At 39.7% G+C, this 144,179-nt stretch overlaps 1 protein-coding gene across 1 annotated transcript; it reads right to left on the bottom strand.

Moving 5' to 3' along the window:
* Positions 1–33,832: 33,832 nt before the first annotated feature.
* On the bottom strand, positions 33,833–88,076 carry LOC309817782 (RAD52 motif-containing protein 1-like; the record flags this gene model as incomplete). The annotated part of the gene is made up of 6 exons (XM_082682086.1): positions 33,833–33,953; positions 34,906–35,096; positions 35,474–35,596; positions 38,666–38,775; positions 87,523–87,607; positions 87,990–88,076. 6 exons carry the CDS (start codon positions 88,074–88,076, stop codon positions 33,833–33,835), a joined length of 717 nt encoding a protein of 238 aa, XP_082538212.1.
* Between the last annotated feature and the right edge of the window lie 56,103 nt (positions 88,077–144,179).

Below are 144,179 nucleotides of genomic sequence, written 5' to 3'. Positions count from 1 at the left end.
GTGTTACCTAAAAATTGATACCTATGAAGATATTTCCAGAGAGAAAGGCAACGACAGATTCATTAAACAAACTTATGGTTCACCAAATGGAAAGGTGTGAGGATTGGATATATTACGATACTGGGGTTAACAGAGATATACAAACACATGTGAAATATATAATCACCAAAAACCTATGGCATACCAAGAAAAGACTACTCAACATTGTGTCATAACCTACATGGGAAAAGGATCTGAAGAAGAATAGATATATGTGTACATGTAAAAGAACCACATCTTGCACACCTAGAACAAACAAAACATTGTAATCTAATTTGCTGTGATAAAGAATAAAAATTAAAATAATGAACAAGAAGTAATGAGACATAATCTTAAGGGGCTTTTCCTGGCACATTCCATTCTAATTTACAACCTACACCACAACTTCCATTATGGCTCTGTTGCCCTATTAAGCAGATTTGGTAAGGAGAAGTGCTGCTGCCTTCTGGTCATTTCGCACAACAGCACTAATGGTCACTTAATATTCAAAATAATTGCAGGCCTGTAAATGACACCTGGCATCAAAAAAAATCCTGGGGTCGTAAATCGATCAGAAAATTCAAAAGACGTCAACATTTCAAGAAGACAATTTCAAGAGGCATATTTTACGCATATTTTGTCTTTTCTTTTTCTTTCTTTAAAATAAAAGGGAATTGAAAAATGTGCAACATCAGCAATTAATAAAGCCATGCAAATCCAATTACAGAAATGTTCACCTCACAGCCGTCAGAATGTTCTTCTCAAAAAGTCTACAAAGAATAAATACTGAATGGGGTTTCAGAGAACTGTGTACCCTCTAGCTGCTGGGGAGATGTAAACTGGTAACAGAAAGTAGTGAGAACATAATGGAGGTGCGATTAAGGGTAAAAATTGATCTACCATGTGATCTGGTAGGTCCTTTGATGCTCCTATCACCTGAGCAGAGCAGAATGGAAAAGACACAGGCTGGCAGTCCTACACTGCAGGATCATTTAACATAGCCAAGACTTGGAAGAAGATAAATGTCCATCAACAGAAAAATGCACAAATAGGAAGTGGTCCATGTAAAAAATGGAATATTAGCTATGGAAAACAATGAAACAGTGCCGTTTGCACCACCATATAAAGACCTAGAGATAATCACCCAACTTGAAGTAAGAAAGTGAAAGACAGATATCCTATGACGTGACTTATAGGTGTTACCTAAAAATTGATACTCATGAACTTAAAGAGAAGGAAAAGCATGGATTAAGAAAAAAAATATGTTTAACCAAATGGAAAATTGTAAGGAATGTATGAATTAGGATATGGAGGTTAACAGACATGTACCAATACATATGAAATATATAATCACAAAATACCTATGGAATATCAAGAGAGGTCTACTCAACACTCTGTAATAACCTACACGGGAAAGGATCCAAAGATGAATAGACAGATACATTGATATGATGAACCAGATTCTGTACACCTAGGAGAATCTACATTTTTATCAGATTTGCTCTGATAATTAATAAAAATGAAATTAAAAAGCAAACAAGAAGTAAGGAGATATAATCTCTTGGGGATGTGCCCTGGCACATTCCACTCTAATTTGAAGCCTACTAACACGATTTCCAGAAAGGCTCTGCTGCCCAAAAACCCAGAGTTAGAAATGTAGAAATTCTGCCACCTTGTGGCCACTTCCCGCAAGAGTGGGGTTAAGCCCACAGCTAATGGTCTGTTAACATTCACAAGGACTCAGGGCTATAAAGCACACCTACCCTAAACAATTGTGCAGAGGTAAGAAATGGACAATAAAATTCAAAACTGGCAAATTTTTCAAGAAGTTAGTATGAAGAGGTAAGTTTGACTCACTCTTTTTTTTAAAAAAAAAGAAAATGGGAAAATGCTCAGCCTCAGGAATTATTAGACTCATGCAAATCTAATCTACAAAAAGATTTCAACTCACACCAATCGACTGACCATCAGCAAAAAGTCTACAAACAATAAATTCTGAAGGGGTTTAGAGAACTGTGTACCCTCTAGCTCCTGGTGAAATGTAAAGTGGCAACAGCCAATAATGAAAACAGAAAGGAGCTGCGATTAAAAGTAAAATTTGAGGTGCCATTCAATCCAGCAGTCACACCACTGGGCCTCTCACCTGAGAAGACCAGAATCGAGAAGACCCGGACTGCAAAAGCTGCACTGCAGCCTTATTCACAATAGCCAAGACAGTGAAGCAACCAAAATGTCCATCAACAGATGAATGGATAAAGAAGAAGTGGTCAATGTACACAATAGAATATTAGCCATGGAAAACAATGAAACACTGCTATTTGAGGCACCATAGATGAGCTTGGAGATAATCACAGAACATGACGTAAGTCAGAAAGCAAAAGATCTATATCCTATGATATCACTTATAGGTGTTATCTAATAACTAACACAAATGTACATATTTCCACAGAGAAAGACACTCACAGCCTTAGAAATTAAGTATGCTTATCTAAAAGGAAAGGTGGGCGGAATGGATAAATTAAGATTAGCGTTACCATACGTATACAAATACATATTACAAACATATATCAAAAAGACCGACGATATAGCAAGGGAGGTCTATGGAATCCTCTTACATGGGAAGAGGATCTGAACATGAATAGACATATATATTGTACAAATGAACCAGATTCTGTACACCTGGACAAACAATATCTAATCATTATCCCAATTAAATACATTTTAAAAACTAAGAAGTACTGAGACATAAACTTATGGGCGTTTCTCCTGGCACATTCCATTCTAACTTACAACCCAGGAACACGACTTCCAGAAAGGCTCTGCTGCCCTAGTACCCAGATTTGAAAATGGAGAAATGCTGCCTCCTTGTGACCATTTCCCACAACAGCAGCTTTAAACCCAGTGCTAATGGTCACTAAATATTCACCAAACTTGCAGTTCTGTAATGACACCTGCCCTCCAAAAAGATCCTGGGGTCGAATATCGACCAAAAATTCAAAAGAGGGCAACCTTCCAAGAAGAAAATTTCAAGTGATATATTGTACTCACACTTTTTTTTTTTTACAGAAAAAGAAAGGCATGGGAAAATCATGAATTTTAGGAATTTTTAAAGACATGCAAACCCAAATTACAAAAACCTATCAGGTCACAGAAGTCAGAACTGGCATTAGTAAAAATGCTGCAAACAATAAATGCTGAAGGGATTGTGGAGAAATTCGTACCCTTGGTTCTAAGGGGGAGGTGGTAAGAGCCACTAATGAAAACATAATGGAGGTGCTTTGAAAATGTAAACATTGAGTTACTAGTCAGTCAGTCACACCCACTGCTGGGCCTGTCACCTGAGAAAATGAGAATCAAAAAGTCACAGGCTGGCAATCTTGCACTCCAGCAATATTTAGTATAGCCAACACGTGGAAGCAACAAAAATGTCCATCAACAGAGGAATGCAACAAGAAGTGGTCCATATACACAATGGAATATTACTCCGATAAAAATATAAATTAAATTTAAAAAACAAGCAAAATTAAAGAGACATCAGCTTTTCGGGGTTTATCCAGGCACATTCCACTCTAATATATAACCGAGGAAGACCACTGGCCAGAAGGTCTGTTTCCCTAGTACGAGCATGGGGAATGAAGAAAGACTGCCACACTCTGGCTGTTACCTGCAAAAGAAGCTTTAAAGCCTGTGCTAATGGTCACTTCATGTGAACAAGTACTGCAGGGCTGTAAGTGAAACCTTCCCTCAAAATGTCTTGAGGGACGTAATGGCCAATAAATTTCAAAATGTGACACATACTTTAAGAAAACACTTTGAAGAACTAAGCTGTAATCACAACTTGAAAAATAAAAAGGACATGCCTTCCAGCTCAATTTCAACGGATTATGAGTCACATGCAAATTCAACCACAAAGATGTATCAGCTCACACCAGTCAGAATATCCATCAGCAAGAAAACTACAAATAATAAATGCTGAAGGTGTTGTGGAGAAATGCATACCCTCAACTTTAAGTGGGATGTAACCTGGAAAGAGCCACTAATGAGAATAAAATCGTGGTGCTTTTAAAAGGTAAACCCCGAGATACGATATGATACAGGAGGCCCACTCCTGGGCCTATAATATAAGAAGACAGAACTGGAAAGACACAGGCAGGCAAATGTGCATTGCAGCAGTATTACAACAGCCAAGACATGGAGGCAACCAAAAAGTCCATCAAGAGGTGAGTGGACAAAGAAGAACTGGTACATGAACAGATGGAATATTAGCTAGGGAAAAAAATGAAACAAGGCCATTTGCAGCACCGTAGATGATTCTAGAGGTAATCAGGCAAATTGTACTAAGTCAGACAGCAAAAGGCACATATCCTATAATACCACATATAGGTGTTAGCTAAAAATTGACACCAATGAAGATATTTCCTCAGAGAAAGGCAATCACAGATTCATTAAACAAAGTTATGGTTCACCAAATGGAAAGGTGTGAGGACTGGATACATTAGGATCTTGGGGTTAACATAGATATACAAACACATGTGAAATATATAATCACCAGAGACCTACGGAATACCAAGATAAGACTACTCAACATTGTGTCATAACCTACATGACAAAACAATCTGAAGAAGTATAGATACGTGTATATGGGTAAAAGAACCACATCTTGCACACCTAGAACAAACAAAACATTTTAATCAAAGTTACTCTGATAAAAAATAAAAATTAAATTTAAAAAAGAAGAAGTAATGAGACATAAACTTAAGGGGCTTTTTGCTGGCACATTGCATTCTAATTTACAACCAGAACATGACTTCCATTAAAGCTGTGTCATCACTAACAAAGCAGCTTTATGAGCAATGTTGAATGTAGCTTAAAAGAAGTCTCACTAATTATTGATAGTAAAAAGAAAACAAACAAAAGTAAAAACCTCACTGCAAAAAGTATACAGAGTAAGGATAGTAGATCAAACACTTATTAAACTTCTGTAAAGAATAAAAGACAACAGTAGTATGTTTTGTTAAAAAGAGAGGGCCCAAATAAATCAGAAATGAAAGAGATGATGTTACAAAAGCCAGCACAGAAATACAAAGTATCCTAAGATACACACAGGGTAACTCAGGGCTCAGACTGGACAAAGCCCACTCTCCATTCCCCTGTACATGACTTACAGGAGCCTCAGGAACTGAGGAGCGGGTCCCTGAGGAGAGGCACAAGATAGAATATATTAGGCATTAACATGACTGCATTCATCTTAAACGTGCCTGTGAATGTGAACTACATTCATACGAGATGATTTTGTCCTGTATTTACATCAGCACCTCTCGTCGGAACTGCAAATCTTTGGCTTCACCACCTCTACTGACAGCATTAGCTTCACCTGCTGTAGACCATCTCCTATAGGATTTCTAGAAACACAAAGCATTAAAGTTTCACAGGACCCAGAGTCTGTGTGACTCCACTATGAGTCTCAGAGTCTCAACTGCATTCAGAGACTCAGAGTCTCAACAGAGACTCCACTCTTGGAGGGCACACACAAAGTAGTGTCAACATCAGGACCCAGGGGAAGGAGAAGTCACCCCATAGGCGAATGACCATACCTAACTACTAGTGTTAGAGGGTCTCCTGCAGAGGTGGGGAGTGGCTGTGGATCACCATGGGGACAACGACACTGGCAGCAGAAGTTCTGGGAAATACTCCTTGGTGTGAGCCCTCCCAGAGTCCACCATTAGCCCCACCAAGAGCAAGGTAGGCTCCATTGCTGGGTCGCCTCAGGCCAAACAACCAACAGGGAGGGAACCAAGCCCCATGCATCAGCAGACAAGCAGATTAAACTTTTTATTAAACTTTTATTTAATCCACAGACAAGCAGATTAAAGCTCTGCCCACCAGAGCAACACCCAGCTCTACCCACCACCAGTCCCTCCCATAAGGAATCTTGCATAAGCCTCTAAGATAGACTCAATCACCGGAGAGCAGACAGCAGAAGAAGAACTACAATTCTGCAGCCTGTGGAAGGAAAACCACATTCACAGAAAGATAGAGAAAATGAAAAGGCAGAGGACTTTATACCAGATCAAGGAACAACATAAATCCCCAGAAAAACAATGAAATGAGGTGGGGATAGTCAACCTTCCAGTAAAAGAATTCGGAATAATGATAGTGAAGATGATCCAAGACCTTTGGAAAAGAATGGAGGCAAAGGTCGAGAAGATGCAAGAAACTCTTAACAAAAACCTAGAAGAATTAAGGAACAAACACCTAGAAGAATTAAAGAACAAACAGAGATGAACAATACAATAATTGAAATGAAAAATACACTAAAAGGAATCAGTAGCAGAATAACTGTGGCAGAAGAACAGATAAGTGACCTGGAAGACAGAAAGGTGGAAATCACTCCCGTGGAACAGAATAAAGAAAAAGAATGAAAGTAAATGAAGACACCCTAAGAGACCTCTGGGACAACATTAAACGCAACAACATTCACATTATAGGGGTCCCAGATAGAGAAGAGAGAGAGAAAGGACCCGAGCAAATATTTGAAGAGATTATAGCCGAAAACTTCCCTAGCATGGGAAAAGAAATAGCCACCGAAGTCCACGAAGCGCAGAGAGTCCCAGGCAGGATAAACCAAAGGAGAAAAATGCCGAGACACACAGTAATCAAATGGAAAAAATTAAAGACAAAGAAAAATTATTGAAAGCAACAAGGAAAAAATGACAAATAACATACAACGGAACTCCCATAAGGCTAACAGCTGATTTCTCAGCAGAAAATCTACCAGCCAGAAGGGAGTGGCATGATAAAGTTAAAGTGATGAAAGGGAAGAACCTACCACCAAGAGTACTCCACCCAGCAAGTATCTCACTCAGATTTGTTGGAGAAATCAAAAGCTTTACAGACAAGCAAAAGCTAAGAGAATTCAGCACCACAAAACCAGCTCTACAACAAATGCTAAAGGAACTTCTCTAAGTGGGAAACACCAGAGAAGAAAAGGACCCACCAAGACAAACCCATAACAATTAAGAAAATAGTAATAGGAACAGACATATCGATAATTACCTTAAACGTGAATGGATCAAATGCTCCAACCAAATGACACAGGCTCACTGAATGGATACAAAAACAAGACCCATATATATGCTGTCTACAAGAGACCCATTTCAGACCTAGGGACACATACAGACTGAAAGTGAGGGAATGGAAAAATATATTCCATGCAAATGAAAATCAAAAGAAAGCTGGAGTAGCACTACTCATATCAGATAAAATAGATTTTAAAATAAAGAATGTTACAAGAGACAAGGAAGGACACTACATAATTATGAAGGGATCAATCCAAGAAGATATAACAATCATAACTATATATGTACACAACATAGGAGCACCTCAATATATAAGGCAACTGCTAACAGCTATAAGAGAGGAAATCGACAGTAACACAATAATAGCAGGGCACTTTAACACCACACTTACACCAATGCAGATCATCCAGACAGAAAATTAATAAGGAAACACAAGCTTTAAATGACACAAGAGACCAGATAGATTTAATGGATATTTACAGGACATTCCATCCCAAAACAACAGATTACACGTTTCTTCTCAATGGCACACAGAACATTCTGTGGGATAGATCACATCCTGGGTCACAAATAAAGCCTCAGTAAATTTAAGAAAACTGAAATCATATCAAGCAGCTTTTCCGACCACAATGCTATGAGATTAGAAATCAATTACAGGGAAAAAAACCATAAAAAATACAAACACATGGAGGTTAAACAATACGTTACTAAATAACCAAAAGATCACTGAAGAAATAAAAGAGGAAATCAAAAACTACCTAAAGACAAATGACAACAAAAACATGATGATCCAAACCCTATGGGATGCAGCAAAAGCAGTTCTAAGAGGGAACTTTATAGCAATACAAGCCTACCTCAAGAAACAAGAAAAATCTCAAATAAACAACCTAACATTACACCTAAAGGAACTAGAGAAAGAAGAACAAAACCCAAAGTAAGTAGAAGGAAAGAAATCATAAAGATCAGAGCAGAAATAAATGAAATAAAAGCAATAGCAAAGATCAATAAAACTAAAAGCTGGTTCTCTGAGAAGATAAACAAAAATGATAAACCTTTAGCCAGACTCAAGAAAAAAGAGGGAGAGGACTCAAATCAATAAAATTAGAAATGAAAAAGGAGAAGTTGTAACAGAAACCAAAAAAATACGAAGCATCCTAAGAGACTACTACAAGCAACTCTATGCCTATAAAATGGACAACCTGGAAGAAATGGACAAATTCTTAGAAAGGTATAACCTTCCAAGACTGAACCAGAAAGAAACAGAAACTATGAACAGACCAATCACAGGTAATGAAATTGAAACTGTGATTAAAAATCTTCCAACAAAAGTCCAGAACCAGATGGCATCAGAAGTGAATTCTATCAAACATTTAGACAAGAGCTAACACCCAACCTTCTCAAACTCTTCAGAAATTTTCAGGGGAAGGAACACCCCCAAACTCATTCTGAGGCCACCATCACCCTGATACCAAAACCGGACAAAGATATTATGGAAAAATAAAATTAGAGACCAATATCACTGATGAATATAGATGTAAAAATCCTCAACAAAATACTAGAAAACAGGATTGAACAACACATTAAAAGGATCATACACCATGATCAGGTGGGGTTTATCTCAGGGATGCAAGGATTCTTCAATATACACAAATGAATCAATGTGATACACCGTATTAACAAATTGTAGAATAAAAATATGATCATCCCAATAGACGCAGGAAAAGCTTTTGACAAAATTCAACACCCATTTATGATAAAAAGTCTCCAAAAAGTGGGCATAGAGGGAATCTACCTCAACATAATAAAGGCCGTATAGGACAAACCCACAGCAAACATCATTCTCAATGGTGAAAAACTAAAAGCATTTCCTCTAAGATCAGGAACAAGACAAGGATGTCCACTCTCACCACTATTATTCAACATAATTTTGGAAGTCCTAGACACATCAATCAGAGAAGAAAAAGAAATAAAAGGAATACAAACTGGAAAAGAAGAAGTAAAGTTGTCACTGTTTGCAAATGACACGATACTACACATAGTGAATCCTAAAGATGCCACCAGAAAACTACTAGAGCTAATCAATGAATTTGGTAAAGTTACAGGATACAAAATTAATGCAGAGAAATCTCTTGCAATCCCCTACACTAACAATGAAAAATCAGAAAGAGAAATTAAGTAAACAATCCCATTCACCATTGCAACAAAATGAATACGTAGGAATGAACCTACCTAAGGAGGTAAAAGACCTGCACTCAGAAAACTATAAGACACTGCTGAAAGAAATCAAAGATGACATAAACAGATGGAGGTATAAACCATGCTCTCGGATTAGAAGAATCAATATTGTTAAAATGATTATACTACCCAAAGCAATCTACAGATTCAATGCAATCCCTATCAAATTCCCAGTGGCATTTTCTACATAACTAGAACAAAAAAAAATCTTAAAATTTGTATACAAACACAAAAGACCCCGAATAGCCAAAGCAGTCTTGAGGGAAATTAAAAGAGATGGAGGAATCAGACTTCCTGACTTCAGACTATATTACAAAGTTACAGTAATCAAGACTATATGGTACTGGCACAAAAACAGAAATATAGATCAATGGAAGAGGATAGAAAGCGCAGAGATAAACCTAAGTACCTATGGCTAACCCATCTATGACAAAGGAGGCAAGGATATACAATAGAGAAAAGATAGTCTCTTCAGTAAGTGGTGCTGGGAAATCTGGACAGCTACATATAAAAGAATGAAATTAGAACACTCCATAACACCATACACAAAAATAAACTCAAAAGGGATTAGGGATCTAAATGTAAGACCAGACACTATAAAACTCTTAGAGGAAAACATAGGCAGATCATTCTATGATACAAATCACAGCAAGATCCTTTTTGACCCCCCTCCTAGATAAATGGAAATAAAAAGAAAAATAAACAAATGGGACCTAATGAAACTTCAAAGCTTTTGCACAGCAAAGGAAAACATAAACAAGAGGAAAAGACAACCCTCAGAATGGGAGAAAATATTTTCAAATGAAGCAAATGACAAAGGATTAATCTCCAAAATTCACAAGCAGCTCATTTAGCTCAATATCACAAAAACAAACAACCCCATCCAAAAATGGGCAGAAGACCTAAAAAGACATTTCTCCAAAGAAGATATACAGATTGCCAACAAACACAAGAAAGGATGCTGAACATCACTAATCATTAGAGAAATGCAAATCAAAACTACAGTGAGATATCATCTCAAACCAGTCAAAATGGCCATCATCAAAAAATCTAGAAACAATAAATGCTGGAGAGGGTGTGGAGAAAGGAGAACACTCCTGCACTGCTGGTGGGAATGTGAATTGGTACAGCCACTATGGAGAACAGTATGGAGGTTCCTTAAAAAACTACAAATAGAACTACCATATGACCCAGCAATCCCACTACTGGGCATATACCCTGAGGAAACCAAAATTCAAAAAGAGTCATGTACCAAAATGTTCATTGCAGCTCTATTTACAATAGCCTGGAGATGGAAACAACCTAAGTGCCCATCATCGGATGAATGGATAAAGAAGATGTGGCACATGTATACAATGGAATATTACTCAGCCATAAAAAGAAACGAAATTGAGCTATTTGTAATGAGGTGGATAGACCTAGAGTCTGTCATACAGAGTGAAGTAAGTCAGAAAGAAAAAGACAAATACCGTATGCTAACACATATATATGGAATTTTAAAAAAATGTCATGAAGAACCTAGGGGTAAGACAGGAATAAAGACGCAGACCTACTGGAGAACAGACTTGAGGATATGGGGAGGGGGAAGGGTGAGCTGTGACAGGGCGAGAGAGTCATGGACATATACACACTAACAAACGTAGTAAGGTACATAGCTAGTGGGAAGCAACCGCATGGCACAGGGATATTGGCTTGGTGCTTTGTGACAGCCTGGAGGGGTGGGATAGGGAGAGTGGGAGGGAGGGATATGCAAGACGGAAGACATATGGGAACATATGTATATGTATAACTGATTCACTTTGTTATAAAACAGAAACTAACACACCACTGTAAAGCAATTATACCCCAATAAAGATTTTTTTTTTTTTAAAAAAGAGACATTCACCACAATGTTCATTGCATCACTATTTACAACAGCCAGGTAATGGAAGCAACCTAAATGCCCACAGACAGACGAATGCATAAAGATGTGGTACATATATAAAATGGAATATTACTAAGCCATATAAAGGAATGAAATTGGGTCATTTGTAGAGACGTCGATGGATGTAGAGACTGTCATACAGAGTGAAGTATGTCAGAAAGAGAAAAACAAATATTGTATATTAATGCATATATGTGGAACCTAGAAAAATGGTACAGATGAACTGGATTGCAGGGCAGAAACGGAGACACAGATGTAGAGAACAAACGTATGGACACCAAGGGGAGAAACCCGTGTGGGGGTGGTGGTGGGATGAATTGGGAGATTGGGATTACCTGTATACATTTATATGTATAAAATAGATAACCAATAAGAACCTGCTGTATAAAAAATTAAATAAAATTTAAAAATTAAAAAAATAAATAAAATTTAAAAAAACAGGAAAAAAGTTCTTCCCTTCTGATAGATGTATTTATATGAATGAATTATTTCCAAGTTTATATCTATAAATACACAAAAGAGGAATAAAATCTACCATGAACCAAAAAAGAAAGAAAAAAACAAACCCAGAACCCACCAGTTATACAGAGCAAAACCGTATCAGGGCACTTGATAAATACACAAAAGAGGAATAAAATCTACCATGAACCAAAAAAGAAAGAAACAAACAAACCCAGAACCCACCAGTTATACAGAGCAAAACCGTATCAGGGCACTTGATAAATACACAAAAGAGGAATAAAATCTACCATGAACCAAAAAAGAAAAAAACAAACAAACCCAGAACCCACCAGTCACACAGAGAAAAACCCTATCAGGGCACTACAGTGGTAAACAATTCTGAAGTTGGTCAGAGGTGGGGAATCCTCTCCCATGCAGCCAGCAGCCCACCCGCAAGGAGCGTCCTCATTACAAAGCTGGCGGACCACGCCGAGGCGTCTGTGAGTAAACGTGAGCTGAACCCAGGCCAGCTGCTGCTGAACTGTTCCCACCCTTCCCAGGTAAAACACCTGAATATGAACAAGGACTTGAAAGCCTAGAGGAAGGGCCATGGAGCCACACGAGTGACACCATGCCGGCCGACTTGGTGCCTGCAGGCCAGCCAGGATGGTCCTGGCCCTGGGTGCTCTTCTGGAAGGTTTCCATTTCCCTGCCTGAGATACCCCTCCTGTCCCGGCCCCCACTGCTTTTTTCTTTCCTCACCTCTGCCTGGGGAGAAATTCCAGCGGCAGGTATGGGTGACACATCCTCTTCTTTAGCAGGTAGCAACTTGGCAACTCCTGCAGAAAGTCCAGCAGAGCCCCACTCACACTGGGCCACCCAAAAAGCCGTGGCCCTTCACTCCCTCCCACCAGCCCAGCCCTGAGACTGCTGACAGGGCAGAGAAAATGGCGTCAGGCACAGCTGCAGGGGCTCTTGCTTCCTGGAGTGGTATTTATATTGATCTCAACCCAGGCACACCTGGGGAGGGCTGGCCAGCACGGTAAGGCTGCCCAGGTCAGCCAATTCTCACCCCTCAGGGGCTCACATTGCATAAATTGGACCTTGAACAGGCCAGGTCCAAGGAACAGGTGTGGGCTCCTGAGAGTCAGGATAGACAAGGGACTGCAGCTCTGGCTTGTTTTCTAATCATTTTATCTGGCCCATGAGTGGGAGACAACTTCAAGAAGACCCTCTCCTAATGAGAGAAACCCAGGAATCAGGGGAGAGGAGGGGTGATGGGTGGAGAGAGAGACCTGGTGCCCTGGCTGCAGTGGAAGTCTCTGGAAGACCAGGCAGAGGAGGGCCGCACAGAGTGATGCCCAGAGTCACAGACCTGCTGGAGCTGCTGTTTGTTAGCTCAAGTCCTGCTCTGAGGTGCTCTGTGTCAGCTCTGAGCTACAGGTGAGCTGGGGATGCTCTTCAATGAGGGATATGTGCACGGTCCCTGTGTGCCCAGCCTGGCCAGGGTACCTGCCCAGGTGAGCTCCATAACCTGGGAGGGGCCTGACCATGAAAGCCCCGTGGGCTGCTGGGGACCTGCCCAGGTGAGCTCCATATCCTGGGAGGGGCATGACCTTGAGAGCCCCGGTGGCTGCTGGGTACCTGGTAATGGATGTCAGGACAGTCAGTGAAGCCACCGAGGATATACATTCAGTAGTTCCTAATTCCTACACACAGCTGGTCATTCTACCATCCACCAGGACATGGTATTCTGTATTAGACTTCAATGATGCCTTCTTCTGTATTCCATCGGTCCCATAGTCACAAGAAATTTTGGCTTGTGAGTGGCAGGACTCAACATACAAGAGAAACAATACTTCCGGGCCGTCTTGCCCCAAGGGTTCAAAAATTCCCACTCCATCTTTGGGGAAACGTTAGCTAAAGACCTAAAAGTTCTACCTCTGGAAAAGGAAACCCTCCTTCAATATGCAGATGACATTCTGATCGCCAGCCCTACTAAGGAGGCCTCTGAACTACCAAGCCAATAAAGGATAGAAGTTGTCCAAGAAAAAGGCTCAAATATCACAGACTGCGGTGACCTGCCTGGGCTTCATTCTCACACAAGGTCGGAGAAGCCCATCCCAGGAAAGGGAAGAAACCATTTGCAGCCTTACCCCTTTCTAAAACCAGAAGACAGCTTAGGGGTTCCTAGGGAGGCCGGGGTTTGCTGCATCTGGATCCCTAACTACAGTCTACTAGCTGGGCCTCTATATGAAACACTGAAAGGAAAAGATGATGGTCCTTTTGAATAGAATCCAGAAGCGGCTTTTCAAGAATGGAAAGAGCAGTCAATTAAGACCCTTGCCCTGGAACTCCCTAACTTAGCTAAACCCTTTGACCTTTACATTCCCGGTCAAAGGTGAATCGCCCTTGGAGTATTAGTGCAAAAACTGGGACCACCTGAAATGGAACAACGCAAGAATGTCCTCCAGGTAGGATAAACTACGGTCACCAAGGGCTTGGCTCGCCGCCCCATCCGGCCAGGATACTGGGAGTATCTAAAAACCTGGAAATCAGCAGCCCAAAAGGCCACCTCCTTCCTAAGGGAAAAGGACCCCACGTGGTGATCCTAACAACACACCATGCCCTGAAGTTGCAGGGTTCGCTCCGTGGGCACACCGACCTCAAGTGAGGAGGCCCTCCAACTCCAAAATCCAGAGAGATAACCGGGGGCAACAGGGCACCATGACGACTCGTGTGAACATCACTTGACCTGGAGCTTCTGTCAGAAAACAACAAGAGTGTGTCCGGAAGGAGTAGACTACTGCTTGCAGGACTTACTGCACCCAGAGGGGAGCTAATAAGCTTGTCGGGGGAACCGTATATCACGGTGTCTCCATAGAAAAGCCTACAGACACCGTGATGATGGTGACCAATAAGACCAGCTGGACTCCTGGCTATTTCAAAAGGCCGTTGACTCAGTGGCCGTCATGGTCCTGGATCACCACCGACCCTGGACTGTCTGGGAGTTGAGCGGGCAGGGCTCTGACACCTGGTGCTGTTTTTACGTTAATTCAGGGGCCTAATTGAAGAAAGCGCAGACTACTGGCCAGAGCATCTAGGCTGGCAGAAACGGTCAGCCTAAGGTGGCCGAACAAATGTTGGGCCGGGTAAAACAGGCCCCCCCAGCGTCTCTGCGCATCTCTTTCCTGGACCCTTAAAGGTCATTAGAATCTATAACGGTTCCAATGCTGGTGCTCAGGCGGACGAGCACTGAGGCAGGAGGCCTGGGGACAATCAACCTCACCTGGAGGCTGCTGGGGAGAAGTTCTGCCCCTCCCCACCCGGTATGAGGACTCCCAACTCAGCACGAAGCAGTTACAGAAGAGGGGTCTGCACCCTCAGCGCCCCAAGAATGAGGAACGGGACAAAAGGCAGAGGAGGGGTTTGTCACCGGCAAAGCCCATTAAAAATCCCTGGGAGATAAAAATAGAATCTGGGCAATAAAGTCAACTCTGACCTTTTTTATCCTTTGTGCTTTGTCTAATTTCACGTGCTCCTAGGGTCCCGCATGCCAAGGTCCCACACCCTGCACTTCAGACCCGATTTCCTAGTGCAGAATGGCTGGGTCGGCACCTCAGCTCAAGGGGCCCCATGCAGACTCCGCGACATAGAGCCTGAGCTGCAGCCAACCCGGCCCTCAAGAGCTCCACCCCTTTCCTCCCACTGACGCTGCTGGGATCCCTACACAGCAGCTCCACCCACAGCCTGTGGGGAAGCGCTCGCTCTCACCTCTCCATTCTCTCATCAAAATATAAAGTTTCCTTTGCTTCTGAACAGTCTCGATCTGTTGGCTCCAATGACACTGGGCAGGGAGACCCTTGTTGGGGCCCACTCTGGAGGATCAGTAACAGAAATTGAGAACATTGTAACTTCAATGAACAGATGTGTGAGCCAAACTGTAGTTAACATAGAACAGTGTATAAGGCTCGGGTAAAATAAGATGTTTCTAACACTTCCATTTGATATTTCCATCACTTTATTATAAGCAAGTTCAGTGAAGAAGTTTGTCTTATTTGTCAGGTCAACATTAGAGAAATGAAGTGATTTCTTTCCAAGGATGTACCTCTAATAATCATGGCTGAAGCTTCAATCTTGTTTCAAATGCTTTTTCATTGAAAATGATACCTCTCTTTCAGCTCCCCCATTTCTGAGAAGTATAAAATCTTATAACTTATTATTACCAAAGGGGAAAGGTGGGAGGAGGGATAAATTAACAGTTTGGGATTAACACATACACACTGCTATGTATAAAACAGATCATCAACAAGGAACTACTGTATAGCACAGGGAACTACACTCAATATTTTGCAATAACCTATAAAGGGAAATAATGTGAAAAAGAACAGATATTTTTATCGACATCATCTATCAACGACAGATAAAATGTAACCTAAGGGAAGCCGATGGTGAGCGCTTCTGACCCTGAAGACTTCAATCATCTAAAGTTCGCACTCTGCCTACTTCCCAAGGCCCTTAATGAACATATGTGTAGCCGTATCTTAAAAATTCCCCAGTTTGGATTTCAGGGAGACACTGATTTGAAAAAATCCCTGGTGTTCTTCTTACATGCACGGGACCCTTCCTACTGCTAAAACATACCTGTCACACCCAGATGATAGTACACCGTCTGATCGGGAAGAGTTTGGAAAAGGCATCTCATCTCCTCATCTCCTGGTGCTCGGGTTCACCCCTCCAGCGTCTTTACTAACAGTCTCCCCACTTGGAGATGTCAGCACCGTCAACATCCTCTTGCGTACAGTTTGGAATTTGTCCAGAGGATGAAGCGGAAGGATGAGAAACAATGAGAGACAAGTCCTAGGTGTTCGGAAAGGCACATGTCACTCTAATTTCCAATCAGGAAGACGTATTGACCAAAGGCTAAGATTACCCACGGAAACAGAATAGGGCTTGAGGAAATCCCGCTGTTTTGTGGCCAGTTCCCAAAAACACAAGTTGAAAAATGGAACTCAGGGGCACTAAAGTTCACGAAACTGAAGAGCTGAAAATACCTATCATCGAAAAATGTCTTGAGGTAAGTCACCGAAAAGGACTTGTAAGCAAGGGAGAATGGCAGGAAAGGGATTTGAAGAGGTAGAAAGGACTCGCCATTAAAGCACAAGAAAAGGGGCTGAACATCGCCAACGATGCAGTTGGCCAAAAAGGGCATATGCGTTTTTTCTGAATATATTCAAGAAAAGGGCATATGCCCTTTTTAGCCAACCAAACAGGTGGGCACTGGAAATCAATACTACAAGAGGTATCACTTCACATCAGTCAGAAGAGCCATCCTCATAAAGTGTAAACACCACAGAAGCAGGACAGGGCGAGGAGAAAAGGGAGCCCTGTGAGGCTGATAGTGGAAATGTAAATTGCCAACGGCCACTCTGCAGAAGTGTATTGTGTTTACTAAAACATCTAAAAAATGAGCTACAGAGCATAGGGCACTTGCACTCATGGGTGTATATCTTGGGAAAAACAAAAATCGAGAGGACACAGGCACCCCAACGTTTACCGCCTCTCTGTTTAAAAGATCCTCGACTAGGATATAACTTAAATGTCTCTGGAGGGAAAAACTGGTTAGATATGTGGTACTTATGTAGAGTGGAATATTACTCAGCCTGGAAATCAATGAAATATGGCCAGTTGTAACAACTCCGGAGAAGTTACGTATGATTATTCTAAGTGACATAATTCAAAAACAAAAAGACACATATCATAAGATATCACTTAAAGGTGGAATCCAGAATGGCTACACATGAAATAAATTACAAAACAAAAACACAGTCAAATATGTAGAAAACACGTATAAGGCTGCTAAAGGGGAAAGGTAGGGAGGGGTGAGGCATCATCCAGGAGGTTGAAATTAGCAAAGATACCATTCCAAATACCAAATTGATAATCGAAAAGACCTACACGGTACCTCAAAGAGCTGCACTCAGCACACTCAAGTCACCCGAAAAGAATATATACGACTGGTAAGAATCCGAAGAAAAATTTATTGATGTCTCTCTATACGTGAATCAAGTGGATGTACAGCAGCAAGAAACAAGACCATTGAAAATCAGCTGTAACCAATATAATAAATTTAAAAAAAAGACAGTGAGACAGAAAAATTCTTACAACTTTTGTTCAGGGGCTGTTAATCAACATGGATTGAACATATACAGACCCACAGCAGGATGAGACATAAGGCTGGAAACTGTTCGTGGTAAGAGAATTAGTGAGGTTGGGTGAGGAAATGCAGACAATTGAAAGTAATACTGCCTGGTACCCATTCCATGGGTCCCAAATCTGCAGGTTCAAGGGGACTGCCTACAGGTAAAACATGCATGGGAAACCCAGGGGACTGTACACGGTGTGAACGGGAAAGGTGGCTAAAATGCACCTCATTTTTCACCTCCTGGTGTTCGGGTTCGCCATTCCAGCCACTTTACTAAAAATCTCCCCACTTGGAGAATCAGAGCCTTTAACCTGTTTCGCACAGCTGTAAATTTGTGCATAGGATGAACGGGAAGAAGGGGAACCAATGAGACACTAGCTGTGGGTGTTTCGACAGGCACATGTCAGACTCATTTCCCATCGGGAAGAAGAATTAACCAAAGGCTCAGCCTACTGGCCTAAAACCAGAATAGGGCCTGAACCAATCCTGCGGTTTTGCGACCAGCACACAAAAAAGCGAGTTGAAAAATGGAGCTCAGGGGCAGTGAAATTCACAAAGCTGCAGAGTTATATATGACACCTAACGTCCAATAATATATTGAGGTAAGGCAACGAAGAGCCTCTGAATGCAAGGCAGAATTGCAGGAAACAGATTTCAATAGGTGGATTAGTCTAGCCTTTAAAGCACATGAAAAGCGTCAGAACTTCGACAATGATGCAGTTGGCCAAAAAGGGCGTATGCGTTTTTTCCTGAATATATTCAGGAAAAACCACATACGCCCTTTTTTGGCCAACCAAAGCAAGTGGGCAATGCAAATCGGCACAAGAAAGAAGTCTCACTTCCCACCACTCAAAAGGGCCATCCGAAAAATATGTAAAAACCAGAAATGCAGGACAGGCCATGGAGAAGAGGGAGCCTTATTACGAGGATGTGCGCGGTATAAATTGCCGAGAGCCACTCTGGAGAAGTGGATGGTGTTTCCAAAAACATTTAAAAAACAGAGTGAAAGAGCATAGGGCACTCCCAGTCACGGGCGAATATCTTGGGAAGACTAAAAATAAACAAGACACAGACACCCCAATGTATAGGGCTGCTCTGTTTACAAGAACCTAGATTTCGGTTCACCTTAAATATCCCAGGAAAGAGAACAATGGATAAAGCAGTTGTGGTACTTATGTACAATAGAATTTCACTCAGCCATGAAATCAGTGTCATAAGGCCAGCAGCAGCATAATGAGTGGATTTAGGTCCGATGACTCTAAGTGAAATAAGTCACACAGAAAAAGAAACTTATCATAAGATATCACTTTTAGAAGGAATGTAACCATTGCTACACATGAACTAAATTACAAAACAGAACAGAGTCACACATTTAGAAAACACGCTTATGCCTGCTTAAGGGGAAAGTTGAGGTGGGGTGATGCATAAAAAAAGAGATGGAAATTAGCACAAATACCGTTATATACATCAAATATGTAACAGACAAGACCTACTCCTCAATGAACTAGACTCAACACTCCCTCTTCACCAAAGAAGAATATATCTGACTAGTAAGAATCTTAAAACCTATGTATTGATATGTCACCGAAGGGAAATCAAGTGTGTGTAGAGCAGCATAAACACAGCAGTGAAACTCAGCTAAACCCCATTATAAAAATGAATTTCAAACACAAACACAAAGACCGTGAAAGAGAGAAATTCTTACAAAATTCCTTCATGGGCTGTGATGCAACACGGACTGAGCACATCTACAACCACAGCTGGATGAGACATAAGCCTGGACATTCTTGTGGCTGAGAGGATTGGTAGGGTTGGGTGAGAAAAGGCATACCATTTAAAGTAATTCTGCCTGCTACCCATTCCATGGGTCCCAACTCTCCAGGTTCACCGAATCTGCGTACGGTGAAAAGATGAGTGGGAAAACCAGAGGATGGTACACGGGGTGATCCAGAAAGATTTCTAAAACGCACCTCATTTTTTAATCTCCTGGTGCTCGGGTTCACCATTCCAGCTGCTTTACTAACAATCTCTTCACCTGAATAATCAGCGCCTTTAACTTCCTATTTCCCACAATTTGCAATTTGTCCGGAGGATGAATGGGAAGAGGGGGAATCAATGAGAGACTAGCTATAGCTGTTTAGATGGGCACATGTCACTATAATTTCCCGTCAGGAAGAATAATTAACGAAAGGCTCAGCCTGCCGCTTCAGAACCAGAATAGGGCCTGATGCAATCCTGCGGTTTTAAGGCCAGCTCACAAAAAAGCGAAATGAAAAATGGAGCTCAGGGGCACTGCAATTCACAAAACCTGCAGACTTACAAAGCACAACTATCGTCCAAAAATATATTGAGGTAATGCTACGAAGAGGACTTGAAAGCAAGGCACAATTGCAGGAAACAGATTTCAGGAGGTAGATTGGAATTGCATTTAAAGCATATGAAAAGTGGCAGAACTTCGACAATGATGCACTTGGCCAAAAAGGGCGTATGCGTTTTTTCCTGAATATATTGAGGAAAAAACGCATACGCACTTTTTGGCCAACCAAGCAAGCGGGCAATGCAAATCCGCACTACAAAGAAGCCTCACTTCCACAGATAAAAAGGGCCATCCGAAAAAAGTGTTAAAACCAGAAAGGCAGGACAGGCCATGTTGAAAAGGGAGCTTTGTTACGCTGACGGACGGGATGTAAATTGTGAGCAGCCACTCAGGAGAAGTGTATGGTGTTTCTTAAAACATCTAAAAAACAGCTACAGATCATAGGGGACTTCCACTCATGGGCATGTATCTTGGGAAAAACTAAAAATCAACAAGACACAGCCACCGCAAAGTTTAGGGCTGCTCTGCACACAAGATCATCGACTTCAGTACACCTTAAATATCATAGGAAAGAGAAAGATGGATAAAGAAATTGTGGTACTTATGTACAATGGAATATCACTCAGCCATGAAATCAATGTCATAAGGCCAGCAGCAGCAAAATGAGTGGATTTAGGTACGATGATTCTAGGTGAAAGAAGTCACACAGAAAAAGAAACATCATAAGATATCACTAACACACGGAATGTAAACATGGCTACAAATGAGCTGAATTACAAAACAGAACAGTCATACATTTAGAAAATGCACTTATGCCTGCTTAAAGGGAAAGGTAGGTGGGGTGATGGATAAAACCGGAGTTTGAAATTAGCACAGATACCATTCCATAAACCAAATATGTAATAGACAAGACCTACTCTTGCTCAATGAACTGGACTCAGCACCCACTACGCACCGCAGAGGAATATATGTGACTAGTAAGAATCTTAAAACCTATGTATTGATATGTCTCTGTAAGGGAATCAAGTGTGTGTAGAGCGGCAGAAACACTGCAGTGAAAACAGCTAAACCCCATTATAAAAATAAATTTCAAAAAACAAAAAAACACAAAGAGAGTGATGGAGAGAGAAATTCTTACAAAATTCATTCAGGGACTGTGATGCACCCTGAATTGACCTTATATACACCCACAGCTGGATGAGACATAAGGCTGGACACTTGGGGCTGAGCGGATTGGTGAGGTTGGGTGAACAAATGCAGACCCTTTAAAGCAATACTACACGCTTCCCATTCCATGGGTCCCAACTCTGCAGGTTTAAGGGAATCTTCCTACAGCTAAAACATGCAAAGGAAACCCAGAGGACGGTACACTGTGTGACCGGGAAAGGTTTCTAAAACGCACCTGAGTGTTCCTCTCCTGGTGCTAGGGTTCGCCATTCCAGCCGCTTTACTAACAATCTCCCCATTTGGAGAGTCAGCGCCTTAAACCTCCTATTTCGCACAGTCTGCAATTACTGCAGAGGATGATCGGGATGAGGGGGAACTAATGAGAGAATAGCTGTAGGTGTTTGGACGGGCACATGTTACTCTAATTTCCCATCAGGAGGAAGAATTAACCAATGGCTTAGCCTGCCGGCCCGGAACCAGAATAGGGTCTGAAGCAATCCTGTGGTGTTGCGGCCAGCTCACAAAAAAGCGAGTTGAAAAATGGAGCTCAGGGGCACTGCAATTCACAAAGCTGTAGAGTTAAAAAGGACAACTTTCGTCGAAAAATATATTGAGGTAAGGCAACGAAGAGGATTCGAAACCAAGGCAGAATTGCAGGAAACAGGTTTCAACACGTAGATTGGAGTCTCCTTTAAAGCACATGAAAAGCGGCAGAACTTCGACAATCATGCACTTGGCCAAAAAGGGCGTATGCGTTTTTTCCTGAATATATTCAGGAAAAAACGCATACCCGCATTCTGCCCAACCAAGCAAGCGGCAATGCAAATCGGCACAACAAAGAAGTCTCTCTTCCCACTGGTCCAAAGGGCCATCTGAAAAAAGTGTAAAAACCAGAGAGGCAGGACACCATGGAGAACAAGGAGCCTTGTTGCCCTGATGGGTGGGATGTAAATTGCCAACAGTCACTCTGGAGAAGTGTATGCTGTGTTGTAGTTTTTCTTATGACAGGGCCGAAAGTAAGCTCATCACAGGAGATGAATTGTGCCAAAGCTCAGCAGTAGAGGGCTGCCACCCACTCAGGCAAAACAGCGCCGTCTGTCCTGCTGTGGTAGCTTTTATTTAAGCATTATCTATGTTTACATTTTAAGACTTGTTTTCTTAACATTCCAGAAATGCCAAAGCAGCAACATACACTTTTATTGATTATACAAGCAATAATGGGCTTTCATGAAAACATGCCGTGCTTCGTCCTTGAGCGCAAAAGCTGCACAAGGACATTGCCTTGTGTTCCCACCATTCTGATTATACTGAGGACATCTCATGGATCAGTGCCCAAAGCACTCAATGCTTATTCCCAGGCTTCCGGTTTGCTGTGTGTGTGTGGGGGGGGTCTCAAAACACTCAGGACTGTTTACAGTTCTGGCTTATTCACATGCCCCCGGTTTTCTGGGGGGGTGGCTCATGGGTCACGTCTCCTTTCTATGTCCACAGTTATTCCACTACATTTCCCCCTTTTTGTTTTGCAGCTTGTGCACCATCAAGGAGAACACGGCAGCTTGTTGAGATGTTGTATGGCGGGTAGCTTTCACTCGTCGTCGGACTACAGTTAAACATATGATTATTATTATAATGAGCATTAGCAATCCTGTAGTAGAACCAAATAAAGCATGTAATTTAGACATGGGATTTAAATTATTAAATCCTTGAATAATTTTAGACCATATTTCTTGTGAATTAAGTCGTTGTAATTTCTTTTGAAAAGTTTGTTGAATTTTCCCTTGTAAATTCACAATTTCTTCTGTCAAATTTTTGTGATGTAATAAATACTTTTTTATTTTTGCCCAGCGGAATGTAGACTGATTATATGGAACCGAAGTGCCACAAAAGGCACTTTGATTCCAGTCACAACGTAGCTTCATTTGTCTTTGTAAATTTATAAGTTTGTCCCCCAACATAACCACAGCTTGTTATAAGTCTGCTATTTCCGAATGTACTTCCGAATCAATTTGTCGTTGAGAGGACCAAAGCATTTCAGAATTTTTATGTCGATCAGTTATATAATCAACGGTCTGAATAGATTGTTCTAAAGCAACTCCAGCTACTGCAGCAGTAGCTGTTATGGCTATAATACCCATGACAGCTGCAATCAACATTCCTACAAATCTTTTACTTTTTTTTTAATGCATCAGCTAAATATTGCGAAACAGCCATAGGAAGAGATTCTTGCCATCCCCTTCCAAGATTGACAGGAAGCCAAAGACCTGTCCGAGCTTGTAAGATATACAAACTTTCAGTAGATATGTTAAAAGATATACTAGAGTTAATGCAGGTATACAGAGAGCAACTTTTACACATTATAATACCTAGAGTCTTATTCCATTTATCTGGTCCCTTTAACAATATATAAGGTAATTTCACACAACTATGAGTATACCAAGTAACATTTTTATGAAAAGTCAAACTATGATTTCCAGATTTGTTAACCATATGTCCTACCCAAGCATTAATCTTTTTCAAAGCTGCCATAAGCTTCCACAAGTCCTTTTGGATAGGATATCCATTTAAATGAGGATCTGGAGGAGAAAACCCTCCAGCATGTCATACTATGGTATCATTAATAGTATTGCTATAGTGTTATCCTCTCTATGCCAGTGTAAATTCTTCAGACCCCTTTTTTCTCGGGTGGAGCCAAAAGGGCTCCAATCAATGATGCTTCCCCAAGAAGTATTAACAAGAACCCGAGCCACTTCTCCTCGGCATCGAGTCCAATGGACCCAGTCCGATAATCGATCCACAAGAGGCACCTGGCATGGAGGCAAGTAAGGTGTGGAAACATTCTCATTAAGAGTGGAATTAGAACTTTTAAAACTATAAGCACTCAAAAGATATAACCCATGATATCTGCTTTCATTTTTGACAACACTTAACCATGCCTGATAATTCATTTTAAGGCAATGATCTCCCTTTCCCATACAAATAGGAGGTCCCCTAACACCCACAGTGTAATTTTCTATTATCCTTCCTTCTTCTTCTGGCTTCAAAGGGCCTCTATCATCAAAAGGACCAGGCAACCATCTACACTCATTTATATATACAAGAATCGGGGCATCCCACCAGGTAACCCCCATATTAAGAGGAGGGTTATGAATATAAGTCCAATACGTATGGTTAGTACAATTTATCTCATTGGCTGATATGCTTATTACCTGTGCAGACAACACTGCCATCATGGCCACAAAAAGACTGGTGCTATTGAGGGATTTACCCTGGGAAATAACAAGATTTTCAGCAGTGCCTGTAAACTTTTTCATTTGTCCCCAGGTCAATGGAGGCGCCTTCTTTTTTCCACCAAGTCTTAAACTGTATATATTGTCCAGGTTCAAGAACAGTCTTGGCAAGCGCCTCCCAATCCTGAGGAAGTAATATGTTTTCGGAAGCATACCTAGACAAAACACCTTGAACATAATTAGAATGCATCCCATATACATTAATGGCTTTTTTTTAGCATTTTTAAAATTTTTACATCATGAGGGTTATACTCAACGTTCATATATCCATTCAGAAATTGATCATTAGCAGGCATAGCTTGTCTAACAATAGGGAAAGCAAAAAATGATTCAGAATATTGCTCTTCTTCCTTATTCATCTCTTCTTCCAACAATAGTCTATTAGATTCAGGTTTTAGAGGAAAGTGAAACTGACGAGAGGCTCCAACAGGATAAGCTGCTAATTCTAAAGGAGGAGCCGAAGGAATAGTAGGACATGGCTCCTGATATAAAGGAGTGGTAGCATTGTTTCTATTTTCTTCCAATTTAACCCTCAAATTTTTCAACTTTGAAAGTATATCAGAAATCTCATTTTGTTGAGAAAGTGGCATCTCATTTTGTTTGCTAGCCTGCTCCCGATCTTTATCATCATCAGAAAAAGCCCCTTCATCACTGGAACCTGAAAAATCCTCTCCCATCTCAGACACAAGGGGAGGAGGTGGCGGAGGAAGGTCCTCTATAGGAGACTCACGAAACAGAGTATGAAAAGCAGCAGAATGATAGGGATCAGAATTCGGACGCTGAGGGCGTGCCCCATTTTCACATTCAGTTTCAGATTGTAATGGTTTCAGGGCAAGGGAAATTAATTTACAAAGAGACCAAACATGGACAGATATAGGGTCTCCATGTTGATGTGCTCTTCTTAAGGCTCGCATAACCTGTTTCCAAACTTTTAAATTCAACTGGTTATGACCAGTAGGTTGAAACCAGTAACAATGTTTACGAACCAACGCAAACAATTCATCAAAAGATTCTGGTTTCACTTTCACTCCTGAACTCCGTAATAACTGTTTCAGGAGTCTAATGTACTGAAATTCTACTGAATGGGAATTCCCCATTACAGTTACTCTACTGCTCCCGAAGGTTTGGCTTACTCTTCAACGTACCAAATTCCCCTTAGGTTCCGCGATCACGCGATTACTTACCTTCAGATCCCTGTTCGGGCGCCAAATGTTGTAGTTTTTCTTAGGACAGGGCCGAAAGTAAGCTCATCACACGAGATGAATTGTGTCGAAGCACAGCAGTAGAGGGCTGCTGCTCGCTCAGGCAAAACAGCGCCGTCTGTCCTGCTGTGGTAGCTTTTATTTAAGCATTATCTATGTTTACATTTTAAGACTTGTTTTCTTAACATTCCAGAAATGCCAAAGCAGCAACATATGCTTTTATTGATTATACAAGCAATAATGGGCTTTCATGAAAACATGCCGTGCTTCGTCTTTGAGCGCAAGAACAGCACAAAGTTCCCACCATTATTTTGATTATACTGAAGTAGCACAAGGACATTTCCTTGTGTTCCCACCATTCTGATTATACTGAGGACATCTCATGGATCAGTGCCCAAAGCACTCAATGCTTATTCGCAGGCCCCCGGTTTGCCGGGGCGGGGGAGCGGGGCTCAAAGCAATCGGGACTGTTTGCAGTTCTGGCTTATTTGCAAACCACCAGTTAGCTGGGGGGTGGGGGCTCATGGGTCACGTCTCCTTTCCATGTCCTCAGTTATTCCACTACAATGGTGTTTCCTGAAACATGTAAAAAAAAGAGCTACAGAACATAGGGCACTTCCACTCATAGCCATATATCTTGGGAAAACTAAAAATCAACAAGACACAGCCACCCCAAAGTTTAGGGCTCTTCTGTTTACAAAATCCTCGACTTCGGTACACCTTAAATATCCCGGGAAAGAGAAAAATGGATAAAGGAGTTCTGGTACTTATGTGCAATGGAATATCACTCAGCCATGAAATCAATGTCAGAAGGCCAGCAGCAGCAAAATGAGTGGATTTAGGTACGATGATTCTAAGTGAAAGAACTCACAAAGGAAAAGAAACTTATCATAAGATATCACTTATAGACGGAACGTAAACATGGCTACACATGACCTGAATACAAAACAGAACAGAATCACACATTTAGAAAACGCACTTATGCCGACTTAAGGGGAAAGGTGAGGTGGGGTGATGCATAAAACCAGAGTTTGAAATTACCACAGATACCGTTCCATAAACCAAATATGTATTAGACAAGACCTACTCTTTGCTCAGTGAACTGGACTCAACACCCCCTATGCACCGCAGAGGAATATAGGTGACTAGAAAGAAGCTTAAAACCTATGTATTGATATGTCTCCGTAAGGGAATCAAGTGTGTGTAGACGGGCATAAACACTGCACTGAAAATCAGCTAAACCCCATTATAAAAAGAAATTTCAAAAAGCAAAAAAACACAGAGTGATGGAGAGAGAAATTCTTACAAAATTCGTCCAGGCGCTGTAATGCACCGTGAATTGAACTTATCTACACACACTGCTGGATGAGACCTAAGGCTGAACACTTGGAGCTGAGCAGATTGGTGAGGTTGTGTGAGGAAATGCAGACCCATTAAAGAAATACTGCACGCCACCCATTCCATGGGTCCCAACTCTCCAGGTTTAAGGGAATCTTCCTACGCCTCAAACATGCATGGGAAACAAAGAGGATGGTACAGCGTGTGATCGGGAAAGGTTTCTTAAAACCCACCTCATTTTTCCTCTCCTGGTGCTCGGGTTCGCCATTCCAGCCGCTTCACTAACAATCTCCACATTTGGAGAGTCAGCGCATTTAACCTCCTATTTCGCACAGTCGGCAATTAGTGCGGAGGATGACCGGTATGAGGGGGAACCAATGAGAGAATTGCTGTAGGGGTTTGGACGGGCACATGCCACTCTAATTTCCCATCCGGAGGAAGAATTATCCAAAGGCTCAGCCTGCCGCTCCGGAACCAGAATAGGGTCTGAAGCAATCCTGTGGTTTTGCGGCCAGCTCACAAAAAAGCGAGTTGAAAATGGAGCTCAGGGGCACTGTAATTCACAAACCTGCAGAGTTAAGAAGGGCAACTTTCGTCGAAAAATATATTGAGGTAAGGCAACGAAGAGGATTCGAAACCAAGGCAGAATTGCAGGAAACAGGTTTCAACAGGTAGATTGGAGTCTCCTTTAAATTAAGCACATGAAAAGCGGCAGAACTTCGACAATCATGCAGTTGGCCAAAAAGAGCGTATGCGTTTTTTCCAGAATATATTCAGGAAAAAACGCATACGCCCATTCTGGCCAACCAAGCAAGCGGGCAATGCAAATCCCCACAACAAAGAAGACTCTCTTCCCACCGGTCCAAAGGGCCATCTGAAAAAAGTGTAAAACCAGAGAGGCAGGACAGGCCATGGAAAAGAGGGAGCCTTGTTACCCTGATGGGTGGGATGTAAATTGCCAACAGCCACTCTGGAGAAGGGTACGGTGTTTCCTGAAACATGTAAAAAACAGAGCTACAGAGCATAGGGCACTTCCACTCATGGGCATGTATCTTGGGAAAACGAAAAATCAACAAGACACAGACACCCCCAAAGTTTAGGGCTCTTCTGTTTACAAAATCTTCGACTTCGGTACACCTTAAATATCCCGGGAAAGAGAAAAATGGATAAAGGAGTTCTGGTACTTATGTGCAATGTTATATCACTCAGCCATGAAATCAATGTCAGAAGGCCAGCAGCAGCAAAATGAGTGGATTTAGGTACGATGATTCTAAGTGAAAGAAGTCACACAGAAAAAGAAACTTATCATAAGATATCACTTATAGACGGAATGTAAACATGGCTGCACATGAGCTGAATTACAAAACAGAACAGAGTCACACATTTAGAAAACGCTAAACATGCATAGGAAACAGCTAAAACAGCTAAAACATGCATAGGAAACCCAGAGGATGGTACAGCGTGTGATCAGGAAAGGTTTCTAAAAGGCACCTCATTTTTCCTCTCCTGGTGGTAGGGTTCGCCATTCCAGCCACTTTACTAACAATCTCCCCATTTGGAGAATCAGCGCATTTAACCTCCTGTTTCGTACAGTCTGCAGATAGTGCGAAGCATGAAAGGTATGAGGGGGAACCAATGAGAGAATAGCTGTAGGTGTTTGGACAGGCTCATGCCACTCTAATTTCCCATCAGGAGGAAGAATTAACCAAAGGCTCAGCCTGCTGCCCCGGAAAAAGAACAGGGCCTGAAGCAGTCCTGTGGTTTTGCGGCCAGCTCACAAAAAAGCGAGTTGAAAATGGAGCTGAGGGGCACTGAAATTCACAAACCTGCACAGTTAAGAAGAGCAACTTTCCTCTAAAAGTATATTGAGGTAAGGCAACGAAGAGGATTCGAAATCAAGGCAGAATTGCAAGAAACAGGTTTCAACAGGTACATTGGAGTCTCCTTTAAAGCACAGGACAAGCTACAGAACTTCAAAAGATTGAAAGATTGAAAAAAGATCCAACCTCCTCAGGGCTTTGTGGATGCTAAGCTGGGGGCTCCTGCTGGGGTAAAGTTTCAACCTCCTCAATGAACTCTGGATGAGGCGCTTGGGCCTCCTGCTGGGATGGAGAATTTTCAGCTTCCTCTGCAGGCTCCATAGTTTTATCTGGGCTCCTAAAAAAATCCCTAGGTCGCCTCTCCTCAGGTTAAATGGCATACATACTGGTATCCAAACAACCCTGCAACTGTCGTTCTAGACTGAGTGTTTTTTTCGAAATTGGCCTGTAGTTCCAACAACAACTTTGGCAAGCCGTTGATGCTGAACTAGATCTTTCTTCAGGTTTGGGGGTGAAACAATAAACTTCATTGGTTTTGAGCTCTTACTACCTAGAGGTGGAACAAGTATTTCAAATGACTGGTGACCTTCAGCGTGATCTAGACCTATGTTTTTAGTCTTACTTTTGTGTCCAGAAGGCAGAACCAAGGGTAATTCTGATCCCAGTCTAGCACTGGAACTGCCTCTGGGAGGTTTTGCACTGGAACTGCCTCTGGGAGCTTGTGATGTTGGGTTTGCTTGTTATTCAGATCCTGATGTGGAACAGCAAACTGATCTGGCCCTATAGGCAGCTCTCCAACCGAATCCATGTCCAGGTATGGAACCTCAGACTCAGTCAAATCCTGATGAGGTGGGGCCAACATCTGCACTGGAGACTAGGACGTCAAGTAGTTAAAGCCTCCGGCTTCTGCCAGGGATGTAAGGGCATGGGGCAGTTTGGGAAGGGTTCTTAGGCATGTGAAGACAAAGCCTCGGTCAGCCGTGCGGGGTTGGGGATCACCTGGACGGGGCCCATGGCCCACTCCGGAGGCTGAACTGCCTGGACTAGAAGCGACCGTTGTTGCCATGTGAGGAAGAGCCGTGGGGTGCAGCCACGACACAGAGGCGCAGCCGCGACATAACATGCGGCGGCTCCCAGGCACAGTGATCGAGGCCAGTGAGGAGCCGGAGCCACATCTTCCTCCAGAGCCAAACCGAACTGCTATGCCAGTGCCGCGACTTGAGGGCTCACGTTAGCAACCTCGCGGCACGGCCCCGCAAAACGTCCCACCCGTTATTTATGACGTCTTTAGTTACGCCACCCTTATTAGGCTCGTGCGGAGATCCAGTCCGCGCCACCAGAGTGGGACTTTCTCCCAGAGTCCACAGGGCGCAAGCCATCCTTCCCCTTGCAAAGGTGACAATTACCTCCTGCTGGGCCCTCTTCCCAAATCCGCCCTGCGCACCCGGGCCGCAAACAATGAGGCGGGATTTGGGCTGCAGACCCGAGTGGCCCCAAACTCTGACAGCCCTGGGGTTGAGGGGGGTTGGGAACGATGCAGAGCTTCCCGTGGAAACCAAAGGACCTGGCATTCTGGGAAATTCAAAAGTGCTAGTCCAGTTCTGGCAATCTGAACTCTTCCTCCTCAAAGCTGAAGTCTGAGAGACATTCTTGCTCCCTTTGGCCAAACGGCTGACATGAAAAGTAGCTGACCTGCAAAATGAGCACCAGTTAGGGTGGCGGGATGGGAACACTCCTTACAATTATGCTAAAATGTTGCCATTTCCTCCAAACTCTCAGTATTCACGTCTCATGATTCATTCACCACTCTATTATTAGGGGGTCACCACTGAATCAGTGATGACTCCAGAATTTCTGTAGGAGGGGTCTGGGGCAGGTGAGCAATTCATTCTGGGAAAGAGTTTAAAACCAAGTGAATGGCCCTTTACATTAGCATGGGAAAATGTCCCAAATCCCACCTTGTCTCAACAGAGCCATTAATCTAGAAAAAACTACAGTGCCACTTTTCAGAGGTCTACCCTGTGTGCACACATGGAGAAGACACTTAGAATGTTAAAGTCAGCATGTTAAGTAATTTTCTTGAAATACTGTAACTAGCATCCAGTTTACTTTCTTCACAGGCCTTTTCATAATCTATTTAATTTTAGTCCTTTTTAATTGCCTGTTACACCTTTAACACCTAAATTCCAAGAGAGAAGGAGCTTCATCTTATCTCCACTGCCTAGCACATAATGGTTTCTAAATGGAACTGATTCCAAGATTGGCCTCATTTAGGAGTGGATCTGTTGTTATAATCAGGTTTCCAAAATCTTTAGTATCAATACGGAATCCTTTCCTCTCACATTTCATAGGAAGCTAGACTTCTTAAAGCACAAACATGGATACGTTTCAAGTTTCCTTGACTGATTTAAATTGAATTGAAATAATTATTTTGTACGGGAAAAACTTTAAAAAATTTTTCATTTTTCACAACATAACCACCTTTTCTTTCTCTACTTTCTTCCCTTCAAAACAAACTTTGCGACATTGGGGTGAGTTAAATAATCAGAAATCTAGGCAAAAATTAAGCTCTCAATGGCATGAAATACATTTTTTGCTCATTTTAAATAAAAATCCTATATGCAGTACATTAATGTTTTCTTTTAGAAATTACGTTGACAACTTAATCCCTAATTCGAGGCATCCATATAACTTCTTTACAGAAAGGTTCTTTGGCAAATTGTTTAACACAAGATATATATGAGATCTGGGTAATACACCTTACTTGAAAGGCATGAATTGTTTTTAAACAGTGTAGCATAATCACACTTAAGACCATAGTTACTTTGTTCCCAAATCCCTGCAATTCTAATTGAGGGGAGTTCTAAAGGTCCTGTGTCCGCAACTGTAGACGTACACTGGTGGCCCTCAATCCTGCTCTCCAAACTTCAAATAAGGGGCCAGAGACAAGGCTCAGAACTTGGAAAAGGCCAGAAATTTCCTGCCTCAAAAGCAGTTTCAGAGTTTCACCTTTTCCTAAGGAACACAGAGCTGAGTAGACATGCTGAAGTCTTCCATATCCTGCTGGTTGTTTTGAATTATGGCTACACTGGCTGTGTACCCCTTGAGCTTTTATCTCCACATACTTGAATTAAATCCTGTAGTTCCTCTTCGGTTCTAGCATCTGTGACCTCTTCACAGGGTCTATATGCCACAGCTGTTTTACCACTTTCTGTAATAAAATTAACAAGGATCAATTCAGAAGTTTTCTTGTTCTTAAACTTCCTATATACAATGGTAGCACCGAATAATTAGACATTCTTTTGACTTCTAAAAGCAGAAAATAAGAGCATTTTCCTAGAAGTTGCCTCATCTGACACTTCAGTTTTTATCATAATTATTTGTGAAAACATATATAAGAAGTATCAACTTTGGTTCAAAAATTTATGATCTTAGAAATAAGGAATAAGGACATAGAAATTTAAAGCTGTGGAAAAAACATGTTCAATCACAATACAATTAAATAGGAAGGCATTAGGTGGGAGTCAAAGTGAGTTCAAACCTGGGAGAGATACCACTAGACTATAATAGATACTTCCTATTAGAAGCAAGGCAAGTGCCTGTTCCTTGGGACCAAAATTCTACCAGATACAATGAACATAGCTTTAGAGACAGAGAGAGAGAGTGAGCATTTGAACACTCTACTGGCAGAAACTGGCCCATGTACATTTTGCACAATACAGCTTTCCTCAAGGCAAGTTAGGGCCACCAGGCTTTTTGGTCTAAGTTTTGGGTACATATAAGGAGTACCTTGGCATATTAGGCACAAACAACCCAGGCATTTAGTTTGGTTCTTAAAGGTTGTTACCCAGAGTTGACAGCTGATGGAGATTCTGCCTGATGACCAGGAAAATCAAACTTCACTGGAAAGATTGCCCAGGGTGGAAAGCCAAGACCAATCCAGGGTCAACTCTCACAAGCAAATAAGGTCTCTGACAACTTAGCTAGGATTTCTCAGTCTCTAAGCCTGCAGGGCTGTGAAGCAGGGGAGCAGTTCTGTTCCGGGGATCTACTAATCATAAAGTTTCCTTTGGGCACAGCTTGTGCCATTCTCACCGCTGCATAACTCGATAGGGAACAAAACCAACGCTATTCATTCGCATGACCACTTTCAAGGTTTACAAAAATGTAGCCGATTATTATATAAGAATCATATTCACCCACTACATCAGAATTGAAAACTGAAATTAAACTGATTCCAAAAACATAATCTAATAAACTCTTCAACAAGAAAACAGCAGTAATAATAATAGTCAATATATTTTGTCTGCTTACTATGTTTCAGGCATAGCTCTAAGATTGTTAGGTTCATCATCCCGTTTACTCTTACAATATCCCCCATTTGGTGGTAAGCTTAATTACTAACCCTATTTGCAGATAAAGAAATTGCAGCTTAGATATATTAAATACCTACAAATGTCTCTGGCTACAAAAATCTAAAATTGCAAGAACAAGAAAATCTAAGAGACAAAATTAGGACTCAAACACCGGTGTCCAAGGCTTATAATCACTACACTATTCTGTATGAGAAGCAAGCAATTGAGGAAGAAGTGGATCAAACACTTTCTGTATGAACTGAGGCAAGTCATTCTACATCTAAACACTGGGGACAATAATATTTGCTGTCGTTTTTCTCATAAACGCCACAAAGCACAAATGTAAGACTGCTGCTGTGAAAGCATCTGGCGAATGAAAGAATATGTAATGTTTTAGATAACCATTATTTTCATCCAATTAACTTTTCAAATAAGTTTATTTGCTCACTGAAACTGAAGTACTTCAACGACAATCAAAAAGGTCCTACCTAAAACCACATTCAGCAATTTCTGGAATGCATCTGTCATAGCTTTCTGAATAGCAAGCTTCTGGGTTACCTTCCTTCTCATAAGGAATGATAATGACCCAAAATCCAACCAAAACAGATGAATTTAAAATGCCTATATGAATAACTGATTTCTAGGTTATATGTTTAAAACTAAAAATGCATCTGTGATTCTTAGATCATTACCTTAGTGATTAAGGGCAGGCACAACACTGGGCTACGGGTGAATGTCTCCGTTGCAGGTATACCCTGGCATGGCACATGCTTACTGCTCGGATCTATTCTGGAAGTTCCTAAAATACTAGATGGGAAATGCAAACCAAGAACGTGGCACAAATCTCATATTACTCACAGATTTCAAATGGAGAAGCTGAGGCTGCACTGCTACAGACACTGCTCTCCTCTGCGTAAAGGGCTGGAATCATACAGTGAGATAGATTTGGTTGTAGTGCAGATGATCTGGCCTCTCCTCAACCATCACCCACTCAGGTGGATGGTGGAGCCTCCTCCACCCCATTCGATAACAGCCCTGCCTCTGACTTAAAACCCTAAGCCCAAGTGCCATGGATTCTACGAAAAAACTCAGTACCAATCGGAATCCCCTTTCTAGGGATCTACATTTACTTATTCTGCTCAGGCCCTTTTATAGCAGGCAAAGGCCTGAACATTTACACAAGAGTTTATTTCAATCTTTAGACAATGATTTTGTTGGGATAACTGAAGCCCAGAAGACATATGCATTTGAAGGACTATTTTAGCCCAAAAATAATTATTAACCAAAAAAAAAAATTCCTAATTTTCCCTCCTCCTAAGCTTCTTGGCAGGCAGGAGTTCCAAATTTCTGAAGATTAAGGTGCTGTCAGGTATTCCCTAAGATAAAAACCTATAGTGTCGGGCAGAAAAATTCTGCCCAGGGCTTTAGTTGCTTAGAGAAGGTGATGATGTATCTGAAAAGTTGAGTTTCAGAAAGAAAGGAAAAAAGAGAAATCCCACTGCCTCACCTCCCCCTACACACACATACTGGAAAACAGACCTTCCTCCAACTTATCCAAAGGTTCCTCAGCCATGCGAACTCCAGGACTCCAGCACTCGTGGGAGGGCAACACCACCTCTAAAGCACAGAAGACCTTCAGGCTTTGCTTCTGAAGTGGTGTCACAATATCTTCATTTTCCCTTTCTTCAAGGTTAGAAAGATCCTGAAGCTGTTAGGATTTTGAATTAAAGGCTAGACTTCAACATATTCTGTTGTTAGAAATAAATACCAAACTCCAGCAATCCCAGGTAATAGTTTAGGTATGCTATCCCTTCAAAATCAACTGAGACTTGCAAAGGAATGACTAGATATGGACAACTATTTTTTTTATGATATACCATAGAAATACTGGAGAAAATTATGGACACCACCATCCAAGTCATTGAGATTATCACTAATTCTAGGTGGCAGGCCAATGCTCAGATACTTCCTTGTGGAACCCTCCCACATCTCCTGCCCACACCCCTGTTCTATTCTGCTCTCTAAAGTCTAGGAGTTCAATGTTGAAAGGAGTCTGGTTAGTCAAAGAAAATCTACAGAGTTTACCTTGATGATCCTTTTTGACCACCCACGGAAACCAAAGTAGTAATTTGCCAATTCTTGGCATCTGGAGCTCTTTAGGGCAAGCGTATTATGTTGAACCGCCTTATGTCTGGTGCCGAGATGAACCTAAAGACATAAAAGACCTAAAAATATCACGACCCTACATAGCGACTCATTTTCGATATACCTGAGATTTATCAATACCAATTTTATAGAGTGGTTGTGAAGATTAAGTAGGACATTTTAAGCAATGAGTTCACAGTGATCCCTAAATAAAGGTTATTTATTATTTTTCAGTCAGTATTTTTCTGCACCATTTCCAGGACCCCTGATTAACCGGAAGGTTCCCTGACCTCTGGTGGTGAAACTGATGATGAAAGAACCAAGGAAGCCCAGGAGAAGCCTATTATGGGGCTGGGGGTAAGCAAAGGAAGTGAACTGTTTTACTCACCTCATCCTGTATCTCCTGCTTGAGAATATGACCTGAAGAGGAGATAAGACGGACCTGCCACTGAATTAGGACCTGAATCTGTAGCACCCCCTCCCCAAGTTACTAACCCCTGTTAGAAGAGGGAATATGTATACCTCTATAAATGTAAATAAAGCAACGAAAAGAATTAGAGGTTCATCTGCATTAACAGGCTTATTTGACAGTGCAAATATTTCCAGTCTTAACTCTCTAAAGAACTTACATATTACTGTGGAGTTTTTATATCACTAGTTCTTTCTTAGATGTCCATTACCATTTTGAACAGAGTGTAGTATATAAATATAGTCATAAAAATTCAAATAATACAAATAAAATCACAGCATTGTTAATTCTTTATGGATTTGTTTGTGCATCTTCCTCTGTCACTAGTTTATGAGCTCCTTCAGTGCTTGAAGGAACCATATATTATTCTTTCCTTGTTACCAGAAAGAAGAATACATATTGGCATATAATAGAGGAGTGATCGTCTGTTGACTGAGTGAATGAATGAGTACATAAGAAAATGAAGTTACTTTCTCCAACTGAAGTTGCCTGCTGGGAAGGAGAAATGAAGATTAATTTTTAAATATTGAGTGTCGCATGGGATGCTAGGCCCTGTACGGTGAGTCAAAATGGAACTGTCCTGGACAATTAGGAAGCTTCAGAAGGGCTTGAGCTCCTGGGTAGTAGAGACAGCTGACATCTGGGATAACCTTGCCACAGTTCTTGCTGGCAAACCTTTCCCTTCGTGCTACTAAGAAAAGCTCAGATACATTAGGCCTTTCCTTGGTTTTAATTTAAGATGTTATTCACTTTTCTGTATTTATAAAAAACACAGGGGAAGTAAGATAAGAAGTATGTATACCTGAATAAAAGAACACATAATTGGAACTTCCGTGCTGGTGCAGTGGTTAAGACTCCATGCTCCCAATGCAGGGGGCCTGGGTTCGATCCCAGGTCAGTGAACCAGGTCTCACACGTATGCTGCAATGAAGAGTTTGCACGCCAAATTTCAGGAGCCTGCAAGCCACAAAAAAAGGAGCCTGCCTACTGCAAATGGGGAGCCCACATGCCACAACTGGGGAGCCCTTGAGCCACAACTAAGGAGCTATCTGCTGCAACTGAGATCCGGTGCAAGCAAATAAATAAATAAAATTGAAAAAGAACGCATAAGTAAAGTAGGGAAAAATTTCGGGATTGTGGGTAGTAAACTAAGGCTCTGCATTAAATATACAAATCTAATACGAATGCCCTTTCCTCTCAACTCTATAGTGACTTGGAGAACATTTTCTTCATTATGCTATCAGTGACGGGCTTTATGCTGTGAAAATCTCACAACCTATGCTTATGGAATGGTCTTAATGTCCAATATAAGAAAAGAACTCATTACTCACAACTGATACTAAGTAACTGTTTCATAATCTTTCCAGGACCATCTGTAATATCTGAGTGGTTATGTGAAATGGTCACAGGGTGTGCAAATTAAAGAATGTCTGACACAAAATCATTTCAATCCCAGGGAGTACTGCCAGGATTGAAGAGGGTGTTAAACAGGGTAAAGAAGTGGGAGGTAGTGTACCTGGAGTCACATCTGAGGAGAGTTCTCAGATTCAATAAAGGTGAAATCAGTGAGTACAGAAATATGGGTGAGAAGAGGCAGCAAGGTCAGTAGGAAGTAGCCAGAGCAAGAAGCCAATCAGAGAAGACACACAATTATAAAGGGAAAGGTCTGGGAAATCTAAGCCTCACTCACTTATTCAGAGGAATTGAAAAGGTCCTTGAAAAAGGAATGGTGGCTGAATGGAAGTACATAATGAAATGTTAATTCTGCGGAAGTAAAATTGGATGGCATTTTGATATGGAATAAGGTTTCTACAATGCATTAAAGAATATTTTAACCATTTTCTGGAATCTGAAGGGAGTTCTGAATAGGCAGTTTGACAGTAATGATGATGATGAAGCCTCCTTTATGTTACATCTGACAAAAGTTTGTCAAGCTCGGGACTTCCCTGGTGGCACAGTTGTTAAGAGTCCGCCTGCCAGTGCAGGGGGCACGGGTTCAATCTCTGGTCCAGGAAGATCCCACATGCCGCAGAGCAACTAAGCCCGTGTGCCACATCTACTGAGCCTGTGCTCTAGAGCCTGTAAGCCAAAACTACTGAAGCCTGCGTGCCTAGAAACCGTGCTCCGCACCAAGAGAAGCCATTGCAATGAGAAGCCCACACACCGCAACGATGAGCAACCCCTGCTCATGCATCTAGAGAAAGCCGGCGTGCAGCAACAAGACCCAACGCAGCCAAAAATAAATAAATTAATTAATTAAAATAAATTGTCAACCTCACACATTTAAAATCCACATAAAAGTAAATATAAGGAAGACTCTTGTGAAGATTTCTTAAATTAAGGGGCAGCAGAAAATGACATGGGGTTTAACATCAGTTAAGTTTGGGTTTGGCCTCTAGTTTCCACATTTACTGCCATGAACCTTAAGTAAGCCACTTAACCATCCTGAGTTCGTGTTTCTTCATCTAAAAAAAAGGAAGAAACCACTAGGGAACTGGGGGATCAGTGGAGCAGTGCATCTGAGAGCATTCTGTACACCACAGTGCTGTACAAACGCTGGCCGTTTTTTTTTTTTTTTTACCCCTGGGATCTTAGTTCCCAGACTAGGGATTCAACCCGGGCCCTCAGCAGTGAAAGTGCACAGTCTGCACATTTGGACCCACCTTCACTGGAGATGTGTGAAAAAGCTGCTTCTGGTCACATGCCTTTTGGGCTCTATGGGCATCCCTTGCTGAATAAAACTTGATGATGGCATAGAACCCAGGACCACCCACTGCTGCGTTTGGGAAGACTCAGACAGAATACAGAAGGCCAAATCAGGAGAAGACTGTGAACAGAGAATGCTCTAGGGTGGTCTCACACTAAGAAAGTGCAGTAAATTTCAGGCCCAGGAAACCAAACCGCCCATTCCCTTATATTCCCCCAGCCCTTCGCCACAGGTAACTGTGGTGAGTCTGCTACTCCAAACACTTCTCATTTCATGAACAAGTTCCCTCTGAAATCCTAAGCTTCGAGAAGCATTAGGAGGCAATGCCTTCTGTTGGGAACTATGCCTCAAAAATCTATGGGGGCGAGGTGACTGCTCAGGTCGTCTCTAGAACTAAGATTCCTCTCAGCAGAGACCACAGGCAGATGAGGTGCTGAAGCAGTACCCCGGGGCGCCCAGTTATTGGGGTGCGGGGCGGCTTCCTCAACCCCTCCCTCCACTCCGGCTCCTCTCACTTGCAAGGCCTCGGCCGTGGATCCAGAGCTCAGCTCCCACACAAGCAAGGTTTTGTCACCCCCGATGGGAACTGCAAAAGGTACCAAATGCAGCATCCTAACATCACCGCGCATGCGCTGCTCGGGGCGCAAGAGGACTGCACCAGCGAACGGCCACCCGCGCTTTTTAAAAAGTTAGTGCCAATAAATCTAATATATAGAAAAATAGTTGAAAGCCCCTGAGTGTTTTGTGGATAGAAAAGCATGAGATTCAGAGCAAGTTCAGAGCTTGAGAGTCTAAGAATAAACTAGCTCTCCATTCCATTAGAAGGACTAGGTAGCAGCTTCTGGTTATGGAACCAGAAACTCTCAGGCTCCATATAGGACATAAAACAGCATCACTTGTACTCTTTATAAAATTGCAGAAACAAACAAAATAAACTAAAACATATTTACACCTGTCCTATAAGACAAAGGGTAACTGAGACCTAACGTATATAAAATCAGTTAACAAACTGTGATGCGCTATATCAATAAGTTCTCATTTGCAGAGAGCACAGCATAGGATATGGGGCCATTAATGTTAATTCCCTTCCCCCTTGGATTCCTTTCTCTTGTTCCTTTAACTATGCGGATCCGTTACATTATTAAGCTAACAATGTAACTGAGCTATTATTAGCTTAATAATGTAACCTAGAATCTGATTTTTAGCAAAGGGGTAGTTCTTAGAAACTTAGGGAGCTGGAACTCTGAATGAATGAATTAAAAAAACTCAGTTACATCATTAATTTTAAAATTTATCATCATCGATTAAAAATTAAAATATTAAATTAAAAATTAAAAATTTATTATCCTGCAATTGAGACTCACCACAATGTGTTACGTCTGTCAGGCATTCCCTGTCACAACGTAGCTTGAATGTCTTACAGACAACCTCAATGGTATTTTTAACTTGGCAGAGGCAGCAGGCCATACGGCTAGGTAAGATACTATAAATGGAAACACAGGTAATTAAATTCGTGGTAAAAGAGTTACTTGAGAAGGTAGAAGAGGTAGGCCAAGGCCACCACAGACCAGTGCAAAAAGGAGTTCTTGGGGCATATGGACTGCAGAACTGGATAGGGGCCGGTTGGCCAATTGCTGCTCTTGACTGTTGTAAATAAATATAGAGGAGGAGAGAGGTGCCCAACAGAAGGATTAGGATGGCAGTAGGTACGGTATGCCTAGAAAAAAGGGAATAGGGATTAGAATTGGGTGACATTGATCTGTACTTTAATTCAGAAGTATCTCCTTCCAACCCAAAAGCCTCACTTTGGGTTGAGAGTACACAGGAAGAAGGCAGACATGTAATAATAGTCTGAATAATATTGTACCTTCTGGAGTCCCTTTCTCAGGTCCTATTTATGAGTAGTAATATATTAGAAATTATTCTAGTAATAAAAAAGCATCCTGCAGTTAAACAATAACAGAGATTGCATTGGCCAAATCTGGACAAAAGGAACATCCCAAACAATAAAATTATCATTATAATAAGGTATAACATAGTTAACTTAAAAAAAAGCACATGAGTTCATAATGATACTCAAAATGAAAAGTGGGGGAGCTCTTCTTTATAAAATAATGTCAACTAATAAATGCAAAAGGAATGATAGAATTAGGAAAGTGTCATTTTGCATCTATCAATGTAATAATCGATTCAGACAAGGATTATCATTGATGCACAGCTGGGTGAAGAGCTGTTTGAAAGTAGGATCTTTACTGATCCCAAAGTACCACCCCACATATGATTTATCAATTACCAAGGGGAAAAATAATTTTACAATGGAGAGATATGGAAGATACCACCTTAATCAAGTGATCAAACTTAGCACTGGGCCAGCTGAACTGATGAAGTATGAAGAATACATCACCTACATAGTATTCTTCCCCAAAATATTTATTTTGAATCTAATGAGGAAATAGACAAATCCAGATTGTCAGGCAATTTACAAGCTAACTGGCTTAGAGTCTTCAAAAATACCAATGTCATAAAAGACCAAAAAAAAACATAGTAGGGAAATATTGTAGATTAAAGGAAACAAAGTCATGACACGCAATGCCTAATCTTTAATTGGACCCTGTATCAAAATAAAACAGACTTGAATGTTATTGGCTTCTGACCAAGATGAAGTAACAAGGACCAATTTAACCTCCCACCTGAAACAATGAAATCATCAGACAGAACATATGAAACAACAGTTTTCAAGAACTGGACCTCAGGCAATAAAGTTCAGTGATCCCCAGGAGATGGGAAATAAATGAAGTGATCCCTATAATTGCCCTAACTTACTTCTCTGAGAGAGTTTCCAGGTCATGGTACAGGGAAGAGAAGTGCAGGCAGAGACTGGTGGATTCCCTGACTGAGGAAATGGAGCTGAGAGTCTGGGAAAATCAAGGTAACTAGAGTTCACAAAGCAGACTATCAGAGAGAAAAGAAGTGCACAGACAAAGAACTCTGGAGATATGCAGAGGGATCTCTTGAGAATTCAACAAAGTATTTGTCAGTACATTTGTGTGAGGAATTACTTGATGCCAGGAAAAGAACCACATGAAAGGATTAACAATAAGAATATCTGGATATCACACAGGGTTGTAGGAATAGTACCTGTTCCTACAAGTCAAACTGGAAAACCTCATGATACTCAGAAAAGACTTGTCTCAGTAGTTGCAAATAATGAGCTCCAGACTAAAGGCTACTTGGACTCCTACCCAACGAATCTTAAAAGCTAGACCTAAAAGAATAAAATTGTTTTGAGTAACTTAATTCCACCCAAAACAAAGCCCAAGCATTTTACAAGAATTTAAATATATATAGTACACAAGAAACAAAAACGCACAGTATCGGGGATCATATGAAATATTGGCAAGCATGCAAAGAAGTAGGAAAATATGCCCCATAGTGAGGAGAAAAGGCAACCGATCAAAACTAACCCATAATCTATACAGATGTTAGAATTGGCAAAAAAGGACATTTTAAAAGTTTTTATACATGAAGAAAAGTTATTATAACTGTATTTCATATGTTCAAAAACCCAGACAAAACACTGAAAATGTTAAGTACAGGCACGGAAAATGTAAAGCAGTCCCAAATTGAGCTTCTAGCAATTAAAAACAATGGTTAAATGAAAAAGACATTGAATGAGGTTAATTGCAGATTAGACACTGCAGAAGAAAGGGTCACTGAACATTAAGGCATAGTAATAGAAACTATCCAAAATGAAACAAAAAGAGTAACAAAACAAAACAACAACAAAAAAGAATACAGCATCAGTGAGCTGGGCAACAACTTCAAGTGGCCTAATACATGTGAACTTAGAGTCCATGAAGGAGAAGAGAAATACAAACATTTGAAGAAATGATAGCCAAAATTTTTCCAAACTGGTAAACACTATAAAGCCACAAAGTCAAGAAGATCAATGAACTTTAAGCATAAGAAACATGGACAAAACTACACCAATGCAAAAAAATTATCAAATTGCCCAGAACCAGGAATAAAGAGAAAAATTTAAAAGCAGCCAGAGGAAGAACCTATACACTACATACAGAGGAACAAAGATATCAAAGACAGCAGAATTTTTGCTGGAAACAATGTAAATGAGAACTCAGTGGAATAACATCTTTAAAGTAGTGAATTGAATTCTATCAAGCTAGAATTCTATACCCAGATGTATCAAAACAAAAGCAAAATAAAGACTGTCTCAGACATACAAAGGCTGCAAGAATTCTTTACAAGTAGCATTTCACTATAAGAAATGTTAAAAGAAGTATTTTTAAGCAAAAGGAAAATGACACCAGATTGGAATATGGATCTACACAAAGATTAAGAATACAGGAATAGGGACTTCCCTGGTGGTTCAGTGGTTAACAACCTGCCTGCCAATGCAGGGGATATGGGTTCAATCCCTGGTCCGAGAAGATCCCACATGTCGCCGAGCAACTAAGCCCGTACGGCACAACTACTGAGCCTCTACTCTAGAGCCTGTGTGCCACGACTACTGAAGGCCACGCACCTAGAGCCTGTGCTCTGCAAAAAGAGAAGTCATCCAATGAGAAGCCAATGCACTGCAACGAAGAGCAGCCCCTGCTTGCCGCAACTAGAGAAAGCCCAGGTGAAGGAATAAAGACCCAACGCAGAAAAAATTAATTAAAAGAAAATACTTAAAAAAATTTTTGAAAGGATTTTACTCATTCAATATATGTCTCTGACCACAGTGGAATTAAATTAGAAATTAACAAATCCGAAAAAGTTCCAAATATTTGGAAACTAAACAACACTCTTCTGAGTAACTTTGTGGTCAAAGAAGAAATCAAAAGGGAAATCAGAAACTATTTTGAACTCACTGAAACTGAAAACATAATATGTCAACATGTGGGTTATTGCTAATGCGGTACTCAGCTTCCTCAACTTCCACCTTAAACTGGAAAAACAAGAGCAAATTAATCACAGAGTAAGAGAAGAAAGAACACAATAAAGATCAAAGTAGAAATAAATAAAATGGAAAACAGAAAAATACTATTGATATTAAAAGGATAATAAGAGAATATATAGAATACTTTATACCAATAAATTCAAGATGAAATGGACAAATTCCTTGAAACACATGCACTACCAAAGTTTATTCAAGAATACAGATATTAAAGAAATTGGGTGTGCAGTTTAAAACCTTCCAACAAAGAAAGCTTCAAGTCCAGGTGGCTTAGCTGATAAATTCTACTGAACATTTAAGGAATAAAATAATGCCAAGTCTACACAAACTCTACCAGAAAGTTGAAGAGAAGGGAATATTTCCCAACTTATTTATAAGGCCAACTTTCACCGTATCAAGATTAGACAATGACATTACAAGAAAACTATAGACCAATATCTCTCATGAACACAGAGGCAAAAAATCTTAACAAAATTTTAGCATATCAAATCCAATAATATATAAAAAGATGATACATCATGATCAAGTGGGGTTTATCTCAGGAATGAAAGGTTGGGTTAATATTTGAAAATCAATTTACCAACTTACTACACTAAAAAAGAAAAATCAGGACATCTCTGGTGGGGCAGTGGTTAAGAATCCACCTGCCACTGCAGGGGACATGACTTTGACCCCTGGTCAGTGAAGATCCCACATGCCATGGAGCAACTAAGCCCGTGCACCAGAACTACTGAGCCTGAGCTCTAGAGCCCGTGAGTCACAACTACTGAGCCGATGTGCCACAACTAGTGAAGCGCGTGCTCCTAGAGCCCATTCTCTGCAACAAGAGAAGCCACCGCAATGAGAAGCCTGCATACTGCAATGAGAGTAGTCCCTGCTCGCCACAACTAGAGAAAGCCTGCGTGCAGGAATGGAGGCCCAATACAGCCCAAAAATAAATAAACAAATTAAGAAAAGAAGGGAAAAATCACATAATCATTGCAATAGATGCAGGAAAAGAATGAAAAAATCTATATCCATTCCTGATTAAAGAAAAAAAACAGCCCTCAGCAGACGAGGAATGGAAGGACAATTCCTCAACTTGATAAATGACTTCTACAAAAAACTTACCATCATATTTAATGGTGAAGGACAAAGAACTTGCTCGCCAGTATCAGGACAAAGGCAAGGATGTCTGCTCTCATTATTTCTATTTTACATTGCACTGAAGGTTCTAGCCAGTGCAATAGGGCAACAAAAATAAGAGATAGTCAGAAAGGAGAGGAAGAACTAAACCTATGTTTATTTCCACATAACATGATGATAGAGAAAACCTGATAGAATCTACAAAATTGCTACTGGAACTCATCAATGAGTTTCTCAAGTTTGCAGGGTACAAGATGAACATACAAAAAGATTAATTTATCTCAACAAACAATCAGAGATCAAAGTTTTAAAATACTACTTATAATAGAATCAAACATATAAAATACTTAGAATAAATCTGACAAAACATGTAAAAGACTTGCAAAGTGAAAACTGTAAAATATTGCTGGGGGAAATTAAGGAAGACCTAAATAAATGAAGAGATAAAATGTATTCATGGATCAGAAGATTCAATATTGTTAAGACATCATTTCTCCCCAAACTGATTTATAGATCAAAATACCAGTAGGCTTTTCTATAGAAATTGAAAACCTAATTCTAAAATTCATGTGGAAATAAAATTTAGGATAACTAAAACAACATTGAAAAAGAACAAAGTTGAAGAACTAACAGTAACTGATTTCAAGGCTTATGAAGTAACACTTTCAAGACACTGTGATAGTAGTGTAAAGATACACAAAAGGATCAAAGGAAGAGAATAGAATGTTCAGAAGTAGAGAGATGTGGACAACTGACTTTCAGGTTCAAAGGCATTTAAGTGGAGAGATGATAGTCTTTTCACCAAATGATGCTGGAACAATTGAATATACAGGTGCAAAAACCAAACAAAAAAAAAGAACTTCCATCCAAACCATATACGGAAATGAACTCAAATTGGTTCAAAGATCTAAATGTAAAACATAAAAGTATAAAACTTCTAGAACAAAACAGGTGAAAATTTTATGACCTTGAGTTAGGCAAGATTTCTTAGATACAACACCAAAAGCATAATCCATGAAAGAAAAAAATAGATAAATTAGACACTATCTAAATTAAGAATTTGTGCCCTGCAAAAGACACTACTGAGAGAACAGAAAGATGAGTCACAGAATGGGAGAAAATACTTAGCAACTTAAGTATTAAGTAGTAGTCTACACAAAGATTAAGAATACAGGAATAGGGACTTCCCTGGTGGTTCAGTGGTTAACAACCTGCCTGCCAATGCAGGGGATATGGGTTCAATCCCTGGTCCGAGAAGGGATTGAACCCATCCCTTCTGGGTTATATATTCTGGAAATATATAAAGAATATATAAAGAATATATAAAGAATATATAAAGAACTCTCAAATATATAAAGAACTCTCAAAACTCCAGAAAAATATAGATAAAAGATAAAAATATATATATAAAGAATATATATTCTTGATATATATATAAAATATATATAGAATATATAAAGAACTCTCAAAACTCCAGAAAAATATAGATAAAAGATAAAAAGATATACAGATGGAAAATAAGCATATGAAAAGACGTTTGACATGATTAATCATTAGGAATGCTACAGTGAGATAAAACTACACACCTATTAAACTATCTGAAATTAAAAATACCGAGCATAGCAAGTGCTGGCCGCAACGTGAAGAAAATGCAATTCTCATACACTGCTGGTAGAGATGTAAAATGATCAAACCACTGTAGAAAATAGGTATTTTTTAAAAACTTAAACATACACTTACCAATGATCCAGCCATTCTACTTGCAGGTATTTGCCCAAGGGAAATGGAAGTATACATCCATACAAAGACTTCTATACAAATATTCATAGCGACTTTATCTGTAATAGACAAAGTCTGAAACAACTCAAATGTTCATCAATGGTGAATAGATAAATACTGGTTCATCAGTATAATGCAATACTATTCGGCAATAAACAGAAATGAATTACTGATATATACAACAATATGGATGAAAATTAAAATGATCATGCCGAGTTAGAAACCAGTTAGAAGAAAGTATACACTGTATGATTCCCTCTACATACAATTCTAGAAAATGCAAACAGAAAAGCAGAGCAATGGTTGCATGGTGATTGGGAAGGGCAGGAACAATGGGAAGGAAGAATTACAAAGAGATGTTAAGAAACTTTCTGAGGAGATGGACATTTTGATTTTGGTGGTGTCTTCATGGTGTTTATATATGCGTGTGTGTGAACACAGATTATTGTATGTCAATTATACCTCAAAAAGCTGTTAAAAGAAACGATGTTATATGAGAGAGACAATTGGGGAAATTTGAATAGCAACTTTTTATAAGGTAATATCATTGTGTAGGAATTTAATTTCTTCAATACTGTGTGTTAACAGTATTGTAGTTACATAGGGAAATAATTTTTAATCTCCAGAGAGGAAGGCATCTAGCTGACAAGAGAGGGATCGCAATTGTGGCAGATGCTGTTGGAGGCTGAGGAAGATGAGGCTAGAGCAGTGAACAATGTGTGATGGCGTGGTGAAGACACTCATTTGCCAAATGACCTGACAAAGACGGTTGGAACAGACTGCTAAACGCAGGGCCCTTTCTGCATACTAATCTCATGCAATCCCCTCACCTAGCCTTGGCATAACAGAAAGTTTCTATTAGCTTGCCATATTGGAGGGGGGATGGTACAGTTTAAGGTGCAGTAAGTTGTGTAATAAACTGTCACAATAGGGTCCTACAGAAATAGTTTTTTTTAAATGACAAAGAAAAGAAACTTGACCCTTCCCTCACAACATATATGAAAATTAACTCAAAATGAATCATAGCCCTAAATGGAACTATACAACTTCTGGAAGAAAACATAGGAGAAAATCTTTGTGATTTTGGGTTAGACAATGGGGTCTCAGACAAAGATTTCTTAGATAAGACACAGAAAAGCACAAACCATCTAAGAAAAATTGCTAAGGGACTTCCCTGGTGGTTAAGACTCTGAGTTCCCAATGCAGGGACCCGGGTTCGATCCCTGGTCAGGGAACTAGTTCCCACATGCATGCCGCAACTAAGAGTTCGCATGCCACAACTAAGAAGCCCATGAGCCGCAACTAAGGAGTCCATCTGCCGCAACTAAGACCCAGAACAGCCAAATAAACAAATATGAAAAACAAGAAAAATTGCTAAATTAGAGATCATCAAAAATTTAAAACTTCTAGTCTTCAGAGACACTGTAATACAATGAAGATAAGTCACAATCTGGGAGAAGATATTTACTAAACACATATCTGAGAGAAAGGACTTTTTCCATTGCTTTTTATATAAAGCACTCTTAAAACTCAATATAAATATACAATTTAAAAATGGATTTGAACAGACACTTCATTTAAAAAGATGTTTCACATCAATAGACACTCAACATCATCAGCTATTACAGAAATGCAAAATGTGGCAAAAACCACGAGATGCAACTACACACCTACGAGAAAGGCTAAATTTTTTTAAAAAACAAATATAAGGATCAGATGACGATGTGGAGCAACTGAAGCTCGCATAAACTGCTAGTGGGAAAGCAAAAAGGCACAGGCACTTTAGAAAACAGTTTAGCAGTTTCTTAAAAAGTTAAATATGCGCTTGGCATATGATGAAGCAATCCCACCCTTAAGTATTTTACCCCAAAGAAATGAAAACATATGCTCGCACAAAACACACGTTCACACACACGTGTGTTTTCAGAGGCTTTGTTCAAAACTACCAAAAATCTAGAAAAAACTCAAATGTTCATCAGTCACTGAATGCGTAAACAAACTGTGTATCCACCCAACTAGAATACTGCTCAGCAATAAAAAGGAATGAAATACTGACAGGTGCAACAAAACAGATAAATCTCCAAAGAGACTGGTAAGTGAAAGAAGCCAAAAACAAATGGCTACATTCCACATGATTTGTTATAAGACTTTCTGGAAAAGGCAACACTACATGGACAAAAATCAGACTGGTTTTTGCCAGGGGCTTGTAGTGGGAGGAGGGTGGATTGACTACAAAGGGACATGAGGGGTCTTTTGGGAGTTCAGAAATGTTCTTTACCTCAAATGTGGTGGTGGCTACAGAACTAACTATACGTTTGTCAAAACACATCACACTGTATATTTAAAAACAGTGAATTTTGTGAAATGAAAATTGTACATGAGTAAACCTGACTTAAGAAAATAATAAAACAAACATAAAAAAAACAAATGAGTGAAAATAAATGTAAGAAAAATCAACTTACAGTTTTTCCAATTCAAGGGTCATCATGAGGATGCTTTCAATTGCTGTGACACTTGTGTTGTTCCCATGTCTCTGAAGGAGAAGCCCAAACATGCATGATATAAAACCCAAAGACAAAAATTCTACACTTAAAAAGATACTTAACGTGATTACTTCAATTCTGGCTTCTGACTTGCCATAGATGATAATTCCAAAGAGCTCTTATTGAAGAAATTTAAATTTGCATCATCAAATGAATGACCTTGGTGCTGAACAGCACAATCATTTTTTATTATCCTAGCTTCTCATTTTCAATTGCATCTACCTTTTTGATCACTCTTTTTTAAAAAAATAATGTACCCCTTATTCCTTTTTGCTTTCTGGGATAAATAATATTCCTACATGCATCTACATCTTCCATAACTATATGTGTTCTTCAACACTGTTCTCATTCTCTGCTGGCTGTCTTACCCATATATATTCTTTCTTAATCCTTTTCTTTGCCAATAACTCTTATTTTCAATAACCCAGTTAAAATCTAAATTATGACTTTTTAGCCAAAGTACTCAATCTTTGACGAAAGAAAGAAGGAGCAGAAATTATCTCATGAGCCATGAAACTGTTGCAATACTTACAAATATTTTAATGCTGGCAATGTAAAAAGATAAGAATCTTCAACTGCTGTCAAAGGATTACAATTGAGAATTCTGAAAAATGGAATGGAATTAAAATTATCTGCATTTTCAATTACTTCCATGAAAGCTTATATTCAATTTTTTTGGTATGGAACTTGAAGGTCAAAAAAACCCCATTTTCTCACTTTACCTATAAATCACCATTAGAATTTGTAAAACACCCTTTCATTGGGAACTAGGCAGGTCTCTAGATGATAAAGTGGAGAAGAGAAACAAACAAAAAAATAGAAAAAAAGTGGCTAGCATAGAAAAAATATGCCAAAGAGCTTTTCAGGTTCAAAACCCTCGAAGTGACTATGCTGGCAGGAAGCCCTTGCTCTGTAAAACAGTACTATTCCTAGTGTCCTCCATAATTCAAGGAGTTTTTCTTTCATCTCTACAAATTTTTTGAAAATTTCATGATTTAAACTACCTAATTAAAGACAAAAATAGGTCTAATTCCTTGGTTCTGGAGCCAAAGAAGAGATAAATCCAAGAGGAACTGGTGAAAGCCATATTACCATCACACAGTCCCATGTGTATTCTAGTATCATAGCCTTTGTTACTGTGTATGTAATCACTGGTTTACTTGTCAGTGTCCTAGATTGTCAGCAACTTCAGAGCAAGGACCACACTTTAGTGTCAATATTATTACTGTGCCTGACATAGTGGCTATATATTTACTAGGTATTTAATAAATCTTTGCTGAATAAATAAATAACATTTTGTTTATATATCATAAAATAAACAAATTAATTTTCGGGAACAAAATTTTATTCCAAAATGCTGGAATAGATTTTCTTCTTAGTTCTTTCTTTTTTTTTTTTCTTCCTTTGCTCTGTAAAACAAATAAGGGAAAAAAACCCCAAAAGAAACAGGAAGAAAGAAGAGAATATATGACTTTAGGTTAACTCTACTCAAGAATTATTAGTGTACTTTTGCAGAATATGATAAAGATAATCATCAAAACTAATATCTTTTGGGTTGCCAGGCTTCTGTGATCAGCATTTAACATTTAATCCTCACAGTAACCTTATGTGATAGATATATTACCCCATTGTACAAATGAGGAAACTGAGGCACAGAGAAGTTACATAACTTGTCCTAAGTCATCAAGCTAGTAAGAAGCAGAGCTGGAATTTGAACTCAGTTCTGACTCTAAAGCCTGTGTTTAACATGAATGAAAAAAATAAAGGGTTTTTTTAAAAATATCTGTCATTTTAACCTTAATTTGGAGAGCACTAAATATAGAAATACCTTTTCAACCTTCATCTACCCATCTGGCAAAGCCTCTATGAGAATTCTATTTTCTCTTTTTAGTTAGTATTTCTCCTTTAATTTATTTTTTCCTTAATCATCTCCCATAATAAATATTTAATTCGCCTATGGTCATTGAGACTTTAGAGATTTTAAAAAACATTGCAGGAAAATCAGTAATAAAATGATGGAGGAAGGACATCTAAAAATTCATCCCTCCATAGAAGCAACAATAACAATAACAACAACAACAAAACTGGCAAAAATGGTCAGAATCAACTTCTTCTGAACTCTGGAAATTTAACCAACAGGCTCGCAACACAGTGGGGAGCAATTTATTCAAGGAAAACAAATTAATTTCTGTAAGAACAATGAGATCTGTGTTGCTTGAACTTGTCCTTGACCTTTGCTCTCCATGCCAGTGGTAGCCTTGAAAAACAGCCCACATCCCTGGTACCAGAAGGAGCAGCATGGACTGGGAGTTCCTTCAAAGCCTCATTCCCAAAGAACTGTCATTGTTTAACATGTCTGGTGGTCCCCTGGAAGACATCACTTGAAAGGCTTGCCCTTTGACCTGACTGAAAGCTGTCTAGTGAGAAAAGTCGTTACTCAGGTTGCATTTCTGGAAAACATTTTCAAGAAATATTTTAACATGGCGGTTGCATGAGGCGATGGATAACAGTTTGGGGCAATAAACAGCCCAAACAAAAAGCTTAAAAAGAAAAGCTGAGGAATGAGATGTCCACAGAGACTTTGAAATGTGCCAATGTATTCCTGGGAAACTGGAAGACCACAAGACATATTCCTGGGAATCTAGGAAAATAACTGTTAGCATTAATAAAAGAATTCATCAAGGTTGTAGGATATAAGATAAATATTATTTCTACACACCAGCAATGAGTAATCCAAAAATGAAATTAAGAAAACAATTCCATCTGTAACAGCACCAAAAGAAATAAAATACTTAGGGAAAAATTTAACCAAGTAAGGGCAAGATTCACTGTGAAATGTACAAAGCTGTTGAAAGAAATTGAAGAAGACCTAAATAAATATAAAGACATGCCGGATTCATGGACTGGAAGATAATCTTATTAAAATGTCACTACTTCCCAAATCGACTTCTGGTTCCATTGAAATTCCTATCAAAATCTCAGCTGATATCTTTCCAGATATTGCCAAGCTAATTCTAAAATTCATAAGGCAATTCAAGGAAACAGAATAACCAAAACAATGTTGGTAAAGAACAAAGTGAGGGACTCACACATCCTGGTTTCAATACTCAGTTCAAAGCTACTGCAATCACAGTGTGGTACTGGAATAAGAACAGACATGTAAATCAATGGAACAGAATAGACATTATAGAAATAAACCCTCATATTTATGGTCTATTGATTTTCAACAAGCGTACCAAAACAATTCAATGTGGAAAGAACAGTCTTTTCAAATGATACTGGGACAACCGTACATCCCCACACAATATAATGAAGCTGGACTCCTACATTTCACACCATATATGAAAATAAACTCCCAATGGATCAAATATCCAAATATAAGAGCTAAGGCTATAAAACTCGTAGAAGAAAACACAGGAGTAAATCTTTATGACCTTGCATTAGACAATAGTTTCTTAGCTATGATACCAGAAGTACAAACAACCAAAGAAAAAATAGATGAATTGGATTTTATAAAACTTAAAAAGTTTGTGCTTCAAAGAACACTATCAAACAAGTGAAAAAACATATAGAATGGAAGAAAATACTACAGGTGTAAAGAATAAGAGGCAGTTGGGAGAAGAAAAGCATAGTAGTTGCTAGGTGTGACAATCTCAAAATTTTGAACTACTACAAATAAAACAGCCACCCTGAATCACCCCAAAGGGCAGACCCAAGTTATTTTTGTTTTTAGCGTTAATGCTTTTCCTAATCTGAGAAGGTGCCAGGATTCTAGTACACAGCAAAAAGTGATGACAGCACCCTGAAGTGTGTAAACTTTTGTGTGTACATAGCTATCTAAAGGAAACCAGCGCTAGCTGACTGGGGGAGCATTAGGGCTCAATTTGCCTTCAGAGTGTGGCCACACCTCCCTTACTGATATTCTCAACAATGAGGTAAATAATTCAATAGGGATAAGGCTTTGATTTTCCCCTTATTCTCTCTTAGTGCTTATGTTCCTGGTACCATATTACTTTTACTTTTTTTTTTTCCTTTTTTTTTTTTTTTTGCGGTACACGGGCCTCTCACTGTTGCGGCCTCTCCCGCTGCAGAGCACAGGCTCCGGACACGCAGGCCCAGCGACCATGGCCCACGGGCCCAGCCGCTCCGAGGCATGCGGGATCCTCCCGGACTGGGGCATGAACCCGCGTCCCCCGCATCGGCATGCGGACTCTCAACCACTGCACCACCAGGGAAGCCCTTGGTACCATATTAATGTATCCCAGAGAAGGCAGCATGTAAATGTGCTCTGTCTGGTTAAGTTATATAGCCTTTCTACATTGAACAGTCCCACAGTTTCTAAAATCATGGAGCTTGTATTGTTAGAACCAATGAAGTGACTAAAAGAATTTTTAAAAATAAGCCATCATTCTGGACCTTCATAGGTGAATGAAGGAGAAACAATTTATGGTCAGAAAAAAAAGTATACTTAACATTTAGGATTATCAACCAATGCTGGTTTTCCATAATATATTTCATTCCTGATTTTATCGGAAAGAGATATGATTACTACCAGCTTTCAAAAAGTGGTACTTTATTAATTAATATGCTCTTGCCTCATTTTTGAGGTTGATTTCGGATTTAAAATAGACTACCACACTGCTAACTGCTTCACCTGATGTTTGTCAATAACATAGAGGCTTCATTCAAGAAACCTACTGACTTATATAATTACCTGAAACCTGCAGATGAATCAAGGTTTTGTGGGGCCTGAAGCTCACCTACTTTGGAAAATCCTATCTAATAAAAACATGCAAAATTATGAATACAAAAATCGCTAGCACCCCTCTCAAGACCTTGGAAGGGACCTCTGCAAGTGAGGAGCCCTGAAGCCTAAGCTTCATTGAATTCATGGTGAATTCACCTCAGCTGGGGCCCTTTTCCAAACTTATTTAATACAGGCAAATTATAAACAGCCCAGTAATATGTCATTATAGGTAGTAAAATGACTTAACTCGAGGGTGACATCTTCCCTTGGTGGCTTGCCTTTGGAAAGAGATGCAATAAAGTTTATATCTCACCATGGCAAATGCTTCCTGAAGCAAATTAGCTATGTCTATTAGAAAGACTTATCCCAAAACAAAGACTTACTATATTGTGACAATCTTTTTTTTTTTTTCTTTTCTTTTGCTGTACGCGGGCCTCTCACCGTTGTGGCCTCTACCGTTGCGGAGCACAGGCTCCGGACGCAGAGGCTCAGCAGCCATGGCTCACGGGCCTAGCTGCTCCACGGCCTGTAGGATCTTCCCGGACTGGGGCATAAACCCGTGTCCCCTGCGACGGCAGGCGGACTCCCACCCACTGCGCCACCAGGGAAGCCCTGTGACAATCTTTTGAAAGTAACTGTGAACGAGTTTTCGGAGTACAGTACTAATTTATTTACAACATCAGATAGATCTAATTCTTTCACTACCTCTTTCTGTCATTTAAGAGGAACACAAATTCAAAAGGAACAAGTTGGTGCCTCTTCCATTACAAATATTTTCTAACCTACCACGCATTTTCTACTTCATCACCCCCGTCCCACACCTTGTTACTCTGCTGCATAGATGCTCGAATAGCTCTCATATATGTTTTGCCATCAACATCCATCTTTCTGCTTCCAGTATGAAAGTTTCTTGGGGAGAAAGTCCCTGTCCTACGCGTCTTTGTATCCCCAGCACTTAGTACCGTGCTGACACACAGTGGGCATGGCACTCAGTGAACGTTTTTGAATGAATTCATTAATTTTTAAACTGTGATTGATTTATTTATTACCACAATGTATTTTCCCGTGTTGCCTACATAACTACAGTGAAACTCTGATTCTTATAAGGAACTCTTGCTGTTATAGGATGTTTAGGAAAGGTGGTGAGTTTAAGACGTTGTACTGTCGCTACTAAAACCTCCTGGTGAAGGGACCTCATGAGCCTGCTCTCCAGTGCGCTGGAAAAGAAAAACTGACCCTTGGTACTCTCTCCCCAAGGTAGGCATCAGCAAACTAACAAGGGAAAGGAAGGAGGGCGCTAAAGATAGACATCTGCAGGAATTGCTAATCCAGCTCCAGACACAGCCTCAACACCTTCATTCACCCAAAATGTGTGAACTGTGTGAAACTGGATTTCTGAACCACAAGACAGGTAAGAGAGTCGTTTCCAAAGTCAGGTGTAGAAGAGCTCTTTTTTACCTTGAGTCTGAAATCACCTTCGGGCCACTGAACGTACCCACTATCATTTCCTTGTGTCAAGAGAAATCACAGAAGTTTTGAGCTGAAGGGGTGTACAACCCACACTTCCTATTGAAGAGTAGTCAGCAAAGAAAGTATATTGTATTAGGCTACAGCAATGTATTTTCTTTATATTTTTCACACTACAGCTGAACACAAACAACATCTTTTTCCATACCTCAAAGGTTCCTATTGGCCACAGATAATTCACTTCAGAGATATATGCTTTTTGAAAAATAATGTTCTGGTTGGCTGGGGAGAGCCATGTGGTGGGTGTTCAGGAATTCTTTCTGCTTTACCATTTAAAAGAGCTAATAATGGTTGGGGAAGCACGCACAGCTTTTTCTCTCTGAAGAATTCGGTGCTAAACTTAGTTCTTTGCAGCTCTGTGTTGCATACATTTTAAGCAGTTTGGAACACTGCACATGAGGAGGATTCAAAGTTAAATTGAAAAGTGTAACTTCATGGACTATTCGCATATTGGAGAGGCATCAGTGGGATTCCATGACAATGCTAATTTGAGTGTTTTTGCTTGGTGCCTTTTATTGCCCGTGCCAAAGATCAGTACTATGGAAAGCAGAGCGTTTCATATATATGAGTTAAACAAGTCTCTTGGCCTCTTTGTTCCTTAGTTTCCTCATTTGAAAAAATAAAATAAATGGCTCTCAAGACATGTTTTCCAGAATTCATACTGGTCTTACACCCAGCTAACCAATGACGGCATGATGTTTTTATACACAGTTTCTTACATGTATTCATCTTCTCTTTCACTTACTACTTGTGGAAAAACTGCATTCCATGCCAGGCCTGGATGTTCCAAAGCTCAGTTCTGTAAGTAAATTGCAACCAAGATTTCTACAAAAAAAGACAGAAGCAAAAGAAGAATAAAAATATATATTCTTTCAGAACATTTATCCTTCGGCAATAATTCTAATTTATATATGATGAAACATAACATCACTACTCCCTCCATACAGTAAAGAAATCTCACTGTGGAAGATATTATGATTTATACTTTCATGATTATATATGTGGTGCATTAGATAGAAAATAGTAAATGTTCATTAAATACTTGTGTTAAGTGATCTTTATTTCTCTAGAAAGGCAGCACTCTTGGCATTTTTGGCTGGATAATTCTTTGCCGTGGGAGGCTTCCCTGAACAGTTGGGTGTTTAGTAGCATCTCTGACCTCTGTTCACTAGATGCCAGTAGCATATACAGTTCTGACAAGGAAAAATATCTCCAGACACTACCAAATGTCACCTGAGTGCAAAAATCACCCTGGTTGAGAACCATTGCTCCATAAAGATTCCTCTGATCTGTGTAATAATTCTCACACTAATCTTTGCTAGAGACAAAAAGGATTTGCTACATAATTTTAGTAGTAATTTATTCTTATTTCAAATTGAGTAACAAACTAATCTTATAAAAAATTAAGCTTTATAAAAATTCCAAATATAATGAAGTTATATTTGTAACTTACATAAACTGCAAAAAAGGTAGTGGTTCACATGTACGTCTTTCGATAGTCTATATTTTATTGTAGGATAAATCTCTAGGAAATGTAAAAGGAAAATATTGCCTCAATTAGCTATTAGATATCTAATTAGTAGGAATAACTAGTAGAAGTTAGAATGATAATAATAAATAAGAAGCTTTGTTCTAAACTCCAAACCTTACGAATTACTATTTGAACCTTCCAGAGCCCCTAACCCTGCCTTCACCTCTCTTAAGAGTCTCACCTTCAGGATCCTCATAAATTAAATATACAACTATAGATCTTTATAGATTTTGGAGGTAATCTTTCCTGAGAGCAGAGGCATTGATTAGATTCCAACTTTTGTGGTCTTATCAAATTCTAGATTATGAGCTCAAAGTTTTTATCTCTATATATCATTATAATTTCTAATATTAGAAGGAATATTCTTATATTTACAAATTTCCCAGTATAGTTCTGTTTTTCTAGGCCAATTCATTACCAGAAGAAATAAAAGATACCCTTTCACACAACTTGAAAGGAAGTTATTCCTATCATTAATATGTAATGTTAATTCAGGATTACACTTTCTATCATATTGACTTTTATTCGAAAATACCTACTTTTGATGATAGCTGACTATCTTTTTTCCATTGATTCCAGCTTAGTCTCTCATTTCATCTGGATGGGTATAACTGTCTTCTGACTGGTGTTTCCATCTCTACCCTCTCCCTTTCTAAAATATGCTCCACAGGATCACCAGGTTAACTGCTCTGGCCTTGGAATCAGCCTCACCGTCAGCAGGTGATTACTGCACAGGGACTGCATGGAGCTTGGACCTACCCAACAGCAAACCTGCTCTAGCAGTGGGATCAGCCTCATACACCAACAGGCACACACCAGCTCCAGGAATACCACATTCCAGCAGCGTGTGTGACCAGAACACTCACTTGCAGGCCAGAAGCAGTCATGGACTCAGCTGGGTCCTGACCCTGCCCATAAGAATGCCAATACAAGATTAGGGATACCCCAGACCCTGCAGATAGCTGTGTCAGGGACAGTGATCCAACACCAACTCTGTGACTCCTGGGCCCTGCAGCCAGAGCTCAGGACCTGTGTCTTCCTCCCAGTAGCCAGCATAGCCCCAGGACCAGTGACTGGGCACTAGCCCTGAAATCACCTGGACTGCAGTTCAACCCATAAGTGATCCAGCACTAGATTTGGTGTCCCCCAGAGTTGTACAGCCAGCTGCCTTATGATTTAGCCTTACCAAGCAGCACAGACAGCTTCCATACTAGGCAGAGTCTGGCAAACATGCACTCTGGGGGCAGCCAAGGCTACCAGACGACCCCCAGTAGTCAGTCCACCACAACAGAAGAGCCCAAGCAGCCCACATAGGGGGTACACCTTGAACATATAGTTCTAGTGACCAGGGGCAGTGGGCTGCTGGGACACATAGGACCTCTCCTACAAAAGGCCACTTCTCCAAGGTCAGGAAATGTAACGAGCCTACTACATACATAGCAATAAAAACAGCAAGTTAAGTAAAATGAGGTGACGCAGAAACACAATCCAAATGAAGGAACGAGATAAGAACTCAGAAGAAGATCCAAGTGAAGTGGAGATAGCCAATCTCCTCAACAACGAGTTCAAGGTAATGACTATAAAGATGATCAAAAAACTCAGGAGAAGAATGGACGACCAGAGCAAGAAGTTAGAATTTTTTTAAAAGAGTTAGACCATTGAAGAAAAACAAAACAGAGATGAGGAATACAATAACTGAAATGAAAAATATACTAAAAGGAAAATACTGTAGACTAAATGATACAGAGGAATGAATCAGAAAACTGAAGGACAGAGTACTGGCAATCACTGAAGATGAACGGTAAAACAATAGATTAAAGTGAAATAAGGAAAGTTGAACAGACTTGGGAAACAACATCAAGTGTACTAATATTTGCATTCTACTGGTCCCAGAACCAAAAAAGGAAAGAGAAAGCAGTGTAGAACATACCTGAAGACGTAAGAGCTGAAAACTTCCATAACCTGGGAAAGAAAACAGACAACAAAGTCCAGTACACACAGTAAGGGCAAAACAGGATCAACCCAAAGAGGACCACACCAAGACTCATTGTAATTAAAATGGCAAAAAAATAAAGATAAAAAGACACTATTAAAAGGAGCAAAGGAAAAGCGACAACTTACAAACATGGGAACTTGCATAAAGTTATCAGCTGACTTTTCAGGATAACCTCTGCATGCCAGAAAGGAGTGACATGGTATATTTAAAGTCATGAAAAGGAAAAGCCTATAACCAAAAATACTCTACCCAGCAAGGCTCTCCTTCAGATCTGATGGTGAGATCTAAAGTTTTACAGAGAAGCAAAACTAAAAGAGCTCAGCAACGCCAAACCAGGTTTATGAGAAATCTTAAAGGGGCTTTTCTCAGTGAAAAAGGAAAGGCCACGACTGAAACATAAAAATTAGGAAAGGAAACTTAATAAAGGAAAAACCTCATTGGATAAGACAAACATTCAACAAAGGCAGTAAATCAACCATGTACATAGCTAATGGGAAGGATGAAAGAAAACAGTAATAAAGTCATCTATATTCACAATAAGAAGTTCAGGGACACACAAAACAAGCAGATGTAAAATATAAGGTCAAATTCAGTGACTGTGGGGGAGCAGAGTAACAGTGCAGGGTTGTTAGTGTCCATGTGAAATTAAGAGCTCAGCAGCTTAAATAATCACACACACAGACAAAACTGAAAGAAATCCAAACATAACATTAAAGATAGTCCTCACATCACAGATGAAGGGAATAAAAGGGGAAGAAGGGAACACTGAAGAAATTAAAGAGGGATTCTAAAAATACCCAAGACAAATGAAAATGAACACACAATGATACAAAATCTATGGGACACAGCCAACGCAGTTCACAGGGGGAAGTTATAGTGATACAAGCTTATTCTTAGGAAACAAGAAAAATATCAAATAGACAACCTAACATTACACCTGAAGGAATTAGAAAAGGAAGAAAAAACAAAACTCAAATCTGCCAGAAAGAAAAAAATTAAGAAAACAATACCATATGTAATCGCACCAAAAAGAATAAGATACTTAGGAACAAACACCCCTAGGCAGGTAAAAGACATGTATTCAGAAATCTATCAGCCACTGGTGAAAGAAGTTGAAGGCAACAGAAAAAGATGGGAAAATATAGCAGGTGCATGGACTGGAAGAATTAATACTATTAAAATAACCATACTACCAAAGACAACCTACAGATTTAATGCAATCCCTACCAGAATACCAAAGCATTTTCACAGAACTTAAAAAAGTAATTTTAAAATTTGTATAGAAACACAAAGACCCCAAATAGCCAAACAATGTGGAGAAAGAACACAGCTGGAAGCATCACGCACCTTGACTTCAGATTATACTGCAAAGCGACAGTAATCAAAGAGAACTGGACCGGAGCAAAAACAGACACAAAGATCACTGGAATAGAATAGAGATCCCAGAAAGAAGCCCACACACGTATATTTAACTGATTTATGACAAAGCAGGCAATGTGGAGAAAAAACTGTCTCTTCAATAAGTGGTACTCAGAAAACTGGTCAGCTACATGGAAAAGAATAAAATTAGAGTATTTTAGCACACCATATATAAAATCAATGCAAAACTGAATAAATACTTAAATATAGGACCATAAAACCCATAGAGGAAAATACAGAACATTCTTCAACATAAACGATAGCAACAGTTTTGGGTTCAGTCTACTAAGGCAAATGAAACAAAAGCAAAAATAAACAAATGGGACTTCACTAAACTTAAAAGATTTTGCACAGCAAAGGAAACCAAAGACAAAATGAAAAGACCACCTGCTGAAGGAGAGACAATATTTGCACATGATAAGAGGTTAACACCAAAATGATGACCAAGCAAGGATTCATATCTAAACTACAGAAACAGCACATAAAACTCAATATCAGAACAACACCCAAAATCATTTTTAAAAATATGAGAAGACCTAAATAGTCATTTTTCCAAGGAAAAAATACAGCCAGCCAGCCAGAACTCACAAAGATGCTAAACATAGCTAATCCGGCAATAAAATGCAAATCAAAACAATGAGATGTATCACCTCAGGCTTGTCAGAATGGCTGTCATCAAAAAGGTCACAAATAACAAAGGTTAGTGAGGATGTGGAGAAAGAGAAACTCTTGTACACTCTTGATGTGAATGTGAAGTAGTGCAGCTACTGTGGAAAGCAGAATGGAGGTTCCACAAAAAACTAAAAATAGAACTACCATAACATCCAGCAATTTCACTCTTGGGTATATCAGAAGAAAACAAAACCACTATTTCAAAAAAATAACTGCACACCAATGTTCATAACAGTGTTATTTGCCATAGCCAAGATACAGAGTCAAACTAAGTGTTCATCAATAGGTTAGGGGATAAAAAAGATTTTCTATGATGACTTCAGCAAAAGATGAAATTTTGCCATTTGCAAGAACATGGATGGACTTGGAGGGTATTATGCTTAGTAAAATAAGCCGCAGAGAAAACAAGTCTGGTAGGTCATCACTTACACGTGGCATCTAAAAAATTGAATACAACAACAACAACAACAAAACAGACTCCCAGCTTAAAGAACAGACTAGTGGTTACCAGCAGGGAGAGACAGGGTGGAGGAGCAAAATAGTGGTAGGAGATTCTGAGGAAGAATCCACTATGTATAAAATCAATAATCTACAGTGACGTACTGTATAGCATGGGGGATAGAGCCACTCTTTTATAATAAATATAAATGGAGAACAAGCTAAACATTTATGAAGCACTATGTTGTACCTCGGAAACTAATATAACAATGTAAATTAACTATAGATCAATAAAATATAAAGTAAGAAACAATAAAGAGGAGATTATTAGATAGAAATCAATTAAATAAACACAAATTTTGGAAATCAAGGAATTAAAAAACAACATGTAAGACACAACATTGGCATTTAAAGTGTACGATCTATTCATTTAAAAGAAATCATTTAAGTGGTGAAAAATGGAACCCATTCTCACAAATTTGTATATCTAGCATAAATTATTAGCTACAAAAATATGTTAAATATTCACTCAAAAAGAAAGACAAAATTTGGATTAACCCATTTTAGTATACAAATTTAATATCAAAGTCTCTATGTAACATTGATTTGAATAAGTTCTGTTAGCCACTTCTAGTTTCTTTGTGATGTAAAATCTTTTAAAGCATAAAAATCAGCCTTTCTGCATTATTCCATTAGACATATACAGAAGTTAAAAGAAATGAGAAGACAGAACAATCAACCAAGAAGGTGAATTTACTGAGAAACAGTCGTTCGTTCTCCCTCCTCCTTTTCCAGGTCTCTTTCGATTCCAATCAAGAGAAGTCTTGAGAATTCTGAGAATATTTCTTTCAGGGCTTCAAATCACCATACCTACATCCTCCGCCACAACTACACACACGGGAACAAAAATAAACCTCTGCTATCTACTCATGTAGGAGGGATTCACGCAAAATAAACTCCTACATGGAGACCAACAGGTGAGTTTTCTACCTGTTCTTTGTAACATCCTTCCATTATAGTAAATCCCAGACATTATGAGGCAGAAGGGGTTATGTGAGCTCTTCCTTGAAGTAAAAAAAACTTGCATTCATTTCAAGTACCTGGTGATCATAGGGTACAGCCAGGAAAGGTGCCATCCCCCTTGGGGGGAGGGTCGGTGAATGGGCTCCCACAGCCATGCACCTCCTGATGTACAGATTCTGGAGAAACAAAGGGCAGTCACACCGCAGTCAGCCTGTCAGGCTGTCGGGCCACTGGGCAACCACACCAGCCTGGAAGTGCCCCCATCAGTTGCTGAAAGCAAAACTCTGTCCCCGCTGTGAAGCTAGGTAATGTGGGCCAGAGAGTCAGAGGAGACCGGTAATCAACTCCTCCTCTCTGCTCACCTCCTTGGGGTTACAACAACCCCATCTCCAAACCCAACTCTGATCCTGGAGTGCCAAAGTGGGAATGCAAGTGGGCTCTGCCGGTGCTTCAGCGCCCTCTGGAGGTTGTCTGCTCTAATGGCAACTCTCAGCCCTTCCTCCTCCTCCTTCCCTAGTCCTGGGGGCTGCCTTGCCCTCTGCAGCTGCTGGCCTGACTTCATTCTGATTTTTTCTCCAATTACACTGAAGTTTCCTACAGAGGTCTGGAACCTCTTGAAGGAAGGTCTTTTAGTCAATACACCTTTACCGTGAGAAGTTGGTTTCAAGAATGAACCTGAAATACTGTATTTTTCTCCTAATGATTCCAAGGAGAGACAGCTCAAGTTTTCTAAATCATAAGAAAAACCAAGGTAAATATGATATTCTGAGCCAGAGATGAAAAAGCAGTTTTTAGCACCCCCTCCTCATGTCATATGACCGGGATTTAAATCAATCAACTGCCAATGGTTTTTAAATCACATGACCCAACTTTAAATCAATCACTCCTTCCCTATAACTCATGTGACTTGGCTTTAAATAGTAAGAAATGCAGAGGTATAAAAATGTTCTGAACAATAAATGGAAAAACAACATTTTAGAAAGTTCTTTTCTTTTCAAATGGACCATTCATTGCATACAGAGTAAAGGATTCTCTTCTGGATTTCTTGAGCTGTAAACACATACAATGTCTCCGCTGGCTTGACTGACTTAGTTTTTTGGGATTTTGTTGTTGTTGTTAACATCTTTATTGGAGTATAATTGTTTTACCATGTTGTGTTAGCTTCTGCTGTATAACAAAGTGAATCAGCTATTCATATACATACATCCCCATATCCCCGCCCTCTTGCGTCTCCCTCCCATCCTCCCTATCCACCTCTAGGTGGTCACAAAGCACTGAGCTGATCTCCCTATGCTATATGCAGCTGCTTCCCACTAGCTATCTATTTCACCTTTGGTAGTGTATACATGTCTATGCCACTCTATCACTTCATCCCAGCTTACCCTTCCCCCTCTATGTGTCCTCAAGTCAGTTCTCTACATCTGCTTCTTTATTCCTCAGCAGCGACTCCTGCGAGGGGTGGATACTTACTTTTATGCTCAGGAGAAATCCCCTAGTTTGTATTTCTTTTTTTTTTTTGCAGTACGCGGGCTTCTCACTGTTGTGACCTCTCCCCCTGTGGAGCACAGGCTCCGGACGCGCAGGTTCAGTGGCCATGGCTCACGGGCCCAGCCGCCCCGTGGCATGTGGGATCTTCCCGGACCGGGGCACGAACCCGCATCCCCTCCATTGGCAGGCGGATTCCCAACCACTGTGCCACCAGGGAAGCCCCCTAGTTTGAATACGATTTCAGTTTGATCCTGTGAAATCATCAGAAATTCCCACCAGAGATAAATGAGGAGATTCTGGCCTTTATTAGTATGCACGGTGAACACGGTGGTCCTGGCTGTACTTGCCAACCCTCCTATTTTACCCACCTATTTTTATCCACCTTCTTCCCTGTGAGTACCTTTGACCAACCCTGAGCTCAGACTCCTGACCTATTACAGTGACTTTGTCAGCCTTCCTTTAAAAATGGACAGGTAGGGCTTCCCAGGTGGTGCAGTGGTTGAGAGTCCGCCTGCCAATGCAGGGGACACGGGTTCGCGCCCCGGTCCGGGATGATGCCACATGCCGTGGAGCGGTTAGGCCCGTGAGCCATGGCCGCTGAGCCTGTGCGTCCAGAGCCTGTGCTCTGCAACGGGAGAGACCACGACAGTGAGAGGCCCGCGTACTGCAAAAAAAAAAAGGACAGGTAATAAAATGAATTTAACCTAGAAGCAGCAGCTCAGTAAGGGAAATAAAATCATCAGAAGTTATCTAATCACAGCCACAGCCAACCAGGGCTCTGTCTTATCCGCTGGGGCATAAGAATGGGACCTTCCTAAACTTGAAGGGCATCCAATCAAATAAGTAAAGGTGTCGCTCACCTCTGGCTCTTGGAGTGATTGCTAGGCAGTCTACCCAGTGTATACTAACTGCAAAACACTGTCATGGTTTTGAAACATCTATGTTCAAGGAAAGCTTTTTGGGGTACATGAGGAAGGTTTCTTTTTGACATCAAGCAGAAAATAAATCACCAAGCTCTTTGAGCACACGGGTGCTTAAGAGGGAAGTAGAAGGAAGGAATGGGCAGAAAAGACGATCTCCTCTGAAGTGAAGGTCGTTTTTCCAAAAGAGTAGGATTTAGTCTCAGTTTAAGGAGAACACTTTTAAATAGCTGGGACAGCTCCAAACTGCAGTTTAGGGAACGAGTGTTTCAAAAGAACAGTGCTTTAAAAGTCCTGGCAAGGCAGCAAGAGGATGAAGAGTTTGTTTTGCGTAGTTTTGAACACAGGAGTAAAGAAGCAGAGGCATCTCTGACTAAAAGGACCTGAGATCCTATGGCATCAATGGGTCAGCTGCAGGGGGCAAGGGGTGTGGGAGGCGATATTTCTCTCTCAACAACTCCCAGGGCAGCCACCCCTCCCTACCCAACCCCCCTACTCCCTTCACCCTTCCTCCCTCCACTGTAGGGTCCCAAGGGGCAGCACTTCTTAAGCGGGAGCCCTCAGGCACCATCTCTGCAGTCTGGATTCTTCCTGGAGCCTGGAAAGTTCTGGGACAGGAAGCCAGGTCTGCAAGGCCGCTGGGATGAATTTAGACCTGGAGGCCTGGAGGGAAACTGGAGCCCTGAAGTCCACCCACGTCCTTGAAGCCGAGGGAGGAACACATGCTCCTAACAGTACTTCTCAGGGATCAGCGTGCTCCCCACCCGACGGTGATTCATACTCACTTGAGGCAGCAAGGACTGCCTCTAACTGGCCCCCTCGATTCCGCCTTAAGGGTCCTCAGACATATGTGAGAGCACAGGCCCCGGATCTCTTTAGTCAGCTGAGGCCAGTGCTGCCGGGGTCCCTCCAGTCCCATCCCCCAGCCCCTCCCTCTGGGACTGTATCTAATAGAAGAAAGAGCACAGAGGAATTGGATGAATCAAGGGACCTGGGAGACTGGGTATGAGTTTGAAGACCGAGAACCTAAGGCGCAATTACATATTATTGGAAACTCTTGTGGGGTGTGTGTGGGTAGGTTAGGAGGCTGAGTCGACCTGGTGAGTCCAGCCCCAGAACAGCACACAGCCCTGCCCCACCTTCCCTGCCATCAGAGAAGGGGTGCCACAACTCCAGCCGGGACTCTGCACTTCCCCCTCCCTGATTCTCCTCCAGAAGAGCAGGTGGCCCCCCTCTGAGGGCAGGGGCAAGACAACTCACCAAATCCCCCTGCACTAAGGCGCTACTGGAAGCTCTTCCTGAACAGCAGTGCTGGCTTGGAGCGAACCCGTGCACCCCCAAAGTTGTTCTCATCCTGCAGCTGAGGGACGCAGGGTTTAAGTCAGCTGCCCTGCTTTAAATCAATCAGCCCCCCCCTTTAAGTCAGGTGACCCGACTTTAAGTCACTGTGTGCCCCTCATGCCTGCAACTTCAAAAGTTGGGAACTTCACTTTGATCCCAGCAGCTCACCGAGCTGAACGCACACTGTACTCACCCCCAAGCCTGGCCTAGAGGCAGGATATAAGGTAAGGGGATGGCCGTGCACTCATGGTGATGAGGGTGTACTTCATGTACCAGAAGGGTCTAGGCACTCTGGGGTACAGCGAGCAGTGCACGATACAGCAGCTCCCTGGCAAAGCTGGTGATGCACAGGGAGAGCAGGCACACCCATGCATGCAGAGGGTCCAGGACGGGAGCTGGAGCACAGCCAGCTGGGAGGGTGTGAAAGCGGAGGATCTGAGCCTTCTTGAGAAAGGCAGACACAGAGGATGGATGAGAAACAAAGACCAGATGAAATATGGATTTGAAAAACACACCCTGCTCTTGAAATTGGCGTGGGGGGGCACCCAAGATTTGAGTCTTCTTACTCCCCAGTACCTAGTGCTTTGGCCTTTGCCCAAATACTTATAAAATTTACTGATAAGATCTAGCCCATAGAATACTGCATTTGTACTGGTATCGCGTGTTAATGTTTCTATAGTGGAATAATCTTTTCTACAAGAATCATGTACACTATCTGACATAAATTAAAACCCCTCTTTATAAAGTACTATATCGGACTTCCCTGGTGGCGCAATGGTTAAGAATCTGCCTGCCAACGCACGGGACATGGGTTCGAGCCCTGGTCAGGGAAGTTCCGACATGCCGCGGAGCAGCTATGCCCATGCGCCACAACTACTGAGCCTGCAGGCCACAACTATTGAAGCTCGCGCGCCTAGAGCCGGTGCTCCACAGCAAGCGCAGCAAGACAAGCCACCGAAATGAGAAGCCCGCGCACCGCAACAAAGAGTAGCCCCCGCTTGCCACAACTAGAGATGCCCGCGCATAGCAAACAAGACCCAACACAGCCAAAAATTAATTAATTAATTTTTTTAAAGTACTATATCCGTCTGTACAACTTCTCTGGGAAGAACAGAGAGATGGTGTAGGAGAGTGAGAAAGACCAATATTTAGTGCACATCTCTCATGCAAGTGCTCTGCTGGCTCAGATACATTTATCCCCACTTTACAAAGGAGGAAATAAGCTCAGAGAGGTTTCGTAATTTTCCCAAAGCCAAATAGCTATTGAGTGGCAGAACCAGGATCTGAACCAAGTCTGTTACCTTCAAAGCCTAAGTCCTCATCACAACAAAACTCAATTCATATTTACATTAATCGAATTACATAGCAAACTGGGGAGTTCTTGGCACAGTCCTGAATAAGAGTGAAAAAGAAAGAAATAGCATTGTTCCTACAGTCAACCAAAATTTTTGGAGCAGCTGCTAGATGCCTGGCCCTTTTTGGGGTTCAGCAGTGATCACGACAGGAAGAGTCCTGCTTTCATGGACCATGTAGTGGGGAGGAGAGACGGGTGCAACTTGGGTGAGGGATTTCACCTTGCTGGGCCTCTGTTTTCTCATCTGGAAAATGGGACGGGTGTTCCTCATTTTCTGGGATTCTCCAGCCCTCACATTCTCTGATTCCATAAGAAGCATTTGTTTTCCTGTTTCTTTAAAATTCATTCAGGCCATGAGCCGTGATGAATGTTGTTAGCTGCTCCCCAAATCACTCTATTCCCACCCTTTTCCTGTGACCAGGTCTTTCCTGAAACATGACTCACAATCAGTCAAGTCACAGAACCTAAGGGGCACCCAGGAGAAAAATTCCAACCCTTGCTTCTAAGGAGCTCTGCGGTCTACCTGCCAGGTAAACTTAACTCACCTGGCACAAGGTGGTCATCTCCAGTTTCACATCAACGTGATCTCAGGCACAAACCTCCTTGTTTTTCCATTTTGTCTTTAAGTAACTTGTTGAAACAACTGTACAAATATGACAAAGATATAAAATCAGGCATCTTCTGCCCCCAGTGCCTACTAATAAATGATTTTCTGCCACTTTAATGATAAACATAGAACATTTCAACATTCTGCTGCCCTTATTATTTGTCATTTTTGTTGATATTTCTATTGAATACATCTTTCAATATTTTCACAATGGAACATTTATGTAGGTTGTTCCACACCCAGCCTTTAGTGGAAAAGGTTTTGTTGTTATATTTCTATTATGTTTCCTTTAAAAATCATTATCCTATTTAAATGGATTAAGTCAAATCTATAGGTATTTCTTATGAATATCGATGAAATGAATACATAGAGGGCAGCAGTACAAGTTGATGGGACTTGAGAACCTCTATTAGCACAGTTAAGTATAAATATAATCTATATGTAAACCAAAGTACATGCTGAATGAGATTCTCTGACTCTTTTTCACTGCCTGCCCCTCAAGCCTGTGAGAAATGGAATATTTCTTGCCAGCTCAGTAAACAAAGGATGTCACAGTCATTAGCACCTGCAGCCCTCCAGTGTGAGCCACGGGCGATGAGGAATTCAGGACATGCAAATACAGAATACAGGCCCAGAGAGCTGAGGTGCATATCAAAGGAAGGATTTCAGTGAGCCCAGACTCTGGCATCTTCGTATACAAAGAAAAGCGCTACATTCCTCACCTTGGGAGAGCTGGTTTTCCTTAGTTAACAATCACCTTTTGATGTTCCCCATTACCTGCGCCCGGCCCCTGCCCTGTCCCCTCCACCCGATACTGTAGCTCAGGGAGGAAGGAGCGCCGAGGGACTCAGCTGAATAAGGGGCCTGCGAGCCTCGGGAGGAGTTTTCATTCGCTTTCCCCGCAGTCGGGAGTAGGGGCGCTGACGCTGCAGCCGGACCCTGCTCCTCCCTTGCCCCGTTTCCCCTCCGAACGCTCAGGCCGACCCCCTCCCCACGCCCCACAAGCCCCGCGAACCAGGCCGAGGGCAGCGGGGAGAGGAGGGACCGAAGTTCCCCGGGACCAGACGCTGGGGGCCGCTCTTTCTACACAGCAGCGGCGGGTGGCAGCGAACCCCTACCCCTCAGAAGCTGGTCTTGCGCTGCCGCCCGGGCAGCGGACCAGGCGGAGGGTCGGCGCCCACTTACCCGGCCTGCGGTCCGCACGACTCTCGCGGCTTCGGCCGCCGGGGCCCGTCCAGAACCAGCAGCCTCAATGAGGCCGCCCTCCCCTCGGCCTCCGGGGAGTTCCATGACGGCGGAGGGAAGAGACCCCGAGCTGCGGCAGTTCCAGCTCTGAGGAAACGCGGGCTCCGTTCTGGGCGCAGGGGGTGGGACCGCTCTGACCCGAGGCCTTCCGGGAGGGAGGGGGCGCCGGGGGAGGGTGCCGCCAGGAGCGCAGGGCCCCGTCGGGGGTCCTGAAGGGGCGGCCCGGCCTGGCCCCCCCCCCCCTTGTGACCGCAGCCCAGGCCTTTTTCCTGGAATCCTACACAAAAAAGAAAGTTACACGGTCTATAGTAAATATTCACAAATGATTGTTGCTGCTGTGCTTACTATCCTATTTAAGGTGTGAAATCCATAAAACACTTTAAGTTCAAAATTAAATATGAATTTTTACCTTTCTAATTATATCTCTGCTATTCACAATTGTCGTTAATGGATCAGAGACTGTGGCATCACTGGTTAAAAATGAGCTTGTGAAAAAAATAGAACTCAGGCCCACCGGACCTACTGAATCACAATCTGCACTTCTACAATCTCCCCAGTGTACTTGTGTACCCATGTATAGTTGAAAGGTACATTTCTACCTCTACATGTCTTTTGTGTCTGAGAAATACACACATTTTATCCAATTTGATATAAATAAAACATTCAAAAATGTATATGCCTGTGTTGAAACCATCATTTTATCATTTCTTTTCCAGATAAGTATAGTCTCTATACTGGTTTTGTGAATCACATGCCATACTCTTTTCTTGTAGTTAGAAATAAGGTAGAGAAAGTTACTTTGTAATATATATATATTTGTGATAATTGAAGACACTCTTCTAAATTAAAACCAGTTCTCTTACCCTGCTGTTTTCTTCTTGGGTCACCTTATAAACTCTTCCCGTGACCACATGGCATGTGTACCTTTAATTTCAGGGACTGCTGACATTCCAGGATATGGCCATACATTTCTCTCAAGAGGAGTGAGAGTGCCTGGACCAACATCAGTGGAAATTGTACGGGGATGTGATGTTAGAGAAGTATAGGAACCTGCTCTCCTTGAGTGAGGATATCTTCCTTCCAGAATTCCTTATCCAACCACAGCTTTTAGAGTCCTTCATTTGTAGAATGTCTCCTGGAATCTTCTGCTTCCTACAATAGGGTTTCAGATTGCAATGTTTCAGGAAATATTGGGAGTTGGTGGGTATAATTTATCTTATGCTTTTAAAATTGCAGCCTCCCTCAACCACATAGCACAGGGAGAGCAGCTGGGTGTTTTCTGACCACCTACAGGGTTTGGAAAGGGATGGTGGGAGGGACGGAGATGCAAGAGGGAAAAAATATGGGAATATATGCATATGTATAACTGATTCCCTTTGTTATAAAGCAGAAAATAACACATCATTGTAAAGCAATTATACTCCAATAAAGATGTTAAAAAAACAATAAAAAATAAAATAAAATTGCAGCCTCCCTTTTAATATACTTTGTAACTGCTTGGGATGTGTCTATATGAACTGTGTACTATATGCTTCTGTTATAGTCCTTACAATATTTTATTGTCTTATTTTCTGTAACAATTTCCCATGGATTCTTTGGGCTTACGGTATATTAAAAGGGAGACAGCGATTCTGGGGCTTCCCTGGTGATGCAGTGCTTAAGAATTCGCCTGCCAATGCAGGGGACACGGGTTCGATCCCCGGTCCGGGAAGACCCCACTTGCCACGGAGCATCTAAGCCAGGCGACCACAACTACTGAGCCTGCGTGCCACAACTACTGAAGCCGATGCGCCTTCAGTCTGTGCACCATTTATTTTTTGGAGAATAAAACCACCTCTGAGTGATTAAAATTTAGACCAGCTAGTCTAAATGCTTTATCACCTGTTCTTAAAAACACTGATCAACGGAACGAGTTTTACTAGGGATAGCAGTGTAATTGTATTCTGGAGTTCATATCGGCAATATGGTTTATGACCTTGATGCTGGATGACGACATTTCAATGGTATAACTGCTATTAATTGTCTGTTTGTTCAACGATTAAAGTCTCACATGATCTGAGTTCAGACTGGAGTCATCCTGGTTGCTTTCTGTCTATTGCAGATTTCTTCCAGTATGAAAGGACAAGAGCAATATGGCTTACTTTACAAAATGTCTGCAAACTAAATGATGATATAAACTACATTCAATTAATTTATACATACCCTACTGTAAAACTGGGTTTGTTACGGTGGCAGAGCCCGGTAATTATGTAAAACTGAAACCTTTATCTGCACTGGTTCAAGTTCTCTTCCTAAGAATATGTTTATAATCAACATTCTTTCACAATTGACCCAATTTAATTCACCATAGCATTGCTCATATTAACTAAATGGAAAATTCTAGGCTATATACAAATCCAGAAAGGATTTAGATCTCCTGGAAGTGGAGTTCCTTTAAAAATCCTGCGTGGACTTCCCTGGTGGCACAGTGGTTAAGAATTCGCCTGCCAGTGAAGGGGACTCGGGTTTGATCCCTGGTCTGGGAAGGTCCCACATGCTGCGTAGCAACTAAGTCCATGAGCCACAATTCCTGAGCCCGCGCGCCTAGAGCCCGTACTCCACAACAAGAGTAGCCACCACAATGAGAATCCCGCCCACTGCCATGAAGATCCAATGCAGACAAATAAACAAACAAAAACACAAACAAACAAAAATCCTGGGAATATACTTCTCAGTAAAAGAACAAAGTGTATTCAGTCCTCATGATTAAAGAGAAAAATCAAATAGTAGTAGGAGGAAAGGTGGCTTTGATTCTCAGTTTGTGGGTTCTGAATCTGAATTAATTATTGTCCTTACCTCAATGAGACACAGAATTGTAACCAAAATCGTCACTACTACAGTTACATATATTGCCAAGATGACTTTGTTGTTATAGCCATATCCTGGAACTTCTTCTGTGAGCTAAAAAAAATAAGTAACAATTTTTTAAATACAAGGACATGGAAGGGATGAAAGCTAACTATTTTTAATCCTATTCAAAATGATAGTTAACTGTTCTTAAAATACTATAAAACACAATCCTTTCAGGCGAGTAGCTTCTATAAGAACAAGCCAAATTTAGTGTTATTAATCTTATCATTAGCATTTTCTTCTACAATTTATTTATCTACACATTATTTATCTTGTGTTATGCCTTTTCTCGTCTACCCTAGGAATAGTGGCACACTCTCTAAACGAGCAAAATGGGAGATCACTGTCTTAGCCAGTTTCATGGCTGAAGATAAGATACAGACTAGGAGCCCATGGTATTCCTGCTTGGGCACGTTAATGGCATGTCCTAAACTGAGTAAAAGTCCAGCTCCCATGTGTCAGGGGTTATCCTCACCTCACTTGACTGCTGCTCTTTCTGCTCACTCTGGGCTTCTGTGCTCTCACTGATATAGTTGTCAGTTTTCCACTGGTCCGTATGCCATTCCTCTTTGGAAACATTTACTTCTTGCTGCTTGCTGAGAAGTTTCATCAGGAGGCCTGTTTTAAAGATGAGGTTGGCACAGGCCAGCTGCACGTGGGCCTCTGAGCAGTCCATTTTCAAAGTCTGGATAACATGAGAAATGAGCCTTCGCATGTCATTGCTGGGGATGAGGGACTGTAGCTGCTGGTTTAGCTGAGTTTCAACTTCATCACCTGGGGATGTGAGCCCTGGGAAAGTGAAGCCTGTGGGCTAGGGGATAATTCAGTGCCCGTGTTGTGGTACTCCCATTGTGTTTTGTTGGTGTGTTGAACAGTTGGCATACTATTATCTGCAGCAACAGTAGAATGAGCAGTGGAGACGTTCCTATGGGTAGTTTCCAGGGCCGTTTCCTCCTGGCAGAGTAGAGTTTCCTCTAGAAATAATTTCATCAGAAACATTTTGTGCAGTATTGTTTTCTGAACTAGTGTTTTCTGCAGAAGTGTCTGTAAAACAAAATAATGCTGGAAAAGGCTTTTCCTGAGAAGTCACTTCTCTTGAAGGTGAAACAGCCTCTCGTGGAGGGGAATTTATGAGACTCCTTGCTACAGAGAACGGAGAGCTTGCAAGCATCATTCTATTGAGTGAACTTTTCTTTCTGAACTTTCGACTCCTTTTGACTTTGGGTTTTCCGTGGACCCGATGAGACTAAGTTTTATGGAAGATGTATTTTTCACCAGAAGGTGAGATTAGTTCAGGAGCCTCAATATTTCTAACTCTAGCCTTTACAGCTTCTAAAACAAAAATAGTGTGGGATAAGTCTTTTGATTTGCTTTTAACCTCAGATGGGGATTTTGGAGGGATGGAGGCAGAAGGCCTGCCCTTGAAGTACTGTTTCAGGGAAGAGGAGCCTGCTGCCTTGTGTTCCTTTATGAATGAAGACTCTGCATTGGACGACTTTCCCACCAGCTTCCTGGGCCTCTGCACCATGAGAAGCTGTTTCAGCTTTCTTGGGGATGGCCTCCTGAGCCTTCTTTCTTCGGCAGTGTTCGCCACAGATTTCTGGGCATTCCGTTTCCTCCTCACGCTCTCATCTCCCACTGCTTTGAGGTGCATTTTCTGTGTGCCCCTTGGGCCCCTGAGGACCCTGTTCACTCTCAGCAGCTTTTTCTCTGTACTCTCAATCTTTGCTAGGCTGTCTTTCTCTGGTTGGGCAGCTTCCAATTTCTTTTGAAAGATGCAGCGTTTAAACATGGCACCTAAATGGTTGGAACGCGTATGCGTGGCAGGTTTATCTTCCTTTTTAACCTCAGCAAATTTTTCTTCGGTTTCTGCGTCTAACAAATTTTCCAGAAAGTGAAGTTTCTTCAATTTATTTTTATTAGTTGAATTGTTGGGTACAGCTTTAACAGAAGGGCTCCTTGTACTGATTTTCAAAATGCCCAGTGGCATATCTCCATCTTGTGTATTTGAAAAAAGAAGTTGAATGAATGGTAATAATGTTGATTCCACATCTCCTAGATTTCCCTCTGAGATAAAAGGCAGTATGTAATTCAGTGCACTGATAATATCACTTTTATTATTAAAGTCCAGCTGCTCATTCATGAAGCCTGACAAGCTGACAGCACTTTATCTGAGGATGCCCTCTCTGACTCAATACTCAGCTCGCTGCTGTTCTTCTTCCAGGCTTGCAACACCTTCATCAATGATCCTTTTGCATTCCCTATAGATGTTTCTTCATCTGTCAAAAATAACTGTTTTTGATCATTGAAGACTGATGGGACAGCTTTTAGTCAGTCCACAGCCAAATAAATTAGGAATCACTCAACGTTTGAGTGCCACTTAGGAGAAAAAGAAACACACACTTAAGTCTATGACTGGCAACAGCAAAATGATATCTCTTGAAAAAGTGGCTATCTACTCAGAAAATTCTGTAGCGTGAAATACACTAACTATATTCAGGATTACTCCACTGGTTCCCAGGGGCCAGTACTGAAGAAAATCCAAGGCTGGAAGACAAATATTCCCCTACTCAGCTGGACTCTCTGCAGATGTACTGTGACTCCTCAAATTTATATACCCGATCCTGTCCTTCCTCAGAGGCAGAGGAGTGTGAGGCTTCCTCTATCCACCTCTTTAGTGTGCTTGTGTCCTTGCTACTATCACAGATGACCACGACAACAACCGCCGTTAACAGGTCGTCATCTGGACATTTTCTTCTCCACCCACCCACCGAGTCCTTTGCTCACTCCCTGCTTCCATATATCCCAGCCCTCATAACAGAAGGCTCTATACAGAAAAAAAACACTATGTCCGCCTGGGCTCATTGCTAAAATTTGGGCAGGGATCTGGGGTATAAGTTAAGAGATTTGCCCACTTGTATGCCCATGTGGAATGTTCAACAAATCAATGGAATAATACTTGAGGTCCAAAATGCAGAAAGGAAAAAGCAACTTCTGTCAGATGGCTACTTTGCTTTCATTTCATTTTACTTCTAAGATTTCCAACTTTACTTGGAGAACCATCCAAAGCTTCTGACTGTGTGAAGGTAATGTGTACCATTGTGTAGCTGGGCTTCACTTCCAAAAGGATTAAAAGTATTTTTCCTAAGGGTCAAAGGAGGAGGGAAGTGTCATGAGACAGGAGGAGCATGGGCTTGCAGAGAGCCCCAAACTAGAGGGAGGAGATCGGGGCACTAGGGTAATAGCACTTAACACCTCTCATTTTGTTTCTCCTCACCTGTAAAAGGAGACTAAAAATGCCTTTTCTGCCCACTTCTGGGGGAGAAGGGAGTAATACAACTAGTAAAAAAAAATTGTTTGGGGGAGTTCCCTGGTGGTCAAGTGGTTAGGACCCGGCACTTTCCCTGCTGTGGCCTGGGTTCAGTCCCTGATTGTGGAGCTAAGATCCCACAACTGTGTGTCACAGACGAAAAAAACAAATTGTGTTGAAAAATCAGCGATATTGTCTTTATATAACTAGCAAAGTGTTATTATTTATGATGTGCTCTAGATCAGCGATAGAGACCTGTATTCAAGCTACGTGGGCATGAAAGCACATTTTGGAAGTCACCAAGTTAGTGCCAATAAATCTAATGTATAGAAAAATAGTTGAAAGCCCCTAAGTGTTTTGTGGATAGAAAAGCTTGAGATTCAGAGCAAGTTCAGAGCTGGACAGTCTAAGAATGAACTAGCTCTCCATTCCATTAGAAGGGCTAGGTAGTAGCTTCTGGTTATGGAACCAGAAATCTCAGCCTCCAAATAGGACATAAAACAGCATCACTTGTACTCTTTATACAATTGCAGAAACAAACAAAATAAACAAAAACATATTTACACCTGTCCTATAACACAAATGGCACTTGTGACCTAATGTATATAAAATCAGTTTACAAACTGTGATGCACTCTATCAATAAGTTCTCATTTGCAGAGAGCATAGCATAGGATATGTGGCCATTAATGTTAATTCCCTTCCGGCTTCCATTCCTTTCTCTTGTCCCTTTATGTATGTGGATCAGTAACATTATTAAGCTAACAATGTAACTGAGCAACTATTAGCTTAATAATGTAACCAACACTCTGATTCTTACCAAGGGGGTAGTTCTTACAAACTTAGGGAGCTGGAACTCTGAATGAATGAATTAAAATAATGAAATTACATCATTGATTTTAATTTTAAATTAATTTTAAAAATTATCATCATTGATTAAAAAAAAATTAAATTAAAAATTTATTATCCCGCAGTTGAGACTCACCACAATGTGTGAAGTCTGTCAGGCATTCACTGTCACAATGCAGCTTGACTCTCTTACAGACAACCTCAATGGTATTTTTAAATTGGCAGAGGCAGCAGGCCATACGGCTAGGTTAAGATCCTATAAATGGAAACACAGATAATTAAATTCATAGTAAAAGAGTTACTTGAGTAGGTAGAAGAGGTAGGCCAAGACCACCACAGACCAGTTAAAAAAGGAGTTCTTGGGGCATATGGACTGGAGAACTGAATAGGGGCCGGTTGGCCAATTGCTGCTCTTGACTGTTGTAAATAAATATAGAGGAGGAGAGAGGTGCCCAACAGAAGGATTAGAATGGCAGTAGATATGGTATGCCTAGAAAAAACGGAATACGGATTAGAATTGGGTGACACTGATCTGTACTTTAATTCAGAAGTATCTCCTTCCAACCCAAAAGCGTCACTTTGGGTTGAGACTATACAGGAAGAAGGCACACTTCTAAGAAGAGTCTGAATAAGACCTCACCTTCTGGAATCCTTTTCTCAGTTCCTATTTGTGAGTAGTAATATATTAGAAGTTATTCTAGTAATAAAAAAGCATCATGTGGTTAAACAATAACAAAGATCGCATTGGCCAAATCTAGACAAAAGGAACATTCCAAAGAATAACATTATTATTATAATAAGGTATAACATAGTTAATTTTTGAAAAAGCACATGAGTTCATGGTGATACTCAAAATGAAGTGGGGGAGCTCTTCTGTATAGAATAATGTCAGCTAATGAATGGAAAATGGATGATAGAGTAGGAAAGTGTCATTTTGCAACTATCAATGTAATAATCGATTCAGACAAAGATTATCATTGATGCACAGTTGGGTGAAGAGTTGTTTGAAAGTAGGATCTTCACTGATCCCAAAGTATCACTCCACAGATTATTTATCAATTACCAAGGGGAACAATAACTTTACCATGGAGAGATATGGAAGAAACCACCTTAATCAAGTGATCAAACTTAGCACTGGGCCATCCTGCTGGGATGGACAAATTTCAGCTTCCTCAGGGGGTTCTGTAGGTTCATCTGGGCACCCCAAAAAATCCCTAGGTAGGCTGTCCTCAGGATAAATGGCATCCATACTGGGATCTAAATAATCACCCTGCAACTGTCGTTCTAGATCCTGAGTGTTTTTTTGAAATTGGCCTATAGTTCCAACAATAATTTTGTCAAGCCGTTGATGCTGAACTAGATCTTTCTTCAGGTTTTGGGGTGAAACAATAAACTTCATTGGTGTTGAGCTGTTACTACCTAGAGGTGGAACAAGTATGAACAAATGACTGGTGACCTTCAGCCTCGTCTAGACCTATGTGTTTAGTCTTACTTTTGTGTCGAGAAGGGAGAACCAAGGGCTGATACTGATCCCAGTCTAGCACTGGAACTGCCTCTGGGAGCTTTTGATGTTGGGTTTGCTTGTTATTCAGATCCTGATGTGGAACAGCAAACTGATCTGGCCCTGTAGACAGCTCTCCAACCGAATCCGTGTCCGGGTATGGAACCTCAGTCTCCGTCAACTCCTGATGAGGGGGGGCAAATATCTGGACTGGAGACAAGGACGTTAAGTAATTAAAGCCCACGGCTTCTGCCAGGGGTGTAAGGGCATGGGGCAATTTGGGAAGAGGTTCTGAGGACTGTGAAGACCAAGCCTCTGTCAGCCGCGGGGGGTTGGGGGTCACCTGGACGGGGCCCAGGGCCCACTTTGGAGGCTGAACTGCCTGGACTAGAAGCCACCGTCCTTGCCATGTGAGGAAGAGCCGAGGCAACCAATGGCGCAGCCGGGACATAACATGCAGCGGCTCCAGGGGCAGTGACCCAGGCCTGTGAGGAGCCGGAGCCACAACCTGCATCTGAGCTGAACTGCTATGCCAGCGCCGAAGCGACGGCTCACGTTAGCAACCGCGCGCCCCGTCCCCGCCTAACGTCCCTCCCATTATTTATGACGTCTTTAGTTAAGCCACCGTTATTAGGCTCCTGTGGAGATCCAATCCGCGCCACCAGAGGGGGCCTTTCTGCCAGAGTCCCCAGGGCTCAAGTCATCCTTCCCCTTGCAAAGGCGACAATTACCTCCTGCCGGGCCCTCTTCCCAACCCCGCCCTGCCCTCCCTGGCCCCAAACAATGAGGCGGGATTTGGGCTGCAGACCCGAGTGGCCCCAAACTCCAGCAGCCCAGGGGTTGAGGGGGGAGGGAAGGATGCAGAGCTTCCCGAGGAAACCAAAGGACCTGGCATTCTGGGAAATTCAAAAGTGCTAGTCCAGTTCTGGCAATCTGAACTCTTCCTCCTCAAAGCTGAAGTCTGAGAGACATTCCTGCTCCCTTTGGCCACACGGCTGACAAGAAAAGTAGCTGACCTGCAAAATGAGCACCAGTTAGGGTGGCGGGAGGGGAACACACCTTACAATTATTCGAAAATGTTGACATTTCCTGCAAACTCTCAGTATTCACGTCTCATTATTCATACACCACTCTATTATTAGGGGTCACCACTGAATCAGGGATGACTCCAGAACTTCTGAAGGAGGAGTTTGGGCAGGTGAGCAATTCATTCTGGGAAATAGAGTCTAAAACCACGGCCCTTTACATTACTATGGAAAACATCCCCCAACCCAACTTTTCAAAACAGAGCCATTAATCTAGAAAAAAACTACAGTGTCACTTTTCAGAGGTCTACCTTGTGTGCACATATGGAGAAGACACTTAGAATATTAAAGTCAGCATGTTAAGTAATTTTCATGTTAAGTAATTTTCTTGAAATACTGTAACTAGCACTCAGTTTAATTTCTTCACAGTCCTTTTCATAATCTATTTAATTTAATTTTAATTGTCTGCTACACCTTTAACACCTAAACTCCAAGAGAGAAGGAGCTTCACCTTATCTCCACTGCCTAGCACATAATGGTTTCTAAATGGAACTGATTCCAAGATTGGCCTCATTTAGGAGTGGATCTGTTGTTATAATCAGGTTTGCAGAATCTTTAGTATCAATACAGAACCCTTTCCTCTCACATTTCATAGGAAGCTAGACTTCTTAAAGCACAAACATGGATACGTTTCAAGTTTCCTTGACTGATTTAAATTGAATTAAAATAATTATTTTATACAGGAAAAAACTTTCAAAATTTTTACATTTTTCAGAACATAACCACCTTTTCTTTCTCTACTTTCTTCCCTTCAAAACAAGCTTTGCAACATTGGGGTGAGTTAAATAATCAGAAATCTACCCAAAAATTAAGCACTCAGTGACATGAAACACATTTTTTCTCCTTTTAAATAAAAATCCTATATGCAGTACATTAATGTTTTCTTTCAGAGACTACGTTGACCACTTAATCCCTAATTTGACGCATCCATATAACTGGTTTACAGGAAGGTTCTTTGGCAAAATATTTAACACAAGATATATATGAGATGCTGAGATCTGGGTAATATACCTTACTTGAAAGGCATGAATAGTTTTTAAACAGTGTAGCATAATCACACTTAAGACCATAGTTACTTTGTTTCCAAATCCCTGCAATTCTATTTGAGGGGAGTTCTAAAAGGCCTGTGTCTTCTCCTGTGTCCACAACCATAGACGTACACTGGTGGCCCTCAATCCTGCTCTCCAAACTTCAAATAAGGGGCCAGAGACAAGGCCCAGGACTTGGAAAAGTCCTAGAAATTCCCTGCCTCAAAAGCAGTTTCACCTTTTCCTAAGTAAGACAGAACTGAGTAGATATGCTGAAGTCTTCCACATCCTGCTGGTTGTTTTGAATTATGGCTACACTGGCTGTGTACCCCTTGAGATTTTATCTCCACATACTTGAATTAAATCCTGTAGTTCCTCTTCGGTTCTAGCATCTGTGACCTCTTCACAGGGTCTATATGCCACAGCCGTTTTACCACTTTCTGTAATAAAGTTAACAAGGATCAATTCAGAAGTTTTCTTGTTCTAAAACTTCCTATATACAATGGTAGCACCGACTAATTAGACATTCTTTTGACTTCTAAAAACAGAAAATAAGACCATTTTCCTAGAAGTTCCCTCATCTGACACTTCAGTTTTTATTATAATTATTTGTGAAGACATATATAAGAAGTATCAACTTTATGATAAAGTTTTCAAAAACTTTATGATCTTAGAAATAAGAACTAAGGGGATTTCCTGGTGGCACAGTGGTTGGGAATCCGCCTGTCAGTGCAGGGGACATGGGTTCGAGCCCTGGTCTGGGAAGATCCCACAGGCCACGGAGCAACTAGGCCTGTGCGCCACAACTACTGAGCCTGTGCTCTAGGGCTAATGAGACACAACTACTGAAGCCCACGTGCCACAACTACTGAAACCCCAGCACCTAGAGCCCGTGCTCCGCAACGAGAGAGGCCACAGCAATGAGGAGCCCGCACACCACAATGCAGAGTAGCCCCCACTCGCCCCAACTAGAGAAAGCCCATGTGCAGCAACAAAGACCCAACACAGCCAAAAACAAATAATAAATTTATAAAAAAAAAAAAAGAAATAAGGAATAAGGACATAGAAATTAAAAGCTGTGGAAACAAAAATGTTCAATCAAAATACAAATAAATAGGAAGGCATTAGGTGGGAGTCAAAGTGAGTTCAAACCTGGGAGAGATACCACTGGACTATAACAGATACTTCCTATTAGAAGCAAGGCAAGTGCCTACTCCTTGGGACCAAAATTCTACCAGATACAATGAACAAAGCTTTGGAGACAGAGACAGAGAGAGGGAGCATTTGAACACTCTACTGGTAGAAACTGGCCCATGTACCCTTTGGACAATACAGCTTTCCTCAAGGCAAGCTAGAGCCACCAGGCTTTTTGGTTTAAGGAGTTTTGGGTACATATAAGGAGTACCTTGGCATATTAGGCACAAACAACCCAGGAATTTAGTTTGGTTCTTAAAGGTTGTTACCCAGAGTTGACAGCTGATGGAGATTCTGCCTGACGACCAGAGAAGTCAAACTTCACTGGAAGGACTGCCCAGGCTGGAAGGCCAAGACCAATCAAGGGTCAACTCTTACAAGCCAATAAGGTCTCTGACAACTTAGCTAGGATTTCTCAGTCTCTAAGCCTGCAGGGCTGTGAAGCAGGGGAGCAATTCAGTTCCGGGAATCTACTAATCATAAAGTTTCCTTTGGGCACAGCCTGTGACATTCTCACCGCTGTATAACTCGATAGGGAACACAATCAACGCTATTCAATAGCATGACCAGTTTCAAGGCTCGCAAAAACATAGCCGATTATTATATAAGAATCACATTCACCCAATACATTAGAAATGAAAACTGAAATTCAACTGATTCCAAAAAGATAGCCTAATAAACACTTCAACAAGAAAACAACGGTAATAATAATAGTCAACATACTTTGTCTGCTTACTATGTTTCAGGCATAGTTCTAAGCTTTTTACATTCATCATCTCATTTACTCTTACAATATCCCCCATTTGGTGGTAAGCTGAATTACTAACCCTATATGCAGATAAAGAAATTGCAGCTTAGAGATATTAAATATCTTCAAATATCTCTGGCTAGAAAAACCTACAATAGGGACAACAACAACAACAACAAAATCTAAGAGACAATGTTAGGACTCAAACACAGGTGTCCAAGGCTTATAATCACTACACTACTCTGTATGATAAGCAAGCAATTGAGGAAGAATTGGATCAAACACTTTCTGTATGAACTGAGGCAAGTCATTCTACATCTAAACACTGGGGACAATAATATTTGCTGTCGTTCTTCTCATAAATGCCACGAAGAACAAATTTAAGACTGTTGCTGTGAAAGCATATGGGGAATGAAAGAATATGTAATGTTTTAGATAACCATTATATTCATCGAATTAACTTTTCAGATAAGTTTATTTGCTCACTGAAACTGAAGCACTTCAACGACAATCAAAAAAGTCTTACCTAAAAGCACAATCAGTAATCTCTGAAATGCAACTGTCATAGCTTTCTGAATAGCAAGCTTCTGGGTTATCTTCCTTTTCATAAAGAACAATAATGACCCTAAATCCAACCAAAACAGATGAATTTAAAACGCCTATATGAATAACTGATTTCTAGATTATATGTTTAAAACTAAAAATGCATCTGTGATTCTTAGATCATTACCTTAGTGATTAAGGGCAGGCACAACACTGGGCTACGGGTGAATGTCTCCGTTGCAGGTATACCCTGGCATGGCATATTTTTACAGCTCAGATCTATTCTGGAAGTTCCTAAAATACTAGACGGGAAATGCAAACTAAAATCGTGGCAGAAATCTCATATTACAGATTTCAAATGGACAAGCTTAGGCTGCACTGCTACAGACACTGCTCTCCTCTGCGTAAAGGGCTGGACTCATACAGTGAGATAGATTTGGTTGTAGTGCAGATGATCTGGCCTCTCCTCAACCATCACCCACTCACGTGAATGGTGGAGCCTCCTCCACCCCATTCGATAACAGCCCTGCCTCTGACTTAAAACCGTAAGCCCAAGTGTCATGGATTCTAGGAAAAAACTCAGTAGCAATTGGAATCCCCTTTCTAGGGATCTACATTTACTTTTTCCGCTCAGGCCATTTTATAGGAGGCAAAGGACTGAACATTTACACATGAGTTTATTTCAATCTTCAGACAATGATTTTGTTGAGATAACTGAAGGCCAGATTACATGTGTATTTGAAGAATTATTTTAGCACAAAACAAATTATTAACCAAACAAATAATAATAATAACTAATTTTCCCCCCTCCTAAGCTTCTTGGCAGGCAGTGAGTTCTAAAATTCTAAAGTTTAAGGTGCTGTCAGGTATTGCCTAAGATAAAAACCTATATTGTCGGGCAGAAAAGTTCTGCCCAGGGCTTTAGTTGCTTAGAAAAGGTGATGATGTATCTGAAAAGTTGAGTTTCAGAAAGAAAGGAAAAAAGAGAAATCCCACTCCCTCACCTTCCCCCACACACACATACTGGAAAACAGACCTTCTACCAACTTATCCAAAGGTTCCTCAGCCATGCGAACTCCAGGACTCCAGCACTCGTGGGAGGGCAACACCACCTCTAAAGCACAGAAGACCTTCAGACTTTGCTTCTGAAGTGGTGTCACAATATCTTCATTTTCCCTTTCTTCAAGGTTAGAAAGATCCCGAAGCTGTTAGGATTTTGAATTAAAGAATAGACTTCAACATATTCTGTTGTTAGAAATAAAAACTAAACTGCAGCAATCCCAGGTAATAGTTTAGGTATGCTATCCCTTCAAAATCAACTGAGACTTGCAAAGGAATGACTAGATATGGACAACTATTTTTTATGATATACCATAGAAATACTGGAGAAAGTTATGGACACCACCATCCAAGTCATTGAGATTATCACTAATTCTAGGTGGAAGGCCAATGCTCAGATACTTCCATGTGGAAGTCTCTCACATCTCCTCCCCATAGCCATGTTCTATTCTTCTCTGTAAAGTCTAGGAGTTCGATGTTGAAAAGAGTCTGCTTAGTCAAAGAAAGTCTACAGAGTTTACCTTAATGATCCTTTTTGACCACTCATGGAAAACAAAAATGTAATTTGCCAATTCTTGGCATCTGGAGCTGTTTACGGCAAGCGTATTATGATGAACCACCTTATGTCTGGTGCCAAGACGAACCTAAAGACATAAAAGACTTAAAACTATCACAACCCTACATAGAGATTTATTTTGGATATACCTGAGATTTATTAATTCCAATTTCATAGAGTGTTTGTGAAGATTAAGTAGGACATTTTAAGCAATGAGTTCACAGTGAGTCCTAAATAAATGTTATTTATTATTTTTAAGTCAGTACTTTTCTGCATCATTTCCAGTGCCCCTGATTAACAGAAGGTTCCCTGACATCCGGTGGTGAAAGTGATGATGAAGGCATCCAAGGAAGCCCAGCAGAAGCCTATTATGGGCCTGGGGGTAAGCAAAGGTATGGACTGTTTTACTCACCTCATCCTGTAGCTCCTGCTTGAGAATATGACCTGAAGAGGAGACAAGATGGACCTGCCACTGAATTAGGACCTGAATCTGTAGCACCCCCTCCCCAAGTTACTAACCCCTGTTAGAAGAGGGAATATGTATACCTCTATAAATGTAAATGAAGCATCAAAAAGAATTAGAGATTCATCAGCATTAACAAGCTTCTTTGAGAGTGCAAATATTTCCAGTCTTAACTCTCTAAATAACTTACATATTACTGTGGATTTTATACATCACTACTTCTTTCTGAAATGTCTATTTCCATTTGAACAGGGTGTAGTATATAAATTTAGTCATAAAAATTCAAATAATACAAATAAAATCAAAGCATTGTTAATTCTTTGTTGATTTGTTTGTGCATCTTCCTCTGTCACTAGTTTATGAGCTCCTCAGTGCTTGAAGGAACCACATATTATTCTTTCCTTCTTACCAGAAAGAAGAATACATATTGGCATATAATAGAGGAGTGATGGTCTGTTGACTGAGTGAATGAATGAGTACATAAGAAAATGAAGTTACTTTCTCCAACTGAAGCTGCCTGCTGGGAAGGAGAAATGAAGATTAATTTTTAAATATTGAGTGTCGCATGGGATGCTAGGCCCTGTACGGTGAGTCATAATGGAGCTGTCGTGGACAATTAGGAAGCTTCAGAAGGGCTTGAGCTCCTGGGTAGTAGAGACAGCTGACATCTGGGATAACCTTGCCACAGGTCTTGCTGGCAAACCTTTCCCTTCATGCTACTAAGAAAAGCTCAGATACATTAGGCCTTTCCTTGGTTTTATTTTAAGATGTTATTCACTTTTCTGTATTTATAAAAAACACAGGGGAAGTAAGATAAGAAGTATGTATACCTGCCAATGAATAAAAGAACACATAATTGGAACTTCCGTGCTGGTGCAGTGGTTAAGACTCCATGCTCCCAATGCAGGGGGCCTGGGTTCGATCCCTGGTCCGTGAACCAGGTCTCACATGTATGCTGCAACGAAGAGTTTGCACACCAAATTTCAGGAGCCTGCAAGCCACAAAAAAAGGAGCCTGCCTACTGCAAGTGGGGAGCCCACATGCCACAACTGGGGAGCCCTTGAGCCGCACCTAAGGAGCTATCTGCTGCAACTGAGATCCAGTGCAAGCAAATAAATAAATAAAATTGAAAAAGAACGCATAAGTAAAGTAGGGAAAAATTTCGGGATTGTGGGTAGTAAACTAAGGCTCTGCATTAAATATACAAATCTAATACGAATGCCCTTTCCTCTCAACTCTATAGTGACTTGGAGAACATTTTCTTCATTACGCTATCAGTGACGGGCTATATGCTGTGAAAATCTCACAACCTACGCTTATGGAATGGTCTTTATGTGCAATATAAGAAAAGTACTCATTACTCACAACTGATACTAAGTAACTGTTTCATAATCTTTCCAGGACCATCTGTCATATCTGAGTGGTACGTGAAATGGTCGCAGGGTCCGCAAATAAAAGCATGTCTGACAAAAATCATTTCAATCCCAGGGAGTACAGCCAGGATTGAAGAGGGTGTTAAACAGGGTACAGAACTGAGAGTTAGTGTACCTGGAGTCCCATCTGAGGAGAGTTCTCAGATTCAATAAAGGTGAAATCAGTGAGTACAGAAATATGGGTGAGAAGAGGCAGCAAGGTCAGTAGGAAGTAGCCAGAGCAAGAAGCCAATCAGAGAAGACACACAATTATAAAGGGAAAGGTCTGGGAAGTCTAAGCCTCACTCCCTTATTCAGAGGAATTGAAAAGGCCCTGAACATAATGAAATGTTAATTCTGGGGAGGTAAAACTGGACGGCATGTTAATATGGAATAAGGTTTCTACAATGCACTAAAGAATATTTACCCATTTTCTGGAATCTGAAGTGAGTTCTTAATAGGCAGTTTGAGAGTGATGATGATGATGAAGCCTCCTTTATCTTACATCTGACAAAAGTTTGTCAAGCTTGGGACTTCGCTGTTGGCACACTGGTTAAGAGTCTGGGTGCCAATGCAGGGGACACGGGTTCGATCCTTGTCCGGAAAAATCTCACATGCCGCAGAGCAACTAAGCCCGTGTGCCACAACTACTGGGCCTGTGCTCTAGAGGCCGTGAGGCACAACTATTGAAGCCCGTGTGCCTAGAACCCGTGCTCCACAACAAGAGAAGCCGTCGCGATGAGAAGCCCATGCACTGCAACGAAGAACAAACTCCGCTCGCCGCAAATAGAGAAAGCCGGCATGCAGCAACAAGACCCAACACAGACAAAAATAAATAAATAAATTCATTAATTAATTAGAAAAATTTTTGTCAACTTCACATATTTAAAATCCACATAAATGTATATATAAGTAAGATTCTTGTGAAGATTTCTTAAATTAAGGGGCAGCAGAAAATGCCATGGGGTTTAACATCAGTTAAGTTTGGGTTTGGCCTCTAGTTTCCACGTTTACTGTCATGAACCTTAAGTAAGTCACTTAAGCATCCTGAGTTCGAGTTTCTTCATCTAAAAAAAAAGAAAGAAACAACTGGGGAACTGGGGGAACAGTGGAGCAGTGCATGTGAGAGCATTCTGTACACCACAGTGCTGTACAAACGCTGGCCATTATTTTTGTTTGTCAGTTTGTTTGTTTTTTCCCTGGTATCTTAGTTCCCAGACCAGGGGTTGAACCCGGGCCCTCAGCAGTGAAAGTGCAGAGTCCTAACCAGTGGACCACCAGGGAATTCCCGATGGCCTATTAGTTTTAAATTCAGCACTTCATCCCAGTAGAGCGAAGAATTCCACATTTGGACCCACCTTCACTGGAGATGTGTGAAAAAGCTGCTTCTGGTCGCATGGCTTTTGGGCTCTGTGGGCATCCCTTGCTGAGTAAAACTTGATGATGGCAGAGAACCCAGGACCTCCCACTGCTGCGTTTGGGAAGAGTCGGACCGAATACAGAAGGCCAAACTGAGAGAAGACTGTAAACAGAGAATGTTTTAGGGTGGTCTCACACTAAGTAAGTGCAGTAAATTTCAGGCCTAGGAAACCAAACCGCCCATTCCTTTATATTCCCCCAGCCCTTCACCACAGGCAACTGTGGTGAGCCTGTAACTCCAAACACTTCTCATTTCATGAACAAGGTTCCGTCTGAAATCCTAAGCTTCGAGAAGTATTAGGAGGCAATTCCTTCTGTTGGGGACTAACTCTCAAAAATCTATGGGGGTGAGCTGACTGCTCAGGTCGTCTCTAGGACTAAGATTCCTCTCAGCAGAGACCACAGGCAGATGAGGTACTGAAGCAGTACCCCGGGGCGCCCAGTTACTGGGGCACGCGGGGTGTCTTCCTCCACCCTTCCCTCCCCTCCGGCTCGGCTCAATTGCAAAGCCTCGGGGGTGGGTCCAGAGCTCAGCTCCCACACCAGCAAGGTTTTGTCACCCTCGATGGGAACCGCAAAAGGTACCAACTGCACCATCCCACCGTCACCGCACGTGCGCTGCTCGGGGAGCAAGTGGACTACGCTTGCGCACGCGCACCCGTGCTTTTTAAATACTTAGTGGCAATAAATCTAATATATAGAAAAATAGTTCAAAGCCCCTGAGTGCTTTGTGAATAGAAAAGCTTGAGATTCAGAGCAAGTTCAGAGCTTGACTGTCTAAGAATAAATTAGCTCTCCATTCCATTAGAAGGGCTAGGTAGCAGCTTCTGGTTATGGAATCCGAAACTCTCAGGCTCCAAATAGGACATAAAACAGCATCACTTGTACTCTTTATAAAATTGCAGAAACAAACAAAATAAACAAAACTATATTTACACCTGTCCTATAAGACAAAGGGTACTTGAGACCTAATGTATATAAAATCAGTTTACAAACTGTGATGCACTATATCAATAAGTTCTCATTTGCAGAGAGCACATCATAGGATATGAGGCCATTAATGTTAATTCCCTTCTGTAGGACATGGAAAGGAGACGTGACCCATGAGCCCCACCCCCCCCCAGCAAACTGAGGGCTGGCGAATAAGCCAGAACTGCAAACAGTCCTGATTGCTTTGAGCGCCCCCCCATCCCCGCCGCAAACCGGGGGCATGCAAATAAGCCAGAGTTGTGAACAGTTCTGAATGCTTCGAGCGCGCCCCCCCCCCCCCCCCGGCAAACCGGGTGCCTGCAAAAGAAGCATTGAGTGCTTTGGGCACTGATCCATGAGATGTCCTCAGTATAATCAGTGGTGGGAACGCAAGGAAATGTCCTTGTGCTACTTCAGTATAATCAAAATAATGGTGGAAACTTTGTGCTGTTCTTGTGCTCAAGGACGAAGCATGGCAAGTGCTCACGAAAGCCAATTATTGCTTGTATAATTAATAAAAACATAGGTTGCTGCTTTGGCACTTCTGAAATGTTAAGAAAACAAGTCTTAAAGTGTAAATCTAGATAATGCTTTAATAAAAGTTACCACAGCAAGACAGACGGCGCTGTTTTGCCTGAGGGAGCAGCAGCCCTCTCCTGCTGTTTGGCACAATTCATCTCGTGTGATGAGCTTACTTTCGGCCCTGTCCTAAGAAACTACAATATTTGACGCCCGAACAGGGACCTGAAGGTAAGTAAGTAATCGCGTGATCGCGGGACCGAAGGGGAAATTGGTCTACTCAGAGTAAGCGAAACCTTCGGCAACAGTAGAGTAACTGTAATGGGGAATTCCCATTCAGTAGAATTCCAATATAGTAAACTCCTGAAACAGTTATTATGGAGTTCAGGAGTAAAAGTGAAACAGGAATCTTTTGATGAATTGTTTGCACTGGTACGTAAACATTGTTACTGGTTTCAACCTACTGGTCACAACCAGTTAAATTTAAAAGTTTGGAAACAGGTTATGCGAGCCTTAAGAAGAGCTCATCAACATGGAGACCCTATATCTGTCCGTGTTTGGTCTCTTTGTAAATTAATTTCCCTTGCCCTGAAACCATTACAATCGGAAACGAAAAGTGACAATGGGGCGCGTCCTCAGCGTCCGAATTCTGCTCCCCATCATTCTGCTGCTTTTCGTACTTTGTTTCGTGAGTCTCCTATAGAGGACCTTCCTCCGCCCTCTCCTCCCCTTGTGTCTGAGACGAGAGAGAATTTTTCGGATTCCAGTGATGAAGGGGCTTTTTATGATGGTAATAAAGATCGGGAGCAGGTTAGCAAACAAAATGAAATGCCACTTTCTCAACAGAATGAGATTTCTGACATACCTTCAAATTTAAAAAATTTGATGACTAAACTGGGAGAAAATAAAAGCAATACTACTACTCCTTCATATCACGAGCCATGTCCTATTATTCCTTCGGCTCCTCCTTTAGAATTAGCAGCTTATCCTGTTGGAGCCTCTCGTCAGTTTCGCTTTCCTCTAAAACCTGAATCTAATAGAATATTGTTGGAAGAAGAGATGAATAAACAAGAAGAGCAATATTCTAAATCATTTTTTGCTTTCCCTATTGTTAGACAAGCTATGCCTGCTAATGATCAATTTCCGAATGGATGTGTAAATGTTGATTATAACCATCATGATATAAAAATTTTAAAAATGTTAAAAGAAGCCATTAATGCATATGGGATGCATTCTAATTATGTTCAAGGACTTTTGTCTGGGTATGCTACTGAAAACATGTTAATTCCTCATGATTGGGAAGCGATTGCCAAAACTGTTCTTGAACCTGGACAATATATGCAGTTTAAAACTTGGTGGAGAGAGGAAACTGAAACCATGGCAAGGACTAATGCGGTCCGCAATCCTCCAGGGCCACTTTTAGATGAATTAATAGGAGCAGATGCATTTAGTAATCTACAAGCTCAAACTCAATTTGATGATTTACGAATCATTCAAATACGTATGTGTTCTTTACGAGCATGGTTACGAGTGGAACCCCCTAGAAAAACAGCACAATCTTTTACTAAGTTAATGCAAGGGCCTGGTGAGCCTTACACTGATTTCTTGTCTAGACTGCGTGCAGCCATTCAAAGAGCTGTAGCACAAACAGACATGCAAGATTTATTATTACAATCTTTGGCTTTTGAGAATACAAATTCTGAATTCCAGAAGGCATTGCGGCCTTTACAACTGGGCTGTAAACGCTCCAGTTGAGGAGTATATAAAAGCTTGCCATGATATTGGATCTCCTACTTATCAGGCCAATTTACTTGCAGCTGCCATAAATGAAGGGTTGAAAGATAATCGTATTAAATGTTACAATTGTGGAAAGTATGGACATGTGATGCGAGATTGTCGAAAAGGGCAAGGCCAGATATCAAAACAGGTTAAGAATGAGCAGCTACCTGGTATGTGTCGCCAATGTGGTAAAGGACGACACTGGGCTAATAAGTGCCGTTCAAAAAGGAATAAGTTAGGAAATCTTTTGCCTCCACGAGATAATGTCTCGGGAAACGGGAAGCTAGGCCCAATCCAGGGCCACAACAACAATACGGGAAAAGTGACAGTAAACTCTCAACAGTATCCAGTAAGCAATGCCAGCTTTTATCAGACATTACAGGACAGTCTCAACCTCGGATCTTAGTTACTGATCTCATGCACGCTACCAGCGGCAATGCTGCCGTTGACTTAATTGCTCCTCGAGATTGTATCCTTACGCCAGCAGGAGGAGTACACAAATTAGCTACAGGAATTTATGGCCCTATACCTGCAGGAACGGTGGGACTATTATTAGGACGAAGTAGTTTGACTCTGCAGGGTGTAACAGTTCATACTGGAGTTATTGATGAGGATTATAATGGAGAAATTTCTATTATGATTTCTGTTTCAAAATCTATAGAATTTAATAAGGGACAAAGAATTGCTCAATTGTTATTGTTACCATATGTAAAACAAGCAGCCGCCCCCGTAAAGCGTACAGGGGGGTTCGGCAGCACGGGAAAAAATGTTTTTTGGCAATCCTTTCTCAATGACCAACGTCCTCAATTAACGATTACTTTTAATAATAATGTAAAATTTACGGGTCTTGTTGACACGGTAGCTGATGTGTCTATAATAAAACAGTCTGAATGGCCTTCATATTGGCCTTTAGAAAAGGTGGAAGTTACTTTTACAGGAATAGGAACATTGCATATGATTTGGCGCAGTAAGGAATTCTTGGGATGTAAAGGCCCGGAAGGACAAAAAGCTGTGTTGCAACCATATGTGGCCAATATTGGAATTAATTTATAGAGAAGAGATATACTACAACAATGGGGAACCTCTGTCTCCATACCAACAATTTCCCCTGAAACAATGCAAATGATATCAAATAAGGAATATGATTATTCGCAATTAAATGCTACTGAACCCCAATATGTAACTAAAATGGGAAAAGATTATACTGGGCTTGGATATCCAAATTTAGTGTAGGGGCCACTGCTCAAAAATTTGCATTACCATTAAAATGGTTGAAAGATAACCCTATATGGACGGAGCAGTGGCCCTTAACTCAAGAAAAATTACAAGCATTACACCAATTAATACAAAAACAATTAATAGCAGGACATATTAAAATATCCACTAGCCCTTGGAATTCACCTGTTTTTATAATTAAGAAAAAATTAGGTAAATGGAGAATGTTGACAGATTTACAAAAAATTAATGAGATTATTCAACCTATGAGGGCATTGCAATCTAGAATTCCATCTGCTGCAATGCTCCCTCGCAATTGGGAACTTATAATTATAGATTTAAAAGATTGTTTTTTTACTATACCATTACAATCTCAAGATTGTGAAAGATTTGCATTTACTGTACCAGCCTTAAATCAAGAACATCCAGCTCAAAGAATTCAATGGAAAGTTCTCCCTCAGGGGATGTTAAATAGTCCAACTATATGCCAATTTTTTGTTAATCAGCCTCTGGAGGAATTACGTCACATGTATCCTGAGGCACGTATTCTTCATTATATGGATGACATTTTATTTGCTCATCCTCATCAACAAACATTACAGCAGATGTTACAACAAGCAGAGTTAAAATTTAAAGAATGGGGTTTACAGATAGCTCCTGAAAAAATTCAAAAATGTGCTCCCTGACAATATCTTGGACAAATTGTAACCAATACTCAGATTATTCCTCAAAAAGTACAAATTAGATGAGATTCTCTTGTAACATTAAATAATTTTCAAAAATTATTAGGAGATATTAATTGGTTACGTCCTAGGAATTCCTAGTAGGAATTCCTACTTATAAGTTACAAAATTTATTTCACACCTTAGAGGGCGATCCAACATTAAATAGTTACCGTAAACTTTCTCCCCAGGCTGAACAAGAACTTAAATGGACAGAAAAACATATACATGATGCACAATTGGATCAGATTGAGTCTCTGGATCATTTACGACTTATTGTATTTCATACTCCTCATTCTCCTACTGGTTTACTACAACAACAAGATAATCTCATAAAATGGATATTTTTAGCTCATAAAGCTCAAAAGAAATTGCAATCTTATGTACAAAAATAGCTGATATTATTATTAAAGGTAGGTTACGATTAAGGCAACTATGTGGTCAGGACCCACATAAACTTATAGTCCCTTTTTCAAACAAAAAAATACAAACTCTTTCAACTAGAGGATAACTGACAAATTGCCTGTGCTCATTATATAGGTAAAATACATAATCATTATCCTTCTGATAAACGTTTACAGTTTTTGAAAAAGACTAATTGGATTTTGAAAAACATAGTTCAATTAGATCCTGTTATAGGACCAACTTTTTTTACTGATGCCAATAAAACGGGAAAAACAGGATATGCTAACAGTCATGATCATAAGGTGTTACAATCTCCATATGTTTCAATTCAAAAAACAGAACTATTTGCTATAATACTATTGTTACAAGATTATCCAATTGCTCTTAATATAATTACAGATTCTCAATATATGAAATTTACAGTTAAAAGTATTAAAACAGCTTTTATCCCAGATAATGGATCAGAACTGCATTCTTTATTTTTGCAAATACAACATATAATTAGACTACGTACTACACCACTTTATATTACTCATATTCGTGCTCATACTCATTTACCCGGTCCACTGGTAGATGGAAATGATTTTATTGATACTTTAGTGAGTACTATACAATTAGCTACAGCAGAACATCATAGATAACATACTAATGCCAGAGGATTAAAAAATAAATTTAATCTTACATGGAAACAAACAAAAACTATTCTCCGTACATGCCTGCAATGTGCTGCTATTAATCAACCTTATTTGAATATTGGAGTTAACCCTAAAGGCTTATCTGCTAATACTATCTGACAAATGGATGTAACTCAATATCGTGGTTTTAGAAAGTTAAAATATATTCATAATTCTGTAGATACCTACTCTCATTTCTCATGGGCAACTCCATTATCTTCTGAAAGCTGATGCTGTAATAACTCATTTATTAGAAGCTTTTGCTGTTATGGGAATTCCCGACAGCATAAAAACTGATAATGCTTCTGCATATCATTCTCAAAAATGTCAGACATTTTTGCCACACATAATATACAACATGTTACAGGTATCCCAGGAAACAGTACGGGACAAACGGTTATTGAACGACAAAACCACACTTTGAAAAAAAATGCTTATAAAACAAAAAGGGGGAGATGAGGTACAAAGACTTGCTTTATTTACTCTTAATTTTTTAAATCATGGAGAAGATGATGTTAGTGCAGCTGACAGACATTGGACAAAAACAAGTACACAAGAACTTAGACAGCCTGTTTTTATATTAAATGAAAATACTAACACTTGGGAACCTGGCGAGGTTCTTCGTTGGGGCCGAGGATATGCTTTTGTTTCTAAAGGAGCTGAATCCTATTGGGTGCCAGCTAAGAAGATAAAGCTTCGGGATGGCAACTAAGCGTAGCCTTGATGTGATGGGAATGACGAAGGGATGTGCGGAGATGGATGTGAGCAAGAGAGCATTCCGTGTGCCGTTGGATCAAACAAAGAGGGCGTCTCCATTGACTTGGGGGTAAGTGAAAAAGTTTGCAGACACTGCTGAAAATCTTGTCATTTCACAGGGTAAACCCCTCACTAGCACCAATCTTTTTGTAGCTATATTGGCAATGTTGTCTGCACAGGTAATAAGCATATCAGCCAATGAGATAAATTGTACTAACTACACTTATTGGACTTATATACCTAACCCTCCTCTTAATATGGGGGTTACCTGGTGGGATGCCCTAATTCTTGTGTATGTAAATGAGTCTGGATGGTTGCCTGGTCCTTTTGATGATAGAGGCCCTTTGAAGCCAGAAGAAGAAGGAAGGATAATAGAAAATTACACTGTGGGTGTTAATGGACCTCCTATTTGTATGGGAAAGGGAGATCATTGTCTCAAAATGAATCATCAGGCATGGTTAAGTGTTGTCAAAAATGAAAGCAGATATCATGGGTTATATCTTTTGAGTGCTTATAGTTTTAAAATTTTAATTTCACTCTTAATGAAAATGTTTCCACATCTTACTTGCCTCCATGCCAGGTGCCTCTTGTGGATCGATTATCGGATTGGGTCCATTGGACTCAATGCCGAGGAGAAATGGCTCGGGTTCTTGTTAATACTTCTTGGGGAAGCGTCACTGATTGGAGCCCTTTTGGCTCCGCCCAAGGAAAAAAGGGTTTGAAGGATTTATACTGGCATAAAGAAGATAACACTATTTATAGCGATACTATTAATGATACCATAGTATGACATGCTGGAGGGTTTTCTCCTCCTGGTCCTCATTTAAATGGATATCCTATCCAAAAGAACTTGTGGAAGCTTATGGCAGCTCTGAGAAAGATTAATGCCTGGGTAGGACATATGGTTAATAAATCTGAAAATCATAGTTTGATTTTTCATAAAGATGTTACTCGGTATACTCGTAGTTGTGTGAAATTACCTTATATATTGTTAAAGGGACCAGCTGTATGGAATGAGACTCAAGGTATTATAATGTGTAAAAATTGCTCTCTGTATACCTGTATTAACTCTAGTATATCTTTTAACATATCTACTGAAAGTTTGTATATCTTAGGAGCTCGGACAGGTCTTTGGCTTCCTGTCAGTCTTGGAAGGGAATGGTAAAAATCTCTTCCTATGGCTGTTTTGCAATATTTAGTTGATGCATTAAAAAGAAGTAAAAGATTTGTAGGAATGTTGATTGCCGCTCTCATGGGTATTATAGCCATGACAGCTTCTACTGCAGGATTGCTAATGCTCATTATAATAATAATTATATGTTTAATTGTAGTTCGACGACGAGTGAAAGCTACCCGCCATGCAACATCGCAACAAGCTGCTGTGTTTTCCTTGATACTGCACAAGCTGCAAATAATTCCATGTAGTTTAGTACCGAGAGTAATGCTGCCGTGTTCTCCTTGATGCTACAAAAACTATAAAACAAAAAGGGGGAAATGTAGCGGGATAACTGAGGACATGGAAAGGAGACGTGACCCATGAGCCCCACCCCCCAAGCAAACTGAGGGCTGGCGAATAAGCCAGAACTGCAAACAATCCTGATTGCTTTGAACCCCCCCCCCCCGGAAAACAGGGGGCATGCAAATAAGCCAGAGTTGTGAACAGTTCTGAATGCTTCGAGCGCCCCCCCCCCGGCAAACCGGGTGCCTGCAAAAGAAGCATTGAGTGCTTTGGGCACTGATCCATGAGATGTCCTCAGTATAATCAGTGGTGGGAACGCAAGGAAATGTCCTTGTACTACTTCAGTATAATCAAAATAATGGTGGGAACTTTGTGCTGTTCTTGCGCTCAAGGACGAAGCATGGCAGGTGCTCACGAAAGCCAATTATTGCTTGTATAATTAATAAAAACATAGGTTGCTGCTTTGGCACTTCTGAAATGTTAAGAAAACAAGTCTTAAAGTGTAAATCTAGATAATGCTTTAATAAAAGTTACCACAGCAAGACAGACGGCGCTGTTTTGCCTGAGCGAGCAGCAGCCCTCTCCTGCTGTGCTTTGGCACAATTCATCTCGTGTGATGAGCTTACTTTCGGCCCTGTCCTAAGAAACTACAACACCCTTCCCCCATCCATTCGTTTCTCTTGTTCCTTTATGTATGCGGTCAGTTACATTATTAAGCTAACAATGTAACTGAGCTATTATTAGCTTAATAATGTAAACAAGAATCTGATTTTTAGCAAGGGGGTAGTTCTTAGAAACTTAGGGAGCTGGAACTCTGAATGTATGAATTAAAATAATGCAATTACATCATGAATTTTAAAATTTATCATCATTGATTAAAAATTAAAATATTAAATTAAAAATTTATTATCCCGCAATGGAGACTCACCACAACGTGTGACGTCTGTCAGGCATCCACTATCACAACGCAGCTTGACTGTCTTTCAGACAACCTCAATAATATTTTTAAATTAGTAGAGGCAGCAGGCCATACGGCTAGGTAAGAACCTATAAATGGAAACACAGGTAATTAAATTCGTGGTAAAAGAGTTACTTGGGTAGGTAGAAGAGGTAGGCCAAGACCACAGACCAGTGCAAAAAGGAGTTCTTGGGGCATATGGACTGGAGAACTGGATAGGGGCCGGTTGGCCAATTGCTGCTCTTGACTGTTGTAAATAAATATAGAGGAGGAGAGAGGTGCCCAACAGAAGGACTAAGATGGTAGTACATATAGTATGCCTAGAAAAAAGGGAATAGGGATTAGAATTGGGTGACACTGATCTGTAGTTTAAATCCAAAGTATTTCCTTCCAACCTGAAAGCCTCACTTTGGGTTGAGAGTACACAGGAAGAAGGCAGACTTCTAAGAAGAGTCTGAATAAGACTGTTCCTTTTGGAATCCCTTTCTCAGTTCCTATTTGTGACTAGTAATATATTAGAAATTATTCTAGTAATAAAACAGCATCGTGTGGTTAAACAATAACAGAGGTCACTTCGGCCAAATCGGGACAAAAGGAACATTCCAAAGAATAACATTATTATTATAATAAGGTATAATATAGTTAATTTAAAAAAAGCACATGAGTTCATAATCATACTCAAAATGAAAGTGGGGGGTGCTCTTCTTTATAAAATAATGTCAGCTAATAAATGCAAAAGGAATGATAGAATTTGAAAGTGTCATTTTGCATCTAACAATGTAATAATAGATTCAGACAAGGATTATGACTGATGCACAGCTGGGTGAAGAGTTGTTTGAAAGTAGGATCTGCAGTGACCCCAAAGTATCACGCCACATATTATTTTTCAATTACCAAGGGGAACAATAACTTTACAATGGAGAGATATGGAAGATACCACCTTAATCAAGTGATCAAACTTAGCACTGGGCCACCTGAAGTGATGAAGTATGAAGACTACATCACCTATATAGTATTTTTCCCCCAAAAGTTTACTTTGAATTTAATGAGGAAACGGACAAATCCAGACTGTGGGGCAATTTACAAGACAACTGGCTTAGACTCTTCAAGAATGCCAATGTCATAAAAGACCAAGAACAAAAATAGAAGGGAAATATTGTAGATTAAAGGAAACAAAGACAAGACATGCAATGCCTAATCTTATTTGGATCCTGTATCAAAGCAAAACACACTTAAAGAATGTTATTGGATTCTGGCCAAGAAGAAGTAACAAGGACCAATTTAACCTTGCACCTGAAGCAATGAAAAAATAAGACAGAACATATGAAAAAACACTTTTCAAGAAACTGGACCTCAGGCAATAAAGTTCAGTAATCCCCAGGAGATGGGAAATAAATGAAATGATCCCTATAATTGCCCTAATTTACTTCTCTGAGAGAGTTTCCAGGTCACAGTACAGGGAAGAGAAGTCCAGGCAGAGACGGGTGGACTCCCTGACTGAGGAAATGGAGCTGAGATTCTGGGAAAACCAAGGTAACTAGAGTTCAAAAAGCAGAGTATCAGAGACAAAAGAAGTGCACAGACAAAGAACTCTGGAGATATGCAGAGGGATCTCTTGAGAATTCAACAAAGTATTTGTCAGTACATTTGTGTGAGGAATTACTTGATGCCAGGAAAAGAACCACATGAAAGGATTAATAATAAGAATAACTGGATATCACACAGGGTTGTAGGAATAGTACCTGTTCTTACAAGTCAGACTGGAAAACCTCATGATACTCAGAAAGGACTTGTCTCAGTAGTTGCAAATAATGAGCTCCAGACTGAAGGCTACTTGGACTCCTACCCAACGAATCTTAAAAGGTAGACCTAAAAGAATAAAATTGTTTTGAGTAACTTAATTTCACCTAAAACAAATCCCAAGCATTTTACAGGAATATAAATATATATAGCACACAATAAACTAAAACTCACAATATCCGGGATCATATGAAAAATTGCCAACCATGCAAAGAAGTAGGAAAATATGCCCCATAGTGAGGAGAAAATGCAATCAATCAAAACTAACCCATAATCTATACAGATGTTAGAATTGGCAGAAAAGAACATTTAAAATGTTATTATACCTGAAGTAAAGTTATTATAACTGTATTTCATATGTTAAAAAACGTAGACTAAAAACTGAAAATGTTAAATAAGTACAGGCATGGAAAAGGTAAAAGATACCAAAATTGAGCTTCTAGCGATTAAAAACAATGTCTAAATTAAAAATATATTGAACGAGGTTGATGGCTGATTAGACACTGCAGAAGAAAGTGTCACTGAACATTAAGGCATAGTAATAGAAACTATCCAAAATGAAACAAAAAGAGTAACAAAACTCAACAACAACAAAACTGAATAAAGCATCAGTGAGCTGTGGAACAACTTCAAGTGGCCTAATACATGTGTACTTAGAGTCCATGAAGGAGAGGAGAAATGCAAAAATTTGAAAAAATAATAGCCAAAATTTTTCCAAATTGGTAAACACTATAAAGCCTCAAAGTCAAGAAGATCAATGAACTTTAAGCATAAGAAACATGGACAAAACTACACAAAGGCACAAAAAATAATCAAATTGCTCAAAACCAGCAATAAAGAGAAAAATTTAAAAGCAGCCAGAGGAAAAAACTACACAATACATGCAGAGGAAGAAAGAAAACAAAGACAGCAGAATTTTTGTTGGAAACAATGTAAATGAGATCTCAGTGGAATAACATCTTTAAAGTAGTGAATTGAATTCTATCAAGCTAGAATTCTATACCCAGATCTGTCAAAACAAAAGCAAAATAAAGACTATCTCAAACATACAACAGCTGAAAGATTCATTACTAGTAGAATTTCACTATAAGAAATTTTAAAATAAGTATTTTTAAGCAGAAGGAAAATGACACCAGATTGGAATATGGATCTACACAGAAGATTAAGAATACAGGAATAGGAACTTCCCTGGTGGTTCAATGGTTAAGAATCTGCCTGCCAATGCAGGGGACACAGGTTTGATCCTTGGTCCGGGAAGATCCCACATGCCGTGGAGCAACTGAGTCCGTATGCCACAACTACTGAGCCTGCACTCTAAAGCCTGTGTGCCACAACTACTGAAGCCCACGCACCTGGAGACTGTGCTCTGCAACAAAAGAAGTTATCCAATGAGAAGCCAATGCACTGCAACGAAGAGCAGCCCCTGCTTGCTGCAACTAGGGAAAGCCCAGGCGAAGCAACAAAGACCCAATGCAGCAAAATAATAAATTTAAAAAGATACTTAAAAAATTTTTAAAGGATTTTAGTCATTCAATATATGTCTCTGAACACAATGGAAATAAATTAGAAATTAACAAATCTGAAAAAGCTCCAAATATTTGGAAACTAAACAACACTCTTCTGAGTAACTTTGTGGTCAAAGAAGAAATCAAAAGGGAAATCAGAAACTATTTTGAACTCACTGAACCTGAAAACATAATATGTCAACATGTGGGATATTGCTAAATCTGTACTCAGCTTCCTCAACTTCCACCTTAATCTGGGAAAACGAGAGCAAATTAATCACAGAGTAAAAGAAGAAAGAACACAATAAAGATCAAAGTAGAAATAAAATGGAAAACAGAAAAATACTATAGATATTAAAAGGATAATAAGAGAATATATAGAATAAACCAATAAATTCAAAATGAAATGGACAAATTCCTTGAAAGACAAGCACTACTAAAGTTTATTCAAGAATATAAATATTAGGGCTTCCCTGGTGGCACAGTGTTTGAGAGTCCACCTGCCGACGCAGGGTACATGGGTTCGTGCTCCGGTCTGTGAAGATCCCACATGCCGCACAGTGGCTAGGCCCGTGAGCCATGGCCGATGAGCCTGCACGTCCGGAGACTGTGCTCTGCAACGGGAGAGGCCACAACAGTGAGAGGTCCGCAAAAAAAGAAGAATACAGTTATTAAAGAAATTGGATGTGCAGTTTAAAACCTTCCAACAAAGAAAGCTTCAAATCCAGGTGGCTTAACTGATAAATTCTACTGAACATTTAAGGAATAAAATAATGTCAATTCTACACAAACTCTACCAGAAGGTTGAAGAGAAGGGAATATTTCCCAACTTATTTATAAGGCCAACTTTCACCGTATCAAAAATAGACAATAACATTACAAGAAAACTATAGACCAATATCTCTCATGAACACAGAGGCAAACAGTTTTAACAAAATTTTAACATATCAAATCCAGTATTGTATAAAAAGATGATACATCATGACCAACTGGGTTTATCTCAAGAATGAAAGGTTGGTTTAATATTTGAAAATCAATTTACCCAACTTAGTACACTAAAAAAGAAAAATCAGGACTTCTCTAGTGGGGCAGTGGTTAAGAATCCACCTGCCAGTGCAGGGGACATGGGTTTCAGCCCTGGTCCGGGAAGATCCCGCATGCCACGGAGCAACTAAGCCCGTGCACCACAACTAATGAACCTGCGCTCTAGAGCCTGTGAGCCACAACTACTGAGCCCATGTGCCACAACTAGTGAAGCCCATTCACCAAGAGACTATGTCCTGCAACAAGAGAAGCCACTGCAATGAGAAGCCTGCATACTGCAACGAAGTTTAGTCCCTGCTCGCCACAACTAGAGAAAGCCTGTGTGCAGCAATGAAGACCCAAAGCAGCCAAAAATAAATAAACAAATTAAGAAAAGAAAAGAAGGGAAAAATCACATAATCATTGTAATAGATGCAGGAAAAGAATGAAATAATCTAACATTCATTCCTGATTAAGGAAAATAACAGCCCTCAGTACACTAGGAATGGAAGGAGACTTCCTCAACTTGATAAATGACTTCTACAAAAAACTTAACATCATATTTAATGCTGAAGGACAAAGTACTTTCTCTCCAGAATCACGACAAAAGCAAGGATGTCTGCTCTCATTACTTCTATTTGACATTGCACTGAAGGTTCTAGCCAGTGCAACAGGGAAACAAAAAAAAGAGATATTCAGAATGGAAAGGAAGAAGTAAAATGATCTTTATTTGCAGATAACATGATTATGTAGAAAACCTGATAGAATCTACAAAATTGCTACTGGAACTAATAAATGAGTTTATCAAGTTTGCAGGGTACAAGATCAACATTCAAAAAGATTAAGTTATCTCAACAAACAGAGATCAAAGTTTTAAAATACTACTTATAATAGAATCAAACATATAAAATACTTAGAATAAATCTGATAAAATATGTAAAAGACTTGCACAGTGAAAACTGTAAAATATTGCTGGGGGAAATTAAGGAAGACCTAAATAAATGGAGAGATATAATGTATTCATGCATCAGAAGATTCAATATTGATAAGATATCAATTCTCCCCAAATTGATTTATAGATCAAAATCCCAGTAGGCTTTTCTATAGAAATAGACAAGCTAATTCTAAATTTTATATGGAAATAAAATTTAGAATAACTAAAACAACATTGAAAAAGAACAAAGTTGAAGAACTAACAGTAACTGATTTCAAGGCTCATGAAGCTACAGTTTCAAGACATTGTGATAGTAGCGTAAAGATACACAAAAAATCAAAAGAACAGAATAGAAAGTTCAGAAGTACAGAGACGTGGACAACTGACTTTCACGTTCAAAGGCATTTCAGAGGAGAAACGATAGTCTTTTCAGCAAATGATGCTGGAACAATTGAATAGCCAGGTGCAAAAAAAAACAAAAAAAAAAAACCAAAAACAAAAAAAACAAAAAAAAACTTCCATCCAAACCATATACAGAAATGAACTGAAATTGGTTCAAAGATCTAAATGTAAAACATAAAACTTCTAGAGCAAAACAAGTGAAAAATTTTATGACCTTGACTTACGCATGATTTCTTAGATACAACACCAAAAGCATAATCCATAAAAGAAAAAAATAGATAAATTAGCCACCATCAAAATTAAGAATTTCTACCCTGCAAAAGACACTACGGAGAGAATGAAAAGATGAGTCCCAGAATGGGAGAAAATACTTAGCAACTTATACATTGGATAAAGGACTAATTTCAAGAATATAAATAAAGAACTCTCAAAACTCCAGAAAAATATAGATAAGATTCAAAGATATACATATGGAAAATAAGCATATGAAAAGATGTTTGACAAGATTAATCATTAGGGATTCTAGAGTGAGAAAAAATTACAAACCTATTAAACTATCTAAAATTAAAAATATTGAGCATAGCAAGTGTTGGCCGCAACGTGAAGAAGATGCAACTCTCATACACTGCTGGTAAGAGATGTAAAATGATCAAACCACTAAGGAAAATAGGTATTTTTTAAAAACTTAAACATACACTTACCAGTGATCCAGCCAATCTACTTGCAGGTATTTACCCAAGAGAAATGGAAGTATACATCCATACAAAGACTTGTACACAAATATTCATAGCAACTTTATCTGTAATAGACAAAGACTGAAACAATTCACATGTCCATCAATGGTGAATAGATAAATTGGGATACATCCGTATAATGGAATAATATTCAACAACAAACAGAAATGAATTACTGATAAATACAAAAATATGGATGAAGATTAAAATAATCATGCTGAGCTTAGAAGCCAGTTAGAAAAAAGTATACACTGCATGATTTCATTTACATAAAATTCTAGAAAATTAAAACAGAAAGCACATCAATGGTTGCATGGCGATTGGAAAGGGCAAGGAACGATGGGAAGCAATAATTACGAAGAAACGTTAAGAAACTTTCTGAGGTGATGGACATTTTGATTTTGGTGATGTCTTCATGGTGTGTATGTATGTGTGTGTGTGAACACAGATTACTGTATGTCAATTATACCTCAAAAAGCTGTTAAAAGACATGATATATGAGAGAGACACTTGGGGAAAATTGAACAGCAACTCTTTATTAGGTAATATTATTGTGCAGGAATTTAATTTCTTCAATACTGTGTGTTAACTGTATTGTAGTTACATAGGGAAATAATTTTTAATATCCAGAGAGGAGGACATCTAGGTGACAAGAGAGGGATCGCAATTGTGGCAGATGCTGTTGGAGGCTGAAGAAGATGAGGCTAGAGCAGTGACCAATGAGTGATGGCGTGGTGAAGACACTCATTTGTCAGCTGACCTGACAAAGACAGTTGGAACAGACTGCTAAATGCAGGGTTCTTTCCGCATACTAATCTCACGCAATCCCCTCACCTAGCCTTGGCATAACAGAAAGTTTCTATTAGCTTGCCATACTGGACGGGGGATGGCACAATTTAAGGTGCAGTAAGTTGTGTAATAAACTGTCCCAATAGGGTTCTACATAAATAGTTTTTTTTAAATGGCAAAAAAAAGAAACCTGACCCTTCCCTCAAAACATATATGAAAATTAACTCAAAATGAATCATAGACCTAAATGGAACTATACAACTTCCGGAAGAAAACATAGGAGAAAATCTTTGTGACTTTGGGTTACACAATGGGGTCTCAGGAAAAGATTTCTTAGATAAGACACAAAAAAGCACAAACCATCTAAAAAAAATTGCTAAGGGACTTCCCTCGTGGTTAAGACTCCAAGTTCCCAAAGCAAGGAGCCCGGGTTCGATCCCTGGTCAGGGAACTAGATCCCACATGCATGCTGCAACTAAGAGTTCACATACCACAACTAAGAAGCCCATGAGCCGCAACTAAGGAGTCCATCTGCTGCAACTAAGACCCAGCACAATCAAATAAATAAATTAAATAAATATGAAAAAAATTGCTAAATTAGAGTTCATCAAACATTTAAAACTTCTAGTCTTCGAGACATTTTAATACAATGAAGATAAGTCATAATCTGGGAGAAGATATTTACTAAACACATCTGAGAGAAAGGACTTTTTCCATTGCTTTTTATATAAAGCACTCTTAAAACTCTATACAAATATCCAATTAAAAAATGTATTTTAACAGACACTTCATTTAAAAAGATGTTTGCACATGAATAGACACTCAACATCATCAGCTATTACAGAAATGCAAAATGTGGCACAAACCACGAGATGGAACTATACACCTACTAGAAAGGCTAATTTTTTTTAAAAAACAAATATAATGATCAGGTGACAAAGTGGAGAAACTGCAACTCTCATAGACTGCTAGTGGGAAAGCAAAATGGCACAGGCACTTTAGAAAAAAGTTTAGCAGTTTCTTAAAAAGTTAAATATGCACTTAGCATACGGTGAAGCAATCCCACACTTATGTATTTTACCCCAAAGAAATGAAAACATATGTTCACACACACATGTGAGTGTTTTCAGAAGCTTTGTTTATAATAGCCAAAAAACTAGAAACAACTCAAATGTTCATCAAATAATGAATGCATAAACAAATGTGTATCCACACAACTAGAATACTACTCAGCAATAAAAAGGAATGAAATACTGACAGGTGCAACAAACCAGATGAATTTCCAAAGAGACTGGCTAAGTGAACAAAGCCAAAAACAAAAAGCTACATTCCACATGATTTCATTTATTAGATATTCTGGAAAAGGCAACATTATACAGACAAAAATCAGATTGGTGGTTGCCAAGGGGTGGTAGTGGGAGGAGGATGGATTGACTAGAAAGGGAGATAAGGGGTCTTTTGAGAGTGCAGAAGTTTTCTTTACCTCAAATGAGGTGGTGGCTACAGAACTATACGTTTGTCAAAACACATCACACTGTACATTTAAAAATAGTGAATTTTGTTAAATGAAAATTATAAATAAATCTGACTTAAGAAAATAATAAAAGAAAACTAAAAAAAAAATAATTGAGTGAAAATAAATGTCAGAAAAATCAACTTACAGTTTTTCCAATTCAAGGGTCATCATGAGGATGCCTTCAATTGTTGTAAGTGACACTTGTGTTGTTCCCATGTCTCCGAAGGAGAAGCCCAAACATGCTTGATATAAAACCCAAAGACAAAAATTCTAAACTTAAAAAGATACTTAACATGTGATTACTTCAATTTTGGCTTCTGACTTGACATAGATGATAATTCCAAAGAGCTCGTATTCAAGAAATTTAAATTTGCATCATCAAATTAATGACCTTGGTGCTGAACAGCAGAATAATTTTTTTTATCCGAACTTCTCATTTTCAATTGCATCTACCTCTTTGATCACTCTTTTTAAAAAATAATGTACCCCTTATTCCTTTTCGCTTTCTGGGATAAATAATATTCCTACATGCACCTACATCTTCCATAACTATATGTGTTCTTCAACACTGTTCTCATTCTCTGCTGGCTGTCTTATTCATATATAGTCTTTCTTAATCCTTTTCTTTGCCAATAACTCTTATTTTCAATAACCCAGTTAAAATCTAAATTATGACATTTCAGCCAAAGTACTCAGTCTTTGACGAAAGCAAAAAAGAGCAGAAATTATTTCATGAGCCATGAAACTGTTGCAATACTTACAAATATTTTAATGCTGGCAATTTAAAAAGATAAGAATCTTCAACTGTTGTCAAAGGATTACGATTGAGAATTCTGAAAAATGGAATGGAATTAAAATTATCTGCATTTTCATTTACTTCCATGAAAGCTTATATTCATTTTTTTTGGTATGGAACTTGAAGGTTAAAAAAAAAATCATTTTCTGTCTTTACCTATAAATCACCCTTAGAATCTGTAAAACACTCTTTCATTGGGAAGGACCCAGGTCTCCAGATGATAAAGTGGAGAAGAGAAACAAACAAACAAACAAAAATTAGAAAAAACATGGCTAGCAAAGAAAAAATATGCCAAAGAACATTTCAGGTTCAAAAGCCTCGAAGTGACTATGCTGGTAGGAGGCTCTTGCTCTGTAAAAAGTACTATTCCTAGTGTCCTCCATAATTCAAGGGGTTTTTCTTTCATCTCTACAAATTTTTTAAAATTTCATGATTTAAACTACCCAGTTAAAGACAAAAATAGGACTAATTCCTTGGTTCTGGAGCCAAAGAAGCAGAGATAAATCCAAGAGGAACTGGTAAAAGCCATACTCCCGTCACATAGTTCCACGTGTATCCTTGTCATACCCTTTGTTACTGTGTATGTAATCACCTGTTTACTTGTCAGTCTCCTAGATTGTCAGCAGCTTGAAAGCAGGGACCACACATTATTCTCATTATTATTCCTGTGCCTGACATAGTGGCTAATATTTACCAAGTATTTAATAAATGTTTGCTGAATAAATAAATAACATTTTGTTTATATATCAATAAAATAAACAAATTAATCGTGGGGAACAAAATTGTATTCCAAAATGCTGGAATACATTTTCTTCTTAGTTCTTTCTTTCTTTTTTTTTCTTCGTAGTTCTTTACAACAAATACGGGGGGGGAAGAAAACAGAAACAGGAAGAAAGAAAAGAATATCTGACTTTAGGTTAACACTACTCAAGAATTATTAGCATATTTGTGCACAATATTATAAAGATAATTATCAAAACTAATATATTTTGGGTTGCCAGGCATCTGTGATCAGCATTTAACAGTTAATCCTCACAGTAACCTTATGTGATAGATATATTACCCCATTGAACAAATGAGGAAACTGAGGTCCAGCGAAGTTACATAACTTGTCCTAAGTCATCAAGCTAGTAAGAAGCAGAGCTGGAATTTGAACTCAGTTCTGACGCTAAAGCCTGTGTTTAACCTGAATGGAAAAAAAAGGGGCGGGTGTTAATACATCTGTTACTTGAACCTTAACTTTGAGAGCACTAAACATAGAAATACCATTTCAAACTTCATCTACCCATCTGGGAAAGCCTCTATGAGAATTATATGTTCTCTTTTTAGTTAGTATTTCTCCTTTAATTTATTTTTTCCTTAATCATCTCCCATCATAAATATTTAATTAGCCTATGGTCATTGAGACTTTAGAGATTTTTAAAAATATTGCACTAAAATCAGTAAAAATGATGGAGGAAAGATATCGGAAAATTCATCCCTCCATAGAAGTCACAATACCAATAACAACAAAAACAACAACAAAACTGGCAAAAATCAGAATCAACTTCTTCTGAACTCTGGAAATTTAACCAACAGGCTTGCAGCACATGGGGGAGCAATTTCTTCAAGGAAAACAAATTAATTTCGGTAAAAACAATGAGATTTGTGTTGCTTTAACTTGTTCTTGACCTTTGCTCTCCATACCAGTGGTAGCCTTGGAAAAACAGCCCACATCCCTGGTACCAGAAGGAGCAGCATGGACTGGGAGGGCCTTTTGTCAAAGCCTCATTCCCAAAGAACTGTCATTGTTTTACATGTCTGGTGGTCCCCTGGAAGACATCACTTGAAAGGCTTTCCTTTGACCTGACCGAGAGCTGTCTGGTGAGAAAAGCCGCTCCTCAGGTGGCATTTCTGGAAAACATTTTCAAGCAAATATTTTAACATGGCGGTTGCATGAGGCAATGGATAACAGTTTGGGGCAATAAAGAGCCCAACCGAGAAGCTTAAAGAGAAAAGCTGAGGAATGAGATGTCCATGGAGACTTTGAAATGTTCCAATGTATTCCTGGGAAACTGGAAGACCACAAGACATATTCCTGGGAAACTAGGAAAATAACTGTTAGCATTAATAAAAGAATTCATCAAGGTTGGAGGATATAAGATCAATATTATTTCTAGACACCAGCAATGAGTAATCCAAAAATGAAATTAAGAAAACAATTCTATGTGTAACAGCATCAAAACAAGTAAAATACTTAGGGTAAAATTTAACCAAGTAAGGGCAAGATTCACTCTGAAATGTACAAAACTGTTGAAAGAAATTGAAGAAGATCTAAATAAATATAAAGGCATACTGGATTCATGGACTGGAAGATTATCTTATTAAAATGTCACTCTTTCCCAAATCGACCTATGGTTCCATTGCAATTCCTATCAAAATCCCAGCTGACTTCTTCACAGAAACTGCCAAGCTAATTCTAAAATTCATATGGCAATTCAAGGAAACAGAATAACCAAAACAATGTTGGTAAAGATCAAGTGGGAGGACTCACACATCCTGGTTTCAAAACTCAGTTCAAAACTACTGCAATCACAGTGTGGTACTGGAATAAGAACAGACATGTAAATCAATGGAACACAATTGGCAGTATAGAAATAAACTCTCATATGTATGGTCTATTGATTTTCAACAAGCGTGCCAAAACAATTCAATGTGGAAAGAACAGTCTTTTCAAATAATGCTGGGACAACAGTACATCCACACACAAAATAATGAAGCTGGATTCCTACACTTCACACCATACATGAAAATCAACTGAAAATGGATCAAATATCCAAATGTAAGATCTAAAGCTATAAAACTCTTAGAAGAAAACAGAGGGCTAAATCTTTATGACCTTGCATTACACAATAGTTTCTTAGATATGATACCAAAAGCACAAACAACCAAAGGAAATATAGATAAATGGGATTTTATAAAAATTAAAAAGTTTGTCCTTCAAAGGACACTATCAGGAAAGTGAATAAACATATAGAATGGGAGAAAATACTACAGGTGGGAAGAATAAGATGCAGTTGGGAGAAGAAAAGTATGGTAGTTTCTAGGTGTGACAATCTCAAAATTTTGAACTATTACAAATAAAACAGCCACCCTGAATCACCCCGAAGGGCAGACCCAAGTTATTTTTGTTTTTAATGTTTATGCCTTTCTAAATTTGAGAAGCTGCCAGGATACTAGTACATAGCAAAAAGTGATGACAGCACACTGAAGTGTGTAAGCTTTTGTGTGTACATAGCTATCTAAAGGAAACCAATACTAGTTGTCGGGAGGAGCATTACGGTGGCTCTGTGACCGCAGCTCAATTTGCCTTCATAGTGTGGCCACACCTCCCTCACTGATATTCTCAACAACGGGGTAAATAATTTAATAGGGATAAGGCTTTGATCTTCCTCTTATTCTCCCTTAGTGCTTATGTTCTAGGTACAATATTGATGTACCACAGAAAAGGAAGCATGTGAATGTGCTCTGTCTGGTTAAGTTATATAGCCTTTGTACATTGTAGAGTCCTTCAGTTTCTAAAATCATGGAGCTTGTATTGTTAGAACCAATGAAGTGACTAAAAGAATTTTTAAAAATAAGTCATCAGTCGGGACCTGCATAGGTGAATGAAGGAGAAACAATTTATAGTCAGAAAAAAAAGTAAAGTTAACATTTAGGATTATCAACGACTGCTGGTTTTCCATAATATATTTCATTCCTGATTTTATCGGAAAGAGATATGATTACTACCACCATTCAAAAAGTGGTACTTTATTAATTAATAAGCTCTTGGCTCATCTTTGAGGTAGATTTCGGATTTAAAATAGACTACCACACTGCTAACTACTTCACCTGATGTTTGTCAATATCATAGATGCTTGATTCTAGAAACCTACAGACTTATAATTACCTGAAAACTGGTGATGAATCAAGGTTTTGTGGGGCCTGTACCTCATGTACTTCGGGAAATTCTATCTAATAAAAACATGCAAAGTTATGAATACAAAAATTGCTAGGACCCCGCTCAATATCTTGGAAGGAACCTATGCAAGTGAGGAGCCCTGAAGCCTAAGCCTCATTGTATGCATGATAAATCCACCTCATCTGGGGCCCTTTTTCAAACTTATTTAATACAGGCAACTTATAAACACCCCAGTAATATGTCATAGTAGGTAGTAAAATGACTTAACTCGAGGGTGGCATCTTCCTTTGGTGGCTTGCCTTTGGAAAGAGATGCAATAAAGTTTATATATCACTATGGCAAATATTTCCTGAAGCAAATTACCTTTGTCTATTAGAAAGACTTAGCCCAAAACAAAGACTACTATACTGTGACAATCTTTTTAAAGTAACTGTGAACGAGTTTTAGGAGTACAGTACTAATTTATTTCCAACACCAGACAGTTCTGATTCTTTCACTAACTTTTTCTGTCATTTAAGAGGAACACAAATTCAAAAGGAACAAGTTCCTGCCTCTTCCATTACAAATCTTTTCTAACCTACCACCCATTTTCTACTTCATCAACCCCCTCCCTCACCTTGTTACCCCGCTGCATAGATGCTAGAATGGCTCTCATATATGTCTTCCCATCAACATCCGTCTTTCTCCTCCCAGTATGAAAGCTTCTTGGGGACAAAGTCCCTGGCGTATGCATGTTTGTATCCGCAGCACTTAGGACAGTGCTGACACACAGTGGGCATGGCACTCAGTGAATGTTTTCTGAATGAATTCATTAATTTTTAAACTGTGATTGATTATTTTTTTATTTCCACAATGTATTTTGCCGTGTTGCCTACATAACTATAGTGAAACTCTGATTCTTATAAGGAAGTCTTGATGTTGTAGGATGTTTAGGAAAGGTGGTGAGGTTATGACGTTATATTGACGCTACTAAAACCTCCTGGTGAAGGGACCCCATCAACCTGCTCCCCTGTGTGCTGGCAAAAGAAAAACTGACCCTTGGTACTCTCTCCCCAAGGTAGGCATCAGCAAACTAACAAGGGAAAGGAAGGAGGGAGCTAAAGATAGGCATCTGCAGGAATTGCTAATCCAGCTCCAGACACAGCCTCAACACCTTCATTCACCCAAAATGTGTGAACTGTGTGAAACTGTTCACAAGACAGGTTAAGAGAGTCTTTTCCAAAGTCAGGTGTAGAAGAGCTCTTTTCCTTGAGTCTAAAATCAACTTCAGGCCATTGAAAGTACCCACTATCATTTCCCTGTGTCAAGAGAAATCACAGAATTTTTGAAATGAAGGGGTGTAAAACCCACACTTCTTATTGAAGAGTAGTCAGCAAAGAAAGTATATTGAATTAGGCTACAGCAATGTATTTTCTTCGTATTTTTCACACTATAGCTGAACACAAACAATGTCTTTTCCCATACTACAAACGTTCCTATTGACCACAGATAATTCACTTCAGAGATATATGCTTTTTGAAAAATAATGTTCTGGATGGCTGGGGAGAGCCTGTGGTGGGTGTTCAGGAATTCTTTCTGCTTTATCATTTAAAAGAGCTAATAATGGTTGGAGAAGCACCCTCATCTTTTGCTCCCTGAAGAATTCGGTGCTAATAGTTAGTTCTTTGCAGCTCTGTGTTGCATACATTTTAAGCAGTTTGGAACTTTGCACATGAGCAGGAATCAAAGTTAAATTCAAAAGTGGAACCTCATGGACCATTCGCATATTGGAGAGGCATCAGTTGGATTCCATGACAATGCTAATTTGAGTGTTTTTGCTCGGTGCCTTTTATTGCCTGTACCAAAGATCAGTACTATGGAAAGCAGGGTGTTTCATATATATGAGTTAAACAAGTCTCTTGGCCTCTTTGTACCTTAGTTTCCTAATTTTAAAGGAAAATAAATTGCTCTCAAGACATATTTTCCAGAATTCACACTGAGCTTACACCAGCTAACCAATAACTGCATGATTTTTTTACAGTGTTTTTTACATGCATTCATCTTCTATTTCACTTACAACTTGTATAATACCTGTATTCCATGCCAGGCCTGAAACTTTCCAAATCTAAGTTCTGTGAGTAAATTGCAACCAAGATTTCTACCAAAAAAGACACCAGCAAAAGAAGAAGAAAAATATGTATTCTTTCAGAACATTTATCCTTTGGCAAATATTCTAATTTATATATGATGAAACATAACATCAGTACTCCCTCCATACACTAAAGTAATCTCACTGTGGAAGATATTATGATTTATACTTTCATGATTATATATGGGGTGCATTAGATACAAACTAGTAAATGCTCATTAAATACTTGTGTTAAGTGATCCTTATATCTCTAGAAAGGCAGCACTATTAACATTTTGGGCTGGATAATTCTTTGCTGTCGGAGGCTTTCCTGTACACTGTTGGATGTTTGTAGTATCTCTGGCCTCTGTCCACTAGATGCCAGTAGCATATACAGTTCTGACAAGCAAAAATGTCTCCAGACACTACCAAATGTCACCTACGTGCCAAATCACCCTGGTTGAGAACCACTGCTCTATGATTATTCATCTGACCTGTGTAATATTTCTCACATTAATCTTTGCTAGAGAGAAAAAGGATTTGCTACAAAATTTTAGCAGCAATTTTAATCAAAATGAGTAATAAATTAATTTTATAAATAATTAAGCTTTATAAAAATTTCAAATATAATGAAGTTATATTTGTAACTTACATAAACTGCAAAAAAGGTAGTGGTTCAAATGTACGTTGTACAGTAGACGGTATTTTATTGCAGGAAAAATTTCTAGGAAATGTAAAAGGAAAATATTGCCTCAATTAGCTATTAGATATCTAATTAGTAGGAATAACTAGTAGAGGTTAGAATGATAATAATAAATAAGAAGCTTTGGTCTAAACTCCAAACCTTAGGAATTACTATTTGAATCTTCCAGAGCCCCTAACCCTGCCTTCACCTCTCTTAAGTGTCTCACCTTCAGGATGTTCATAAATTAAAAATACAACTATAGATCAATAAATTTTGGAGGTAACCTTTCCTGAGAGCAGAAGCATTGATTAGATTCCACCTTTTGTGGTCTGATCAAATTCTAGATTATGAGCTCAAAGATTTTATCTCTATATATCATTATAATTTCTAATATTAAAAGGAATATTCTTATATTTACACACTTCCCAGTATAGTTCTGTTTTTCTAGGCCAATTCATTACCAAAAGAAATAAAAGATACCCTTTCACACAACTTGAAAGGAAGTTACTCCTATGATTAATATGTAAATTTAATTCCGTATTACACTTTCTATCATATGGACTTTTATTCGAAAATACCTACTCTTGACTATAGCTGACTATCTTATTTCCATTGATTCCAGCTTCGTCGCTCATTTCACCTGGATGGGTATAACTGTCTTCTGACTGATATTTCCATCTCTACCCTCTCCCTTTCTAAGCCATCCTACATGTGATCGCCAGATTAACACTCTGTAAGTGGTTCTCAAATACCAGCATCACTTGTGAATTATTGAAGATACAAATACTCAGCCCTACTCTGGACCTCTTGAATCAGTAACTACGGGGGTGGAGCTTGTGTTTTCACAAGCCCTCCAAGTGGCTGGTTCTGTTGCAGGCTAAAGGTTGTCCTAAAGCACTGCTGTGGTAACATGCTAGCTTGGCATGTTATCCTTGGCTTGGCCTCCAAAACTCTAGATGCTCTGGCTCTAATCTTCTACTCTTCCCACTTGTACTCTACAGGTACTCAAGAGTATTTCTCCTGTGCTTTGTCTTTCTCCCACTTTCCTTTTGCAAGCTTATTCTTCCCAAGATGTCTGTCATTGATACCAAATGGCCCTTCAAGGTCCCGTTTAAACAGCATTGCTCTAGTAATATATTCCCTGATCCAATTTGAAGTATTTTTTCCCTATTTTGTGCTCCAGTACCAACTTATAGTACTCATTGCACATATTCATTTCTTTCTTTAAATATAGCTATTTTTGCAACCCATTTCCTCTGAGCATAAACTCCTTCAAAGTATGGACTAGATCCTGCTTATGTGCATCGTCTATCATATTTAAAGCCAACACGTGGACATAAAGCAAACTCAAATATTTATAAAATCAACGAATAGCTGGGGAGTGGAGAGAAGGAGGAAATGACTGTTTTAAAATAAATGTAGTTTTATTACTTCATTGTGCCTCCATAGCATTTTGTGATTATGGTTTGAGCTTATTATATGTTTTTTTCCCTGTGAGATCATGAGTTGCTAAAAGGAATCCTGTCTTACCCATTTTCATGTTTACAACACTAGGCATAGTGCGTATTAGCATATTCTTTCTTCGCTTTTTTATTGATTGGCATTTTTTTTAAGAATGAGAATACTTATGCTAACATGAAATAATCAGATTATAAAGTATTTCATAGTAGAAGTAATGAAGGGCTTAGCCCACTGAGCAGTTATTTTATTTGTTCTTCTCCAAACTGTGTTTCTAAGGTTTGGAGCCCAGATGGCAGAGAAGAGACTAATATAAAGGTGATTGTCCCTTAAGGCTTAGAAGCCTTGATAATTAAACGAACTATTTTTAGGGTCATGTGGGGCTCTTTATACCCATTTCCCTTAAGCCTTTTATATTTGCAAGAAGAATCGATTTGCTAAAGAGGATCATTCATTCGCTTAATAAAGATTAATGACATACACAACTTTGGATGCCATGGACAAAGGACAAAAACTGAGGTTTTATAGCAAAAAACACAGTTATCTGTTTATCCCTAAATTAAAAGAAATACTAGGCAAGCATTTCCTCTTTGATAAGGAAGCTGGAGAGGGAATTCCCTGGTGATCCAGAGGTTAGGACTCGGCGCTTCCACTGCTGGGGATCTGGGTTCAATGCCTGGTCAGGGAAATAAGACCCCACAAGTTGTGTGGCATGCCCAAAAAACAAAACAAACAAACACAAAAAACAGAAATAAAAAGGCTGGAGAGATTTTTGTTAGGGGCATTTCTGAGATGCTTATTTAGTGTGAGCATTTCTAAATATACCACTTAACCATCATCTTAAACATTCTTAATATTAATATCACACTTCCTGCATTAAAATCCTTAACAAGTGTTTGTTATTTTGGTAACTTAATGTGTTCTTGACAATACTGATTTTTTTTAAGAGATTTTTTTTTGATGTGGACCATTTTTAAAGTCTTTATTGAATTTATTACAATATTGCTTCTTTATTTTTATGTTTTCATTTTTGGCCATGAGGCATGTGGAATCTTAGCTCCCTGACCAGGGATCGAACCCACACCCCCTGCATTGGAAGGCAAAGTCTTAACCACTACACCACCAGGAAAGTCCCTTGGCAATACAGTTTACATAATTCATCTGCTTAAATATTTAATACTTAAATGTTAATTTAATTTAGATTAAATTATCAAAGTTAGGAGTTAATGGCATTCATATTAATCTAAGTGTTCTATACTTTCTTGTCTTGTAGGTGACAATTTGAGGTTAACTTTAATTCCTCTCATTTCACTAAACCAACTTTTTAAACCTTTTCTGTAAAGGCCAGATAAGTAAATATTTTAGGCTTTGCAGGTCACATACAGTCTCTGTCACATATTTTTCTTTGTTTCTTTTTTTTTCTCATTTACAGCCCTTTAAAAATCAGTTTTAACATATGGGCTGTATAAAAACAGACTGTGGGCCAGATTTGATCCACAGGTCATAAACAAAATGTAAATACAGATGGAGACTGTATGAACACTTATATAACAAGGTTCATATGGGAGCCTATAATTGCTCAGACATCATTACCACTTTTCCTCTACAACTAAAGTGTATTTTTCTATCTATACCTTGTCTGTATAATTAAAAAATTAAAAATGAATAGGAGATATTTAGTGCCAGTGATGGGCTGGGGCCCTACACAGACTCACAGGATTGTAGAATTGTATTGCTAGAAAAAATTGAAGAGATTATCTAACTTGAACCCCTTAATTACTTTATAGATAATCTACTTTATAGGTAAGAACTCATAAATAAATATGATTAACTTACAAATATCGGAGGGATAGCAAGCCTTCAAATGAGTTCTTATGTAATTCAGTCAAATCATTTTCACTGAGAATTCTGAAAAATGAAAAGGTTATTTCTGGATCAAAATGCAAAATAACTACAACTATATACTACATAGGACTAACTCCTATATGTGGAGGAAAGCTGGGTAATGGTGCCACCTAAACAAACTAATTCTTATTTGATTTAGGGATGGTGATTTCTGCTCTGTTTCCATTTAAACCTTCTTTTCACGTCTCACACACACACACACACACACACACACACCACCCACTCTTCCCACCAAATCATATAGTTAAAGCCTACTCTCTAGACCACGAAGTCTCTGTTAGAACCCAGCTCTGGGTGGCACCAACGTTGCAGAGCTGCTCTTCCCTCCTCTCTTTCCCCAAACCTTATTGGGAAGTCCCCCACACAACTGTATCAGGGCAAAGGAAGCCATCTGGTTTTATCCCCATAACAAATTTTTGAAAACTAAAATGCGAATAAAATATACATAACTGTTCAATAATTAAATTGAACAACTGTTCAACTGTTTAATAATTACAATACAGATCCCCACGTAACACCATTCATGTCAAGAAAGAATCCTGCCAGCATCCCAGAAGCCCCCCATGTGCCCTTTTCCAATCACAACCCTCTCTCTGACTTCCTAGAGGGGACCACTATCCTGACTTTAAGAATAATTGCCTTGCTTTTTAAATTTACTTTTGCCCTTTCTCTATCAGCCATAAACAACATAGTTTAGTCTTCCTTCTTCTTGAACTTTATATAAGTGGAATCATATTATATGTATTGTTTTCCACATTGCTTCTTTCATTCAACATTATTTTGTAAAATTATTTTAGTTTTGCCTGTAGTATGTAGTGTTGCATGTCCAACTACATGAGGCTTCTGAGTATTTGAAAGTGGCTAATGACACTAAGGAGTTGAATTTTTAATTTAATTAATTTCAATTATTTTAAAATTTAAAAAACAGATACGCAATGTAATTATCGGAAAATGTTTATGTTAGCAACAATCTGCATATGTGATACTACTTTTTCAACTGTAAATTTTATGCAATCTAAATATTGATCAAGTATTTGTAATAAAATTTAGCAACCAAATTGTGATTTCAAAGAGTTAGTATGGAAAAAAAAATGTAGATTCTCTCATTAATTTTTATATTGATTAAATGTAAATATGATAATACTTCGGATATTTTTAAATCCTTAGTATGAAAAAAACATAGAATATCTTATTAATAATGTATATAATGATTACATGTTAAAATGATATTTGGGATATAAGGGTTAAGTAAAAGATATTAACATTTATTTCATCTGTTTCATTTTACTTTTATTTTTAAGTGGCTACCAGAAAATTTAAGATTACTTATGTGGCTTGCATTATGTTTCTGATGAAGTCTATGACTTCTAATTATGATTATATCACACTTTATTTATTCAACAGTTGGTGTATACTGAGATTTTTTCTAGTTTTCATTTATTAAAAACAATACTGCTTTGAACATTCTTATATTTGTATCCTGATACATATTTGCCTGAGTTTGTCTAGGATGTAATAGGGATACAAAATTGTTTCCTAAGAAGTTGTGCTATTTCAAGTTGGCAGATTGAAACATGTCAAGTCTCCACCCCTTCAACTTCCACCAAAATCCCTAAGAATGATAGAAAAGATATAACTTAAAAATCACAACCTTAGCTCAATGTGTGGGAGCACCTCCCCTACCAGAAACGTCCCGGAGCTGCCTACAGGGTGATCAGTTGGAATAGTTCGGTAGGAGCAGCCGACAGCACACATCAACCCCACATCTTCCCTCCTTGATCAAGGCAGCAAAAGGTGTCTTCCTCTAGGCAGGAGCAATTGGTGTTAGAAAGGGGGCAAGGTCCCAGAACCCTGAAAGAAAGGTATGCACTCCCTGACTAGCCACAAGAAGGCACCTCCCACCTCTGCCTTATTCTCAGGGGAACCCATTGGGAGTAATAAGCCCCAACAGCTCATTTCACTTGTCCCCTAAAGCTGGGAAACAAACGCAGTAGAATCTCAACTACAAAGATGAATTACACTCAGGAATGACCAAACAATGTGATAAAGCCAACTCCATTAAGGACAGAAATCAAAAACAAACATAAGAGCTTATAGCCAATGAATCAGAGTTAACAAAGCACAAGAGGATCTTAGGATAGCACAATTATTACCCTCAGACAGATGTAGGCAGATAGTGCATCCATTAATCAAGAATATATGAATGAAAAGTGTTAGCAATAATTTAAAAAACTCAGTATATGAGCAGCAGAAATGACAGTTAAAGAATAAATTAGGAAACTGAGAGATCCAGCCAAATATTTCTCCAGAATGCAGAATGAAGGGAGCAGAAACGATTCACAGTCAAGCCTGACCCCTGGGTCTGCCCGAGGAATGTTAACCCCTTTGCTTCAAGTGGTCTCACAATAAAGACTAGGAACATACTGCAGGGAGGAGGGGGTGGTGTTTTGCACCAGTTTCTTAAATCTGATAAGCAGGAAGGCACATAGCCAGTGACCCAAGAGTGGAGTGAGGGAGTGGTAGAGAGAGCCAGTACAGAAGAAACTCTATAAGATGTCAAAGGTTGGTTTCTCTTGCCTGGAAGTATCCCCTTCCTTGCATGTGATATTAACAGTGGTACATCCTTCAGAAGCCTTGGGGATCTGAGCACAGGCTATGTTGCCTTGTGAAGCTATTTCCACTGAGTTCTGCATTTAAACGTTCTGCTTTTCACTCACAGTGTCTCTTGGTCACATATTTATATTAGTTCCATCTCATAGCTTATTTCCAGCTCATAAATTAATTCTTTACTCATAGCTTATGAGAATTAAAATATTACTACCTGGAAACTCTGCAACTCAGTTATTAAGGTGGTTCATATTATACAGAATATAGTCACACACATTTGTATGAGATCACTAAAACAAAAACACAAAAGACTTCAATTCCCACAAAGAACTCTTGGAGCCCTGAGCATGCTTCAAAGACCCTGACCTCAATTTGAAATTCACCATTTTAGAAGGAATCCCAGTGATTGTCAGAATACATGTTAGGGGGAATGGTCAACAGATGGGGCTAAGACTGTTTTCTCACCTCTAAGTACTGGTTTCATATTTCCATGCAAATGATCCACAAAGAAAAAAAACAAATCAATATGTCCAACGACATGTATGCTAATCCTTTTCATACCTTCCAAGGTAGGAAAAAACTCTACCTCCCCATATGGCATAACAAAACTGTATGTATATACCATAAATGATATACAAACGTCACAGGAAATGATGGTATATGAAAAAAGCTACACAAAAGTGGAACTCACATATACTAACTATAACTTTGAACGCTGACAAGGATTCAGTAAGTACAGCAAAGAGATGGGGCTGATCCTCAACTCTATATGGCACTGTCTTCTCTGATTGGCTGATGCCCATATCAGACTGGTTGGAGTTTGAATATCATGCTAGGCCAGGGCGTAACCAAACAGTATGTATTTCAAATTAATAGGGTTTCTTTCTGTGAAGTTGCTTGGATGACAGGATAGTAGAAATGTTAAAAATAACAACGGTAAGTTCAGCCTAGAAGTAAAGTTTAGACTGAGAATGAGTCAGTCACCAGAAAATTACCCAAAAAGGAGCTTCAAATAAGCAATAACTGAATAACTGAAATAAAATACATTAATCTGTAGAACTCCAAATATCCATTTTGACTGAAGAAAAAATTTTAAAAATATGGGGAATCAGAGTTAAAGCCAGATCTAAAACTTTCTCACACCATGAAAATATCAAAACCAGGCGTGAATGAACATTTAAGAATGATCCATGTCTAACTTCTGACCAGGGTTCTGGTCTAAGGCAATCTTCTGAATTTCACATTCATTCCTGATTCTGTATTATTGACAATTATCCTTCTCTCAACCTCTGTAACTTCTAGGAAATTGAGAGGGCTCAGGGTTGGTTTGTTTGTTTGTTTTATTGATTTAACTATATATATAATGCAAACAATAGGCCTTTCTGGGACTGATTTACTCTCCTTTCCCTGCTTTCTTTCTCTCCAAAGTACTTAGCAATGCTTGAAATTATATCTATTTATTATACTTACATACTTATTTCCATATATTTGTAAATCCCCTGAGAACTGGGATACTTGTGCTGTTTCATTCTTGGGCCTGTAACTCTAGCATGGAATAGTGGTGAGAGTAGGCAACCTTGTCTTGTTCCTTATCTTAGAGGAAATGGTTTCAGTTTTTCACCATTGAGGACAATGTTGGCTGTGGGTTTGTCATATATGGCCTTTATTATGTTGAGGATAGTTCCCTCTATGCCTACTTTCTGCAGGGTTTTTATCATAAATGGGTGTTGAATTTTGTTGAAAGCTTTCTCTGCACCTATTGAGATGATCACATGGTTTTTATACTGTAATGTGTAGGCAGAACACTCTATGACATAAATCACAGCAAGATCCTTTTTGACCTACTTCCTAGAGAAATGGAAATAAAAACAAAAATAAACAAATGGGACCTCATGAAACTAAAACGCTTTTGCACAGCAAAGGAAACCATAAACAAGACCAAAAGACAACCCTCAGAATGGCAGAAAATATTTGCAAATGGAGCAACTGACAAAGGATGAATCTCCAAAATTTACAAGCAGTTCATGCAGCTCAATAACAAAAAAACAAACAACCCAATCCAAAAATGGGCAGAAGACCTAAAGAGACATTTCTCCAAAGAAGATATACAGACTGCCAACAAACACATGAAAGAATGCTCAACATCATTAATCATTAGAGAAATGCAAATCAAAAGTACAATGAGATATCACCTCACACCGGTCAGAATGGCCATCATCAAAAAATCTAGAAACAATAAATGCTGGAGAGGGTGTGGAGAAAAGGGAACACTCTTGCATTGTTGGTGCGAATGTAAGTTGATACAGCCACTATGGAGAACAGTATGGAGGTTCCTTCACAAACTACAGATAGGGGGGCTTCCCTGGTGGCGCGGTGGTTGAGAGTCTGCCTGCTGATGCAGGGGACACGGGTTCGTGCCCCGGTCTGGGAAAATCCCACATGCCACGGAGCGGCTAGGCCCGTGAGCCATGGCCGCTGAGCCTGTGCCTCCGGAGCCTGTGCTCTGCAACGGGAGAGGCCACAACAGTGAGAGGGCCGCGTACCGCAAAAAATAAAAAACTACAAATAAAACTACGATACAACCCAGCAATCCCACTACTGGGCATATAACCTGAGCAAACCATAATTCATAAAGAGTCATGTACCAATATATTCATTGCAGCTCTATTTACAATAGCCAGGACATGGAAGCAATCGAAGTGTCCATTGACAGATGAACGGATAAAGAAGATGTGGCAAATATATACAATGGAATATTACTCAGCCATAAAAAGAAACGAAATTGAGCTATTTGTAGTGAGGTGGATGGACCTAGAGTCTGTCATACAGAGTGAAGTAAGTCAGAAAGAGAAAAAGAAATACTGTATGCTAACACATATATATGGAATCCAAGAAAAAAAAAAGTCATGAAGAACCTAGGGGTAAGATGGGAATAAAGGCACAGACCTACTAGAGAATGGACTTGAGGATATGGGGAGGGGGAAGGGTAAGCTGTGACAAAGTGACAGAGTGGCATGGACATATATACACTACCAAATGTAAAATAGATAGCTAGCGGGAAGCAGCCACGTAGCACAGGGAGATCAGCTCCGTGGTTTGTGACCACCTAGAGGGGTGGGATAGGGAAGGTGGGAGGGAGGGAGACACAAGAGGGAAAAGATATGGGAACATATGTATATGTATAACTGATTCACTTTGTTATAAAGCAGAAACTAACACACCATTGTAAAGCAATTATACTCCAATAAAGATGTTAAAAAAAAAAAGCTAACTGCATTATAAGATCCTTCTTGGTTCAGAATTTTGAGGTCAATACCTGTGAGAAAAGGTATTTCCCCTTCCATATCCCAAAGCAAGATAATGATTGAAATTCTGTGTTTATTTTAAAAATCAAGTTTGGCAGGACCTCTTTAAAACCAGTAAGAGACAATTTAAACTTATTTTCTATTATACAAGTAATACATGATTATATTCTCAATATATAACAATGAAATTACAGGTATAGTGAAAACCCTCCTTGTGCCCTAATCCCCCACCTACTACTTTGAGTTTAGTATTAATCCTTCCAGATTCTTTTCCATACGTTTGAGTACATACATATTTACAGATAGCCAAATAGGTTTGTGTGCTTTTTCCTATCTTCTTTTTACATAAGTAACATCCTTGCAACTTGATCCCTTCATTTCATGATACGTCTTAGATTTCTTTCCTTCCCAGTACATAGAGGGTTACCCCATTCATTTAAACTCCTGCATAATATTCCATAGTATGAATGTATCACAGTTTAATAATGACCCTATTGAACGATGTTTAGATTATGTCCAGTTTTCTTGTTACTTGCATTGCTGCAATGAGTATCCTTGTACATGCATTTTTGTGAGCCTGGTCATTAATTTCTATAGAATAGTTATTTAGAAATGGGATTGTTGGGGTGAAGACTATTTAGATATAAAATTTTAATTGCCCTCAAAAAAGTTGTGCCACAGTTCTGGCAAAGAACGTGGTGAGAAGGGGATCGCTGCCTTCTAGCCCGGGGCCCTCCAGGCCCTCCGGCCTCCGGTCGGCGGGTGAACTGGGGAGCCCCCGGGACAGGCTCAGGCTGCGTCTTGCCGAGCCCCAGAGCCCTCGCCTCAGCTGCCCACTGGCAGTGCCCGAGCCCGGAAGCAGCAACGAACTGCTCCCCCACCCCCACCTCCGCGACCTAATGGCGGCGGCCCCTTGGAGCCCAGTTCCCACCTACCGCCGGGTCTCTTGACCTCACGCTGCAGGGGTTAGGCGAAGCCTCCGGCAGGCCACCGAGAACGTGGCGCTCTTGGGCGTCGGGCGTGGCAGGGCGAGAAGAATGGCGGCCACTGGAACGCTGCGGAGGAACGTTAGAGCCTCGAGGGCCCGGGAAGGGGGGGTCTACGTGTACGCCAGCTCAGCCACCCTTAGGCCTTGGAGCCCGCACGATCTGGCACCTGAGGTGACTTCTCTGTCCCAGCTGGACAAGACCTCACCTCGTCCGGACAACGACAGACAAAGGCCTTAACGGGCCCGGAAGGTAAGCGGAGCCGCGGTCGACGACGGGTGGAACATTAGCGGGTCATCGGGCGGTTGGTCTTCGTTCTACCAAGACCTAGATGTTGGAAGATAGAAATGGTAGAATCACGTACCACATGTGGCCAATAGGAAGTGCCCGCCACCCTTTGGGAAGATTTACTGGCCGTTTATAGAAGGCCTGTGTATATAATATGAAAAAGCTGCTCTCAACTTTCCCCCGAACCTTTCGAAAACTTTTCGCTACATATAGGCCTTCTAGATGTGAAGAGGTTACCGACGTATGATAGTTAAAGTCACATGTCTTGTAAATGCCCATTTGTTTCTTTAAAAAAACCGTAGAAAAGAAATGTCTTCTGGAAATGACTTTTCGAAATGGAATTGTTTGACCACCTCTAGAGGTGACATCAGGAGCCACAGAGCTCCACGTTTGTTCAGTGGGTTAGAGGACATGGAATGGAAGACGTTGAGGAGGAAGAAAAGAAGGTTCTATGCCAGACTGGTCACAGTCTGAGGTCCTCTGCCAGTGCTCAGTAGGTGTTCTGTAGGAGTTGTTCCACATGTAGATGTATTTCTGATGTATTTGTGGGGAGGAAGATCACGTGATCTCTGTGTCTTACTCTTCCGCCACTTGAAGCTCCTCCCGGCATTTTAAATATGGACTGGTTGGAGTAGCAAATGCCCAAAGAAAAAGCAGAAACCACAGATGTTCTTTAAATATCACTCTTGGCATATTGTAAATGCTCAGTACATATTAGGTGTTACTACCTTGTTCTTTAATGTTGTTGTTGTTGCCATGATGGTTAATAATAATAAACCATCTTGTTACAAAGCTGTCAGTTACTGACAATATAAGTTCGTTAACAAATATCTTCCACTGTTAGAAAAACCAAATATATCAGGGAGAAATGTCATAGATGTAAATTTAAGAGCTACCAGATTTTTTTCAATGTTAAGTTTACATTAGTCTAGCAACCAGTGGGTGTGAAGACCTGGACTGACAAGTTGTCTTCAATTTGATAAGAAAATGAAGAATGTAACCCCTTGATTAGGAGTACAGACTCTATAGCTGCTTTGAATCTCAGCCTACCCACTTCCTTATTATTTGATTCTGGGAAATTAGATTAGTCTCTCTACATTTCAGTTCTCTCATATTTAATTCATTGAGTTAACTGAAGTAGACAATCCACTTAAAGCATTCACAGAGTCCCTGACACTTAGTACATGCTCAGTAAATGTTAACTATGACTCTTACTCAGTAAGCGGCAGAAGTTCATGACTTCACTCTTTTACCTGCCTGCCCACAGCATATAAATGATAGATCTGCAAAATCAGGTGTGGCCTCTACTGGACATTTTTATAAACAAAAATAGCCAAACAATTATGAAAACTCTGCATGCTGAGGATAAAGACTTAATCTGGCAAATATTTTTCTGAGGAAAAAAAAAGATTTACTAAGATTTTAAATTTGCTTGTATAGAAAAAAAAGTACACTTAAAAAGAGATTTAATTATTTGGCAATAAAATTATCTTTTATTGTGATTTCAGTGTCCAATTTAACCACACTTTTTGAGCTCATGTGTGTGTACATTGTAATAATCATTCAACTGTCTTAATTTAGCTATTTGTCTCCTTTGTCTTATAAATTGCTTTATATTTGCACTGAAACAAGCTTTTTAAAATTATTACAAATATTTGTTTTACATAACCACTGTTGAGGAAAAAAGAAAAGCTTGCTGGGACTTCACTCGTGGTGCAGTGGTTAGGAGTCTGCCTGCCAATGCAGGGGACACTGGTTCAAGCCCTCATCTGGGAAGATCCCACATGCCGTGAAGCAACTAAGCCTGTGTGACACAACTACTGAGCCTGTGCTCTAGAACCCACGAGCCACAACTACTGAGCCCACGTGCTACAACTACCAAAGCCCGCGTGCCTTCAGCCCGTGCTCTGCAAGAAGAGAAGCCCCAGCTCAATGCAACTAGAGAGAGTCCACGCACAGCAATGAAGACCCAATATAGCCAAAAATAAAATAAATAAATAAATATATAAACAAATTTATTTAAAAAAGAAAGAAAGATCTTGTTGATTTCCATGTAATTCTAAAGGATACAGAAAATGATACTTTCTTACTCCCTGCATTGTCAGGCTATAGTTATGTAAATGGGATCTGTGACCAAGTATTTACTGCACTTGCATTCACTGAACACTGCAGCTGAGCAGGACCCAGGAATTATAAAACGTGTAAATTTACTGATCTATAGCATCTCTTCCTTGTTTAATCTATGGCTTTTTAAAGATGCAGAAGAATCTAACTAGGGGTTTACCAAAATGTTAGTTCCATAATAGCTGCTGGCCTCAATGGCTGGGCATGACTTCTGAAGAAAAGGGGGAAAAAAATCATCATTTTCACATCTCTCACTAGTGGGTTTTGCTTTGGAAGTCCCCATTCTTATGGACGTGAATTCAGACAAACCTAGGCCCGAGCTCTCTCTTTGCCATTTACTCCTTATGTAACTTCATATTTCAGTTAACTTTGCTGAGCCCTGGTTCCTAGGAATCCTGGTCTTTATTTTATTGGGTCTGTGGAAAAATCAGAATATTTCTGAGTTTGTATTTGTGGTCCCAATTATATCAGAATGGTCCTCCCTCTCAGAGGTGACTTCATTCTTCACAATGACCTTGGTTTGCATATTCCTCAATCTTGATAATCCTGACCAAAGAATTAGATTCCCAGAACAAATTCCTGTTCTGCTTTTCTTTCTGCCTCTTTACTCTTTTGTCCCCATCGGCATTTCTTCTTCTTCCTACTATTCCACACATGGAGAGCCCCATAACACAACTGAGTCCTTGGCCTCATGTTCCCTTATACCTTCATTCCTAGAAACTTTAAAAAATTCTTATTCCGCTAATAATTAGCATCAACTAGTAATGGCACGTATCCTAATTCTTGCAACAATTCTACAAGTTGCTTCTAATATTTGCCACTTTTACACATTGGTTTTATTCCTAGCCTTCAAAAGAAAACTTAAAACCAGATTTGCCTGACCCAAATGATCATACTCTTTCAGATATACACGCTACTTCTTTATTTACACCTCGGCTCTAGACCTGGCCACCTGAGTCCTTGGCTTATATATACAGCTAATTAGGTCTGAGTGTTTTTAACTGGAGGGTAATCAATCTCCCATAGGCATACTCCTCTATGCCCATCCCAGTTTCTGTCCATTAGAATTACCACTATCCTCATAGTTTCCTCAATGGCTGGGATCTTATAGTATCTACATCAAAGGGTCAGTTGTAAGGACAAAATATATGAATAGGTATAGATGGGGTAGTATCTGGCACATGATCCATTCTCAATAAGTTGTTGTTCTTATTATTACTAATACTAATACTACTACTTCAAAAATGCTCTAAAAGCTTAAGATCTAGAAAATGAGTAGATACATAGGGAGTAACAACTCAGTTAAGTGCTCTGATAGATATTTGTATAAGATGCTTTATGATCACAGCAGAGAGTGTCTAAATGTACAATGCGTGCACTTTTTAATATTTAGTCACTAAACACACACACAGACACACAAGCACACACACTGACTATATGTGCACCCCATATTTTGGAGAAGGAAAGTATATTGGTAAGATTCCTCTGGACTATCCCCCATGGAATGAAATTCTTAGTGAATGCCACTCTGAAGTGAGACTTTCTATCTTCAGTTACCACATTGTCTCCTGAAGTAATTGAAACTCGTGAGCCTTGAATATAAAGCTGCTCAGTGCCACTGATCATAATAGAGCAATGCGAGCTGAGGTGACAATATTGTTTTTGAAATGGGAGGGTTAGCTTAGCCAATATAAAATATATAAACATATATTTATTTAAATACATAATTTTTAAAGGATTTGTGCCTGAGTGGTGCAGCTCCTAAATCTCTAATTACGTTTAATATAGTAAGGAAGCTTAGTCATTGCTTCCTGGCACTTCCAACAAGAGTCAGGATAACATCCAGGGAACTTCATGAAGCAAAAGCCCAATGACCTTCTCTCTCTTTGGAGAATCCTAAAGCAACAGAGCCTGGACTTGGTCAATGCTGCTACTGATACGACAGTTCCTTGCTAGCCATTACCTGAAGGGATGAGAAAGTAACCATTAAATTCCTACATCTCTTAACTTATTGAGATCTGAAGAGGAAAAGGACAGGAGATGGCATTAAAGCTTAGCTCCACTTACTTCTACTTTTGCCTCTGTGAAAATTAGAAAATTAGTCCTTACTCGGACTAAGTCAGAGGAGGAAGTTAGATGGGTAGAAAAGGAACCACATGCTTCTTAATAACCTCACTGTCACTAATGCACCCTGAGGAAGGCACCAGTGCCCAGCAGTCATGTGAGAAGCAGGGGAGATAGTTGTTTTATTCAGAGGCACAGTGATTGAGTAGGGTGGTGTTCCAAAGAAAGACAAATGGAGGAACCCTTGAAACAGAATTGCTCATGTTTAAATCCTGTATCATATTTGCCAGCTGTGTGACTTTGGGCAAATGATTCTGATCCTCTGAATTCCAGTCGCCTTATTTGTATAATGGGGACAAAACTTACGTTAAAAACCCGTTGATAGAATTTAAGATGATGCAGGTAAATGGTGTAGCATGTAATTAATATCCAATCAGTTATGGTTTCCTTCTTTGTTTTGCCTACCAATTCTATTTCCTCCAATACCACATTTAAGAGCAGTACATCAACTGATATAAAAGTCAAATCATTAAGAAAATTTAAATTATTTTCTGATTAAAAAGAGGAAAGAAGTTGGGAAAATCTTTTTGAAATTTGTGTTGAAAAATATTCTGAGGTCAAGTTAGGACCTAAGTGGGTAGAGTGTTCTGATTGGTTAACAATATCTACACAGACAGAGGAGGGGACAGTAGTTACTTGCATACCATATAGTTATGATATCTCGGCTAACATGTCTTAGAGATATTTGCAGCATTTGAATCACAAAGTCCTAAATATCAAACTATATAAACTAAATTATGACTGACTTTTGCCTCTTATTAAATTTTATTGGGAGTATAAAGAGGGATGACATAGTCCTTGTCCTCCATTAACCAGGTAAATAAGGATAGAAAAGATATTCTACAGAAATAAATGACATTTACAATCAAATAAATAAAGGACCTAGGAATAAATTTAACCAAGGAGGTAAAAGATCTGTACACTGGAAACTATAAGACACTGATGAAAGAAACTGAAGAAGACACAAATAAGTAGAAAGATATCCCATGCTCATGGACTGGAAGAATTAATATTGTTAAAATGTCCATACTACCCAAAACAATCTACAGATGCAATGAAATCCCTAACAAATTCTTAATGACATTTTTCACAGAAATAGAGCTAACATTCCTAAAATTTGTATGGAACCACAAAAGACTCCAAATAGCCAAAGCAACCTTGAAAAGAAGAACAAAGCTGGGGTTATCATGCTTTGTGATTTCAAACTATATTACAGAGCGATAGTAATCAAAACAGTATGGTATTGGCATTAAAACAGACACATAGATCAATAGAACAGAATAGACAGCCCAGAAATAAACCATGGACATATGGTCAGTTAATCTACAACAAAGGAGCCAAGAATGTACAATGGGGAAAGGATAGTCTCTGCAATAAACAGTGTTGAGAAAACTAGATAGCCACATACAAAAGAATGAAACTGGACTCCTGTCTCACACCATATACAGAAACCAACTCAAAATGTATTAGACTTGAACATAAGACCTGAAACCATAAAACTACTAGAAGAAAACATGTGGGTATACTCCTTGATACTAGTCTTAGCAATGATTTTGATTTGACATTAAAAGCAAAGGCAACAAAAGCAAAAATAAACAAGTGAGACCACAACAAACTAAAAAGCTTCTGCACAGCAAAGGAAATTATCAACAAAATGAAAAAGCAACCTATGAAATGGGATAAAAAATTGCAAACCACGTATCTGATAAGCAGTTAATATCCAAAATATACCTGGAACTGACAGCAAGAAAAAACAAATAACCTAATTTAAAAATGGGCAAAGGACCTGAATAGACATTTTTCCAAGGAAGACATGAACATGACCAACAGCTACAAAAAGGTGCTCAACATCACTAATATCAGGGAAATGCAAATCAAAGCCACAAATGGTATCACCTCATACCTCTTAGGATGGCTGTCATCAAAAACACAAGAGAGAAATCATGGTGAGAATGTAGAGAAAAGGGAACGCTTGTACACTGTTGATGGAAATGTAAACTGGTATAGCCACTATGGAAAACAGTATAAAGGTTCCTCAAATTAAAAATAAAACTACCACATGATCCAGCAATCCCACTCCCGGATATATATCCAAAGGAAACAAAATTACTATCTTGAAGAGAGAGTTGTACTCCAATGTTCATTGCAGCATTACTCACAATAGCCAAGGTATGGAAACAACATAAGTTTGTCAGCAGATCAGTGGATACAGAAAAAGTGACTGATACACACACACACACACACACACACACACACACACACACACACACACACACACAGAGGAATACTCTTCAGCCTTGAAAAAGAAGGGAATCCTGCCATTTGGATGAATCTGAAGGTCATTATGCTAAATGAAATAACCCATAACAGAAAAATGAACACTGCATGGTATCACGTATGTGTAGAACCTGGAAAAAAAAAAGTTGAACTCATAAAAACAGAGAGTAGAATGGTGGTTGCCAGGAGATGGGGAATAGGAGAAAGAGGGATAGGTGGTAAAAGGGTACAAACTTTCAGTTATAAAATGAATAAGATCTGAGGACCTAATGTATAACGTTGTGATTAGAGTTGATAACACAGTGTTGTATAACTGAAATTTGCTAAGAGAGTGGAACTTAAGTGTTCTCACCAAAAGAAAAAAAAAGTGAATAAATATGTGAGGTGATAGATGTGTTAATTAATGTGATGGTAGGAATTCTTTTACAATATATACGTATATCAAATTATCACATTGTACACTTTATAAATTGTAATACAATTTGTCAATAAAGCTGGAAAAACATATGAGGAGTATTCATTCTCGTCTTATCAAAAGGTGGGAGTCTATGTCCCCTAATGTGAATCTGGATAGGGTTGCACTTTCCAACATCAATTTTCTAAAACCAATGAGGTGTCCTACAATTCAAATGAATTCTGATACTAACTACCCAGATATAGCACAGACCCCATAGGCTAAAAGGCTCAGTGCTATGAGATGGCCCCTACTTTGGGGCCCAGCTACAGGTGCTAGAGACTACTATACTTTTGACCAATAGGCTTGGCTACAAATTCAGGGGTTCCCCTGATCCCCTACAGTTTCAATAATTTTCTAGAACAACTCACAAAACTCAAGGAAGTGCTATATTTAAATTACCATTTTATTATAAAGGATATAAATGAACAGCCAGTTGAACAGGTACATGGGGCAAAGGTCCCAAGCACTAGAGCTTCTGGTCCCATGAATTCAGAGTATGTCACCCTCCCAGTACATCAATATGCTCACCAACCAAGAAGCTCTCTAGTCCCTCTACCCTCCAAGAGGGACTAGAGAGGTCAGGGGATGAGACCGAAATTTCCAACCCTCTCATCACATGGTTGGTTTTGCTGTCAATCAGCCCCCATGCTAAAGCTATCTAGAGGCCCCACTATGAGTTACCTCACTGCATAAATTCAGATATGGTTGAAGAGGGGTCATTATGAATAACAAAAGACACTCTAATCCCTCAGAAAATTCCAAGGATTCTTGAAACTCTGTGCCAGGAACCAGGGACAAAGACCAGATATATTCTTTATTATACCAGACCTTGCGATTGCTTTCACAAAGAGAGAACTGCTAAAGTGATTCTGTGTGATGCACAAAGCTGTGTCATAAAAGGCCATGCAGCTTCCACCTTGTTCAATGGACCATTCATACTCAGAGCCCTGAACCATACTCTAAGAAACCTAACTCCACAAGGCCTCCATGCCATAAACCAATCAAACCACATGTAGGCACTCTGATTTGAGTCACTCAAACAAATATGAGATGAGTCTTTAGAAGTTTCTAGCCACCAGCCTTCTCATCAACTTAGCCAGTGAGTCTTCCCAACTGAATCCCCAGAATATGGATCAGAGAAAAGCAGTCCCTGTTGGGTCCTATCTGAATTCCTGACCCGTAGAATCTGTAAGCATAATAAGAGGGCTATTTTAAGCTGTTAAATTATAGGGTACCTTGTCACACAGCAATAGTAACTGGAACAAGTCATAACAAGTGAGGCTGGAGAAGTAGAATAGGGCCAGGTCGTGCCATGTGAAGAGCATTGAGATTTATTCCATAGATAATCAGTTTTTAGACCATCAGAGTTGGACTTACTTTTTAGATAACTCATCCTGGCTGCAGTGAGAAGGTTAAATTTAAGACAGGCAAGACCAGAGTCAGGGAGATGGTAAGAGACTACTGAAAGATGAGGAGGACATTTACTAGGACAGTAATGATACAAATAGAGAAGGGAGGATAGCCTTGACAAAAAAAACCAAACCAAAACGAAACAAAATTTAGAGGGTAAAAGCAGCAGAATTTGGTGGAAAATCCAATACAGAATTCAGGAAGAGGAGGGAGAAGGAAGAATTAATGGTGACCCACATGTTTCTGGATTGAATGGCTAGGAAGCTGATAGGGCTATCAATTGAGATTTAATACTAAAGAAGTTAACTACAGTTGATGAAAATATAATATCCACCAAGTTTTGAATGTGTTAAATTGTAATTTCTTTGGAATGCTAGGTGGATATACCCAGCAAAGCGCTCACAAGCCTAAAGCTTGGGAAGGAAGTTAGGACAGATGGTAGTAGATTTGAGAATCAACAGTCTCTACAGTTAGACCAATGAAAACAGATTAGATCATTTAGGGGAATTATTCAAAATAAGTAAAATGGAGAATCAAAGATAAATCTCTATAGGTCCAGTATATAAGAGTCTTATAGGGTAGGAATGACCAAGGAAACAAAGAAAAAAGGAAAGTAAGGCCAGAGAGGAAAGCAGGAGTGACACTGACTCCAAGGAGTAGAGTTTCAGAAAGCCTTTATTGCTCTCTGTCATTAAATGGAGCAGAGAGTGGCACTAAACCCATGTTAAGACCTTTCCAAGACACTGAGAATATAAATGTGAATACATCATCACTCTAGCCTTCACAGAGACATAGACAGGTAAACAAATATGTGACAGTAGAGTGGGAACAGTGCAAAATACAACTGTTATTCAGTAGAGAATTACCTCAAGGAAGGAGAAACTGAGTTAGTGAAAATAAAATCTTCAGAGAATATAATACATCAGGTTTTTGTCTTCTAAAATGGTGTGCAAGCCACTTGAATTCAAGAATCAGAACTTTTTTCATACTCAAGCCTTGAGGACCGCTACGTGGACTTCAGTAAGTGAGTACACATGATGGATCTGAAATTCTGTAACTTCTGGGAAAGTCACACATTCTGAAATGATAATTTGCATTAAAGTGTAAAAAAAAAAAAATCCCACCCAGAGAAGGAAGAGGGTTGCCATTCATACCAGACCCCAAGGGAAGCCGGGCCCTTCTTCCTGTCTGGCATCAGTACAACTAATCTGTAAACTGCCTTTCTGGACCCTGGACCTCCCTGTTGGTATTCTGACCCTGTGCCATTATGTGGGGTGGAGAGCACCTGAAAGAAGCATTTATTACTGCCTTGAATTGAAATCTAGAAGCCAGAATTGTTTGGGAGCTAAAAGCAATTTATTCCTAAGCTTTCATGTTTATAAAGTTGAGATGATTCCCACGTCCAGTCCCTCCTCCCTCCAAGCTTTCCATCTTCAAGTTCCAGGGCAGGTGAGTTAGGTTTTGGGGCTGGTTCAACTCCAGATGGTTTCAAACTTTTGCACAGGCCTAAGGATTTACACAACCTCAAGTTTTACCTTTAAAGAAACAGCGAGCCATGTATTTTTGGATGTAGAAGAATTTCTTCCATAGTCAAATGCACAAAACCATGTAAGTACCACACATACAACTGGTAATTTTAGCGTGAAACCTGTCCCTTCAAAGTGCTAGCATGTGTGTGCATGTGTGCGTGCACGTGAGTGTGTGTGTGAGAGAGAGACAGAGAGAGAGAGGAGGGCGGAAAAAGAGGGAACCATGATTTCAATCAGGGACTGTTTTACCTTCCAGGAAACACTTGACAATATGTGGAGATATTTCTGGTTGTCACAACTGAGGGGGGCGGGTGCTACTGGGATCATAGCCCAGGGATGCTGCTGAACACCCTACAAGGCACAGGGCAGCCCTTCACGACAAGGAATTTCCCAGCCCAAAATGTCAATAGTGCCACAGTTGAGAAATCTTGAGAGAGAAAGACAGGAAGAGGAATCAAGTAGTTGTTCCAGTGTTTTTTTCTACACAAATCAAACGTAGTCACAGAACCATCACATCTTCAGGTTGGGAGGATATTCTAGTCATCACACAGTCTCATGTACCATGAAATACAGCATCAGCATGGCAAGACTGGTTTGCGTATTATAATTCTATTAGACAGACTTGTTGGATGAAAGAGAAAATGTGGAACACAATTCCATAATAAGGCTACAAAAACATTGCCCTGTGCTGTGACTAAAGAGAGATAACCCCTCAAGCTAGCAACAGAAGGAAGCTGACTGCATGAGGAGACAACAAGAGAGAAAATATGTTTAATGTTCCAATTGCAAAGAGGCGCCAGCTAGATACAGCTTTGAGATGGTCTTGTAGATTTAGGAACCAGAAGGGAAAATGGTCTTTGACCTCGAGGAGTTGCTGGGAAACAGATGCCTGAAGAGCCCAGGGAAGAATTTTTGACCCAACAACAGGCTTCTTTCATGTGTCAAATGGTATTTCTTTGTGTGTGAAAATTTGCTGTTTCTTTCTAAAATATGAGAAAATGTCCATATTCTTGTGCAGCCTCCCTGAGGCTTCAGCTCATCTGGTTGGCCACACTCCCAGCTGGAATTTCTGATACCCAAATTCTTTCACTGCATGTTACTTAAGGATCCGCTGTTCTAAGAAATAGCGTGGGGTTTTCCCCTTGTCTCACGGCTCGCTGGGCAGCACAAGTCTTTGTAGAGATTTCAGGAAGTTAGAGGTATATTCACAGCGAAAAAACATGAGCTTGAGGAACAGACAAGCTTGAGTTTGAATCCTGGTTAGATTCCTATCCGAGCCTGTGACGTTGGTAACATATTAACTTCTCCAAATCTCAATTTATAAATAAGTCAATGAGGAAACATGATTCTTGCGAGAATTAGGTGTGACAACATATTTAATTCTGCCAGGACACTGCCTAGTTTATGGTGGGTATGCATTCAGATGGCTATTATTGAGATAGGTATTATTTCTGAAACACAAGATTTAAAAATACATTTCTACCTATATTATTTTGTGTTTCTGCTTATAATCTAGCTGAGACAAATACAAAGTTGAACGATGTTCCTTGTACTTCTTACTAATCATGCTGGTGACAAAGTGACAAAGGCACAGGCCACACAGGATGGAAATAAAGGTACTAGAAATTGAGAGACAGCTTTTCCTTTCGAAATAAATTTGAGTCTGCACATATCTGTCCATATTTTTCCTGAACTTGTTCACAATGAAGAAATACAGTAGAATGTCTAATTAGAATAGATGGGGAGAGGTGATTCATATGAATGCATGGCCTCTTAAAAGAAAACATTTTCTTATACTCAAGTACTTTTAATACCTAAAGAGATATAGTGTGTATCATTTTTCCCTTCATGTGCACACTTCCCACAATCTTCTAGAAGGCAGTGGAAGGGAATGGATATACTGCTCTGAAATACAGTACATGAAATTTCATGCAGTCAGAGATTTCAACTGTGAAAAATCATTCTAGATGTTATATCCACTTGATAATACTAATAATTTCAAAAATGAAGGCACTAAAAGTATGAAACATAGTTTTGTTTTAATCCAAGGATCCAGTGCTTCCATACGGCCTTCTAAGTTCTGAAGTTCTACCAACTCCTACCCTCAAGTGTCTTTCAGAGCCAATGTGCTAAAGGAAACACCACAGCAGGCCAAGACAGGTGCTAGAAACAGCATGCTTGGGTGTGAGTCCTGTCACCAGCACCTACCAGCTATGTGAATTTGGCAAAGTAATTTCACTCTTCTGAGGCTCAGTTTTCTCACTTGTAATACAGGAATATTCTCATCTACCCTGAAGGCTTGCTTGAGGATATTAAGTAAGATAATGCATATAAAGCATGTGAGATAGCCCCTGATGATAGCCTTATCTTTGCTACTACAGATTCCCATTTCATCTTTCCGCAGAAAAGTTACACAGTGTTATCTGTGGTGTCCTATCAACTCCATCTGATGGCTTGATGCTTACTGTTTCTGCCCATTCTCTAAGTTGAAGCTTTTTTGGCACACTTCCAAGCCACTAAGGGAAATACTACTTTATTTGGACAGATTCCCAGGTATAGCCACTATCCTACTGGACTTCAAAATGGAAACACCCCAGCCGATGTCTCACCAACTGTGATAAGCCTTCTGCTATGATTAATGCAATTATCTCTAACCTCTCAGAGCCTTCTGGATCCTTCACCCCAGTATCCTTGTATTTTTCTGGGTTCTCCAGAGAAAAAGAACAAATAGAACGTATATAGAGATTTACGGTTGAGAGTCCGCCTGCCGATGCAGGGGACGCAGGTTCGTGCCCCGGTCTGGGAGGATCCCACATGCTGTGGAGCGGCTCGGCCCGTGAGCCATGGCCGCTGAGCCTGCGCATCCAGAGCCTGTGCTCTGCAACGGGAGAGGCCACAACAGTGAGAGGCCCACGTACCGGGAAAAAAAAAAAAAGGTCACCAATGTAAATGCTAATTTCATCTTAAACCACCCTCACAGAAAAATCCAGAATAATGTTTGACCAAATATCTGAATTCCATGGCCCAGCCAAGTAAAACAAAATTAACCATCACAATCCTCTCTTAGGGCTGTTGTCCAGGCAGGTTATATTATCTGAATGCCCTCAACCCCAACATAGGTTTTCATTTGCTGCTGGTCCCCTCTGTACAGGTTTGGCACACAGCTTTCTGTGCTGTGATACCAATCCCTAACTGTCAAGCAGCATAATGTCCCTAGTCATTTCAAGAACAATCAGATCATCAAAATCATAAACCTTTCATATTTTAGACCAACCCATAGTACCCAGCATTGCATTCTTCAGACAATAATATGTACCACAAATATCTGTTAAGAACATACCAAATTCTAGGCTTTTATCAGTCTTAAATATGGGGAAAAAAAGAAGCCCCCCACTCACACAAAACTTATTTGCTGACTTCATTGTTTTGGAGGACACCTAGTCAGAAATGACTCCTTTCATTGCATTTATCGCAAGCTGAAATCATCAAGGCACTGTGATAGAGTCTGAAGATGGAGGGCAATTTACATGCAAAAGCCTGGGAAGGTCTGAGGGTGACATTTGAGCTGAAACTGAAGGATCAGAAATGAAAAGAACTGTGAGCAACTCCAGGTAAGGGAACAATAAGAAAAAGATTTTGAGATGCAAAGAGCAGTGTGATTGGAGTATACAATTGAGAAGACAGTTTGGCGGCAAAAGGTCTAGATCATATAGGATGTGGTAGGTCATGGTAGCGCTTATGTTACATTAAAACTGCCACAAGACATGAGTGCATTTTAAGTGAGGATGTGGGACAAACCAATTTACATTTTAAAACATATTCCTTGGACTTTTATGAAGAAAACAGAATGAGAATGTGGCCTACAATATCTGCCCTTCAATTATCTATCAACCGTCTATAACATTGGACCTGCTCGTTTATATTTATTCCAGTTGGCACAGTTGGGAGATTTAGTTAAATGCTTCCATCATCTTACTTGCCTTGATGGTTTAATTTCTGCCTAATCCCATTAGTCCTACAATAGAGACTTAGTCACAGTTTGGAGTAATCTCTGAAGCTTCAACAGTCTTGGTTTGCACCATAATCCATCCTTACCATTCATTCAAGGAACCAGGGGCTTGTATACTTTATTATAGTTAGGGATAGGTTTGAAAAGAGATATAGAAAATGAAGACATTATAGTTCTTCAGAATCTCTATATTAGCATTTATGCACACACTTAAAATATTTATGGAACGTGTACTATGTTTCAGGCACTGTGTTGGCCACTACGGTTATAGTAACTGATAAGACAGGCTATTCCTATGTGAAAGAGAATAAATGCATCTCAAACTGTTAAGGTCAAAGGTCATATTAATTAACAAATTTTTCCTCTAAAACAAGAAAGTGTCTTCATCTGGAAATGGGGACGACAAGATTGTTTTAAGGATAAAAAATTTTAAATTGTCACATTGACTAGCACATAGCAGATACATTTTAAAAAGCCACATTTATGGACCTCTGGATATCAGAAAGTGAAGTGCTTAGAATTATAGCACTACTCTGATTTCCTGTCCTATAATCAAGGCTTCTTTGAGCTGCAGATGCCAGTGGATTTTAGGAATGGATTTATATATGATCTGCTAGGAATGAGCAATTTCTTAGCATATTACCTAGACCACACCAGTTGGGTTCATCCTTCAATTATATTGTATATACTGTTGTATATTAATACACATTTTATCTATCAAACGGGCCATAAGCTTGGCTTTAGGAAAAAATTAGCTTTAAAAAGCTAATTTTTTAATGTACAAATAGAGATAGCAATCTGAATCTGATTGGTAGCAGAACAGCATTTAGGGACTCACAGACAGTGGGTATCACTTTCTTCTAGACAAGACAGAAGTGAGGTATTGTATTATAAGTTTAGTAGTAACAATTGCATCATTTGTGTCATGAAAGCAAATGTGAACTTTATGAATAATAATCTATTCTCCTGGACTGGAGATAATCTAATAATAATAATAAATTCCATTCATTGACCATCATAATGACAATAGTTATAATGGCATTTATTGACACTTATGTATCTGTCTTAAGCACTTTGTATCTCACTTAATCTCCTAGCAGACTAATAGAATTGTCTGTTGCCTCCATTTACACTTAGTAAAGCTGGGGCTTGGAACGGTTATGCAAGTCACCAGTGGAACTGATAATCAAACCAAGGCATTCATCAAACCAGAGCCATGCTCATCATGACTCATCATGCTCATCATCAATACTGCACCAATATAGGGTAGTGGTCTTGTGTAGGTATGCCTACCTGGCCAGAAGTGCTGCTTCAGACCTACTCTATGGATGAACAAAGTAAGGCTGTTCAGGAACTATCATGCTGGAAATAAGCAGCTTTCAGATGCCAATGGCAATGACACTGAAAGTACACTGGTGGTAAAGAGGAGCCTTCTGTAACAACTAACATAAGCTTTTGCCAAAGATGTAGTTGCAACACACTGGCTGAGAAAGCCACACTCTTTCTGTGAAATCTGCAATTCTGCACACTTTGCAGAATTGTACTGTATTACTTCTGAGCACACTGAATTTTAGAGCATTCTCTAGAAGAGAAAAAAAAAGCAAACTCAGTAAATCCCAGTGTTTTTACTGCCTTTGCCAAATTTGACATCTTTCAAAGTAACTGTAAGAAGCGCGCACAATCTCTGCCAACTGCATGATTTAGCAGCTATAAAATCTCTCTGAATCAAACCCATTTTGAAATAAAAAGGAACCTGCTTGAGAATTTCATTGCACTGTTGGATACCTACTCAAAGATCAGTCACCTCTCTTCATTCTGTATTCCTGGTATATTTTTAAGTTTAATCTTTTTTGCAGCTTACCCATTTAGTTAAGGGTAGAATTTTAAAAGACTAAAGATTGAGAAAGGAGGAGGAGGACATGAAATCTGAACAAAGAGCTTCTTTATATTCTGCACAATAGAATTGAAAAGGATGGTCTATTTTCTTTTCATCTTTTTCCCCAATGGTGCAGTACCTAGATTCTCAAAACTTGAGTGTCCTTTCCCCCAAGGAAAATAGTATCTCTCTGCAGGCTGTCTAGTACGATGAAACAGCTGTGTTTCCTACTCCACAGGGGATTTCTTCAGATGAAAGTCTATTTTTTTTTGCGGAATATGATTGGGTGAGCAGAAGGCTAAACACATTGCTTATGGTAGGCCTCCAATGACAATTGAAAAAAGGTGTTCATAAAATGTAGTATAAAAGGAATTTAACTATCTTGAGACTGAAATATACATTGTAAAATAAAATACTGGCTATAAGGAATATAAAGTTGTGAATAGCACCAAGCCTCAAAGGAATAAAAATACAATTGTTTGAATTTTGGTCTCTATAAAGGTTTAATGTCTATGGAAAATAAAATTCTTGGCTCTCACTTTGAGTCTCACTAATGCAAACATTTCAGTTATGACATATGCACAGACACTTCAGTTATACTGTGTGTTTAACAGTGAAGGCAACAAAGGAAGATACTTTTCCTCACAATAAGAATGTTTATTTAAAGGACTAATAATATTCGCCTATAGAACTACTAAAAAAATACTAAGAAAAGTCAGATATGAGCTAAATTCCCATTAAGGGGCAAAACCTTATGTTGGAAATACCTCATAGCCTTTATCTTCCTCTCTCTGGAACAAATCTCCCAAAGAATCACACCTAGAAATCATTCATAGACTCTAATTGTCTACTAGACCGTATTTTTCCGGTTTGGACAACCAATAGCATTTTATTAATAACCCAAATTCACTTCAAGAGTAGTCAACTTCAATGTGTATCCATTCATGTAGAATCGGTATGGCGCTCCCAACATGAGGAATAGATTTGCAATTGTGTCAGTATAAGGAGCCCACAAACCACAACTAAGGAGCCAGCCTGCCGCAACTGAGGTGTAGTGTGACCAAATAAATAATTTTTTTTAAATATAAGATTTTTGAAAGGGTGTATGTTTACTCTGCATAAAGCCATGAAGTTGCTAAATTGTGATTAATGTCTTAGATGCAAAACACACATAGTATCTGCAACATCCTTATAAAATCCACTGTAGGCTAGATTCTCTGTGTGTGTGTGTGTGTGTGTGTGTGTGTGTGTGTGTGTGTGTGTGTTGGAGAGTCTGGACCACAGGAAAATTTAGAAATAAAAATAATAATTTGCCACTGAAACATAAATTAGAATGTGGGTTATTTAGTAGAGTGTTCATATAAATTATTATCTAAAATGGACAATCATGAGAGTTAAAGGGGGCACAAGTAATAATTGCACTGAGACAACAGGCATAAACTAGGATATATAATGACACTATATATTAGCAAAATATTCTCTTCCTAATCAGAACATAAGAAAACAGCAGCATGATGGGGGGAGGGAGGGTGTGCTTTGGAAGCAGCTAGGCTTAGATTTGAATCTAAACTCTGACTTACATTAGTTATATGCATTTGTTTCCATATCTCTCCATTTCCTCATCTGTAAGATAGCAGGATGTATATCTAACTTTGATGTAGTGTTTACAATGCACCAGAAAATATGTTAAGGTGTAATATTGAATAGCTTCATTTAAATCTCTTAACAACTACTCATATTATTACTCTTTTCCCTATTCTACACGTGAAGCAATGAATTAAGTGAGGTTAAATGACTTGCTTGTGCTCATTCAGCAAGTGGTAGAGCTGAAATATGAACCCTGGCAGTTGGTCTTCAGTGTTCATACTCTTAAACCTTGTAGTATCTTGAAGATGTCAATACCAATTTTTCAGAGTTTTTGTTAAGACTAAATGAGATACTGGATGCCAGACAACAAGCACAATGCCCAAAACATAGCAGAAAATAAAATCAGAGTTACTAAAATGCTTTTTGTGATAACCCATCTGGGACTACTTTGGAGGTGACATTTATTTATAGTGCGGCCCTTTGGTAATTCTATAGCTAAAGCTCTCGCTTGACTAGAAAACTCTACTAACCTGACTGATACTGAATAATTGTTTATAAATCACAAGGTGAGACTGAAGTAACAGTCATTTTAAACTCCTCGTAACCTGGGATTACAGCCATTACTGAAATGTTTTACTCAAGTCATTCAATAATTTTTGTACAAGTATTTCTTCTCAAGAAGTAAGAAGAATCAACCAGGTTGAAAATGCCTTGTCAAAAAGCATTTGACAAAAGTCAACATCCATTCATGGTAAATAACCCTCAACAAACTAGGAATGGAAGAAAATTTTCTTTAAGCTAATAAAGGGCATTTAGGGAAAAAAAAGGGGCCAGCTAACATCATACGTCATGGTGAAGGCTGAATACTTTTCTGCAGAGTGGACAAGACAAGGATATCCACCCTCCCCACTTCTATTCCACATTATACTGAAGGGCCTAGCCAGTGCAACTAGTCAAGATACATAGATAGATAGATAAACAGATAAATGTATAAAGATAAATAGTAGTATATATATTGAAAAAGAAGAAATAGAACTATCTCTATTTTCAAATTATAAGATTGTCTTCATAGAAAACCCAAGGAAGTCTACCCAAAAACCCCTCTAGAACTAATAAGTGAATTTATCAAAGTTACAAAACTCAAGATCAACATAGGGACTTCCCTGGTGGTGCAGTGGTTAAGAATCCGCCTGCCAATGCAGGGGACATGGGTTCAAGCTCTGGTCCAGGAAGATCCCACAGGCCGTGGAGCAACTAAGCCCGTGCACCACAACTACTGACCCTGTGCTCTAGAGCCCGTGAGCCACAACTACTGAGCCCGTGTGCTGCAACTACTGAAGCTCGTGCACCTAGAGCCCATGCTCCAAAACAAGAGAAGCCACTGCAATGAGAAGCCTGCACACCACAACGAAGAGTAGTCCACGCTCACCGCAACTAGAGAAAGCCCGCGTGCAGCAACGAAGACCCAATGCAGCCAAAAATAAATATATTAATTAAATTAAATGTTTAAAAATGATCAACATAAAAATCAACTGTATTTCTTCATATAGTAATGAAAAATTGTAAACAGATTTTTAAAGTGTTGCCTTCTCTCCCTTAGTATGTGTAAATCTGGAAAGAGTATCACTCCCACCTAACAATAAGGAAAAGCCGGATAATCAACAAAACTATAACTTCTGTCAAATCTTTTGGAGAGCTGTGGTCACAGCAACCAAGTAGCCTAAGGAAAGACATACATCTCCAAGGAGAGACGAAAACACAGTACTGCTTTACCTAAGACACAGCACTTGACAAAGACAAAGCCACCATAGAACCAGGTAAAAATATTCTGTTAAAATTTTTAACAAACTCCTGAAGGACAGAACCCCTAGGAGCTACAGACACAGTGAGTGTCTGTAGTCCATTTCTAGATTCTTCCCCATAGAACCTCATGGGTGCCTATTATGGTTTGAAAATTTATATGTTGAAGTCATAATCCCCAGTAACTCAGAATGTGGCCTTATTTGGAGGCAGGGTCTTTATAGAGATAATCAAGTTAAAATGAGGTTCATTATGGTGGGCACTAATCCAACATGACCAGTGTTTTCATAAAAAGTGGAAATCTGGACAGAGATACACATAGAGGAAAGACGATGTGAAGAAACATGAGAAAAAGGTGGCCACCTACAAGTCAGGTAAAGGTGTGGAACAGATCCTTCCCTCACAGACCTCAGAAGGAACCAAACCTGCCAACACCCTGATGATAGATTTCTAGACTTCTAACCCACAGACAATAAATTTCTGCTGTTTAAGTGACCCAGTTTGAGGTCCTTTGCTGTGGCAAGCCTAACAAACTAATGCCGTGCTGATGAGAAAAATGGGAGTAGAGTGGGAAACCAGAGACAGCTTCCCTCACTGGTGCTGGCCTGGCAGAAAGGAGCAGCAGTTCACCACAGGAAAGGAACAAAGCCCCATACAGATCCTTCTCTCCTATCTCCCCTAAAGAACAAAAGTCATAAGCAGGAAACCCTGCAGCACATATAACACAGGTGAAGACCCACTGAAGCAACTGGAAGGAAACAAAAAATAATAATAATCCTCTGCCTCAAGAAGGGGCAAGACTCCACCTTGGACCTACCATTAGAAATACCCTAATGCTACCCACTAGGTAAGGGCAGAATCACTGAAAAATCCTCATCTTCAAGACCAAGAAACAATGGGTGTGCCTAAGACTGAGGCTACAATGAGACAGAATTCTCCCCGACACATACCACCAGTTAGCAACGAGCAAGTCACACGTAACAGCAGTCTAATTCAGGGGAAAGGTACAAAACTTAGGGAAAAGCTCTCACTCTTGACATTCATGCTGATAAGAGAAGTCTAAATCTAGAGAAGAAGAGAAGAACTGAGAGAAGTCCTCCAACACACAACCCCAACCTAAGCAGAAAGTAATCAAAGGAATTTGAAGCCAGTGATTTACTGAGAGGAACCACTGTAACAACAAAACACAAACTCAGCACATCTCTTGGGTAAATTAATTGAACTCCACATACTAATAGCCTAGCAGAAAAAGAGCTATGTCTCTTTCC

Source organism: Grampus griseus (genome assembly GCF_964374135.1).
Source record: "Grampus griseus genome assembly, contig: HAP1_SCAFFOLD_184, whole genome shotgun sequence".
In the NCBI taxonomy this organism is placed as follows: Eukaryota; Metazoa; Chordata; class Mammalia; order Artiodactyla; family Delphinidae; genus Grampus; species Grampus griseus.
The sequence above is the reverse complement of the archived record's forward strand: the minus strand, read 5'-3'. Positions and strand labels throughout refer to the sequence as shown.